Genomic DNA, 144,179 nt, shown 5'->3' with positions numbered 1-144,179 from the left:
TGTAAACAATGTATGTTTTATATTTTATTTTCTAAAATAATAAACTGTAAAGCACTAGTGTGGTTTGTAGCTATCTTTGGAGGTTTGCTTGAGATCTTACCTGAGTAATTTCGTTTTTTTAAGTTAGTAAAATAAAATACCATAGCTGTGAGGAGAAAGGGCCTATTAGAAATTTGCTATTGTCCTCTGTTATTCCTATAGCATAATTTTTCAAATAAGCTTTTAATAGCTATAGTTACAGTTAACATAGAATTATGATTTATATATTGTTTATCAGTATGCCACAATTGTCTTATGTATATCAATGTTAAAACTACTTATGACACACTATAGAACTTTTATTTTAAAAGACACTGTTTTTGAGTAAGCCACAAGCAAGTACTAGTAGACTTTTCCCTGTTACTCTAGTAAATGTCCTCATGCTAAAGTATGATTTCATTACTTATTATTATAGGTGCTATGACTTGTTTAAGCATTCTCAACAGTTCCAGGTTGCCAAGTAAGACTATTTGTTCCAGGCAGGCCTACCTAAAAAGAGGCCCACTGACAGTTCGAATCAGTTTGGACAAGTTCACAGACTAAGGGGGACAAAATTAGAGCAATTTCCAATATGTTCACTAGAGAGTAGACAAAACAAATAAATGCATGGAATTCTGAATTCCAGCTTTACATGTTACAAGTCAGGGAATTTTCACAAGAAGTCCCTCGTGGGTCTGTCTAGCTGCTCTGTCCTTTCTCTAAGAACAGGACTTTTAAAACAGGAAGTTAGAATTCAATGTCAGCCATTACCACATGTTTTGCATAATAATGGGCATGTCACAAAACATACATTGTTTTTCTCTTATACTGAAACTTTTATCAAACTAGAGAACAAAAGCAACGTATACTTATTTTAGAGAGGGGAAGAAATACACTTTTTTTTCAGACCTATTAACATGTGGTAACATCATTGAAAATCTATTTCACAAAACAGAACATTTTTTAATAACTGTAAAGCTTGCAAACATTATCATTAGAATATAAATGTAAGACATACCTATGGTCATCTGGGCCCTGAATATGTAGCTGTGTCCCTTTCTGAATTATTCAAGGTCCCTCAGGAACAATTTTGAGGGGCTCTTCTAGTCCACACTCAGTTCACTTCCTGGTGACATGCCCATTATTATGCAAAACATGTGGTAATGGCTGACATTTTGAAGAAAGAAAAAGCAAGAAAGTAAAAGAAGAAATGAAAGAGAAAGGGGGCAGGGACTGTTACTTTTCTCTTCCTGGAGTTCCCTGAACTTCCTTAAGCCTTGTGGTGGCGCACGCCTTTAATCCCAGCACTCAGGAGGCAGAGGCAGGCAGATCTCTGTGAGTTCGAGGCCAGCTTGGTCTACAAAGTGAGTTCCAGGACAGCCTCCAAAGCTACAGAGAAACCCTGTCTCAAAAAAAAAAAAAAAAAAAAAAAAAAAAAAGAGTATCTGCAGGTAATAGGTGGGATCTAACACGAGACTCACAACTAAAACTGTGCTGAGAATGAGGAACTTTGCAGCACTCTGTCCTAATTGGGATGTCTTTATCAAACTCTTCTCTAAAGGTCAGGGATCCTGGCAGAAGATTGTAAGAGCCAGAAGTGATGGATGATACCATTACATAGTATTCCAAAGAGTTGGACTGATGAGCATGTGAGTTCACAGAGACTGGGACAGCACACACAAAGCTTGTATAGGTTTAAGGCAGACCGTGTCCTAGAACTGAGAGGGAGAAGTGGACATAGTCTCCCACCCCTAGTCAAGAAGCTACCTGTAATTGATACATGTTAGCAAATGAAAAATCAGTTTTCTTTGGTAGGGTTTCACTGTGTGTATTAACTAGGGTAGGTACCATGCTTAGAAGTAGTTGGCCAATGCAAAAAAAGAACTCGTTAGTATTTTTGTGTAATTTTTGTTCTCTTTTACTTCACTTGGGTATGTTTTTGTTTTATTGGGTGTTTTGCATGAATATTTTGGTTTCAATTTATGTGTGTGTTTCCTGTTTTGCTTTCTTGCTTTTGTGTGTTTTAAAAAGAGATATAAAAAGAGCATATATTTTGGTAGGTAGTAGGGTGGAGAGAGAGGATCTGGCAGAAAATGGGTGAGGGAAAAATTAGCCACACTATTTAGTATGATAAATAGTTTGTATAATGATTTAATAGGGAAATAAATCATCTGGTAAATGCAAAATACGATTTTATTCTAAGTAAATATCAAAGCCCCCATGTATCTACCGTGTAACCCTTATGATAAAGGAGTATCTACAGCAAGTGTATATAGGAAAACATTTTTTTCTTTTGGTTCTATGAAGAGTTGTAAAGTGAAAAATAGATGTTCTTGGGTTTCACAGAGGCTTCCTGTAAGACACCAAATGGGACACTGAAGGTCATACAAAATTTCCACTGAGCCAATGTCTTTCAGGATCTTATCTCTTACATTCAAAGAATAAAATTTATGGACCCTGGGAGGAGAACTTTATAAAAGTTTTATTATTAAATCATAGGTGGGAACCTACCAGAAAGAAACAACACTAATGTAAGACAAGACAAGGACCCTACCTATGAGTTAATCTGACTTTACAGGATGGAGGCATGGAAGCAGATGAATTGGCGAGTTCATGTCACACATTTTCCAGGACTCTAGGTGCCTCCTAGTTTTAATCATTCCTTACCCTGTTTATAGTTTCAAGCTAGGGTGCTTACTTACAGGAGAAAAGAGATTTGGACAAAGCAGAACTTTCTCTCTCTCTTGCCAACTGTGGTCCAGTCAAAGGCATTTAAATCTAAACACTTCTTAACCTCTTGTCTCTAGTAAGGATATAACTACCAAAAGAGACACAACTACCAACAGCACCAAGAGTATTTTTCAGTTAGCCAAGGAAAACTAAACTGCTTGCTTTCAAGGTCTACGGTAAGAATGCCTAAGCAGTTTCTCCCATTTTGACAGTAATGAAAATAAAAACAAACTTGCAACATGTAATTCAGTACCTCGCACAGTGAAAAACAAAGACATTTTCTCATCATAGATGCTAACATATTCCAGTGCCAATGTATTCTAAACAACACTTTATATGAGTAAGACATGGCATCTGTCCTTTGACAGTGGAGTATATAATGCAATATACAGGAACTTAAGCAGAATGTCATAACTTGTGTTGTCTGTGCCACAAACATGTCTGAGGTATCAGGAAATGAAAGACAAGACGTTCAACCATTTGTGTTAATAGAATGTGTCTGCCGCCTTTATTGTCAGGATAATGTGCCACACCTGTATGTCTTTATTGCAAGTGTTAAAATCTCTCTCTGTCTCCCTCTCTCTCTGTGTCTCTGTCTGTCTGTCTGTCTGTCTGTCTGTCTGTCTGTCTGTCTCTCTCTCTCTCTCTCTCTCTCTCTGAGATGGAGCAGTCTTACATACAGGTTTACAGGACAGAGGAAAAACCGTAGGTGGAAGAGATCTTGTTTTCCTCATGCTAGATGTTGATGTCAGTGGGGCAATGCTGAAACAGTAAGCCAGGATTAGAAAACAGGATGAACCTGTGGCTATCAGCTGACAAACAACTTCGAGACCCTGTGGGGGCTGGGACTCAGCAAAAACTGCTTCTTGAGGCAGTAAGAGATCCCAACTCAACAATTTTAGACCCCTAGTGACTAGCCCATCACAGAGTGACTTGCCCTTCTGCCCTCTCCTGAGAAACAGGAGACCTCAAGATAAACTTAAAAGATAACCCTCCCTGATCCAGGAACTAGCTCACCACATTACTGACCAATGTTTAACTGTACAATGCCCAAAGAATGCTTGCTTGAGATAACCTTCCTGTTAAGACATAAGCTATCATTTAACTTCCTCATCCTTTATGTTTATGATGTTTGCCTAACTCCACCATTTGGTTTTTCCCTTTTAAAAACCCCCTACTGCGGCTATTAGGGGTCGAACTCCTCTGCCGCTGCGAGGGTTATGAGCTCTGCCCCAGTGCACTGGTTCCCCGAATAAACCTCATGTGCTTGCAGCAAGAATGGTCTCTCTTGAATTTTTGGGGCATCGGCTTATCCAGAGACTTGAGTGAGGGTCTCCCCACTCTGGGGAGCATTGAAGAATGTAAACCCTGCTAATGTTATGTAGTACTAAAGGCCTATTAGTGGAAAGCTGGGAGTAGCTAGCCACAAAGAATAAAATCTCCCTCTGGGGGACACTTGCCATTGTCTCCTCCCTCTAGAGATAATTCATTTTAGCCAGCCAACACCCCCACCAAGAAGACAGCTTTATCTTAAGCCAGGCTAAAGAGATAGGAGACCTAATAAGCTTTTCAATGAAATAATAGCTTTTCTGCCCTAGAATTTCTGTTCCCTAATGCATTCAGAAAGATATAACCTTTTCTCTTTCTTCTCCTCTGTGTTCTCCCCCACCCACCCACCCACCCTCTCTCCACACCACTCTCTGCCCCCCATGCTGCTCAGAAGCAAATAAGCTGTCTTGGGCATTTTGGTCTCCCTTTCCCTTTCTCTAAGCTGGTCCCTGCTATGTGGCTGCCCGTGGGCTATATGACTGACTTTCATGTTAGGGCATGGCTTTTTCTTTCTCTGGTCTTCATTCTGCCTTCAGGTGGTTTACAAGATTTACATCCTGTCTGCCATGAGGGGTTGCTTTAAGCTCCAACAAATTGTCCTTGAGTTTCCCTTTGTGTCCATTCTTAACGTCTTTTATTAGTGAGGCTAAGAATCCCAAGAGTAAAACCTGATTTCTCTAGCACCATTACCATTCATTCATTCAAAGCAGAGTTTTGATCATTTATTATATGTCAGTTGGTCTACCAGTTACTATGGCTTTAGTAGTCAACGGGAAAGATAAGATTCTGTAGAGTTTACTTTGTCGGGAGTAGAATGGGCAATGAACAGAGTAAGCAAGCCAAGGCCTGTCAAGGAATAGCTAGCTTTGCAAAGGCAGCCTGGAGAAAAGAGTGGCCCTGAGAGGCTTTCAGAAGATAAGTCCTCACACATAACAACAGGGCAAGGAGGTCGTCCCAGTAGGTGAACCAAAGTGCTCAAGCTGAGATACCAGCAAGTTCAAAGGTCCTAGCATGAAAGCTAATGTAACTGGGAGAGAGAGAGAGCAGGAAGAGGAAATGCCAGTTTCAGTGAGCAGAAGCAGCAATGGCCGTATCACACAAAATATTGTTAAAACAAAACAAACATTCCAAAAAACCAGAGAAAGCATTGTAAGATAAATGGGATGAGCATATTTTGAGGAAAGAATCGGTATGGCATATTTTGTAAAACTTATTTGGAATACAATAGAGATGGTGAGTTTAGGGATGAATGTTTACTAAAGACCTAAACACGCTGGGCTTCATCCAGAAAGGTATAAAAGCCAGGTGAGTGGGTCCATCTGAGCTCCAGAGACTATAGAGTGGGACCAATGTTACAGCAGGCAACTGCTTTACTCAGCGAACTAACAAAGCTACAGGCAAAATGCCCAGAGCCCGAAAGTATTCAGAGTCTGAGAAAAAAAGGTTTGGTGATTTAAAATTTATGAAGATTTTTTGGTTTTGTTTTGTAGTTGTGAAAGATAAACACTTTAATCCCAATCAAACACTAAAAGACTCTATTCAAATATAATTGAACATAGAATTTTACTCCCCCAAAGTAGGACCCAATCTTTGTTCAAGGCAATATTTCAGTAGTAAAACTAGAACCCTAGTCCGTAATGGCCACCTAGGAAACACTGAATAAATGAATTTCATTCAAGCCTATAAAATGTGGCATTGTGTCAACAATTGTTTTTTGTGCATTTATATTTTTTATTTTATTTTTTTTTGTGTGTATGAGTGTTTAGCCTGCTAAGTCGGTGCCCATGCATGGGCCAGGTTCCTGTTAAGGCCAGAAGAAGGCATCAGATTTCCGGGAACTGGAGTTACAAATGATTGTGAGTTACTCTATGGTTCTTAGGAATAGATTCCAGTGGAAGAATATCCAATGCTCTTAAGCACTGAGCCATCTCACCAGCCCATTTGTATATTATTTTTAATTTAAAATATGAGTATATTTTAATGAAGTTGTAAGATGGCAATCACAAAAAGGAATGCCCCCAGACCTTATAAGGTTATTGAAAGGGGTCTCTGACTTGGAAGTCACCAAGTGGTTGCAGTGAATAATCTGAGTGAATAAAATTATCAGAAATAGACTAAGAGGGTTTAGCAGAAGCAAGACTGTGGAAGGCTTGATGATATCTTCATAAAAAGCACCAGCTTCATGCTGAATCAAATGAGAAATTGAGTCAAATCACATGTTATTACATGAGGGGCACTCTGACAATTTATTCTGACAATTATTCTTACTAGGACGTGACTACAGTGATGGTTTGGAAAAATAGTACATTTGTCAAAACAAAAAGATAAAATGATGATGATGATCCATAAAGCCATGTACGTGGGAGGAAATAAGACAAGACTTGTTAGCTTGTTTAATTATTTTAGTAAGCATAAGTGAACAGGTGTACGCATACCTATGCACACATATGGTTGTTAGGGGATATTTATTTACACTGTGTGAAGATATGTCTATGTTTTACACCTTCCTAAGGCACCTGACTGGTTCAGTAAATAGCTGAATGATTGGCCCAGTAAAGAGTTGAATGGCCAATAACCAGGCCAGAGAGAATAGGTGGGAAGAACTCCAGGTTAGAATCTAGGTGCACAGGAGATACCAATGAGACATTGAGGACGTTGGACTACAGAGCTGAAGAGAAGTAAAAAGCCATATGGCAGAATGTAGATTAGTAGAAACATGTTAATTTAAGTTATAGGAGCAAGGCTATGTTGAAATTCAACCTTTAATAATTACTAGTAAGTCTCCATGCCATCATTTGGAAGCTAGTGGTCCAAAGAAACTCCAACTGCATATGGTATGTGTGTCTTTATATTTTGTGTACTTGTGTAGATATGCTGTCCTATGCACAGGCATGCATCAGCAAAATTAAGATACTGCGTATTTTCTTCTATAAATGTCTACCTTTTTATTTATATAGTTTGAGACAGGATCTCTCACTGCACATGAATCTCACCGTTTTGCCTTAGCTGGCTGGGTCACCCAACTCTAAGGATCTGTCTCCATGCACCCAGTGCTAGGGTTATAGGCATGACTGCCCATGTCTGACTTTCACACTGATATGAGGGATTTGAACTAACTTGCTTCCATTCAGCAAAGGCTCTTACCCACGGAGTCATCTCCATTCCTGGTGCAAGTCCTTTAAAAACATAACATTAATAGGAATTGGTAGCTTCTTACTTATGGGCAGAGAGAATTAAATATTAAACGACTCTCAGACTTAGAGCTACATCTCTACATGGCTGGTAGCATCTTTCGGGAGTGGAGGGTTGTAGACAGATTTTTCGTTGGGCTTCCAGCTCACAAACAACAACACAGAGACGACTTATTAATTATAAAAGCTCGTCCTTAGCTTAGGTTAGTTTCTAACTAGATCTTACAAACCTGTTTTCATTGATTTACTTTCTGCCTCATGGCTTTATTACCTCATCTCCACACTGTCCATTCTGTTTCCATTCTTCTCTGCCTAGAAATCCTACCTGGATATTTGCCATTCAGGTTTTTATTAAACCAATCAGAGTGACTTGTCTTCACAGTCTACAAAAAGATTATTTCACAACAGAGTGTAATGGAGGAAATGGTTGCTAAATTGATTCATAATGTGAAGTTTCTAGACTATTTCTAAAATTTATCATCAATTAGATTTTGAACAAATTGCTTAAGTCTAATGTCTCTCATCTGTAAAATGAAGGCAAGTATTATCTATTCAGTAAGATTCAGGGACTAACTTAAAAATATAACAATGTGCTTCCTAATTTAACAGTATTTCACATTTATGCATGTTAAATAAATCATGATGCTTAATTTTAAATTAAAACATCTCTGACCCACCACATACAAGCAAAAGGCATGGGAAATATTCACCAGCCATTGAGCTATTCTTCATTTATAACTGACTGTCATTAATGTTATTCACAGCAGTTTCTCAACTTATAATGTTTGACATAAATATGTGTATATCCACAAGGCAGATAAGACATAGTTTTTGTTTTGTTTTAAGTCTTATTAAATCGATGCTAACTAGTTATGTGTCTTGGTTTTTCACTAAAAAAACATTCAATATCATGTTTCCATTATGGTCATAGAAAAACATAAAAATAAAACCAGAAAATTATTGAGATTAAAGGAGTAAAGTTCAGGCAGTAAAGATACTTCTTATGAATTCTGACAATCTGAGTTTCATCACAGGATTTACTTGCTGGAAGGAGACCACCAACTTGTGCAAGTTGCCCTCTGATCATTATATGTGCAATATGGAACAGTACATACAAGTATAACTTAGAAACACCAGGAACTACAACTGCAGTCACATAAGAATAATCCCTAAGTGGTGTTTATTGTTCTAAATGAATATTGCATAACAGGGAAAACCCCAGCTTCACATAGAAGTAAAATATCAAGCTGAACATGGTAGTATGTACTTCAGAAACAGAGACAGGAAAATCCCAAACTGGAGGCTGGACAGAACTATACATAATGAGTTCAAGGTCTGCCTGGCTAATTTAGCAAGATGCTGTCCCTTTGATGGAAGGCTTCTGTAGCATGCGTAGAGCCTTATGTTCAATCCTCATTGCTCAAGAAACAAAATAACTCAAATTATCTACTTTGAAAACTTAAAGGAAGGTCAATGAAAATAATGGAGGTAAACACATTGAGAAACAGATTCGAAATGCTGTATAATTATGGGCAAATGTTTACAGAGGAATGCCTTACATAGTAAAATAGAATACATAATAACACTTGATAAATGAGATTTTATAACTATAAAAGAAGGTTATTCTTTGGAGGTGATTTCCTGTAGACTTTTGTTTTCTCCTTATCTATGTCTTCTGCAGGGTTCCCTAAACCTTGAGGGGAGGGATTTGATAGAGGCATCCCATTTGGCATTGTGTGTTCCATGGTCTCCCACTCTTTGTATAATGTCTATCTGTGCAGCTCTGCATTTGTTCCCATCTACTGCAGGAGGAAGCTTCTCTGATGATGACTAAATAATGCACTGGTCTAAAAGCAGGGTATCAGTAGGAGTCACTTTATTGCTACTTTGTTTTTAAGACACAATTTTTCTGCTTAGCCCTTGCTCTACTGGAACTAACTATAGAATCAGTTTAGCCTGAAACTCGGAGATTAAAGGAGTAGGTTACAACTGACATCCGAACTTTTCTTTTTTAGAATAATAGTATTTGGTTTTCCCATAGATCTCTGGGCTATCTACTTGTTGGAGGCACAAAGGTCTTTTTACCCATAGATCACTGAGGGAACCAGGAATGTAACCAAGAAAGAGCCTCTCCTCAAAGGCAGGGTTACCTCTTTTCAGCCTAGAAGGCTGAGAGTTAATATTCTTAAGGACCTGCCGACCTTTTATTATCTGTAGAGGCAGACCTCACCCACTTTCTGCTACAGAGATGGACCTTAACTATATGCCCCAGTATGTGTATCACAGACTTTCCCTCCCTCGACTTTTATCATTAGTTTCTATTTAATAGAACCCATTTTTATAGGAGATCTCACATATACTTTATGATCTGCTGACCTCTATGTTATCTTGGTCAGAGACAACACTAGATTGTAGGCCTTCTAACTACAGAACCCATACTCATGGTAGCATGTATTTTGTAAAGGAGTTTCTTAAGCTTTATTGTTCACCTGGAATTAGAATGACTGTTTTCTGGAAACATTTCTCCAAACTGTGCTGGGTAATAAATATAAGGATAATAATCTGCCTGGCAATCAACTCCCCAAGTTGTTCTATGTTGATGAAGTGAATATGAACTGAATTTTAGTTCTTATCTCTATAGCGTTAGCTTCCTTGCCTGTACATCGTCATGGTCCCCTTCATTTTACCTCAGTTTCTTAGTTACGCAAATATTGTCAAGGATGAGTTCCATCTTGTGGTGTAGCCCTCTCTTAGGGGGTTTTAACTGCTGTGAAGACATGCCATGGCCACAGTAACTCTTATAAAGGATAGCACTGAATTGAGGTGGCTCACTTATAGTTTCAACAGTTCAGTCCATTATCATCAGGATGGGAAGCATGGCTGCAATCAAGCAGATGTTGTGCTGCAACTGAGGGTCATAGATCTTGACTCAGAAGGAGCAGGAAGTCAACTGACTGTCACATTGAGGGAAGCTTGAGAAAGGAGACCTCAAAACCCGCCCCACTGTGACACACATCCTCCAATGAATCCATACCTCCTAATAGTGTTACTCTGTTTGGGGGCCATTTTCTTTCAAACCACCACATTCCACTCCCTGACCCCCAAAGGCTTATACATACATACCATAATACAAAATACTTGTATTCAGTTGAACTTCAAAAGTCCCTGTAGTCTATCACAGTCTCAACAATGTTTAAAAGTTCAAAGTCCAAAGGATTTTGAAAGTCATTCATCCTTTGGAGTTAAGATTTTTTAATTTACACATCTATAACTATAAATTCATCTATATAATTGAAATCTTTCCATTCCTGTATCTTCAGTGTTTAAGGAGTTTAATATTAATAATAAGATTTGCCACTTCAAGAAATATACAATTTGGCCTTACTCAGATCTCTTACAAAAAACTAAAACTTAACTTTTTCTAAAAGATAAAAGGTAAATTGATCAATGCTTGCATCTCAATATAAGGAGCATGTTTCTTTTATATGACAACTTTCAGTTTACAATGTCTTGAATGCTGCTAGATTTGCCTGCTCTTTATGCATCTACAGAAATAAACAAAATGCATATTCATCATGCCACCTTATAATTTAAGTTTTCATTATTCACTTAGCTGAATAAGTATTTCTTCTTGTAATATTGACTACTTCAATACTTTACATCCTGTATCTTATGTTTAAGCCTTGCAGTCTATGAAGTCATTACTCTCACTTGTCCATATTTTCAAATAACATTTAAGGGCTTCGATCCATATCACACCAATTACAATAGGCCTGTTTTCAAGCAATCAGCCTGTGTCCAATGTTTCTATCTGTATGGCCTCTACTAAGTTGCTTATAAAAAACCACTCATGACATCAGTAAATGGTTAATTCATTGCCCCAAACAAAAGAAATTGTTTTCAGTTTGTATGTGGTTTTGGAAATTAATCTTCAAACATATTTGCTTTTTTTTAAAAAGAGAAATCCCACCCGCCCCCCCCACACACACATACGCATACCAACAGCACTGTCGATGGCTTGGAACCTTGTAACAAAAGGAACATACTTAATTATTTCTGTTTTCTGAACCAGAGGTATTCCCTCCTTGTCACTTACTCGAAACCTCATGATAAAACCATGAACAATTGACTGATATAAAAATTGTGTAGACAAATTAAAACCAGTGTTGACATGAATGGCTTCTTTAGACTGGAGTTTCATTCTGGATGTAAAACAAAATAATTTTACTTAGTTATCCATAATTTATAATGAATATAAAAAAGTATTTTTAATTGCCTTAGTCTCTTGTTCTGTGAACATTTTAGTCTTGCATTCTCAATTTATCTATGTGATTATTTTAATAGAAACCACAAATTGAGATTAGAAAATTCAATGTAGAACACTCTGATGACAATATACTGCTTTTAGGAGCATATAATACTTTCAACAGATATTAAAGCATAAAATACTACAATACAATTTTAAGTTGGCTACATAATTTCTATTGAAAAGGGTATAAATTGTACAAGGTATTCAAATGAAAAACATATCAATCATTTGCTTTCTTTCATCAAACAATTAGAAATACTAAAAATTTTAATCCTTAAACTATTTCAGTGAAACAAGCATTTTTGGAGTTTTAGTCTTGATCATATTACACTTAAACACATATCATAAATGTGGGAAGAGAAACTGATTCCTACCCTACTTTTGTCTGTGTAAAAGACCAGGCCCCTTGTAACTGAAGTTCTGTTCTTTCACTTAGTGTTTATTGAATACTCATAATACAAGGGCACTGTACTAAGTACTCTGTAATAGCCCAGGGTTTGGGCATGATGCTTCAAAGGGCTTCCAGCATTCACAAGCATTGTCTTGCTTTGAGTTATGAGATAGGCAACACTGGTATGAAACTGACTCCCAGCATGGTTAATTATACTCCCCCAAGTCACAGGAGTGATTGCAAAACCAGAGCTACAAAGCAGCAATAGTAATAATAAAAGCAGAGAGGTAACAGGCCAGCATGATGCACATAGAAATAGCCCATCAAAAGGTTCTGCTTCATAAAAGTCTTCATTTTAAAGCAATGTTAAATGGCTTGTTCATACATGGAAGTCACAGCAAACTGGCTCTATCATTAAGATTTAAGTTTCCTTTGACTAATACAGACCAAATTTCTACAATAACAGTGTTTTAAAAAAAAAGGTTGGTATATTCTTATACCATGCTTTCACCTCTGCTTGCTGAAATTTAATTGAAACAACAACCTTCATGAGAGTTACCCTAGGAATAAATAGGGTATGTAATGAGCAACCATTATACATGATTTCTCCACTCGTGTGGAACCCCTATAACCTACTAATGAGTTCACCACTTGTGAGGTACTAAGGCCTTTTGTTTCAACTAGGTTAATCATATTTTATGACCAACCATTATGTCTCTTCTATTCATGTGTACTTCATTGCTAGGTAAAGAATTCACACTTTATGGTCCAGTTTATTATTTCACTGTATTTGGAAAGCGAGACTAAATGAATATCTTGTCTAATATGCAAACGTACATTAACGTCTGTTACCATTATAAAATGGTGTTAAAATGTATACTTAAGGAAAAGAAAAAAACTGAAAGTTATGGCCTTCTTAAGCTTTATGCATAATGTTAACATGATAAGTGTGCAAACATTCACTTTTCCCCGTGTTGTTTCCTATACTGTCCATTACTTATAACACCTGTGTCCTTTACTATACACACACACACACACACACACACACACACACACACACACACGTTCATTCACCTGAGTCTTCACACTGGCCAGCTATAACAGTTAACTCCATGTACAATTGAGTAAACAGGTGGAGAAAAAGGAAAACACTTTTCCGTGTGACAGTGCAACAACCTTGAGTGCTGATTCACCTTACTTTGCATACAACACAGATAATCCTACTCTCACTCCTGCCACTGGGCCAGACATGACTTCGTGACAAGAATTTCTTCTTTCTTCTGCTCCATCCTCTCTCCAACTCCACTTCGTTTCTTCCTGCGAAAGACGTCCTAGGATTCCTATCATGGACTTTGCACGGTTTAGAAACTCAGGAATTAAAGCAAATGCAAGGAGGTTGCTTGCAAGTATTTATAGTTTCAGAGCATAGTCAGGCAAGAAGATACGAGCAAAGAAGACACTTTCAGAAAGTGATAAGTGCTGGAAAGATTAAGGGAGAGGAATGCTAAACTATGGAAGGGAGGGGCTGGTGGAAAGGGGAGTGCCTATTTTAAACTGAGTAACCTTTCTGAGGGTGACATCTGAGCTGCACTGGGAAGGATATGAGGAAGACACCAGGTAATCCAGGCCCGAGTGCTGCTGACAGAGAGACCATAAAAGAGCCAAGGTCACCAGTTGGAGCAAGGCCAGCCTAGTGAAACCATAATAAGCATGCCACCTCTGCTGACTTTAGTGAGTGGAGAGGAAAGTGGTAGGTGGAAACAGGTTTGGAGAAAATACAAGCAATGATCTGAAGAGCTTTTTGAGACTGGTTGTAGGGATCCATTTGATTTTACTGTTTTATTTTATCTCTTTACTTCTCAGCGTTTTTTAAAACCCATACATACAAGCACACAACTGTTCTTTTTGATGTGGTAATTACTCTGTGTTGGTTTGGCACATGATTCAGTTATGAAAAATGTTAAATTATATCTATCTAATCAATGTTCAATGATGAAAACATTTCTTAGGGTGTCTGAGATAAAGTGGTATACAATCAAAGTATAGTTACTCTATTACATAAGCACACACTAGAAAGTCTTAATCCTAGCTAACTGAAGCTTAGTATTCATTGATCAACCTCCCATTTTCTTCTGCCAACCACTTTCCCAGCTTCTGGTAGCCAACATCATTCTTTCAGTATCCATGGGATCATCATTTTTAGATACCACTAACTGCATTTCATGAAGTATTTGTTTTCTTGAGCCTAGATAACTTTGATGAACACAGTGGTTTCCAGTTCCATCCTTGTTGCAAATGACAGATTGCATTTGTTTCATTTCTTACCTGCATAATTTTTACACATATCACATTTTTCTTTATCCACCCATCAGTTGACCAACAGGTTATTCCATTTCTTGGATATTTTGAGCAATGTTGTAACAAGCATGCATTTTCAAATCATTCATCATACATTGGATTTCTATTTACCTTAGATGTGGATCCGCTTAGTGCAGCTGCTGGATCACATAATAGTTACTCTTTGAATTTGGGGGAAACTCCCTGCTGTTTTCCATAATGATGGTGCTAATAGACTGTAAGCCTTTCCTTCTCTCTATATCATCACCACCACTTATTACACTTGGTCTTTACACTTATGGGGCTGAAATGCTACCTAATTGGTGTTTTCATTTGCATTTCCCCAGTGATTAATAATGCTAAGCATGTTTCCCTGTAACTATTGGCCCTGTGTATGTCTCCTTTAGAGAATGCCTGTTTAGCTGTGCCTCCTGTTTTAAAATCAGGATATTTGTGGGATTTGTATTTGAGGTGTTTAATTTTTATTTTTTTCTCATTTGTTAGTTATTTGAAAATTTCTTTCTTTCAAAAATATTTTTCATTTTACATACCCCAGTTCCTGTTCACTCCCCTTCTCCAGGCCCCCTCCCACTACCCCCACCTCCTTCCCACTCCTCCATCCACTACTTATGGTGTAAGACCTTCCTTATGCAGTCAACAAAGTCTGGCACACCAAGTTGAGGCAGGACTAAGCCCCTCCCCAGTGTATCAAGAATGAGCAAAATATCCCACCATAGGGATTTTGCTCCAAAAAGCCAGGGATAGTTCCAGATGCCATTGCAACACGCCCCCCCCCAACAGATCAAGTCACATAACTGTCACCCACATTCAGAGGGTTTAGTTCAGTCCCATGCAGGTTCCCCGGCTGTCAGTCGATAGTCTGTGAGCTCCCACCAGCTCTGGTCAGCTGCTCTGCAGTTTTCTCCATCAAGATTCTCCCTTGTTCATATGATGCCTCCTTCCCCTCTTCACCTGAACTCCAGGAGCTCAACTCAATGCTAGGCTGTGGGTCACTGCATCTGCATCAGCTACTGAATGTCGGTCCAATGTGACAATTAGGGGAGTCACTGATCTATCTGATTTCTATCTGATTGAAGGGGAAGGCCCATTCAGACACCCTCTTCGCTATTGCTAGAAGTCTTAGGTGGGGCCAACCTGGTGGATTCCTGGGAATTTCCCTAGCACCAGGTTTGTCCATAATCACATAATGACTCTCTCTATCTAGATATCTCTTTCATTACTCCCTCCTCTGTCTTTCTCCCAACTCAGTCTCCTTGATTCCTTATGTTCCCATTCCCAGTCTCCCATCTACCCCATCCTCCCAGTTTACCCAGATCTTAATTAACTATTTTCCCTTCCTGGGGTCCTCATGTGTGTCCCTCTTAGGTATAGTTTGATCATATGACCCCTCTTCCCACAACTCCAGATCCACTATTCATTTACCTATCTACCTAACTTTACATCATCCTCTTAAAAATAAAAAAGAAGAACAGGTGATGTTGTTCTTATACTCCATTATGTGTGGTCTTCCATTGGATTGTGGTTAACCCACTGGGGACTACATGACTACCTGTTTAACAACAAACCAACACACAAAAGTCTCTCTCTCTCTCTCTCTCTCTCTCTCTCTCTCTCTCTCTCTCTCTGCAGCAAGTATAAATTGTCAATAGCACCTTAGCTATTCCTCTCTATGCTGGTATTTGTGTGACTTGAGATTGCACATGTCTTATGTATGCTGGCTCAACTGCTATGGATTCATTAGTGTCAACTGTCCTCCTGTAGTCAGATACCACCTCTGATTTTTGCCATCATTTTATCCCAGCTTCTACAATGTATGAGAGTAATCAACCCACCCTAGATTGTACTTAAGACCTACTCTAAACATTGGAATACGTACCTAACACCAGTATTGAAGCCAAAACTCTTGTCAAAAAGGTCATAGACCTATAGCAGAACCTACTACTATGGCTCTTTAATGAAGAAAATATTAAACTGAATCCAATGACTATTCAGATTATATAAATAGATCATTGCATCTCTCAACCTTCATCAAAGAAGATTCTTTTTTTACAGTATATTGAAATTACTAAGATCTGAAACCTACAGCCCTCCTTCACCAGTTTCCCCAAAATTCCTGGCATTTATAATTATGCCTAGATATTTAAAATCATTTCTTATCAAAATATATGGAAGGGGAAGCAGAGGAAACAAAAATAGGATATAAGAAAGAGGAAGCAAGGCAAGAAGGAAGAGAAAGAAAATAAGAAAGCAAACATTGCTAAATTTATTGTGTTTAGTATCAAGCTAAAAGAATTGTGTCCATTTCCTTGTAAGTAAGTAGGAAAAAATTTCAAGTTAGTTGCATATGAGAAAGAGAATTGTACATCTGTACACATAAAGCTTCTTTGGTTTTGACAAGTTGAGAGGTATATTGTGCTTAGTTCTAGGAATCATTTTCTTGCACTCGAGACAAAAGGTTTTCTGCTGCTAATCTGTCAATCTTAAATCTCATGGGGCATGCTCTTTTCACCCTCTGCTCTCTTGTTTTTTTGAGTAAATAATTATATGATGTTTTCTTCCTGATGCATACATGCTTAAATGAAAGCTCTCTAGAAGAAAAAATTGCACGGCAATGAGTGGCATAGTAGGTTTCAGTGGTGTTTTGAAATAATAAATAGGAGTGATCATGGCTTTTAGTCAAGTTACACAAAAATAAAATATAGGGTGCCAGGTTCAGTCTGATGCTTATTTTCATATAATTTCTTTTAGAGTTAGTAAATCTTTGAGAATAACAATAAAATCTTCCATACTTGAGGCAACAAAACAATTAAAAGAGTAAGTCTAAGATGTCACACTTCTGAGTCTATGGTCCAGGAGAATGAAAAAGTAAAGGATACAGATCCACTCAACATTCCTGCTTGCCTGGTTTCTTTTAACCTCCAATATTGTATTTGAATTTCTATGAAGTTGGTATCTGCATTCCTCATATGAATTACTGAAGGAGATTTTTGTCTAGCATCACATTCAGTCTAAACAATTCAGTAATTATTACAAGTTCATTTTCTGAGTTTATGTGCTTTTAAGAAAAAGAAAAGAAAGTGGTGTAAAATTGGAAATTTCCAGAGGTTGTTTGTGTTCAAGGACAGATTTAAACAATGAGGAGATGCCAGGCATGGATAGGTCTATGAAAACAAAGACAACCTAAGACTCATGTACAGAAAGGATACTATTTGGAAAATGTTTTGAGTGTGTGAATGTAATTATTGCTAACATACCTCGTGCTCTGCATATGGCAGCTTTAGTGCTCTGTCTTTAGTGTGACTTAACAACATGGTTTTCACAGGATCCCTAACACACCATCCATATTTTGGAAACAGTGAGCAGTAGGACTAATGAATACCATGCCCCTGCCCCCTTTGGGATGAGTATTTATTGATTCTGACAGAGCAGGGATAGACAGTAAAGGCACATACCTCAACTGGCACTCTGCCTTAATTTGTTTGTGCAGATGGATTAAGACTGATGGAGAATGGGGCTGTTCAGGAATGATGTGATGGAAGACTATAACGGTCACAGGAAAGAGCATCAACGAAGAATCCAGTTTTCAGTTGGTTGCTATTTTTATAATCTAGGAATTCAAGCACACATAAGCTATTTTGATAGCATGCATATGAATTTATTCAAAAAGTCCTATGCAGTTTATAGTTTGAAAACAAGATTTGCCTAACTTGCAGCACCGTGCGCTTGATTTCATATGTGAGGTCGGAAAAATAATTTTAAAAACAAAGTGTATCCTTGGTTTCATGTATTATCACTAATAAAGGGGATTTCTAGTATTAGACCCTAGATGTCACCTTTGCTAAACATATATGAATTCAATAGAATCAGCCTGAGTTTTTTTCCAGAAGTGTAGACTCCGGAGGTATGTGTAGTAATAATAAGCATCTGTCTACTGCATAAGTGATTCTAAAATGACCAGAAAGGAGGAAAACAATAGTGTAGAGCTTCTAGCTTGCTGTTTTGTTGCACTTTGTTTTTGTTTTGTCAAAGCAGCCTAGAGGCCAAACCAAAATTTAGGTTAAGAATAAAATGCTATTAGTATCATCTCTTTTCATGTGGTCTTTATCTTCTTTCATTTTGAAGGAATAAAAAATGGCAGACTGAAGGCGATAGAGTAAATCAGCTCACCATGTGGCTCATTCTCTCGTATTAATTCCTTGGGACTGCTGAAACAAACAATCACAAACTGGATAGTTGAAAATAGCACACATTTACTGTGTTAGTCCTGTAGTCTAGAAGTCTGGGATTAAAGTACAGCAGGGAAAATCCCTCATCTGGAATCATATGTGGTGGTCCTTTTGTCCTATTGTAAATGCTGACATCTGCTAGTGATCTGTGACATTGCATGGTTTATAGAAACATCACTCCAGTCTTTGTGTTGTCCCATGCATGTCATATCCATGAGTACCTCTCTATGATAAAGCATATAAAGGGCCCACTCCAGTTCAACATACCCTCATCTGAATTCATTACATACACAAGCATCCTGTTTCAAATATACACATATTTAGAGGTACATTAGAGGATGCAATCTAACTTACAGCCCATATCAATTATATCTTCCAACTTTGATATGTTAGCTCCATGCTAGAGGATTAGAAGCACATCCCTATGCAAGTTGCTTATGATAGGGTTCAGATTTCAACCACTCTTACTTTTTGAGATAATTTATGATTTTCCTCTACGATAGATATTTTATATATTTAGAATGTTTAAATAACAACTTCATCAATAGATTTCCAATTTTGCCAGAATTTACTGATTCTTGTCTACTAACTAACTAATGTATCAACATAGTTAACTCAAATGCATAATTTTATAACTCATATTATCTTCATGTAAACTTGTAAATCAGATTCTAAACTAAATGCTTACTTTGTTGAGGCCTTGAAAATGTTTTCCAGCTGGGTGTTGGTGGCACACACCTTTAATCCCAGTACTCGGGAGGCAGAGGCAGGTGTATCTCTGTGAGTTCGAGGCCAGCCTTGTCCACAGAGTAAGTTCCAGGACAGCCTCCAAAACAATACAGAGAAACCCTGTCTCAAAAAACAAACAACCAAAAAACAAAAACAAAAAAACAAAAAAAGAAAAGAAAAAGTAGTCATATGACACAACTTCTACAACTTCTTTTAAAATATTAGATCAGCCATTATGCCTTTAAATCAGTTTATTTCTCTAATATTCTTTCTAATATCTGCCATTTTCAGTTAAAAAGATGCATTTTCTTCCAAGTGTGGTAGTGCAAACATCAAATCCCAGCATCCTGGAGGTAGAAACAGAAAGTGGTATTGTAAAGCTGGTATCCTCAGCTTTGCTTTATTTACAGGAGCCTTGAGAAACAATTGGCTTTGTTCTACAAGCAAGAGTTAGCACTGCAATATCCTCTTTACTTACTCTAATGCTTTCCAGCTACGATCCAATCATACCCAAAATTATGGGAAATGCCTGCTTCTTCTGACCTGACATCCATCATGTGAAAAATGAGATTCTAAGACTGTCTCAGAGCCCCACCGTGTTGCTTGTCTGAACCCCGCTCACCCTATGCAGCACCTTGATGGAATTCTCTTCCCTAAGCTTAGGCAACAGCCACAGCCTTTTCCTCATCCATCCTCTATGCATGCAGGCGCTTTCCTCAGCTCTTTCATGGTTCCTTCCTAATTTTGCAAGCCTCAACTCATGACTAGAGTAATTCTGCTTCTCAGAAGACTACCTTGTTTTTCTCTGTCTTCACACAGCAGGGAGAAAACGAGGAAATAAAAGAGATTGCGTAATTGCGAAATTATCAGTGCCTTGAAACTGGGATTTCAGCATCCAAAAGTGTGAGCATAAATGTTTGCTGTTTAGACAGCCTGAAATCCCATGCATAGCAGCCCAAGTTAAGTAAAACAGACACTCCTGTAGTCAGGTCTTTCTTTGGACTGCTGGCTCCAAAATAATGATACCAAGACATTATTAATTATGAAATCTTGGCTGTAGCTTAGGCTTGTTCCCAACTAGCTCTTATGACTTAACTCATTCATTTTAATCTGTGTTCTGCCACGTGACTCATTACCTCTCTTCAATGACATATATTCCTCTTCCTCCAATTCTCAGTGATGATTCTCAGCTCTCTTCTTCCCAGAATTCCCATCTCTTCCTAGAATTCCCACCTGTCCTCTCCTGTGCAGCTATTGGCCATTAGGTCTTTATTAAACTAATCAGAAGGTGTCTTGGCAGAGACACATTTTCACAGTGTATAAAAATATTATCGCACAACAACTTTCCTTGACATACCATTATTTACCACCTTCCTGCTTTGTTTATTTTCTAAAGAGTTTTGAACACCGTTACTTAGTTGCTTACTTATTGGCATGGAAGTTAATAGTTTTCTCTTTATCAGCTCCATGAATACTTACTATTGGTTTCACTGAAAAGAATACACCAGGTATATTTCCCAGTTCATATTATATATGTATCAAATATTAGTGGGAAATAAAGAAGTGGGTATTCAATACTAGTCTGTGAAATTTTGTTCATATTGTTTTAGTTTAGGATAATATTTTTATTGCTACATAAAAACATGAAAGAAATACTAAAATATACTGGATATATGACATTTTTTGTTTAGTTTATTATTATTATTTTCTTAACTATATTAAGATTTAAGATTCATACTTAATTCACAGCTATTTCAAAGGTCATATACATATCACTATATTGTAAAAATTACAGGAATAATTATGTTCAGGTCATCAATTTTCTGAGTTACTTGGAAACACAAATGACAATGGTAAGCTCAGAAGTGGACTCAATAATAGTTTTATTTTTGTTAAGTACAATTTTAATATGTTTATTTGAGATAAGGTCTCACTGCGTGGCCCTAGCTGGCATGGAATTCCCTATGTAAACAATTCAAGCCTAGAACTCACAGAGACCTTCCTGCCTTTGCCTCCTAGATTGCTAGGATTAAAGAAAACTGCCACTCTCTGCTCAAAATAATAAATTTTAAAAAGACAAATATTTCCCACTTCTGAAGAGGAAAATTTAGAAATCATGAAGAAATAGGTATAAAATTGCCTGTACTTCTCATAGATTATTAGAAAATTTTAATGTTGATGTAGGTATTGTAGGTAATGACTCAATTACATACATCTAGACTTCTCATAGATTATTAGAAAATTTTAATGTTGATGTAGGTATTGTAGGTAATGACTCAATTACATACATCTAGACTGGCTAAACTGGGTGGTTACTTTATTAACACATGTTGGACAATTGAAATTGTTTACCAAAATCATTAATTTGACATTTATCTCAATGTTAACTGTATGTTATTATTGCAACATGTGCCAAATAAATATATTGGTAATTTCAGTTTATACATTCGTTTGTGATTTTTCTCAATTGATCTTCACCCTGTAGGACAGTGTTTAGCAAGAGGGACTTTGGCACATTCCTCCTAGCTTTGACACTTACAGAGCCACTTAAACATCTTTTTCTGTTATGTAGAAGATAAGACTGATTGTCTGTGGAAAGGTTTGCATTTCATAAGTATCCAGCCAGCCATTACTGAACCTAATTGTAAGACAGGCCAGTGGACAGTATGGTAATCGGCTATCCCTTCTGTCTACTTTATCAAGCAATTTCCAACACCTTTTGAAAGGCCTTCCCTGGACAGTGTTCACAAGCACCTATGTCACATATGCAAAGTGTAAATGTCTTCAGTATTAGCTAATATTCCAAAGAATTTGCTTATTTACTGCACAATATCAAATCTTCTTTGATAATTAGAAAATAGTTAAACAAATTGTAAAGAGAGCTCTTGATGAAGGCTAATGCCTTTATATGATCTGTCTATACTGTAAAAGACAATACTACCATTTGTCCTAGTACAGTGTCCTTCTTTCCTTAATTTTACCTGCAGGGGTCACTGGTGTCACAGGGCAATCTCTATCTGTTTTGATGGGCAATTAAGTGCTGGCAGGTAATGTATTATAGGAATGAGGTAATATATTCATATGATTTACTATTCAGTAAGAATTCATTAACATAAAGATTATGACTGAGAATATACCCTTGGGAAACTTTCATGTTGATATTCTTTTATTTGGAAGGTGAGTCACTGTATTTGGTACAGGAAAATAGTTGACAATGATTTTATTTTAAACTTTATTGAGTGTAGCTGTGGAGTTGAATCAAATGATACTGGAACAAAGGGAAAGTGAGAAAGTTTTCAAAAAATTAAAACATGTATTCTTGAATACCATAAGAGCTATCTATGGTTGTCATAAAACATATTATATAAACTTTGTTAGTAAAACATATATTTCATATGTCTCTAATAAATTTCAAGTAGTAGCCTTCATTCCATTTTGAATGCTTTTATATTTTATGAGTAAAAAGACTGTTTCTATGAGATACTGAAATTATAATATGACAATTAAATTTGATATTTTACATTACATTTAGTTCATGTTTATGTTAATATAACAGTTACTTGTATACACTATTTAACAGTTACTTCTATATACTGGTTTTTATGGTTTTAAAGTCAATGTTCTGTTTTATGAAAATGATGCGTTGACTTTGGTTCTTTTCTTTGAGAAAAAAATTTCTAAGTTATATTGATGAAAAGTAAATTGAAATGAATCTAACCCAATACTTTCACTTTTTATAACAAAAACACATTTGTGTGAGTGCATGCGCGTGCACACACACACACACACACACACACACACACAGAGGCATTGAGAAAGAGACACTTTACCCTTTGAAAGCATCTATGCAACCACTGGCTCAGAAGAATATGCCCTCCGTAGGCAATTATACGTCATTTATGTTGGTCAGACAGTAGAACAGGAAATTAATTATTGTTTCTTCTTCAGGGAAAAAGAAAAAAAGTGAACCAAAGAAGAAATAGCATTGGATAATATCACACCAATTGGAAAAACAACTGATAGAATTTATTCTTAAAAATTATATATTTTTCATAATAGCCTAAATTGTCAATGAGGTCATCCCACACCTACAAGAAAATTTGATAACATTATGATGTTTTAAGACTGAATTAATCAAGTCTTTGAAAAATTAAAGAGAATTTTCAGAGTTAATTCCTTTGAAGTTTCTTTATTACCTTTTTGTATTTCTCTATGAAAGGCAAACACTGTCTTGAAGTTTAAATGCAAGTGAGTTAATTCTGAAAAAAATATATTTGAACTAGAACTGCAAATGTTTGACAGACATTGGAAAGTGGCTCTTAACAAAAGTCTCAGAAAGAGAACCGTAATTATTTCGGAGATTCACATCTAGTTACTTCTCAGACCAACAGGACAGAGCTTGGTGTTGCATCTTAAAGTTTCTACAAAATATTCAGCCTCGAAAGGTCAAGGAGTATATTTACCATGTCCAAAGAGTATCCTGAAGTACAACACAGCTGTCACAATCAAAGTTCTCATATAAAGGCCATTTCACTGGAAACCAAATTTTTTTACGTGAAAAGTATATTGAGTATTCTAATGGTCTGAAAAAAGTATGTATGCAACTGTCTTCTACATTAAAGATCAGAATATTTCTTTTGTGGAAAAAATAAACTACATTTTACTTCATCAAAGGTGTGTGTTCTGGTTTTGAAGACATGGAAAAAACTTGTACACACACACAAACACACACACACATACACAAATTAATCAGGTTTTTAGTTTACTGATGCTGTGGCAACAAAAGAAGTAAGAATTTCACTTTCCATGTCAGATTTCTTCCAAAACCTAACTCTGGATAAATTGTAATTCCCTGGAAAAGGACTATTATCACTACACAGAACCTCAAATTATTCTTAATGAATTAAATAGCTAAGTTTTATTGAAACCTATTTGTATTCTAATTTTACTTAGAGATAAAGCTACAAAATATGACCTTTCTTTTAATTAAATTACAACTTGTTTTAAAAGAATAATAAGAAAAAAAGGAATGGTCCTCCATATAGCCCCAGGTGCCATTTGAACAGGTTGAGTGGGCAATCAATAAAAGTCAGGATTTATTTCAAGTTGAAAGACACGCCTGTCTATAAGCCACCATGATAAACAAACTTACTTGTAAAAGCATTAAGTTTAAATTAATGTATGGATGATTTGTGACTCCCACAAACTGATGCTCTTGTATTTATCGGTTTTGTCTTCCTTATTTTGAGAAGAAAGAGGATGAAAATAGTAAGAGAAACACAGATATGATAGAGGTTAAACCAGTCCTCCAGAATACTGTCAGAATATAAAGGGGGAAAGACAGAGGCAGCAGACCTTGTTGATTTCCATAGTTAGAGGAAGTCTACTGCCCTCCCTGCTTCCACTCCAATCTCTGCTCCACAAAATGTGTTTCCAAATGTACTTTTGATATGTGACGGACTTACTTGAACACTTCTTAGAGCTGCATAAGATCCGAACGTAAGACTGCTTCCCTGCCTCTCAGTATCTTCCATACTCCCTATGTAAACAAGCCAAGCTGTTCTCTAAAAATAAACTGGACGTTTTGAGAACCACTTACCTTAATGTGTGCTATCTCTCGCTTCAGAATCTCCTCACCCCACCAACTGCAAACTCAATCCCACTTTATGTTCTCAAGGTTCCTCGACCTCCTCCATATCTGGAGTGATGTTTTTGGTACTTATTCCAGGATGGTAAATTGTCATTGAATAGAAAGATCTAGTGATTGTATTTTCACTGTTTGTAGAACATTAGAGATCTTAAGCATAGCTACAAGGGAATAGCTATAATAGTCTATTACTGACAACTACAATACAATTAAAATCATTGACATGCATTAGGCTGTTTCTCAGCATCAGGATTTAAAACTAGGTAGTAAGCTCCAATGGATTTTGTTCTAACAGCCTGGACTCTGCAGCCTGCTGACTCGGACTGAATTCTGGTTCTACCTCTTTATCACTGAATGGCCTTAGTGCTTCAGAAATTCATGTTTAGAATAAAAAATGGTAGTATTTAACTTACATGTTTTAAAAATAGATTAACGTCAATAATTCATGTTTAATGCTTTGAGCAGTGCCTAGCCTGTGGCCTTATAAATGGGAGTTTTCAATCTATTAGTCTGTCCCATGTATTAGTTGAATTTGTTAATTCAATGCTCTTGGAAAAGACACTTCTTGATTTCTTGACTGTTGTCACAATACAACTGTAGCGTAACTACAGTGATTCTCAAGTTTGGGTCACAACCCATTTCAAATTTCTACATCAGAAATATATTTGCATTTTGATTCACAAAACAGTAGCAAATTAATTTTATGGTTGGGGGTCACCACGACATGAGGAATTGTATTAAATGGTCACAGCATTAGAAAGGTTGAGAACCTGGGTAGTTGAGGGAGGTCATTACAATCAAATATAGTTTGGTAACACGAGAAATAACTGTAATTACTTTTGGAGTTTTCCCCATAATAACAACAAATAAGCATCAACTAACATTTTAACGCTTTGTACTTTGGATCCATCTTTCCAAAGGTTCACTTAAACATGCAAGAAATATTCTGTTAGTAAGCTACATATTGTGAGAGACCCAAATGGGAATATACAAAACAATACTATGTACTTCATCACACTTATAGCAGAATTATACGTTGTAAATTTAAAGAAGAAGATCTCTCCAGGTCCCCAGGTAGTGTTAGCATTTCAAAGGTAAAGAGCTTACTCAACATGATAATAAAATCCAAGTTTAGTATTTCCCACATGGGAATTGTTTTAGTATGTGAGGAACCACACCCAATTTTCTAGGTTATATTTAAGTATGCTAAAGAGATAATCTATAATGATTTATCTTCATACAATGAAAACTAAACACGTGCCAGAAAATTTCCTTAAACACAATCTAAAGGATTTTCTATCAGTTGTCTTGACCTGGTAGCTTACTAGGTCAGCCTTATTCCACAATATGGTTTAGGATGGTGACACAAATGCAAAATGAAATACAGCAATGAGCTATATTGGAACTGTGGAATTTTTCCTTTAGTGATTTCATATTTTAGTGGGGTAATAGCAAACACTAATGGGGTTTAGCCCCATCCTAAATTTTTGTGAGGCACTTTCTTTTTTAGTGCTAAAAACCATCTTGAGGCAATGGTAAAGTATCCTTAGTGGCAATGATTTGGAAGAAAAGAGAGAGAGAAATAAACTGGATAAGTCAAGGGCCGGAGGGATGGCAAGGAATCCAAACTTGAATTCCTTCTTAGGCTTCTCTGTGGAGTCTCATGCTTCTGTGCAGACTTTTCCCTTGCTACTGTGGGGTGATGTGAGAAATGTTGATTTCAAATGCACATGTATGACTCATATAGCAAAGGTGGTATGGTTTTTCCAGTCTTACAGACATAGATGATCAAACTCTGGGAATCCTTGGTGTTTAAAAAAGCATATTTTAGCCTGGCAGTGGTGGCACACGCCTTTAATCCCAGCACTCGGGAGGCAGAGGCAGGTAGATCTCTGTGAATTCGAGACCAGCCTGGTGTACAAAAGCTAGTTCTAGGACAGCCTCCAAAGCCACAGAGAAACCCTGTCTCAAAAAAAAGTAAACAAACAAACAAAAAACACAAAAAAGTCTGTTTTAGAGAATGTCTCAGAACCATTAACAAGCTATTTAAAAATTCTCACAGGAAGATATGCAATAGTATAATTTGTTACTATATCAGATACATTTGAGAAATTTCTTCTCCATCACCTGACGTTGTCTCTTCCATCTCTTTTATTCTGTTGGTTATGCTTGCTTCTGTAGTTCCTGATCGTTTACCCAAGTTTTCTATTTCCAGTATTCCCTCAGATTGTGTTTTCTTTATTGCCTCTATTTCAGTGTTCAAGTCTTGAACTGTTTGAATTATTTCCTTCACCTGCTTTATTGTTTTTTCTTGGCTTTCCTTAAAATATTTGTTGATTTCTGAAATTTTTGATTCGTATTTTCCTCCATTTTTTATCTTTTCTTCCATTTCTTTAAGGGTGTTTCTCATTTCCTCTTTAAGGTCCCCGGTCATCTTCATAAAGTTATTTTTAAGGTCCTTTTCTTCTGCTTCTTCTGCGTTGGGATGTCCAGGTCTTGCTGGTAGAGAACCCCTAGAGTCTGGTGGTGTCATATTACTCTTTATGTGGTTGAATATGTTCTTTTACCCATCTCTTCCTCCAGTAAGCTCAGGTAGGACCTGTGATTCAGGGGATCTCTTCTTCTCCAGTTAGTTGTAGGTGGGTTAGGTGGTTGGTCTTCCTCTCCTAGTGGGGGTGAGGACAAGGCTCCAATAGTGAGAGATTCAGTCTGCATGGTTTGCAGTATGAGAAGCCAGTCCCAGGTCTCTGTGCTTTCTCTCCCAATGGGGGCGGAGCCAAATCTCTGATGACAACAGATGCAATGCTGCATGGTTTCCGTCTGTTCCCTGGTCTCTATCAAGAAATCTCTTCTCTACACTGCAAATTCTAATTAATTTTAAGGTACGCAGTGCTCATCAAAAAGAACAAAAAGACAGCGTAAGCCATATCACTTGCCTTTGGTAAAATTGGATTAATTGGATATTGTAGATAAGGCCTTTCCTTGGAGTACACTTGCCAGGGATGATTTCATACGTATGTTAAACAGAAGCAACTGGTATTCCCAGCGACTCCCACTTCCCTATGGCATCCACCTTAGCTAGTGTAGTGTGGTTTACTTTTTATTCCCCATTAGCCTCCACTCTGACATCTTCTAGAAATGACATAGACAGCAAGGGAACAACTGAAAAGAACATAATGATAATGTGATTCAAAGCATATGTGTGACAACCTGAGAGCAAGGAGAAAAGGCATAGCTACACTCTGAAATAAAAATCGATCATCCCCGCTGGGCGGCGTTGGTGGCGCACACCTTTAATCCCGGCACTCGGGAGGAAGTGAATTCGAGGCCAGCCTGAGCTACAGACCAAGTACCAGGATAGGCTCCAAAGCTACACAGAGAAACCCTGTCTTGAAAAACAAAACGGGAAACAAACAAACAAAAATCGATCATCCTGCAGATGCCAGCCAGTGCAGTCACTGAAAACAGCAAATTTACTTTGCTCAGACTTCTTGGCATTTTTATTACTAACGTAGCTCACATGGCCCAGACTCAGTTAATTTATCTGATTCTACATCAGAGTTTGAAAAAGCTGGGAAAAGACTACCAAAAAAAAAAAAAACCAAAAAACAAAAAAACAAAACAAACAAAAACAAAACAAAACAAAAATACCCAAACTATTGAAATATGGACAAAAAAAAACCTCAGAGAAAGTTTTGATGTAAAAGAGTTGATGAAGATGAATGCCAATCAAGCATATGCAAATAAGTCTAGAACTAGAGCAAAAAGCTTCTCTAAGCTAGATTACTTTCATGAAGCATTTAGATGAAAGCTTTAAACATCTGACCCAAGACTGCTAAAAGGAAGAGAAACTTTTTGTTTTTAAAGCAGTAAACTAGTCACTTATTGTGTTACTATCAATGTGTTGTTGTTCTATTCTGAGCTAGAATCGTAGTGTGTATCCCAACTTGTCTTTGTTAGCTATCTATATACTGTGTATCCAAAATTGTTATCTTTGTTATCTATCTACATACTGTGTATCCTAGCTTGTCTTTGTTACCTATCTAGCCTGCTGATCTCAAACTTACAACCCTCCTATATCCTAAGTATGATGGGTTGAAGGCATAAACCAACAAAAAGCTTGCTTAAGAAAAAAAATCTAACAAGACATGAAAAAGTAAATTCAATATTCTGAAGCATAATTCATAGTCATGATATTTTGAAAGAAATATCAGTGGTAGATATAAAAAAGGATAAAATAGCAAATTGGAAAGGTAGTTTATGAAATTATTAAAAATACTGATATTAAAAAATATGAGATACCATCTCACTCCTGTCAGAATGGCTAAAATCAAAAACACCAATGACAATTTATGCTGGAGAGGATGTGGTGAAAGGGGGACACTCTTCCATTGCTGGTGGGAGTGCCAACTGGTTCAGCCACTTTGGAAATCAGTATGGAGATTCTTCAGAAAAATGGGAATAAACCTACCACAAGACCCAGCAACTCCACTCTTAGGCATATATCCAAAAGATGCCCATTCATACAACAAAGATGTCTGTTCCACTATGTTCATAGCAGCTTTATTTGTAATAGCCAGAACTTGGAAGCAACCTAGATGTCCCTCCAGTGAAGAGTGGATAGAGAAAATGTGGTACATCTACACAATGGAGTACTATTCAGCAGAAAAAAGTAATGGAATCATGAGATTCGCAGGCAAATGGATGACACTAGAAGAAACCATCCTGAGTGAGGTAATCCAGTCACAAAAAGAGAAACATGGCATGTACTCTCTCATATATGGATTTTAGACATAGATCTGGGGAGTGCCAGCCTACAATCCTATGGCCAGAGAGTCTGGGAAACAGAAACTTCATTTAGTGGCTGATCGAAGAAGAGGCAGACTCCCTTGGTTAAGTATTGAGCAGAACTCAAGAAAGCCAGTAACAGAGAGGGAGGATTGATAATCAAAGGGATTAAGACTGGGCTGGTTTAACCCCCAGAAACAGCTGACCAGACAAAGTTTAACTCTTGAATCCCAGGCATCAGCCTGGGAATCCAGCATGGGACTGATCAGGACCCCCTGAATCTGGGTGTCAGTGAGGAGGCCTAGGTAATCTATTGAGCCTTGGGCAGCAGATCAGTACCCATCCCAAGTATACACACGGACTTTGGACTCCCATAGAACAATGTGAGGTGCACTCTCACCCTGAACTCTTGGGGAAGGGTCTAGGCCCTGCCCTATATGAAATGACAGACTATGGACACGCCCATGGAGGGCCTCACCCTCCCTGGGGGAATGAGGGGATAACGGGGGGGGGGATTGGGGGAGGGCATGGGAGGAGGGGAGGGAAAGGGAGAGGGACCTGGAACTGACTTGTGAAGCAACCTTGTTTCTTATCTAAATTTAAACTGGAAAATAAAAAAAAAATGAAAATAAGAAGACAGAAAACATTAACATAGAAGTATTGAGGAAAAATGGAAGCAAACTCAATAGGTACTCCAGATGGGAAAAATGATAGATAATTATTATCTTAAGGTATAGATAAGAATTACCGATATTTTGCAGAAAACACATGTTCTAAAGTGAAGCACACACTGGGACTCTCAAGAAGAAATGATTGTGGGTGTGGTGCTTTCTCTGGAAGCTTCTGTGGATGATTTCATTTCCAGAGTTCGGAAATGTTAAGATGTGATGTGTTCAGGCCGGGCGGTGGTGGCGCATGCCTTTAATCCCAGCACTCAGGAGGCAGAGGCAGGCGGATCTCTGTGAGTTCGAGGCCGGGCTGAACCGACAGCCTCCAAAACAATACAGAGAAACCTCTATCTCGTAAAACCAAAAAAAAAAAAAAAAAAAAAAAAAAGATGTGATGTGTTCATCTGTGTAAATATTTAATCCTTTGCTAGAATTGCCAGTGAGGGTTTCAAATCCAACCATCCATGTTCTTCCAAGCCAGAGTGTCTCTCCTGTTTAGCGGGTCTCCAGTCACACCACCTTCAGTTGCTATGTCTTGGTTGGGTATTGGGTCTCTGAACTGATAACGATTCCCCAATTTACTGTTCTATTCTTTTACCTTTGGTCTCTTGTCACTTCATTCTTCACGCTATGATGTTTCCTCTTTTATCTCACCTTTAAGTTTTTATAAAGCTTATCATTATTTGTTTTCTATATAATCTCGTCCTTCACAGATGGTCTTCTGTTTTTAGTATCCATTGTCAGCTATTTGAGGATGGATACCAATATCAATTATTTAAGACTTATTGTCTATTCCTGACTTGGTCTCTTTTGATCAGCCCATTCAGTTCAGACATATATCTATGTTTCTGCCTTTATTTCAAGGACTTTCTTTTTTAAAAAAGCTGGATATTGTTTTTTTTTACTAACTTATAACTGTATAGTGAACACAATATAAGTTTAAAAATAAAAGAGTATAGTAAGATCCCAGAGTGCAAAATGGAGGTTGTGTTGGTTGTTATTTCTCACAGCAACAGTGTTCTAACAGAACCATTGCAATGGAGCCTCCAATAATCCTCCGATTTTTTTTTTATTCCCAAAGGCTTTTGTTATTACTCTCTCTATGGATAAGTTTACCAGTTTACACAGAAAACAAAAATGTAGTCTTTCCAGGAATGAGGAACAGAGTTGACATGCTGTGTCAGAGGCAAATCCAACTAGGAATTTAAATGTGTGCTGCATTAAGATCTTGTACCTGTTTCTTATTTCTCCAGCTGTGAATGTCTTAGCCCTTGCAGATAGAGTTGGTGCTCTGATGCTACATTCCTAGTAGTAGGTGGTGCCCATGCATTGCTTCTGTGCTTCTTCTACTGCTTGGATACATTTTTTTTTTTTTTTTGGTTTTTCGAGACAGGGTTTCTCTGTGGCTTTGGAGGCTGTCCTGGATACATTTTTTAATCTAATTAATTTTTTGTTTAAATTAGAAACAATCTTATTTTACATACCAATCCCAGTTTCCTTTCCCTCCTGTCCTCCAATTTCCCCCACCATCTCCCCATCCTACCCCCCACATTTTAATCCTATTGTGGCTTTGAAGTCAACTATGATTTAGCATGTTTTAGGACATAGAAAAGTCTGCTGAAATGTCCTTCTAAGTATTTTCACTGCTGTAGGTCTTTACATATTTTATCCTTTCATCTCATTTTTATGGAATGTTAAGGAGAAAAATTAATAATCTTCTTGACTCTGCCATGTGGTTCCCATTAAGGAGAAAAGTGTTACAAATTTATGCATGGGATAACACAGATTACCTGCTTAGAAGCCAGTAGATGAAGTATCTTCAAGTGCCATACTTATATGAAACATCACCAAAGAAAATGTCTGCAGATTTCTAACGGTTCAGAAATTCATGCAGACACAACACCCTCACTAAAACAATGTCAATTGTATTACATAGAAATAAAGAGTTCAGTCTGAAGTTATAAGATACCAAATTGGATGAAATAGTCACAAATTTATTATTAAGCATATATATAAGCATATAAATATATATGCTTAATAGAAAAGAGGATTTTTTACTCATTAAAAATAACAGTGATATCTGTAGCATAATTACAAATAAATATAACAGTAAATGTGCAGCATGTTAATGTACAGAATTAGAAATAACAAAGAAACAAAAACGAAATTGTGTCCTGGTGGTGGTGGCACACGCCTTTAATCCCAGCACTTAGCAGGCAGACGCAAGCCATCTCTGAGGTCCAGGCCTGCCCATGGAAGTTAGGACTGTTAGATAGAGAAAACTTGTCTCAAAAAATCAATAAAATAGAATAAAATTGTCTGATAGGATTATTATTGGATATCTTTGGTCTAATAATAACAATATTAAAAATAGTGGGGGGAGAGATGTCTCAGTGGATAAGGGCACTGGCTGCTCCTCTAGAATACTCAGGTTCTACTCCCAACACCCATGTGACAGTGCATTATTGTCTGCAATTTCAGTCCAAAAAGCTCTGATGACCAATTCTCTCCTCTCCTCTGTGTACATCAGGCACATGTTTGCTGCACAGACATTCATGTAGACAAGACATCCCAAGATATAAAAATAAATGAATTTTAAAAACAAAAGATCAATGGTGCCCAATGTTTCAGTAGCATAGGCTCTGTATCTTCAAGAACAGATCAGCTTTAGAGTAACTGAAGATGACGCTGATGCTGTGTTTGGAAATCAACGATGAGAAAACGAGCTTTGAAAACTGTCCATCCATCTCTTAGATGGATAAAGTTGTTGAAATCAGGGGAGTCTCAATGGGCTTCCAGGTAGTTGTGTCAGACATTGACTAACATTATCAGCATATTCTTTAGCCCTCAGTAATTATAGCAGACTTTGTATAATACTACAAGACAAATAGCCATTAGGCAGACACATAGGAAAAGCAATCAGCGGCCATTCAGTCTTACCACACTTTCACTTATAATCCCTGCTAAGGCCAAAATGAGATGGCATGAAACCCCTGTGGCCTTCAAATGTCTTTCTCTCTTCATGCCACAGCAAGCATCTTAGGCTATTTATATCATCATCTATTTTGCTCCTTTAGTAGTGTCTTTTAATTTCAATTGTTGTATATTTGTCTTGATGGTGAACCTGTAATGGTGACCACACCTCTTTGGGTGTGGCTTCAGGCAGATGGCTTCAGGCTTCTTTTTGTGCTTCTTTCTCTTGGGTCAGCCGATCCCATAGGAAGGGCAGAGAAGCGCTCCCACGGTTCCTCAGTAAACACCCCTTTTTTTTTCATTTATCTTGGGTTTAGTAAAATCTTTACAGCCACGCCTTCATATTAGTAATATGATCTTGTTATATTGCTTCAGTTTTTGTCCCTACTTATGATGATGGGCAGAGTAATATTCATAATACAGCATCCGGCAACATATAGTACTGTAAGTTTGTGGTTTGTTTAGCAAGCACAGTGGTTTACACAATATTCTCAAAAATTTCTTCCATTTTTGTTCCACTGTAGGTATCTTGGATATTAGAAAGATGATGACTTGAGCGGTCTAAATAGGTTAAAGTATTTAGTTCCATGATACAATAGTCCTTCTCTGGTATCAATTTGTAAGTGTTGTTTGACAAACTTTGACCAGCAACTTCTTTTACAAATGTGCCTCCCTTCCCTGGTCAATTGCCCTCTACTGAATATACAATACTGTTGCTGTACATTCCTGGCTGACCAGGGGCTGATCTATCCTAATTATTGACTGTGATCCTGAAGACAGGGGCCATCACGTTAGAAATGGTATTTGCATTGGGAAAAGCTCCTCATGTTCATGAGACTCCTCGTTGTTCATACCCACTCTCCTCATGCATTTGTTTAATTTTTGTCCTTGAGGTTATTTTTCGTTTGTTCTATTTTAGGTTCATTTTATAATTTGTTATTCAAACAACACTGTTTTTCTTAAGTTTAAAGGGATACTAGTATTTGTGTTCTCATCCTGGTTATTGTGTATGTGAAAGTTTGTTGCAAAGAGGCATTTAGTGATTTCTTTGATTTCTTATGGTGTCAAAAAGATGTACAATCCCTGAAAAGAAAAAAAAAACTATGAAAGCGACTAAGCTATCTCTTTTGGTGTTACTTCTAACCCTGAATTTTATTTTCACTTCTGATTTCCCTTCACAACTTCCAAAGAGGGTGTATGTATTTAAAATATTTCCACTAATATCTGTGAGAGCAGAAAATAAAGGACCTTAATCTCGGCTCCTTTCTTTATGTGGAACCCAGAATCATTTCATTCAAGAAACGGTGAAAATTTATATTTACCATAAAATGGTAAATCCATAATTTGGATTTCCCAAGAATTAGTGTATTAATTGAGAATTTGTCTACTATGTAGAAAAGTAATATGATGTATTAGTGTACAAAGTGTATTAGTGTAAAAAGTGATTCAAATATTTAATGTTTGCATATTTTCCTTGCTAAACATGAACTCCGTGGTTCATACCACCTGCATACAATTGCTAAAAGTACATTAGGGTATATTTAAGCATTTTCTGAGAGAGTTTCCAGCTTCTTATGATTCTTAAGGGCCATCTCTTTGTTGTTTGATATCAGCTTTTATAGTGTGTGTGTGTGTGTGTGTGTGTGTTTAATTTTAAATCTGTATCCATCCAGAATCAAGTCAAGCATTACAGGGTGTTAATGAATTATAAAAACAGACTAGGTTGTATCTGGTTTTTCCTTCAATCCTAAGTGACCAATTTCTGATGAACTTGAAATGTTGCATAACAAGTTATTGCATTCCCTGCCTGAATACTGCTTTTCTTTGGCCTAAACCTCAAAAATGAATATAACTCTATAATATTACCTAACTAATGAAAAATTATCTTTTGAATATTACATACAGCACTATATGAAATATTTGTAGATGGCTGCATTGGTGTATGTTATATCTTTGTGTGCTTTCAAAGTCTCTCTTGCATGTTAGTTAGGCTAATGCTTTCCTCTTTAAAATAAAAAAAGACATGGGCTGTTTTCTATTACTAGTTCTGTTTACTTACCCTGAAGGTTGACACACAGAACAGGTGTGGAGTGGAGAGATCAGCCGTTTTCAAAGGGCATGGCAGCAGCTGGGCAGATTGGGTTTCTTGCACTTTTATACCTTGTGATGTTTGTTGATTTTAAACCACTTTCTCTGACAACATGCTGTGTTCCATTAATCTCCAGTTTGGCTACTTAATTGAGGAATACACTCTGTTCCCAGAAATTTTGAATAGCTTAGCTATTTTCCAAGAGAAGAATAACAGGGATATTTTATGTATGAGAGCCAAATTTGGAAACTAAATGCAATTGTTAAAGAAAATGTGAAGAAAGGCTGTTTTCCTTATTCCATAGCCCAAATCCAACACGTCATTCTGTATTGCTTCTCTACATGCTCTTTGTCTTTTTGACCTTATCTTTAGGAATTTGCCAATCATCCCAGCTGCAATTAGACGAAGTTTTAATTGTACACCAGGAGACAAAGGGAAGAGTTATCATTGTGACAAGTCCTGACTCAGCATCCCTGCAAATTAGAACATGTAGGGGGGCTGGAAAAAAGATGAAATCTTTGTTTCTTTCCCAAGCGTATAATCACTTCACTTGGGATAGCCAAATGGCAAATGCAAGCAGTGGGAAGACAACATAGAAAGACTTGAAAATAGAAAGAGCTTATAAACTAAGAAAGGAGATATGACTGAAAGGATGGGACTTGAAGTATGCATAGAAATTGTGGAGCAGTAAACAGGATTAGGAGAGAAGTATAGTCATTCAGTCTAGGCAGAGAGGTACACATATTTAGTGCTAAGAGAACTAATAGTATTCAGTTTGCAATGGGACTTCAGGAAGTGGACAACACAGAAGGCTGAATTATGAGAATAGTGAGAGTAGTGAGATAAGGATTCTGCACCAATTTCAACAAGAGAAGTAATTTAATTAGAATTGTAGGCTATTGTAAGATCACGTCTTGGAGGCACCAGAGCCAGATAAAAATGATTACATAATCCCCTACACTTGCTGACCTCTTACTTTATTTTCTAGCAATTTATAAGAATTGAACATAGTGGAAAAACACTTGGGGAAATTTTATTAAAGTTTTCACAATGCATAGTCCATTTTTGAAAAATAAATGTCCCGTATATGCACTTGAAAATGTTGAAATGATATAAAATGAAAATCTTGCACTTTTTAAATAGTTGCTTGTTTAATAAGGTTTCAGCAAACCACAATACAACAATTAAGTGTAAAATGCATGCACATTCAAAGCTGGGTTGGAAGCTTCATTAAAATTTTATCTATAATTTTGAAAGCTTGGGTTATGTGCTAGAAACATTAGATTCTTGACTAAATATGTTTTAAATGATGAAAATTAAGTTGTGTTGGCAAGCTCTTCATTATAAAATTTCCAAAAAAACAAACAGAAACAACCTTGGTTAATCAGATAAATCACAGTGGCTTTTTGAGCTGCTTGCTCTCTTAAGAGATACACAACCAAGAAGGTAATTGGCAAGCATGGCCTGGCATTTCACATCTTGTAGAGCAAAAATGAATCTTCTTCATTTCCACAGGAACTGGTTAAGACTACATAACAGCAAAAGGAGGTCCTTAGTGTAAAGCATGAATAATAGAAACCCACAGACAGATAGTGGAGTTAAAGATGAAGATCCGAGAAGCAAAGCAGCCATTATACAGTTCTCACCTCTACCAATGCTCAAACCAAAGGGGTGATCCACTGAACCTCAGATTGCTCCCAACTGCATTGCTTCTCACCAAACCTCAGACTGCCTAGACTGCAATATGTTCTTCTTTCCTCCTGCCTTATATTCCTCTCTTTGCCCAGCCATATCACTTCTGTCTCTACCTCCTTAGTGCTGGGATTAAAGATTTGAGTTCTGTCTCTCTTTTAGACTGTTTCACTCTCATATAGCACAGGATAAACTTGAACTCACAGAGATCCATCTGCCCCTGTCTCTTGAGTCCTGGGATTAAAGATATGTTGGGCCACTGTCTGAACTGTATGGCTGTGGCTAGCTTTGAACTCTGATCTTCAGGCATGCTTTATTAGAATATAAACAAAATATTACCAAAAAATCCACTTTCCAGAAGCACTCCATAGACATGTAAAAGAAAAGTCTTTATCACAAAGGAGATCAGTAACCAGACCACCTATAATTTTACTAGACCTATTTTATTTGTTTAATCTTTATTTTATTCATGTTTAAAAGGGATTTTGATGAAGAAAAATGTCTTTAACATGAAATAATGTTCATAACTGTAAAAGAAAACATTGGTCTAGTCATTTAAAATTTTTCAACTTAATCATAACACTGGTGTTAGATGAGGTATAAGAATGTCTTGTTTTGACAAAATATTGGCAAATATTTGAATATAGACAGTCCTTGAAAAACTTTATCACTGACATATTAGAGCTTCTCAGGAAAATTTTGTTCTATTATCCTAACGCTCTTCAGTGTTGAAGAGTGGATATCATCCACTAATTCATGTCATCCTGGTTGAGAATTCTATTGTGACATGGACAGCTTAGAGAAGTCAGATTTCTTAAAAGAAAGTCACTTTTACTACTTATGCTTCCTAGACTTACTTATCAATTAATTTTTAGAGCTTAATGTCTAAAAGTGAAAAGCCCAGCAAGATAAAACGTGATAATGATGATATCAAATTCTATGAGAATGACATAGGCCAAGCTTCTTGCTGCTAATTACCCTGCCATATCTTCATTATGTCCAAAGTCAATATTGGTGAGATATGGAACAGGCAGATATGCATTTAAAAAATGGCCTTTACCAACATGGTCCATAGCCAAATCCTTAGCAGAGGCCATGAGTTCTTCCTACCACTTCTTATTCAGCATAGAGATATGACCAAAAGAGACGACTGAACTCTGCCTCCCCATATATCAATCACTTCACGTGTTCTTGTGACTTTATTTCAAGTTCCTCATACAGAATGTTTGAAGAGTCAGTTCAATCCTGAATTTAAAAATCTTTTGACTCTTGTTCCTGTTTTATTACAAATGCATGAGAACTTTTGTGAGTTAATGTTACCAGAAGTCAAATAAAAGAGATAAAAGAAGTTGCATTGATCATTTCAAAGAATTCCAGTTTGGGCACCTGTACTCATGAAATAATAGTGTTCTTTGCATTAAAGAGAAATGGCATATTGACCGAAACTCTTAAAACATAGAACTAAAAAATCTCTAAGCCATAAAGCACTGAAGGAATGCTAGCTTTAATTCTAACTTAACAGTACTGACAACAAAATATGGTGGTAACAATTTCAATGATAATTTCTAAGGACTGCTTAAAGAAAATTGACTTGTATTTAACGAAAATATGCTTTTTAAGAACTCAAATATTTGACCTACATTCTACTCCAGGATGTTTGTATTTGATCTACTAAAGAGATAAGACAGTCACTCACTTTCAAGGGGATTTAAGAACAGCATGCAATTACAAGACTGAGAAATAGTTGTGTGTATAACAAAAATTAAGCAAATCACTAAGTATCAGATGAAAGTTCTTTAAAATATTTTTATTATTTTCTCCTAAATGCATATTTCTAAGATATATGAGATAACATGTAAGTTTATGACTATAAATAAAAATATTATACTGTTTTCAATTAAATATTCCATGAAAGAAATTCCCATCAAAGATGATCATTCAAATCTAGGGATCCGTACATTCAATGTATCACAGAACTGCCACAGAATAGAGCACACAGGGCCTTATGTATTACAGTCATCCAAAAATTTGCTAAAATAAATTTTATATGACTCTTGACAGTATTACCACCTAACCAAAAAAATCTATTATTTCAATCTTTTACCCATAATTACAGTAGTCAAAATCACTGATATATTGGGTGTTCACATATTTTCCAGTATGCCTCCAGCTATGCCTATTTTTCTTACTTACAGCTTACAGCCTAAAGATCATACAGTGAGTAACAACCAAGTCAAGGTGTTTGTTCTGCAAGTGCACATTGGAATATCTCCTCATTATGAGAAAATATTAACAACTAAATTAAAAACAAAAGATCTATTATGAAGGGCAACCATTCTACTATCTACTTTATTGTCATTTAAGGCCTTATGCTCTATAGCAGTGGTTCTAAACCTTCCTAACAATGCGACTTTGTGTACAGGTACTCATGTTGAGATGACCCCCCAACCATAAAACTATTTCGTTGCTACTGCATACCTGTGTAATTTTGCTACTCCTATAAATCATAATGTAAATATCTGTCATGCAGGATATCTGATCCCAAAGGAGTCAGGACCTACAGGATGAGAGTCGCTGCTCTCTAGCTACTAAGTTGTCCTAAAACAGTACTTACAGAAGGTTTTAAATTTCATGTCTGGACACCACGTAACATTGAAATTGTTCAGCCATATTACATTCTACATTTTCAATTGAAAAACATTGTTTGAAATAAGATACCTGCAAAATTTGTAGAGCTGAATGAAAATTTCTAATTTGTTACAGAATTGTTGGTCAAATTTGTTTTATAAACACCCTGATATTATAGGTGTAAAGAGATACAAGGGCATGTATATGAATTATAATTTGAATGTGCATAATATATGTCTCCATCTTATGTTTTGCTGTGATAGCATACATGGGCATTTTCTTGGTATAAAATAGAACTTTTAGTACTTGATCTATAAACGTATGCTGATAAATAACACAGTACTAAATGAAAATTTCATGGTTACTTCTATGGGCTGAAAGAAAAAAAATTCTCTGCTATTGTCCATGTTGTATCTATTTTTAAAACCATAGGGGGAAAGCACTTTCAGGGAAAAAAATATCCACAGCTTTACTGTGAAAGAAATGGATGCAAGAAATAGCATTTTAAGCAGTGAAGGGACATGAAGCATTTCGACTTCACAGCCTACTAAGGAGCAACAGCTGTACCTAATTTCAACTTGACGTGCTTCAGATCTCATATTCATATAGGTATTTAATGATCCACGCATAATGGTCCTATATAGAATAATTACTTATATGAAGGAGCAAACGTCATATGCATTCCTTTTTAAATGTTCTTTCAAGAGAAAAACTGCACTGACTCTTCGAACAATGAATAGACTCTCTCGCCAATCCAAACGTTTGGGCCTAAATAGCTTATCTTTCAACAGAAAATAGTCATTTCACCGACCTCACTTCTTTTTGACAGACTCTTTTTGCCTCCCCCCTTCCCAGTATAACCAGTACAAGGAAAAGAGGTAGAATGCCAAACCTACCATTAAGTCATAGTAGTAGATAGTTGCAAGAAAGATCAGAAACAAAAGGAAAAAAGGCACTTTAGAGTTGATGTATGTGGAAAGCAGAGACTCCCTGCCCTGAGCTTGGACTTCTTGGGGAGGGAGAGTAGCAGAAGTGGGGCTCTCTGATCCTTTGTCATCTGAATAGCATTGTGACTGTCCAAAATGTATCAATCCTTCAACGTCAGGCTTTGCCTCCTCCAGATTCTCAAGAGGTTCACTGACTAAAATCATTGGGCCATGTGATTTTTCCAAACTTTTGCCTTCTTTTTGTTGGAGAATCAGACCCACAGGTCTTTCTCTTCCATTACCTGCTTCCATTATTTCCAAGGTTTTGAAAACATCATCAGGTTTAGACACGACATGGTCCAGGATCTCACTTTCTGGGCAGCAAGTATATTCTGATTTGGCAGGCATAGACTGGGGTGTTGTGTTGGTATCTGCTTTCTCTTCAGCAAATAGCCATCCAGAAGAGGGTTCTGAATTTTCAGATTGGCATTTGTAAACGTGAGGGCTGCCCTGAGATGTGCTGGAAATGTCTGAATTAAACGCAGAACGAACAGCATCGATTTCTGTTCTCCTTGATAATTCTTGAAGCAGCTCAAGATCTTTATTTTCCAGGAACACTGCTTTGTCTGTTGTTAATACTCCCAAATGTAAATCCATTTTTGACATAGCTTTTTGATCACCTGTAATGACCTGTGAAGGTTCGTCTGTAGAAGTTGCAATTCCAATTCCACGTTTCTCCTTGTCATGTGTCTTCCTAAGATAGCATGTAGATGTGGTTGCCTCCTTCTCCATTTCATCTACACTTACATTACAAATAGCAAAATGTGATTCCCTTTCAAAATCATTGTCATGGATTACACCTGCTGTATCTCCATGACAAAGGGTATAATGTGAGTCATCCTTCCTCCTTTCGTGTGGATCAAACGCTGTTTCTTTTACCTCGATGGGCCTGTCACTTCGTGCTGTCTCTTGGGGTAGCTTAGCAATTATTGCATTTCCTCTAGCAGACATGCTTTCTGGAGTCCTTTCTAATGTTGTCTTAATTACATAAGCTGTAACTGCTTGTGCTTTCTCAGTAATACCATGATCAGCTAGAGGAGACAGTTCATAGCATTCTGTCTCTTGGCAGGTAAACAATGGTTCTGTAGGAGGAGCTTTCAGACTTCTCTTGTTATCTCTTTTTTCCCACACGTCTTTACACTCTGCTTGTTCTTTGATCTGCTTGGCTGTGTTTGTTTCAATTCCTCTTGTTTCTGGCTGACATTCCAGAACATTCCAATTTTTTTTATGCTGTGTATTCATATTCTGATCTTCAAGATTACTAGGATCTGATTTTTCCCTTGCAGCTTGTAAAAGATAATCGCCTGTCAGAATGTTACCATTTCTTGATGAACCAAGATGTGGAGCTCTTGGTTCTAAAGTTGTACCTTTGCCGGTTTCTCTCCAATACACTTTTGTCTTTGTTGAAGCAGAGGGACCTACTGCTGCTCTCCATGTAGTAGTTGTAGTGTCATTGCTTAGTGGTGTGATTAAGTCTTTGTTATTAGCTTTAGTCCCTTCAATGCTTATTTCTGGGTGTCTGTCTTTGGTCTGGAATATTGATGGAAAAGTCTTTCTTTGGTTTTCATTAACACTTAAGCATTTGTTGTGTTCCTCTTCATCATTGCTCTTGGTAGAATCATCTTTGGAAGATGCATTTGATTCTTCCAGATTTGTGGATGCATCTAAACAGAAACCACTTCTTGAATATTTGTGATCTTTTACTCCAGTTTTTTTGGCTCCTGTTTCATTATTCTTGTTAAGACCATCTGTCATTAGGTGGCCAGAGGATGGGCATGCTATTTGAACTCTGCCACTTCTGTGGGCAGGATTGGCATTATCATCTAAGACTTCTTGGCTGTGGAGGTTCAATTGCATTAATTCATCAGAGCTAGCATCTCCCAGTAATGGCCCCACTTCTCCCCCATATGAAGGAATCCCCTCTGAAGGTGGATGACCATATTCATTTCCTGGAGAATAGTTTCTGCCTCGGTAGGAATCTCCCTTTGAGGAGATTTCTTCTGGTAAGCTTGGAGACAAAGGCCTTCTGAACAAGTCAGTATGAATTTCATAATAATCTTGCTTCTTCTCTGACCCCTCAGCTTTATTTGTCCAATTGACTGGGTCTGCCGAAAATGTATTCTTTTCATCCCGAGAATTTAATAGCGGTTGGTTTATCTTATGAAATAAAAACAAAAAATATGATTTTTAAATATATGCAAAGTGAATTAGATTTTATTACCTCAAGTAATTATCTGGTAAATCTCCTTGGTTCATTTCATTTGTGGATTTCACACAAGCTCGGGAAGTTGGATGTTTGGGGCAAGATCTTTGTAAAGTATGAGTTGGGAATGAGATCAGTTGGAAAGGGGACCAAATTAATCACTCCCCTTCTCAGCTTCCAAATATCGCATTGTATTATTCAACCATTCTTGCTTGTCATTGCACTTTTTCCTCACTTAGGATATACACATTGATAGCCCCATGCTAATCAATTAGAGAGCAGCTTCCTGGATGCCCCTTGCCACATTTATATGTGCTGTAGGTGCCCCCATTACAGTTTCTCTTATTAATATGTTTTCTGCAAAGCCTCTGCAAACTATTAATAGCAAAACGTCACTCAAAGAAAAGTGAGGGAGTTAATGTCTCTGCAAATTCTGTTTTAATGACCCTCTGCCAACTGGTACTCAAATGTATTTGAGCTCTTCAGTGATGCCAACTGTCAGGATTTAACAGTGAGATGCCTGTGTTTTTTTTTTCCTCCTCATAACTGACATTTGCATGATCTCAATAATTATATGCAAATCTTACGTTTTCCCCTTCTTCTCACATAAGGCTCATGTTACTTGTCAACTGCACAGCTGTCTTATAAGCCAATGCCTGTGGGTTCCACAGATTTGGTTGTATTTCCATCTATTACGGAGCTTCATTGTTTTATGCAGTCACGTCAGCTGGAGCAAATTAGCATCTAAATTACAGTTCCCTGTTCATTTATTGGGCGTACACTTTCAGCAACTTCTAAACAAACTTTTATATTTGAGGCTGCTCATGGTAATGAGGTATATTGGAGAAGTATGTGATTTTCCAGGGGTCTTTCATTATATTCTGTGGTTTGAATAAAAGGTGATGTTAACTTTCAGCCGGTAAGAATTCTCACAATGGGTGACAACTTTGTAGTGCCTTAACATTGGAGTACAGTCAATTGCATACTTTAGGGGTGCAGTTGGCATATCACTATCGCAGAGGTGAAATGTGTGGGGAAAGGGAAGAGTTCTAGCTCTTCTGGGTTTCAGCACTGACACTTGAAGAGGCAAACGTCATTTTAATCTAAGATGATTGTGAATCCATGTATCCCCATGCTATGAGCTCCAGCTGAATACAATAAAGGGTAAATTGCATTATGTGACTCATTTAGCTCTACCTCTCACTGCGTGTTAAAAGTGTGAACTAAACCGTCTCCTCCAAGTTTCATAACAGACTTGCTATTCACCAAGTGTGAAATTCATGCTAACAAATATTAAACTAAATTGTACACTACCAACTTTGGTTCCTGTTTTAAAATTATTTAGCACTGCTTATTTTCTTCTTCCTTGGTAATTTACTATTTTACCATGATAAGGTACTTGGGGATTCTTACTTGGGCAGCAATAGTAAAAGAGAAGACTGCTAAACATAAGAATTATAGGCTTGTCAATTGGATCGGGCCCTTACCATTTTCTATTCCAGCCCTCTCATTTTACAAACAAGTTTATGCTAAGTGTACACTTGTTACAAAGATTAGAAGTGCACATCAGAATAGTGCCCCTTGCTTTTAATTCCCGCAAACTATGCCTCAGAGCCAGTGGCAAAGCGATAGGGAATGAATGTCATTAATTTAACACTGGAGAGCAGAGGCAAAGCACTGAAATCAAAGCGCCTTGTTGCTCTAGCTGGAGAGAGAGGTGCTGGGACAGAATAGGCTATGCTTTCACATTTGCAAATTATATTAGCGGAGGCCATTGAAAGGCAGGAATTGCATCATCTTTGAAGCATAAATAGATTCATCTTCCCCAATACCGTGGCAACCAGAACACTTACCATCAAGTTTAATTCTTTTTCATTATGTCCTTCATGCTCCATGTTGATGTCGTCTACATTTTGATGACTGGCTCCCAAGTCATCCTCATGAGAACAAATTATTGTTGGGACATAGGCATCTGAAAAGATAATACGATTGGTTTTTAAGTGTAAGATTGTTTTCATTGCAGACTTTAACAAAAATAGATCCTGTTTAATTTTAAATAAATGTTACCTGTGAACTTGAAATTCTCAAACTTATTTTCTTCAGATGTTAGGGATGATTCTTCTTTACTGCTAAGGATTTAGAAAAACAGATATTTGTTCTAAAATGACACCTTTTAAAGTATATTTACACAATGGAAAATTAACAGTAAGGTAAATATTGTTCATATAACCTTCCATAATTTTATATTATTGTATGTCATTTTAAATAAAACTTAAAAATTTTACTTTTTAATAAATCATTTAGGATGACACATTAATAAATATCAATTCTAGAAAAACTTAATAATCTATACAATGACATATTTCTAAATGAGATTTTGTTGTACTTATTAAAGCATACCCAGAGTCAAACTATAAGCAAAGTGTACTGTTCATTATATATTTTTAACCTTTCAAATTGAGTGTATTTTCATTTTGGATTAAATTACAAGAGTTTATGAACTGAACTTCCAGTTTTTGTTGCTACAAAATGGTTTTCTGACATTTCAATAGTTATGCTTTGCATCCTACTAATCTTTTATTTTTATTGTTATAACGATAACTGCCTCCTGAGAAAAGAAAAACAAACTAAAACAAGCTCACTAAAACCTTAAATTTGTACTCAAAATTTTCATACATGAATTGACCCTAGCCAATTTTAAAATGGAGAGTTCAGAGGGCTCATACACAAGCACATAACTTTAAGGATATTCAGATTCTATTGCTTTTTCTAGTGTAATCTGCATTCTGATTAGAAATGGGAAATACTTTCTCTGCAAATGTCAGTAGGCAATTTAATAATATCATTACAATTATATTTGTCTGTGATACTCAATACAAAAAATATAATTACTGAAAATTACAACTTATGTGAAGTTACTCAGAAGTTGATTTGTACCCTTTTAAGTTATGTTCTTTGAAAAAACTATTTAATTTATTGCTATTATTATTGGGTGAATCTGATGTGCATGGGCAGGTTCATATTTATATGCAATAGCACAAATGTGTATGTCAGAGAACAACTTTTTGGAGCTGATTTTCATCTTTACATGGGTCCTGGGGATTGACCTCAAATCATCAGCCTTACATACAAAGCACTTTACCCACTGAGTGTTCTCAGTCTTCCTTCCTTCCTTCCTTCCTACCTCTTGAAACTAGGTATCTCTACGTATCCCTGACTACCCTAGAATGCTCTATGTAGATGAGGCTACCTAGAGGAGTTAATGTTTGCCTCCCAAGTGCTGGGATTAAAGGCTTCTACCATCATATCCAACCCCCCATTTTTTTCTTTCACTTTTGTCAATGAATTTTCTGCAACAACAACCAAACTTATGTGCACTTACTCAGAAGTTGATTTGTACCCTTTTAAGCTATTTTCTTAACAAAAACAATCAACAGTAACAACAACAACAAAACCCAAGAAAATTGAAAGTGTCAGTTGACACATTTGTATTCTACAGTCCAGACTATTAGCACTGAAACTTTTAGTACAAATCCAGCATGGCTTATTTTATCTCTATAAATCATGAAAAGTTTGTAAATTTTTCCATCCTGAATATGTAGGAAGTTAACTTAGTTTTGCATACCTTTTTGTTGTTTCAATTTACCTTTACTGAAAACAACAGTAGTTGACAGAAAAAAAAACTAATGTTCTAGGTACATAAAAATTCTTAGACTATAGAATTTGAAGTGTTGATACTGAATTAATCTAAATGTCAGAGCGTTTAACAAATCTATAACTATACAATCATTTTATTTTTGTGAAATTCACCTACAATTAAATATGCTCTGCTTCTCTGAGTATAATCTATTTCTTTTAAGAACATGTAAGCCTTAAACACATCCACCACCTCTGGCTCTTAAAAGATATCTACCACCCTCTTGAGAAAAGCTTTCCGAGCCTTAGGGAAAGGGAAGTGATATATTCATCCTATTAGGACTGAAAACCATGCGGTCTCTTGTTCTTTACACTTTGCGAAGTTGTGGGTCTCTGTGGTAATTGCCATCTAACACACAAAGAAGCTTTTCAGATGAGAGGCGACACACATTGACCTATGGGAATAGTAATACATCATCAGTGGTGAGTGACTCCAAAAGAACTGTTATAGGGGCACAGCAGGGCAGCTGTACATGTGAACTTACAGGAATCATGACAACATCAACAAGATCTGTGCAAACTTAAGCCAGACAGTCCCATCATAAAGTGGGAGGTGCACATGAAGTCCCACCTCAAGCAGAGTCATTGGCATTTGATAGCTACTGGGAAAAGAAACGCCAGTTGTCTTTGATGTTTTACTCTCTGATAAGTCAACCTCACTCCGGGGAAGTCTCTAGAGCTAAGAGTAATCAAGGCAAAACATTGGACACATGAGTTTTAAAGGAGGACAGACAGACAGACAGGCAGCCAGACGAAGAAAGAGAGGAAGCATGAAATTGGGTGGATAGAGAAGCAGGAATGGATATGGGAGTAATTGGGAAGGAGGTTGAATATGATCAAAACACAGTGTATGAGATTTTCAAAGGACTAATAAAATTTTTCAAGGAATGTGTAAACTATTAAAACAACATTTAGCTACTCCTGTTTCTTATTTGTTCCGTATTAGAATTAGGAACTATTAGAATTTTGTTTGTAGGGAGAAAATATTTGCCACTAAAAAATGTTTTATTTTTACTTGCTAAAATACCATCCAGGATTTTTCTAATAAATTTTCATTGCTTCATTAACAAATGATTGTTTGGAAAGGACAAGAATTTTATTTATTTATTTAATTATTTGGTTTTACGAGACAGGGTTTCTCTGTTTTGGAGGCTGTCGGTCCAGCCTGGCCTCGAACACACAGAGATCCGCCTGCCTCAGCCTCCCGAGTGCTGGGATTAAAGGCGTGCGCCACCAACGCCCGGCAAGAATTTAATTTTAAAAACTCATCTCCAGAGACAACTGATTAAGGATGAAACTACCTTATTATTGTGATTGAATCTCATCAAAACATGGAATTCAGGAATATGAAAATAAATTTATATACCCATGAATCATAAATATTATATAGAACAAATATAGGAAAACTTATAGAAACAAAAAATTCCTAAAAGTAAAAAATGATAAAATATACAAATAAATATTAAAGAAGTGTCATATACCATGTTCATAGATAGTAATGAAGTATTATGAATCTATAAATTCTCTCCAAAATTGATGTATAGATTCAACAAATTGTCATCAAAATTACAAAACCGGTTGTTGTAGACTTATGAGTATACAGAGAAGAGTAAAGGGAAGACAGCTTTGTAGCTGTGGGAAATACAGAAGGAACTTACTTTAATTAAGTTTAAGAGTTCTTATGCAGTTTGAACTTGAACTTTAAAGACAAAATGTGGCTAAAGCTGCAAGTCAACTGAGAGATAGGACTTGAAGTTCAGTGGGAAGAAGGCACTAGTATGTCAGAAAATAAGAAGAAAATGGGGTCTTCAGAGATGAAGACAGGGGAATGGCTATACTTAGAGAAAATGATGACAATAGAACATGTGCAAAATGCAGGTGGACTAAATTCCTAACATGTCAACACCTTTGTAATTCCTTGGAAAAGATATAAATGAATATATACTGCAGGAAATATATTTTAAATAATGAAAAAAGACAACATGCAGTAAAAAACTTAGTTTGATTCTATTAAAATTCAAATATTTTAAAGAACTTGCTTATTTTTATTCTATTTGTATGTTTTGCTGCCTATATGTCTGTGAACTGTTTGTCCACAAGATCAATGGAAACCAATGACCCCTAGAACTGGAGTTACAGGTGATGATGAGACACCACGTGGTTTCAGGTCACCATACCTAGGTTCTCTGAAAGAGCAGCAAAATGTTTAGTCATTAAGCCATCTATTCAACCTTACTATTTAATGATAACCTTTTGTTCATTGAAAGACATCATAAGGGGGGGGACACTAAGAGTTGGATGAGTGGTTAAGAGCACTTGTCGTTTTTTCAGAGGACCCAGGTTTAATTTCCAGCACCCACACTGTAGCTCACAACTGAGAACTCCAGTCTCAGGGCACCCAACACAATTCTCTGATCTCTGAGGACACCAGGCATGCATATGCTGTACAGACCTATATGTACACAAAGTAACTCACACATATAGAATAAAACAAAATCAATTTTAAAAAACTGTGTATAGTGAAAAAAAGATTAAGCTTGGGGAGAATATGCTTGCATTACATAAAAAACACAATCAAGACTCAATAATCTATACAACTTCAAATCAATAAAATTGCAACTTATCTTGTTAATAAAGAGGAAGTACTCAGAAAACAGAGCATGCATTCCATATAAAGCAATAACCAGCATTATTAGGGAACAGACATGAAAACCAAAGCAATGTGGTAGCATTGATAGCTATTGAACACAACAAAGTAAAAATATATCAGTCCAGGGAGCAGAACATGGGCTGGAGACACAGGTTTTTTACACATTACTTGTGGGAAAATGATTAGTGAAGGTCATTTTGAAAATCAGTTTAACATCATTTGATATATTTAACATTTGTATACTCCAGCACTACTTCATTCATTTCTTGGTATGCACTCATGACTACTCTATGAGATAAATACAGTAATACTTGGAATGGCATTGGTGTACAGTTGTCAGTTTTTAATATAATGCACATTCACAGAAGACTAAATAGAAAACTACAGAGTATCCTAAAATGTATATTATACAGAACTAAAATTAATAAAACATAGAAACATGCAGTAATACGAACCTACCTTAGCAATGCAGTATTCAATGAGAAACGTGGAAAGATTTTTAAAGGACTTTTCTTCAAAGTCTAAAGCTAACTAACATGATAATTTCACATTGTTACCAAGGAAAACAAGGCAATAAAAAATAGTTGTACCCAAAGGAAATCTAAATTTTCGGGATTATTACTTCAGGTAAAGCAATTTATGAGGATGTGATGACCAAAAATCTGTCATTGTTTTGCATAGAGTTAATACATTTTTCAGAAAAATGGGAATAAACCTACCACAAGACCCAACAATTTCACTCTTAGGCATATATCCAAAAGATGCCCATTCATACAACAAGGATGTCTGTTCCACTATGTTCATAGCAGCATTATTTGTAATAGCTAGAACTTGGAAGCAACCTAGATGCCCCTCAACCGAAGAGTGAATAGAGAAAATGTGGTACATTTACACAATGAAGTACTATTCAGCAGAAAAAAAATAGTGGAATCCTGAGATTTACAGGCAAATGGATGACACTAGAAAAAACCATCCTGAGTGAGGTAACACAGACACAAAAAGAGAAACATGGCATGTACTATCTCATATATGGAATTTAGACATAGATCTGGGGAGTGCCAGCCTACAATCCCATGGCCAGAGAGTCTGGGAAACAGAACCTTCATTCAGTGGCTGAAAGAAGAAGAGGCAGACTCCCACAGCTAAGTACTGAGCTAAACTAAAGAAAGCCAGTAACAGAGAAGGAGGACTGATGACCAAAGGGATTAAGACTGGGCTTGTTTAACCCCCAGAAACAGCTGACCCGACAAGGGTTAACTCTTGAATCCCAGGCTGATGCCTCAGAATCCAGCATGGGACTGATCAAGACTCCCTGAATGGGGGTGTCAGTGAGGAGGCCTAGGTAATTTATTGAGCTTGGGCAGTAGATCAGTACTTATCCCGAGTATACAAATGGACTTTGGACTCCCATCCAACAATGTGAGATGCACTCTCACACTGAACTCTTGGGGGAGGGTCTAGCTAGGCACTGCCCTGGATGAAATGACAGATTATGGACACCCCCAAGGGGGGGCCTCACCCTCCCTGGGGAAATGAGTGGATATGGGGGGGGTTGGGAGAAGGGCATGGGAGGAGGGGAGGGAAACGGAGAGGGCCTTGAGCTGACTTGCGAAGCAACCTTGTTTCTAATTTAAATTTAAATTTAAAAATAAATAATAAAAAAGAAAAAAATGCCTAAACCGTTCAATCCTCATTTAAGATATCTCATGAGAACAAGTGGCTTGCTCTTTGACATATATCACAGAATGTGTAAACGAAACACCACTCTTAAGTTTGAAGTAATACTTGCATGACCTATTACATATAAGAGTTTAATTAAACAGGTTTACAATTTGAAAACAGAGATGAAGACTCTTGGTTTTTGACAGCATAACCCACCTACACCAGTACTTCTGACTATGGCATAAGTAAAGCCATCTTTCGCTAGATCTCAGACCCCTATTGTGTTCCTGAGAACTTTTTGATCAGAAGATTTTCTTTCTGTCTTTTCCTATCTATCTATCTATCTATCTATCTATCTATCTATCTATCTATCTATCTATCTATCTGTCTGTCTATCTATTTCTGGTGATTGACATGCTGTCTGATGCTGTCTAATGGCAAAGAAGTGTTTTTAAATAACTGTCCAGCCCTCTTTATATATTCCCTTTTCCTTTCTATATCCTGCCAGCATTTTAATAACACCATTTATTCTTTACACAAAATGTACTCAGAGCAAAACAGCACATATTCATCCATATACATATACATTCTAAGGATTAAATTAATACCAAAATTTGAGTTCCAGGGTCAAATGATTAGATATGAGTGTTTTAACTTAGGTTTTTCAATTTTAAAATTTGTTCAAAGCTAATTTAAGATCTTCAGAGCAATGGTTTATTTCCAGTAAATTTTGTGTCATATGTTATAGTTAACCATATTCTTTAATCTATAAGGGCCATTCATTCTTCTACAGATATTATTAATATGTATGGTCAACTATAACAAACTCTGAGAAAACAAAGTTTGGTAGTACCTAGACTCCTACCCCAAACAAGCAAAGAAATAATTACAGGAATAGATAAATCAAGAAAATGTAATAGTTACAATGAGTTGTAAGTATTTTACTTGACTTATTCTAGATTCTCAGGTGGTGACAGCAAGTTGATGCTCTAGTATCACACCTACACCCTCAGTGTGATGGCTATTCCTGGTTGTCAACTTGACTACATCTGAGATTGACTAAAAGGCAAGTGGTAGGGTACACCTTTGGGGGACTTTTTCTTAAATCGGTTGAATTTTAAAAGACCGCCCCCTTTTAATCCAGATCTTTGAAGGTGTCAGTGGTCCCCTTCCTTCACTAACCTACTCGTTTACTAGATATGAGAAGGTCACCACCAAAGTAATAATTCTAGAGATTTGGTGACTGTTGTTCTTCCATTCTTGGGGGTATGGTTTATTTTTATCACAGCAGTTTTAGGATAATTAATAATACAGTTTTTCCTAAACTCCTGTAATGTCAATGAGTCAAAATCTCACATATGTCCCTCAACATATTGGAGAAACTTCTCAAAGATTTGTTAACAAAATGAAAGTCTGATGTGATGATGGGAGGGCATCAAGTGTCAGGGGGAGTGGCAGGACAAGGGTGTCAGGAACAAAACAGAACCATTCAGAAGGTGTTAAAATTGATAAAACCAACAAACCATTCCCAAAAGTGTCGTGGGTGTTGAATTTACTGCCCCTTCATACTGATCCAAAGTGCACGAAACTGTCAAAAAATGACCAGTCTTCAAATCCTTCCTCAGCATCTCCCATTTTACGCTAAAAAGCAATTACTATGATACTCTAGATCATCATCTACATTTAAAGCTTGTGGTCTCATTGATGTCCTTCATACGCATGTTCCCCAATATTAGTTTTCTTTTTGTTCCTTTAAGATATGATGTCTCTATGTAGCCAAGCAACATAGCCTTGATCCTCCTGCCTCGGTCTCCAAAATGCTTTGATTGCTAGCCACCACAATCAGTTCATAAGTGATCTTCTAAAAAAATATTATGAACTTTATTCAGCATATCTTTAAACACATTTGGAAACTACATACAGCAAGACTAGTATTACATAGATACAGACAAATATGGTAATAAATTCCCCAGGTTAAAAAAATTCAAGTAATATTGCTTTGCATTAGAGGCAATCTGCATGGGTTAGTTGTGGATCCTAGGCATTGAACTTAGGCTGTCAGGCTTTGTAGCGGGAAACTTTATCTGCTGAGCCACTGCTCTTGCTTTGCAACACTTTAAGACCCTTAAATGAAACTAAGATCAACCTGCCTCATGATACCAATGAGTTATTTTCTTATTTAGACAACATTGAGTTACTGTACCCTATACTATATTTTATATCAATATATTTTATATATCAGAACGTTGTATTTCACCAGGATACTTCAATTTAAAAACAATGATGCTTTGTCCTTTTTTATGGAGAATAGTTTCAATAGCAGAAGAAGAAACAACTCAAAGTCATCCTTCCATGAGGAAAGTGTTTTTTCCCCCTGAGGTTCTTCATTATTTTCTACCAAGAAAAATTACAGGTCTGAATGTGTTTGGTCAAATCAGTGTGGTGTGTGCTGGTTTTTCCTAGCTCCTCCTCACAGCAGAAAAGAAATTTTACATTTTATTATTCTGTCATTGAGTCAAGCATCACACACTGACAGAAGGGAAGTGCACTTTTCAAGGCACTGACTGATGGGGGTCTAGTACATCATTAAGTAGAATCTTGGAAGTTGAGATGTGGACTAAAAAAACATTGTAGGTTGCTTGGGAATGTGATGTAATTACAAGCAGAATTCATGAATTTTAAGTAGAAGACTATAGATAAACCTGGGACTTCTCTGCTACCGCCTGCCAATTATATTTTATGGAGAGAAATGTAAATGTCTTTAGGTGATGGATACTAGAACAACTGAAGAATGTATATCAGCAAGTTATCTGGTGGAAAAAGTATCTCAAACTTACTGCCCTAAGGTCCTTACTTTATCTAAATTCTAAGAAGACATAATTAGACCCATGCAGCAGATAGATGTCAAGAAACTGGTGACTGTCCAGCTGAAACCCTCCATGTCTCCAAACTCCCACTGCCCATTCTCCAACCTCCCCACAAACTGATTGCTAAGAGCTTCCCTCTATCTCCCTCTTTCAAAAATTTTCAGATTGTTACTATCTGTGGTTTTTCCTGAATTAATACATTTCAACTATTATTTCCTTGGAAACTACATCTAATTTTTTGAATAAAAACTAATTTCAACAGAGTTAGATCTACTGAGTGAGCCATGTTGGCACACATTTCTAAAAACTTCTATAAATATGCTGTTTCCTCGGTGAAATCTGTGTTGTTCACATTCATCATGTATGTTATTTAGTTTGATAAATACAATTGTTTAGAGACTGAGAAATGGGTCAGTGGGCAAAGTACTCACATGGCATGTGAGTTCAGATCTCTAACACCCAGATACAAAATCCAGTTCAATGGTACCTGACATCTCAGTTCTGAGGAAGCAGAGACATGACGGTTCTGGGAGTTGATAGCTAGCCAATCTAAGCCATTGGTGAGATCCAGGTCAAATGAGAGACCCTGCCTCAAAAAATAATATGGAAAGGCAATTAAATAAGATACCTGATGTTGACCTCTGTCCTCCACTCCTATGTACATCACATGCTCACTCTATCCACATTATGTATGTACACACACACACACACACACACACAAGCATGCATGCTCAATTTATTGCAGTGGTTTACAGGCTACCTTCCTGTTAATTCAATCGTTGTCTACCAAAGAAAAGTCCAAGAATCCAGTAGCTGTTTACTCCACTTGATGTTTTAGCTGGTCTTCTGGAATCCTGAAGATACAGATGCTAATGCCAGTGAAGGAATGGGTTTGCTAGAGAAGGTGAGGGCAAGTAAGTAAAAGAAGAGGTTTTCCCTTCTATGGCTTTCACATGGGCTGCCACCAGAAGGTGTGGCCCAGACTTAAGATGCATCTATTTACCACAAAAGATCTGCATTTAAAGGTGTATCTTCCCACCTTCAAAGATCTGGATTAAAAGGGGGTCTTTTAAAATTCAAACGATTTAAGAAGAAGTCCCCCTACAGGTGTATGTACCCAACCACTTACCTTTTAGTTAATCTCAGATGTGGTCAAGTTGACAACCAGGAATAGCCATCACTTTGAGGGTGCAGGCGTGATGCTACAGCATCAACTTGCTGTCACCCACCTGAGAATCTAGCATAAGTCAAGTAAAATAGTCTGTTACTCAATAAGTGTATGAGACATCAATTACTCAGTGTTTTTATTTTACTTACTTATTTATTAACTATGTGTATGGATGTTTTGTCTGCATGTATGGCTTGCATACATAAGAGACCCTGTCTCAAAAAGTCAGGTGCAGAGGCATTTAAAGAAGATACCTGATGTTGGACTGTGTGCTCCCTCTAACCCCTATAAACTATTTGTTTTCCTGATGCCCTTAGAAGCTAGATGGGGATTTTATATCCTGGAGTTACAGACTGCCATTAGCTGTCGTAATGATGTTGAGAGCTGAACCAGGATTTTATGCAAGAATAGCTGATACTCTTAACCACTGAGTATTCTTTTCAGCCCCAGATCTTCAGCACTTTTTTTGGAAACATCACAGACTCAGTGGGTTTTATTTTCTTTTTCTTTTTGATAATCAACTAATATCCATAACATAATCATTAGAATTAACAGAAAATAAAGTATAACAGGCAAGTTAGAAATGTTAAGATGCCAGGAATCTTGTTGTTTAGCTTTACATTAAATGATGAATTTAAACATTATAAGTTCTTTCTTTCAGATCATGAGATGTCCAGTCTCTTATTAAATCAAGTATGTCTAGTATTTCCTGTGTGATTTTAAATTACTTCTACTATTAATCATTGTTTTAGTTTAAATAAGCGCTTAGTCAAATGTATGTTATGAAGTCTGTTAGAATTCAGTTCCATATTTAAGTAATTCCATTGAATAATCATAGTTTCAAACTAACTCCTCTATTGTACTAAACATCAGAAATTAATATATCAGGAACGTCAGGAACCAAGCAAATTAGACTAGACAGACCACATTGAAATCCAAAGACGGGCTCTCTTCCCAAACTTGGTTTGTATTTCGGTGCATTTGAAAACTTTTTTAGGCAGCCCTGGTAGGTCTTAAGGCACTATTTCTAAATTTAATGCTTTTGTGAACTTAAGTCCCACATTAAAATTATCTTAATGGACCTTTTTGTCAATTCTTCACAATAGTATTACAAAAGGAAGGGAGGAGAAGATACATTTAAAAAGCAAATGAAAAAGAACTCAATGGGAGCCTATTTAGGCTACCTGTTGATGAGCCTGTTAGAGAGTCATTAATATGCGGATCATTGACATGATAGGCCATAATGACTCCTCCAGGGACATATCAGTCTATTGTGTCAGAAACTAGTTAGGGATTCATTAATGTGAAGGCTCCTGACTTCTTAATATGCAAATCTTCGATGCAAAGCAATGAGGCATACCTCTCAAATGTCCATATTTTGTGTTACACATTTTCTTTGCCATCCCCTCACCCACACCTTCTGTGACAGATTTCCTCACAAAAGATTCTGTGCTCTGGTGGAATCTACCAGTTCATATTCAAATGCCTTCTCCCCTCCATTCCCCCCCCCACCACTCCCTTGATTTAAGCCAGGTTTAAAAATGTACAAACCACTTGAAGCATTTTGACTAAATCAGTCAAAATTTAGTGCAAAATATAATTTCATATTTTTCTTCAGTGTCTAATTGGTTTTCTGCTCACAACAGAGCAAACTGGGGAAAGCATTTTTTTAAAAAGCTATAGGCTTCAAAAGTGAGTAGTGTAACCAGCCACTGCATAATTTGTAGTGGGAGTGGGGGGGGGAGATAGAGTGGAGTAAGTGAAGAGCAGGAGAACAGAGCAGACAATAGCTCAAGGAAGGAAGGAAGAAAGAACATGCCATAAACTTAAGGAAGAGTAAGAATCCACACCAACAAACAGCACTGAACAAAGAAATGAATATAAAGCACACAGTGTCCAGCACACAACAAGCAAAACCTAAATCATTTTATTGCTTTGGCATTTTGCATCTACGCAAATATACTAAAGTTACTACTCATATTCAAATGGTATGGAAAATGTCAGAGAAGGAAAGTGCTCAGCCGTTGAGCTCAGATACCTTTGCAATGGGCACCAAGTACATAGTACTGTGATAGCATTTTCTGTGGAACCCACAGAAAGGTACTGAACTGTCCTTTGCAACTTTTTCACACACTTTATCTGAGACCTTATGTGCTGCCCATATTCGTTTCCTTGCTGCTTTATAATATTAGTTTAATTTAAAATATAGTATAATCTTTTAAAATACAAAAGTGTGGATTTATTGACATATATAAGGGAAGCATTTTCTTGCTACTTTCTGTTAAATTTCAGGAAAAACAGACTCTTAGTTTTTAACTTATAAATTCCATATGCCTTAACCTCTTATCCTGTGTCCACAGAAATTTATATTCATCTAACATGAAATACAATACAAAGCAAAGTCAGCCTTATAAATTATAAATTAGTTTCCCACTATCTTGAATAGATTTTACATCAGTTATATTTTACTAAAGCTGTTTAAGTAGAAAGTAATATTATTTTAACATGACTAGTATTTATTAGAATAATTATCAATAGCAGCAAATTATACTTTATATTCTCATTTCGAGGCTAAATGCCAGAAAACACCTAACCATTGCTTATTCTGCTAAGGTTCCAGACTGGAGCATAGAAGTGCAGGCTTAGAGGTTATGTATCTGAGCATGTAGATTCAAGGGAAGAAATCTGATTAGAGGAGCTCACACATCAAACTCTGGTACATTATCTGTATCAGCAACAACAGGCTGCTTTAGGGAAGATCAGAAGGAGTTCATAGAGTGAAGATAGAACATCTAGCTAAACATTTGAGGTCCCACTTTGAGCAGTGGTTTTCACTGCAAAGAAATCCTAAGAAAATGAAATAAAAGGAAAACTGAAACAGAATGAGTTTGGAATATGCACAATAGCAATATAGTGCTCAGGAAGACACACTGAAATGCTTCAGAAACTTGAACCACACACCAAGATTGTTGATGTTAGCAAAAGAGTCTCTTTTTCCTGAGATGGAATTATGTTGACAAAGGTCTCAGCCACATACTTTGGATAGCAGCACAGAATTTGCAGTCACCCATGTAACTCAGTCTGCAAGTGGCTTTGAAAGGACCCAATACTCATGCCGTGCATTCACAATAACGTTGGACAAAGTTCCTTCATAACAAGAAAATTTAGCATGTGCCAGACATTAGGCTAAAAACTGAGCCACAAACCAAAGCGGACTTTGAAGTTAACCATGTCAGTGTGAGGATTACAATCAAACAAAAGGGGAACACAGATGACTAGTGCTTCAAAATCCCCTTCAGGGTTGGGGGAGACAGCTCAGCAGATCAGAGTGCTGGCTGTGCAAGCATGATGGCCTGAGTTCAAATCTTCAGGGTCCACAAAAGTTAATGGTTTTATCCGCACACCTGTAGCAGCGCTAGCACTGTGAAGAGAGCAGTGGGACTCAGGGGGTTTTCTGGCTGCCTCACAAGCTCTGGGTTCAGTGAAAAACACTGTGTCAAGGTAACAGGCAGAGAGTAAAAGGTTAGGACATCCGAGGCCCTCCTTGAGATGCCACATGTACACATGTGCCTTTACAACATGCAGACCTCCCATATGTAGAAGTTAATGTGCATGCACGTACATGCGCACAGGTATGCACGCATGCACACACACACATACACACACATAAACACACACACACTTGTGCATGCACACACACAAAAGCATATAAATAAAATCCACAATATTTCAAACCACATGTACATGTTTCATGATTGAGGTAGCATGCACTCCTACAGCTCAAGCAGCCATAATAATAAAGGAAATGTGTCACACATTAGGAAGTAGGGTGGCCAGGCAAGGGTTTCCTACAGGAAACAGTTCACCTGAGGTGGGAAGGTCACTGTGATTATGCAGATAAGCCAGCCTGCAATAGTCTATGCAATGGACTATGCCCAGGAAACAAGATGGAGGGAATGACTTTATAGATCTCCTTTCCCTATGTTAAGACAAATAGTACTAATATATAACCCTACTTCCCCTAAAAGTCCTACTCTCATGGATATCACAGCCATTCCTTTCACATAAAATTGTTTGAAGGAGTGGGGGTATCTAATCCTATGGAGACACAGAATTTCAGATCAATTATTTTCAACCAAAGACAGCCTAGTTGGACCTTGCATAACATACTTTGTGACTTCGCGCTCTTTTGACTACTCAGATACCTTTTGGCATCTCACAAACATTTCAGTCTCCAAAATGAATGTTAACGTCTTCCCTCTAGTCAAGAGGTCTTAACAAACAAACAAATAAACAAACAAACACCACTTCCTAGAAGTTCCTTTTACTTTTAAATGGAAATTCACTTCATCATCCTAGGCAATGCTCCTTTTTCCTAAAAGAAACTACTTTCCTTTTTTCTAACCTGCTGCACAGACAGACAATATTAATAAATACAAAGCTTATCCTCTGCATTGCTATGTCTCAGGGATCTTAATGTTTTTACTACTCATGCATGCGAATGTGACATTTTTCCAAAGTTCCATTTCATTTGGATTTCTAATTTGGCGTAGGTTAACAGCCTTATTCATTCTCAGATACTACAACTACTAGCACATTTATATTTTTAAAATTAGAACTCAGTAGCATGACTACCCTTCGCTTACACTCCATTCAACCTTGCATGCATCAGAACCATGTGAAAAACTTTAAAAATGTCCTGGTACCAAGAACTTGTCCCACACCAACTAAATGAGGAGTCTTCATAGCAGAAACTAACTATGGATGCCCTAGTGTTCTCTTAGTGCAGTCAGGTTTGGGAAGCATTGGTTAGCATTACTTTATACTAGCTTTTATGATATGGAGTTGTGATTAGGATGAAATTACATACGATAGCCAAAATCTCTTGCTACTGAAGACAGGGTTAATCATAACCCAGTGCACTAGTGTTGATTCAAATTGTTGATATATTTCTGCTACTAGTGAATCTATAAAACATTAATTTTAATTTATTATAAGAATCACAGACCGACAGAGGCTAGGTAACAATTTGGGCTCAAGAGGAGGGTGACATTCAGATCTCCCTGGAAAGGGAAAACAGAAGAGGTTTCATGGGTTAGCCAGGGGTGGGTGTGGATGGGAATGAGAGTGATCAGGTGATGGGATGAAGGGAGTTCTGAAAGAGACTATTGGAAAGGGGGAGGCATCTCAGGGTCACATTGAAACCTGGTAGGAGGGAAACTCCCAGAAATCTACAAGGATAATCCCAGCTGAGACTCCTAGCAAGAGGGGCTACATATCCTAAATTGGCCATTTCCTGTGACCAGGAAAGATTTCCAGTGGAGCGACTGAGACATCAACCCACCCACATAACCTTCCATGTACAGTCTGCTCTGCCTATAGGATGTGCTGAGGTCAGGATCCTACAGAGACTGTGTGATTGATCAACCAATGACTGGTCCAATCTGAGACACATACCATGAGAGTGAGCCTGCCCTTGACACTGCCTAGAGAGCCAGAATTCAGAGGCGAATAGCTCAGACACCTAAGACAGAATCAAACAAGGCGGGAGGAAAAGATGTCAATGTAATGATGCCTAACAATATCCTGGTATACTCATAGTGTGGTACCTAGCACCATAGTCATCAGAGAGGCTTCACACCTACACACACACACACACACACACACACACACACACACACACACAATTAATTAATCTAAGCATTTCCATATAGCTTTTTAGATGAATCTATGGAAATTGTTAGGATTGCTTCTATAATAACTTGAATATTGGGAAGTTTTGGATTTGGTTAAAGGCCAGCATGAATGTAGTTACCCATATTTTTATGTGAAATATTCCCTCAAATGTGAATAAATAACTGCAAATTAAACTATCAACATTATCCATGAACTTGCATTCAAACCATTATACTGCATGTTCTACCTTTTAAAACAACTGTCACCTCATCTCCATTCCTTTCACTCCAGACCCTAATTATTTCCTTTATGAGAACAAGGCTACCAGAGTCCTTGCCCATCTGCTTTATGGAGTTTGAATTTACAGTAATTGTTTGGCAGTTTGCCACTGAGTGCAACAAGTAAAAAATACTTTGCTAGGCCAGATTCAAATCTTTACAAACATGGTCAAGTTTATAACAAGTAGTAATTTCCAACAAAAACGCAAGGCTGTCTTTTACAAATATATACTCATATAATGAGGGAACATATGTAATGTTTCCTTGCTGTATAAAAACACAGAAACAAAATATTAATTCATTGAAATATAGGCGTGTAATTCTTTCTCTTTTTATTTTTATATTTTTCTCTTTTTGACATTCACTTATTCATTTTACATCCAGAACACAGTTTTCCCACTTCTCCTCCCAGTCCCTCCTGCCAACCTCCACTCACACTGCCCCTTTTGACAAAAGGGGAGGAGCTTGTCCTGCCTCAACTTGATATGCCATGCATTGCTCAAGCCCATGGGGGGCCTGCCCTTCCTGAATGGAGACAGAAGAGAAATGAAAGGGGAGGATGGTAGATGGGAAGTGCTGAGCAGAGGGGCTGTCTGGGAGAAGAGAAGGAGGGGAAACTGCAATTGGTATGTAAATTAAATGAAAAAATTTTATTAAATAAAATAATAAAAAGCCATGAGTGATTTCTACTCTCTATAAAAGTTCCTTTATCCTATTTCTCTAATGCTTATTTCTCTATCTGCCTATGAATTCCACTGGATATGTTTCATTCCATGTGGCATATGACATATCAGTACCAAATACAATTGCATTCAGTTAGTATCCCTTAACAAACATATTTGAAGACAGAAACATATTTGAAGACGGTAGTTACAGGTAAAATAAGGATTTCATGAACACTTTTTGAACAATTTTTATAGTCTATGATGGCACTCTAAGGAAATACAGATCCTAGATAAAAACTCAGTTTCTCATCATATATATTCCCTGAGTTAAATTTATTCCAATGCAAAGTGGAGCTGGATCTGCTTACTACAATATATGAATGAGCTATAAAGGATATAAAATACATAGTCCCTAATTTTATGTAAATAGAAATTTCTAAATGGAGGAAAATCAGGCTAATCAACCAATATAGCAAGAGTAAATATAAACTGAAGTCCACTGAGTATATTTCATTAATGATAAGATCTCATGACTTTTGTCTCTAGCAAGATCTAATAAATGTAACATATCTTCATGCACAAAATTACTAATAAAATAAATTTGTTCAAAATGATCAAGAGTAGTCAAGGAGTTCTACAGGAAATGAGAATAGTACCAAAAGAACAAAATAGTCCTTGTAATCATGTCAATGTAATTTTGAAGATAATTACAAAATCTTAACTTCCTCAGTTAATATATTGTGTCAAAGAAAAATGGATTTTATTATGCCATATTGATGTCCAGCCACTAATCCTCAGGAAAAGCCTACTCCACCTAACAATATTTTCATTAGCACGATCTTTACATTTGTCTGTTGAAAGTTAATAGGAAAATAACAAACATATGTCACAGAACTTCAGGTATGAACTAATCTCACTGACACTTTTATTCTGATAAAATAAAATGTATTTATGAATGCTATACATTATCTACTGCTATAGTATATTTAGGCTTACTATAAAGAATTCAAGGATTTTATAAGAGTTATCTGGGTTACTTGTGTATGTGTTAATATAAGAATGGATTGATGTATTATTATAGGTAGGTCAAATTTCTATTTTTTTCATAAATGAAATGATTTAGAATTCATGTTAACTTTAATATGTATGTGTGTTTCTAATTTTTATTGGTATTTTCTTTTTTCAGATTTAAAAAGTTTTAAAAACGTTCATCTGGCAAAATAGCACTGAGAATACAAATAGAATAACATGTTAATGTTTTTATTAAAATTTTATAAGTATCTTTTATCAGCAAAATAAACAATTGGTAGCACACTATAAAATTGTCACTGTATAAAGTTCATTTTCTTAAGCTGTATTTTACTGACAGTTACTGTGCATACGTGATTTATGTAACACACATTTGGGATATACACATGTGGAGATGAGAAGACAAATTAGAGAACAAATTATGGAGTCAGGTCTCTCCTATGTTCATATAGTTTAGAGCATTTAGCTCAAGTCCTTTGGCTGCTGAGTTACATTGCTGGAGCTGTGCAAAGATTTTAAAATTAAAAAGCATTGTCTGTAATAACCTTGGCTGGACTGTTTGCCTATAATTTTAAGACATTTAGATATAGAAAGGCAAGAAAGATTTATATTCATATACATCTGTAAGTCTGGTGCCACAGTAAGTTTAAAAGTGATGTTTCAATAGTCATGTAAGGGATGCATCAGATTACTTTTCATAAGATTTAACATTTAAAAATGGCCACACATTACCTTACTTTTCATCATTTCTGATTTTCATATTTTACTGGTTTCATGTAAGGACAGACCAAGACTCCTAGTAAATTCACCACCACATGGGCATCTGGAGGGCACTAACAGGAACCAGACTCAAAGGGAAGACAGAAAGCAGGAAGGAACCTCTCAGTCAGCAGGCGCACAGTATCTGCCTGGGTCTTTTCTTGTTCAGTCTTGGGCTGTTCTGCTTCTCTTTCACTTTTTTAGACCACAAAAAGAGGGAATACAAAGACTGATCAACGAATCGGTCTCTAATATGAGAGTTAAGACATGTGCTAACTCAGTGAAATGATGCTTCCAAAGGCATGGAAAGAAAAAAAAAAGACTACTTTTTATGGTAATGTGTTCCTCGCTTTGATAATGAATTTATACATTAGTAACCAAAATTAACTTTCTACATGTATACTGTCTATAAAGGGTAAAACAATACATATATTAAAATTTATATTTAGTTTTTAATTAATTTAAATAAGTGCTTAGTTATTAAAGAACAGAATTGATATTTTATTATGGTGTTTATGTTACATAAATATATTTGTATGATTTTTCTTAATGTTAAATCCTAAAAGCATTATTACCAACACAACTATAGACTATAATGTAGGAATACAGTGAACAGAAGTGTTCCAAAGATGCATACGTTATGATAATGAAGTTTCTTATTTTAATGGAATAGATGATAATGATTATGTAAAGTAAAATAAAGATTAAAGGAAAGGCAAATATTCATGAGGGTTATCATTTAGATGTGACATATGAGGCCACTAATTTGTCACTTTCAATACCCAAATATAGATTTACAATAGGCATTTACATTTGAAAAATAATGAAAGTAAGAAAGCCTTCAACATTAAAATTCTTTTTAATTGCTTAGAAGAAAAAGAGAGGGAAAAATTTGCCTTCCTGATTCCTACATACAATAATTCTCAATCAGTCAAGAGATATCAATAGAAAGTCCTCCCCCATGCAATGTTAAATATCCTCAATGTGTGACAATATTTTGTGCAAAAATTCTTGTAAATCCAAAAAAAAAAAAAACCGGGCGGTGGTGGCACACGCCTTTAATCCCAGCACTCGGGAGGCAGAGGCAGGCGGATATCTGTGAGTTCGAAGCTGGGCTGGACCGATAACCTCCAAAACAATACAGAGAAATCCTGTCTCGAAAAACCAAAAAAAATTCTTGTAAATAATTCATGTACAGTTTCCACAATCAATAATTTACCATTATACGGATGATATTTTATTGGATAATTCAAAAGCAGAAATATTGGAAAAAGTGTTCAAGGAAATAAAAATATTTTTACCTCCCTGAGGATTACAGATTACTCCTGAAAAGTACAGCACGGAGATTCTAATAATTTCCTATGATATAAAATACATCTAAGAAAATTAGACCACAGAAAGTGGAGATGAGGCAAGATTGATATCTTCAAAAATTGTTAAGAGAGATTTCTCAGCTACAGACGACTATTAGAGTAGAAGAATATAAACTAAAAAATTTTAAAAGATCCTAAAAGGAGGCAAAGAATATTATCAGTTGAAGCTGAAAAGGAATTGGATTGAGTAGAAAAGAAAATATAAGAAATAAATGTGGATTGTGTGGATCCAAAGCTTAACCCTGTAGGGAATACCCTTCAGGGATTTTGATGTAGAGGGAAGATATATTGGAATGGATATTTCTACCATATAAACAGAGTAAGAAATTAAAAACATATAGAAAATATTTCTGATTTGATTTTAAAAGAAAAATTAAGATTTGTCAACTGAGAGTAATAGACGCAGCAAAAATTATAGTACCTTTAAATAATTAGGAAATTTCCTCCTTATGTAAAGATAATGAATATTGGCAAAGAGCTTGCAGTAATATTTTGGAAAAGATTAGCAACAGTTATCTTAAAAATGAATAAAATTCATAAAAAAATCCTGAGTGAGCTATCCAGAATGAATCACCAAACAAAGAAGAATTTGACTTGTGGTACCAATATCTACACAGGGCAAAATCTCACCACCTGTATACCTATATCTCCTTACTTCCCAGTATAGTGGCAGTCCAGACTCACTTAGAAATCAAATCTGGCTTTGGAGTTTTATTGTAGCTTCTGCCTTCTATAAATCTAAGTATGTTAAAAGAAAAATTCAAAGTTTCTTTCTCATATCAGAAGAGCCATCTGGAGAGAGACAGAAGAAAATCAAAAATCTAGGGAATTTTGTCAAAATTCTGTTTTCTCCCCAAAATCCTATTTCTCATCATACTTATTTTCATCTTTACTGGTACCTTTCCTTAAATGTATATCTACAAAATTTAAACTTTCTATTTTTATGTTAAATCTTCCACATTGAACAATAAAATATCCTAACATCAATATCTAATGTCTCTAGAAAGATGGGACCCCACAACATTGAACCCACCTGGTTCAAACTGACATTATGGAGCAGTTATATACAACTCAAGGATCAGTGTTGAATGAAAACTGCTCTAGACAATTACAGGTTAGCCAGCTGAGGTGGTCTACCTTCTTACAACACTCTGGCCAGAGGTACTGATAAGAAACTCAAACAAGCCTTGACTGCTACTCAGAGACCAACTACAAATATTATAGTTGGGCCTCTTGAGATTTAAACTTTGCCTTAATTTCTTTTACAGGATCCCATAGAGAAAATATCACCCCAAAGACTGCTGCAAGTAATTCTAAAAAAAAATGCACCCTTCCTCAACAGACAGGATAGATGGGTTTTTGGTTTTTCTCAAGGTTATGGATAATTGTCACCACATTAAGGTTGCTTATAATTTATATAGGGTTGGGTATGGAATATGAAGTTCTGACTCAGAAATTTCTTTTGGAAAACAATAAAGGTTAATGGATGAAATACAAGTAGATTAGAATATCTGCTTGTGAACTATTTTAGCAACTATGAAACTATAGACAACTTACATTGATATAGATTCTTATATAGTGATACTTATGTAAAATTAGTTTTGTATTCCTGACTTAGATACAAACTTGAAATTTTATTTGTCATAGTGTGTAGGTTCCTCTTTCTGTTTACAATCATTTTCCACACAGTGTAAAGTTATTATTATCATATTGTATGTATGTATGTTTCTACATATGCTTAAGATATTTTGTGTATTGATACAATTTAAGGATATTTTTGTCATTTTGCACTATACAGTTCAACCTGTGATAAATATATATACATATATGTGTTTATAGCTACAATTTCGAGTTCATTGTCCTAATGCTGAACATCTGTTTAATGATTATTTTTATATGGGAAGTTCAAGTCAATAAGCAATATATGGTTTTGAAAATTACAAGTTGTAGTCACCCATGCTTCTCATACCTAGTTATGTTAGTCAGATTCTCTAAATGCTCAGAGACGTACTCAGTATAGATGTTCGATCTTCAAACACTTCAAAGACCTACCGAGAATGGCATTTCTATGTTTTAACAATTTAGAACCCTGTTGACATGAGGCACAATTGTTTCTGGTAGTACCACTGGCAGTGGACATACTATCCTAACTGGACAAGCAGGATATAAGCAAAAAGAGTCTGCTAAACCTTGCCAGGATAGGGTAGGACAGTTTTTCAAATTTTCCTGCATCTGATAATGGTCTGTCAGATTTTCTATACCTTATCCAAAGTTGTTTGCCCTAATGTTACTGTGAGACCTTCAGTGACTGTCTAGGCAGCCTGCTATTTCTGTCATTTTTGCACATTTGGGAGGATTTCTGCTTGCACTTCCTGCTTATTTAGGTCTTTGCTGAGGTTGAAGACTAGATAGCCTCAGACACTATCCTCTCATATCTTAGTTAAGACATTTAGGTATAAGATTTAGACACCTCAGGATAGGACAGCTTTTAGAATAATCTCTTTTATTTGCCTATTACCTATAGCTTGGATATTTAGTGTCTGTTTCTTGCTTGCTGATGTTCTTGTTGGTTGTAGCTCTAATTTATGCTTGCTTTCTTTAACATTTTCTTTACCCTGGAAAATACTTGATATTTGTTTTTATTGTATATAGTTTTGTGTTAGTTTTAGAATGTCCTTATTTAGAAAGAAAGGGAATTGTTCTGGGGGTTGTTTCGGCCAATACTCGTTGAAGGACTGGCCCCGTCAAGGCGGGCCTAAGAGGATATGTGTGGACTGGGAGCAAGTGCTGGGTCTCTTAGGTTGTGGTCAGAAGGCAGATAGCAGAGGCATGCAATGGCTATGGACAAAAGACCTCAGTGGTTCTCTACCTTGATTTGTCTTTTGTGAGTTATTCTTCAATAAATACCTGAATACATCCACAACATATATTCAAGCAATTTCTGCTTGGAGATGCAGTATTAACTTACCCACACAAGGATATACTTAGTCATTTTGAATTTCATCTGCTTTACTTTGGAATTTTACAAATTTATTCAACACAATATTCAATGTCTTACTTGCATAATTACATTCTTGAATAAAATTTTACTTTAAAATTGGATATCTGTAAACTAGCATAATTATTATTCTAAATTATTCCCTATTTTTCTAAGAGGTTTTAAATTATTCAAATACAGCTGTTTTGTGTAGACTGAAAACTAAACTAAGTGATCTTCTGAGTTACTTTTAGCTTTTAATTTCATAAGATGAACTCTTCCCTGGGTTGCAGAGGATATGATATCATAACAATACTACTCATTAATAACTCAGTGATGGACTGCAGAACTGGGAACCCTCCTTAGGCAGCTGTGACTGACCCACTCACTGCTACCAAAACTTTGGATTTGACACCAGTTCTTTTTAATGCTTGAGTCATTCACACCTTGTCCTGTTGATAGGTTAATGGGTTAATTCTTCTTTGACACTGATTTAAGCCACTGCAAACTAGTTTATATGTTTATTAGCTCAGACCTCAAGGAAAACATCTAAAATTATTGAGCATACTAAATATGGAAAATAAAAATCAATGATAAAATAGAATACACCTGCTTGAACTAAAATTTAATCTTAAAGATGCCAGTATTCAACTGAAAGTCAGAATAACTGAATGACTAAAAACGAAGTGTTAGGAAGACATATTACAATCACAGAACTTCCTTCTCAAACATATTGCTAAATAGCAAGATATTCCCAGAAATTAAATAAGAAAAAATTATAGACTCTGACAATTTTCAGTGTTACTCTGTCTGAAAGTAAAGGATAGCATTTGATGGATTCTCCTATAATTTGGCTCAATGGAAATAATTCAGAAATCATGCTCTACAAACTGAATATGCTGCTTAGTGGTAGAGCATGAGTCAACAATGCACAAGATTATTGGCTTGACTCTTCACTACTGACAAACAAGGAGGGGGTAAAGAAAAAGTATAAAACATTTAGTTCAGTGTTATATTATTTATAACTTTATTTGCACTAAACAGAGTAATTACACTGTTATGTTAAACAATGTAGCACTTTTTCTGTTGGCCTGGATAAAATATTCCTTTGGTTACTATAAATACTTGTGTTGTGTCAGTACTTTAAAAAAACTGTAAACCTTAATTTCCAAAAGCAGATGTCAGCATTGTGTTTTTTCAGTTTCATTTCATTACCTGGTTATGTAATTAGTAATTGGGCAAAAAATCGCTTACTGAAATCTTTAAGAATGGAATCTTGGTGTTCCTATCCAAGACTACAGTTAATAAGTAAGATTCATAGTGCCTGAATTATGTGAAATACTTCAAATTTCCACTGTAGTCTGGTTCTGGCAGACGGTGAGCAGATGTTTGTGTCTTTCACTACTCAAGAAGATTTACAAATATCAACTTGATTGTAAACTATTTTGATATAATTACTGCTACAGGAGTAAGATTGAAAGTCATAAATCAAGCACAGGAGAGTCTTTTTCTTACAGTATTAGAATTTTGTGTACAGTGCAGTCTGAATATCACTCGTGCCAAACACTGAACATGCAGAGGAACATGAATGGAGAGAATAAAGCACAAAGGTAGCATAGATAAACCATGCATGATACACAAAATTTTTCCCTGAATAAAGGAATCATATAAATTTCAAATATAATCCTCCAGCAATAAACACAAATGGACAGAAAGGTGAAGTCTGTGTAGTTAGATTTGTTTGATCCAAAGAGCATCATTTTGTTGTAACTCATTTTAAAATTGACATAATCTTCAATTTCTAAAAAGATTAATATCCCCATCATATATATGTATATATATGATTTATATTGTATAAACATATATATATATGTGTATATGTATAATATGATCACACATGTGTATGGAATGTAACTAATATATCTATATTATATATAGATATACAATAATCATATATATGTAGCTGTATATGTATATACATATATGTATATATATATAATCTACAAGTACCTGAGAATTGAAAATCATTTTTTGCACAGAAGCACAATCTTGAGGTTTCCATGGTTAGTGTCAAGATGTTACTGACTGTGACTAATTTAGAAACTATTTATATTGCCTTGGGTGGTGGCAAAAGGAATGATAATGAGGGGAAAGCATTTTCCTTTAACCTTAGGCACAGAGCAAGGCCACATTCAAGATGGTAAACTGTGGAATTTATCACCACTGCCATTGAGATTACATTTTGGAATATCGCCAAATGTCAGCAACTTGTGTGATTTGGTGAATTATGTGTGATTTAATATGTTTCTTACAGCAGCTCTGAAAAATAGTATTATAATTCCAATTTTGTGTCTTAATAAAATGTAAGCAAGATACAGTTTCACCAAGTTCAAACAGTAACTAATTAGAGAGGAAGTCAGAAGTTGCTTTATATTTTTAGTTTACTGGTTTTAGAAGCCAAGTACACAGGACTACTCCAGACTCAACCCTTACCACATTTACCCATGCAAATTCGCCTTGTACCCAAAAGCACTCTAGACTCTAAAACTCTCTATTTGCATTATCTTTTCAAATTCAAAGATCCCTGTGTAACTGATCTTGGTGAGCATATGGCAACCCTTATGAAACATGTCTATACTTAAGGAAGGGAGAAAATGGGTTTGTGTATGTGTGTATGCATACACATTTCAGGCAGCAGCACTACAGTGAGGTGTCAAAGTGCACCATATCTTTTTAAACCCAGCAGGCCTGTCAAACTCACCTGGCTGTTTGCTCTGAAGTCACCCTGAGAAAATTAACCTTATTGGTGGCCGGGTAAAATATAGGAACAGATTGAAAAGAAAGTGAAAAATTACCTTCTTTACTTCACAGTATACCACCACATGTTGGGGGAATAATAGGGTATCTGTTCATAGTTCGCTCTTCTCTCTAAACTTACAGGTGGAAGATGGGCTCCAGTAGAGAAGATAGATGCTCACAACAGGTACTTGAGATATGGCTTCAACCATGATTCCTTCTACCACAGGTTAAGTAAAACTTCAGGACAAACTCCTGCTCATTTATTCTTGCAGAAAAAATATCACACTCATCTAAGTAGTCTAGACTTATAAGGGTGCAAACTTCTACAACACCAGGAAGCCACGGAGCCTTCGTGGGTCTCCAAGGACAGTCAGCAGGTTGGCCCCTCACTGACAAGCAGCTGGCAGCTCTCTGCACCCTCTTGAGGGGCCCGTGCAGCTGTGTTTTATGTCTCCATGTGGCCTTGCCAGAGATCCCTCCCCTTAAACAGGCCCCAATTCCACAATTAGTGTGTATTCAAAATGAGCTAGATATGGAACACATTAGGTCCCAGAGGCCTCGTGGAGCTATTTACACTGTTTTGGACTATTTCCAGTATCGCAGACTATTCGGGATGTGTAAATTAAGGAAGTCTCACAGTCCAATGGCTGTGACTGGAACATACACCACGGCTTTAGCTCATGCCCATTTTCTAGTGCTTTTCTTGGCCTCATTCTCACAATTTTATTGTTCTGAAAGACAAATGTTCTGTATTTTTAAGCCACACTTTAGAAAGAATTTCTCTTTCCTTTTCCTCCATGTGCCCAGTTCTATTTCTCAAGCATGAAGCAAAATGAAGACTAATCATTCTTTTCTTGGCATTAAGGCCACTTGGGGCTTTTATTTGCAATCATCTGGCCAAGTCGTAAATACCACTCCACACCTATACAGACTGTTTCTTTAGCTAGAATAATAAATCGATTTCACTTAATAAAATAAAAACCCAGGTTAGGTCATCCTGTGTAAAATGTAGAACACGCATTAAACAGGTGTGTGGGAAAAAAACAAGAAAGCAGGAAGACCATTCCTCTAACCTTGAAGTCTAAAATGCCCAGTTTACAAATATTTATTTGTTTATCTGCAGCTTCCACTATATACCCACAGCATATGAAATTGACTTTGCTGTTTTTTTTCCTCTCCCACACTCCTCTCTGCCTTGTGAGCTTCTCCATATCTTCAGAAGCCCAAGATTCATGCCTCACTTTCCAGTTTGTTACTGATGCTTGGTAACAGGACCTGGCACACTAACCATGAATGGACAGTCATTGAATTTTATGGGAATCTGGACAAGGGTGTCAGGAGAAACAATGCAAGTCTAGGGCCAGAAAGTTAGTTACCAGATGAAGACTTGTTGATGATGGCGGTGACAATTCTGAGTGAGAGCTTTGGAGTATGTAGTCAACATTCATTTTTAATCCTTAAAGATGCAATATCATTTAGTTTTCATACTGGCTGTCATGATATCCCTACTAGAAAAACCTGATTTCTTAAAAGAAAAGACATCCACAACCATACAACTATCTATCACATACTTTCTTTTTCTTAAATTAAAATGTGTGCTTGTCCCATGCCCTAAATAGTGCCTTTTTTACTCCTTCACAAATGGTCTGTCAGGACTGCAGAGATGGCTCAGCAGTTAAGAGCACTAGAGCACTGGCTGTTTTAGAAACTTCTAGAAGACCTAGGTTCAATTCCCAGTACTCACATGGTAACTCACAAATGTCTGTAATTCAAGTTCCAGGGGCTCCAATACCCTCACATAGATATACATGCAGGCAAAACATCAAATAAATAGACCATTAAAAAATTATTGCCAAAGCTGATGACCTGAGTTCAATTCCTGAAACTCACTTGGATGAAGGAGAGAACTGACTCCTTCCTACAAGTCATCCTTTGACTTTCATATATGTTCTGTGATATATGGCACCCCCTAACCAAAACTCATTTGAAAAATATAAAGAAATAGACCTTCGATTTTCACCTATTAAATGATAAGATTTTAGCAGTTACTACTAAGTTTTCTTCTTGTTTTAATATACTCATAAATATAAGGTCAAACACATCTCAAGAAAATTGATGCTTTAAGTTTTGTTGTTGAATAAAATCTTGCAAAAGACAAAGGAATTTTCTCCATTTGAACATCTAGGATCTGTGAAAATGAAAGACTGCAATCTGAGGCAGGCAGAGCCATAGTATGTGTTTCACAGATTTCTAAAACTGAATATAGTCTTGGCCTGTTTAAAGCATCTAACTGGGACTTCTAATAATTTACTACTAAATTCTTATAAAATGGAGACTATACCAAAATCATTCTTATACATATATATTTTCATTATATATTCAAATATATATTGTTATTAATATCCCACAATAAATGCGCAATAAATCAAGGAGAAGATCAATCTTACTTGCTCAAGACCACATGTCTAGTCTACGGGAGAACTGGAACATAAACTTAGATATTTTTAATTTTCAAGCTCTCAGTTAGTGTACTGTATCTGCATTCTATTTTTAGCTTATTTGGATATGTACATTGAATATCACTTGCATCAATGACATTTTTCACTAAAACATCTGCTTAGTTTGTTCACTAGCATATTCCCCATATACCTCATGATGCATGCCTTTCACTGATATTAAATACTCTGGGTCACTTGTAGTCACATGTCTATTGGTAACTCTGATTCTTTCTCTCTAGATATTTCAAGTCATATAGAGCAATAAGCCTCAAGTGAACACAGACAACCATACCAGAGAAGATATTTACAAACTCCAAACTGAGAAAAATTTCCACAAAGAATACATCAATCATGTGTGGGTGATTGCCATAACAGAAATCCTCCTTCACTGAATTTGTGCCCGCAGTTTGTTCTGTTCATATCAGAAGGGATTATTAACATTTTCAGAAAATACAATCTCTGGGACACCGATAGCGAATTAACTTTGGTAGTGAGAGAAATTGAAGCTAGTTGTTACCCTGTGCCCTAGGACAGTCTAATTTTCATTTTAACTCTGAGTTATTTGGCACACTATTCTTTATGTAAGAAATACAAGATCATGTATATTTTTATTCATTTTTAATCTCATAAAAGAAATGTCTTTAAGTCCAACAGCAAAAGGGTAGAGAATTCTTTGTAAAAGACCTTTCAGATCTTACAACCATTTTGGTTGTAGGACAAGTATTTTGGAGCCATAATTTTTTTATCAAATGAGTACAAGTTTATTTTAACCATGAGTGCATTTTGTAAAATAATACTAATGGGGTAGCCCTCTTCTTTCCTAACCAAATTCTTCCCAATTAAATCCAACTGCACTATTCATTTAGAAATTTGATAATGCTCTCTTGTGTGAGTTCTAGGAATATTTGAAAGCCCATTGCATATAAATTATATCATGGAAAAGCTGTATAAATATTCTATTACGGCATATGCTGTTCTGAGGATCTGTCAGGATTTCCTTTATACACTCCATCTTGAGTGGTATATAAATCAGATGTAAAAATTCATGTTGGACTGAAACTCAGCACAGAAAGCCTCCTCTAGTGGAAAACGCTCTCTTCAGAATGTGGTTTGAATTATGTTGGCCATTTTTAAGTTATAGAAGTAGAGAAAATGTATTTGTGGTTTTGAAGAAAAGAGATTTTTTCCATTTTCATAACTCATTAGGAAACTTTACAGGCCTTCAGACCATTTTGTGGTTTAGTGTTTCTCAGTTTTTTTCTCTCCAAAGCAATATTAAAAGCTGAGTGGTGTCTGCTATGAACTGATCATTACTATTTCAAATGCAAAGGTGTATGTTGGTATATGTATCCAACTAGATGTTCCCAGTGAAAACATGGTAAGATTGTATGATTCGGCCTAGGCTTATCAGCTGCCCATTGTTTACTCTGGGTACCAAATGAAATATGGTCTATCACACTACCTTCTAAACTCAGTGCAGAATGTATGTTTGATATTGTGAAGCTGCATTTTTGACTCACAGAAAAACCTACTGGAGTTAAATGCTGCTTCTTTGACCATTTATTTAACCTTTCTTAAACTCTGTTTGCTCTAACAGCCATCACAAGTGGCTGGCTGCATGTTTGAAAAGTATTCAATAGGTAAAAAGATATTTTTGTGCAGAGGTTACTTTGAATTCATTGAATTGTTTTTTGTGTGTAGATGATGTCATTGAGTATTATCACAAACATAAGTTATTGCTTTAGCAAATACAGAGGTTATGATTATATTATCTCTTTTAATAATATTAATTAAAAGCTAAGGAAGTTTCCTTTGGAGTGAGAAAGTCAGCATGGCTCACACAGTATAGTAAGCTTCTTTCAAATGCCTTGGACATAACATTAAAACTGCATTCTCTCATACTCTTCAATTAGATTAATTCACTAATCCACTAGGTTAAAAAAATTAGTAATTACCACTTAATGCTTTATCCGTTAAAACACAAAATTGTTAGTATCTTCTCAAAGTAACTTTTTTAAAGTGTCTATTTAGTACTTGGTTTCTGAGTGTTTTCATTCTTTGCACAGCTCCCTCTTCACCATGTTAAACTATTTCTGGTGAAGTTACTGAATTATTTGTTTGGGGATAGTTAGGATGAATCACTCAGAGAATAATCAAACATTTGCCTGTTGCTAGAAGGGCAATGGGGGCTTTTCCTTTGGGATGCAGTGAGGAGCAGACAGCAGTCTACATGCTCCTGAATGTTTTATCTGCTAACAGAGTGTCATGGAAATTAGCCAGCTCAGTACTACAGAGTGAGCTGAAGGCTACTTCTATTTTTCGACATTAACAGACAGGCAGGGTTACTAATGAGGGGTCATATCCCCAAACTCTAATCTGTAGAACTGGATATCCTTATTTCTATCTGGGTCATTTTTTATTCTGCTCCACTTACTTTTACTAAATTACACTAATTTGTGTTCCACAATGTTACACTTGCTATAATTATAAAATGTTACATGCAATTTATATATCATTACAATTATCTTTCTGATAGTTCATTATTGAATTAATTTCTCTTATGATTTAACCTAGTATACGTTATTCCGAACATCTTTGTTTAACACACTCTGTCATTAAGATCACCATTGCAGCTTTGGAGGGAAAATCTACACATTTTCTGAGCACCAGGCAGGTACGTACTGAAATACAACCTTCTATTAGTTACATATGTTTCAGAGTGAAGTATGGACATTTAAGAATCACCAAATAAATGTACTATAAATAAAATAATTTCATAAATGAAGCCTCTATAATTCAAGGTTTGAAATCAAGCAAATAGTATATACACTAAGCAACAATGGATTGCACATTAATTTTCCTTAATTTGGACTACTAGAGTTGCATTATTTAAAGAGAATTGACCCACTAAACCTGACAGCATTATTTTTATAAGCAACCAACAGATTTTTTAGGTTTGTTATTTCCCATAACATGCAAAATAATGATATTCTAGAAACTTTCAAGTATGTAAAACACCTCCTTACCTTGATTTTACCTTTAAGCAGCCTTTTATTTGTCTATTGGGAGCTTCTTCCACTGGTTTTACAGGCTCTGGATCTTTCCTTTTCTTTTGACAAACCAATACATAATTGATGCCATTATTATTTGACCAAAATGTACCCACAGAAGTTTCATAGCGTATACAAAACTCAACTTTACTGCCATCTTTTTGATAAGGAGGAACCAATGAAATCTTAAAAGAGAACTGGTCAGTTTCACCGTCACATGAATTAGGAACATATTCTGCTAAAATGTCATAATGTGTTTGCCAGTCATCCAAGGACATGCGCACATATACTAATTTCTCAAAAGAAATGTTCAGAACTCGAATAATGCCCTTCATAGTTGTCGACCCAGGGAGGTATTCAGTAGACTCCAGCATTGCTTTCTGCACTTGAAGTTGTCCCATAAGTTCTTCTTTTGAAGAGGGCAAGTCAAACAATGGAGACAAAACATATTCTTCTGTGTGGAAGACATCCCTACTTAAGCCAAAATCAGTTGAAACACTTGGTAAATCCCAGCAATCAAATTCTTTAACGGACACAAGACTGAATCCAAGGCTGTCAGCAAAGGAAACCCTCCGGGAAGCTGAAGTTGGGGTGTCCAGGTACGTGTCTTCAGAAGATCCTGACCCTCTTCTGCTCGGCTGAGGGGAGAAGCCAGGCTTGAAGGTCGCTTTAACTTCCTCATCTTCACAAACAGAATCAGACAGATTAGGAACTTCTAAAAAATTATCTTTGCTGATCTGACCAGGTACTTCGGTAGGCTCCATTGGACTTTCTGATATCAAATAAGAGAAAGCTGTACAGCAAGTAGAGACTGATATTTGAGATACTGAGGCTTAAAATAAGTGTAAGGTTACAGTTGACATTGCAAAAGAAGTCAGCTCTATAAATAGGTCCAATGGCTTGTAAACTATGCTAGCCTTCCTCCAAAGGCCTTTTATATGTTAGTGTCCATGCTGCTCTGGCTAGGATGTTCCACATTTAACATTTGATGTTAAAAGTTGCATCTGTTTATGAGCTCAGTTCCAGAGACATCAAAATCATTTTGTCATTTAAAATGTTAAAATTAAGGGTAAATTGCTACTTTAATTAGTTGTGAAAATTTAAATATGTAACAAAACTAAAAGCAATGAACTATTGAATATGTACTGTGAGTTCAATCCACCCCTGAAGCAGGCAGTTTAGACAGGGAATTTATGAATGTTTGTAACTTGGAGAGATCTACAGTTAGCTAAAAATGATAACTAGCATTTTCTGAGAATTACAGTGTCAAATGTTGACTGTCAAGGGGTCAAACACAGGTGCTAAAAAATAAGTAAAAAATAAACTAGAAAAAAATTTAAATACTCATTTGGCTTGGCACAGAAATACACCAGTGAGAAATCTGTCCTATTAATATGATGGGAACATATGCAGCACTCAATGACACGGTGTGCTCATAGCCTAAGTTTATTTTTAAAACAGCTCTAAATATGATTGAAAGGCTGGCATGAAAGAAAGCAATAAATAATGCCACTTAACAAAGATAGAATCCTTGCAGTGACACAAATATTAAACAGCGAAGTAGAAAAAGGAAAAGGAGAATAAACATGCAAGTGTGTGTGTGTGTGTGTGTGTGTGTGTGTGTGTGTGTGTGTGTGTGTGTGTGTGTGTGTGTAGACAATTCCTGGAAAGTTCAAAACATTTTAGTGGTTTTAAAAATCTTCATAGAGACTGAAACACCTTTTTTGAAATATTAAACATGGTGATCACTGCACTTAAAAAATCTATATTTTGAACTCAATTAAAATATAAAATAAAAGACGTAAATTATCTTTTTTTCAAAATCAAAAGGTACACTGACACCGTGTCTTTCAAGTGACAACTTTATAAACATTGTAACTTCTTGTATAACTTTAATTGCATAAATTCTGTAACTAAAAATCTATTTCCCAAGGTAGGAAATGTATGGCACCTAGGACAATAATAAAGTAAAACTATTTAGGTAATATCTCATCTACATAGCTAGCAAATGAATGTTATTACATATCTGGGGATTAGGAATTGCCAATTTTGTTTTATTATTATTATTTTTATGTAGGTTAGAAACAATCTTGTTCCACATGTCAATACCCTCCCTTCCTCCACCACTCTCCCCACCAGGTCCCCCAGTCCCCGACTCAATCTCTACTCTGATCCCCAGGGAGGGTGAGGCCCTCCATGGTGGATCTCCAGTGACTGTCATTTCATCCAGGGCAGGGCCTAGGGCCTCCCCCAAGAGTCCCAGCTGAGAGAGCCTCCCATATTGTGGTATGGGCACTCAAAGTCTATTTGTACCCCAGGGATAAATACTTCCCAAGGCCCCATAGATTACCTAGGCCTCCTGACTGTCACCAACATTCAGGGTCTGAGTCAGTCCCATGCTTTTCACACAGCCATCAATCTGGGGTGCAAGAGCTCCCCCTTGGTCAGGTCAGCTTTTTCTGTTGTTTAAACCAGCCCAGTCTTAACTCCTTTGCCCATAAGTTCTCTCTGTCTGACACTGGATTCCAGGAGTTCAGTTCAGTGTTTGTCTGTGGGTATCTGCCTCTGCTTTCATCAGTGGCTAGATGAAGGTTCTGTTTCCTAGACTCTCTGGCAGTGGGGTTATATGCTGGCACTCCCCTGATTCATGTCTAAAATCCATAAATGAGTATGTACATACCATGTTTGTATTTTTTGTGACTGGGTTACCTCACTCAGGATAGTTTCTTCTAGTATCATCTATTTTCCTGCAAATTTCAAGATTCCATTGTTTTTTTTTTCCATTGTGTAAATGTACCACATTTTCTCTATCCACTCTTCAGTTGAGGGACATCTAGGGTGCATCCATGTTCTGGCTATTATAAATAATGCTGCTATGAACATCGTGGAGCAGACATCCTTGTTGTATGAATGTGCATCTTTTGGGTATATGGCTAAGAGTGTAGTTGCTGGGTCTTGTGGTAGACTGATTCCCGTTTTCCTGAGGAATCTCTATACTGATTTCAAACGTGGTTGTACAAGTCTGTACTCCCACCAGCAGTGGAGGAGTGTTCCCCTCTCTTCACATCCTCTCCAGCATAAACTGTTGTTGGAGTTTTTGATTTTAGCCATTCTGACAGGAGTGAGATGGTATCTCAGAGTTGTTTTGATTTGCATTTCCCTAATAGCAGGTATGTAGGAACACAAAGTACATCATTAGGTAGTGAAAGGAATTGGTAACAAAACATTTCATAAATGTAAAGCACCTGCAGAAGTATGGAAATGATTTAAGGGAAGTAACCATGTAATTGTTTTCTAATGTAATCTATCCATTGACTTAGAGAGATGAAGACCCTGGGTCCACATTATACTTCTAGGATTTAATAATTGTTGGGGAAATCCTGTGTATATGTCAATAAAGCACTGTTGGCCAATAGGGAAGCAAGATAGGTGGGACTAGGAGTTCAGGAGTACTCTGGGAAGGAGAAACACAGGGAGTCACGATGTAGCCCGCCACAGAAATAAGATGTCCAGAACTTTGCTCGGTAAGAGAAATACTTAGATTAACAATTATGGGGTAAATACTTAAGTCAGAGCTAGCCAGTAAGAAACAAGCAAAGCCAACAGCTTCATAATTAATATAGCCTCCTGTGTGTTCATTTGGTACTGATGCGGCTCTGGAACCAGGCTGGAGGAAGGCTTCTCTTTACAAATAATTCTACAACTTTCCTTAGGTGGCCAAAATTTTCTGTTTAATTTTTACAGGGTAGTCTGAACAATGAAATGTGATGCCTAAAAGCTGTCCTAATATAGACAATCATGTTTGTTCCTTATAATGGGCTGATTGGCATATTAATCAATGAGAGTATAGATATCCCATATAGATCATATTAGGAAAAAGTCTGTCATTTGGTTTACTGTTATGTTTTTCAGTGACTGTAGTCTGCAAAGCTAGATCTACAACCTATAAAAGGGATACACATTAGGAAGTTGTCTTGTTTATTTGATTTGAACTCTTCCCTTTTGACTATTCCTCTTCAGTAGAGAATCCTCTCTGGGCAACCACCACCTTTCTTTAGTGTTGATAAGCTTTGCTTAACTGGAATCAGCTGCTGTGTCCTTTAATCTCTATGTTGCTAACCCACAGTGACAGCCTTTTCCTAATCTCTTCTTATTTGTCAGCTCTCCATTGCTTTCTTTCTTTTTAGATTATTGTGTTACTCTTCTCTGAAGTCTTCCCAGCATCTTCTGTTATTCTGTTAATGAGCTGCCTCTGGTTGAGTGTAGGATCAAAGACCAAATGCTTATAAAGCTTATAAAACAGCCAAAAAAACCCAAAACAAAAACAAAATAAGCCAGTACCATCCGCATTCTCATGCCTGGATATTTGTGTATAGTTAAAAATCAGAATCATTGGTCATGTCCATACAATAGCACAACATCTATTTCCTCAGTTTCAACAAGTTATCCTGCTCTACTGCAGCTGCTCAGGTGAACATTTTAGCCAAAGGAAAGCTTCTGAAAACTAAACTTTATAGTTTTATCTGTGTCTCCCTTTGTATTGATAAAATATTCTCAAATAACTTTTATCATATAAAATAAAAAATCACATAGGAGCCCAGTAAAAAGAGTGTAAGTAGCACCCTAAACTAAAATAATTCCACGAGTCTATTTATAAACTGCAAATAAGGATAAGTCACACGGCCACGGCTAGTGTGACAAACTCAGACCAGTTGCGTAATTGCTATTTCTGGTTCTAAAGGCATAGGAAGGGCCATGAGCAAAAGAACTTAAAAACATAAATTGCCATGAGGTATTTACTGATGAGACCTGTTCAAGAAACAAAGCTAACTAATAACCTTGCTAGCAGTCATACAGGATAATAAATACACTGGATTCATTATGCTCTATGCTAAGACCTCTTACAACGATTATTAGTGACTGAGAGAATATAGAGGTTAATGGTTCCTTCAGATCTGCCTCTGGGTGCACAAATCAGGGTGGAAAATGTTGAAAGCCTAACGAAACTGAGGTAGGTACTAGGGATGAAGTACATACATATATACTGCATACATACATATGTGTGCACTTAAAATATTATATATAGCCAGGCGTTGGTGGCACACACTTTTAATCCCAGCACTTGGGAGGCAGAAGCAGGCAGATCTCTGTGAGTTCAAGGCTAGGCTGGTCTACAGAGAGAGTTCCAGGACAGCCTCCAAAACAATACAGAGAAACCCTGTCTCGAAAACCCCAAAACATTATATATGTAAAACTTAAAATATGTTTTCTTCTTTACAAATACTCCATATTAGGCAGCACACTTGTTCCTTGATCTTTTACTGTCAGAATTTTTAGAAAGGGGGTGAAGAATTTATGGTCTATAAATTCGAAACATCAGGAGTCACAAATAAGAAAGACTGGGTATTTATGCAAATAACTGGGGAAAATGATTCTGTTTTCAGATGTACTGTAGCTCACTTGCCTCTTTTGTAGATGTTGATCTATGATCATCACCCAAAGTCAAGAAACACTGAGTCACAAGAAAACTTATGTCAGTGCCTCATGACTAAAAAGGAAAATTATTAAAATTTCTATGAGAGGCCCTCAAATTATAGATAAGATGCAATATCAAATCTACAGAACAAGATTTCTTCTGCTGAAGGCCCTCTCCAGACTTGATGTAGTTGCATGATCACATGATCAGTTGACCTTAAAGTTGGGAACTACTCAATGAAATAGTTGCAACAATCATTGCTTCTGTAATATTTACACCTTTTTAATATGGATCCTCTAAAAATACTTTGCCAAAAATTCATGAAAGTACACTAAAAGTGTATATTAGCCATTTAGGGGCACTTAGCAACCCTTTAGGCATGCCTTTCACATAAGGAAATAAATTGAGGACAAGAAAGTGTCCCATTGTTTAGTAACTGAGCTGAGAGTTGAACAAAGTGCTTGCTTTCAGCCTATGCTTTTCATATTTTAGCACACATATACTCTCTTGTTTTAGAATTCATAATTAACAAACTAGCCAGTCTTTGAGGATTGTCCTTAAAATCCATTTATTTCTAATAATTAACCTTTTGTGAACTTTCTTTTTTCCCCATTTTGTGAAAGATCTCTGGGGGTGTCCAGATAATTTTTCTTTATGACAGAGCCTCTCGATCTTTTTAACCTATGTGCTCTAGTGGAATATAACATTTCAGGATGTCCTTTCTCATCCCCAGAGACTTCTGTTTGTGAATGACATAATTACATTTTAAAAAATTAAAAGAAGACTATCTCTTTAGATCTAATGCTGTCAAATATTTTTTAACAGACGGTATTGAAAACGGAGTCTTAGACGCAAATTTATCTTTCAAAAAATTCCAATTATTGGGAAATAATATGCCAATAAATTTAGGACATAGAAGTCAGCAGAAAATAGAAAGTTTATCATTGATAAAGCTAAAATTTTAACAGTCATGCTATTCACTTCTTGGATAATTAAATGATGCAGTGGAGACAAATGATTTGCTGTAGCAAAGAACTTTATCACCAAAAGCAGCATATCAATTCTTTCATTTATGCCATCAAAGCTAGTGCAATTCTCAGCTATAAAGATCTTATTTTATGTGGATCTTATTTTATTGTACAGGGTGATCTACAGTCAGTGGGCCATTTAATGTAAGCAAGTGACCATAGAGTTCTGGATGCACTTGGCAAGAGAGTATTGGCTAAATCTTTCATTTAGCATATAATAAAACTGAAATCTCAGCATTCTTTTCTTATGCTGAAGGCAATCAGCAGTATTTCTAGAAGGAAAATAAAACTACTTAAAAGCAGATATTACCGATAATGCATTACGAAATTTGAACTTCACCAATAAAATGTTCACAGTGTGACATAGTTAGATGTTTAAAAGTATAGCTAATATTAGGGTTAAATATGACAAATAATTTAGAGTTATGTTTGTGAGAAGTTATATGATTTTGAAAATCATTTAGGTGGTTTAAAATGTTGCAAATGTTTATTTTTAGTCCCCAAAACTAGAAAATACATGCAAATGTGAGACATTTATCAAGAAATATGTTACCAGAAGAAATCTTGTGGGTGGACAGAGGACCGGGTAGAGATGGGAACATGAGGGATTGAGTTGGGATGTGACAGGAAGGGGAGAGTATTCAAAGGGTCTGATAGAAAACCAGTTCAAGGAAAACTCCAACGAATCTACAAAGAGGACCCCAGCTAAGATTTCTAGCAATGGTGGATGCATAGCCTGAACTGACCATCTCTTATGACCTGGAAGGACTTTCAGTTAAGGCACTGAGATACCGGCTCAGTTATACAACATTTGACCTACAGTCTATCCTACCGATGGTATGTGCAGGGGTTGTGGGTGTGGTGGTAAAGATGGCATGGAAATTGTGGGAGTGGCCAACCAATGACTGCTTCAGTCTGAGACCCAGAACAGGAGAGTGATTCTCCCTCCTGACACTGCCAAGATACAGAGGTTGGATGGCCCCGAGATCTAGGATAGAACCAAGCACAACTGGAGAAAAAAATGTCAATGTAAAAATGCCTAACATATTCTTCTATACTCATCGATTGGTGACTACCCCAACGGGCATCAGAGAGCTTTCATTCAGTAACTGACGGAAGCAGTTCCTACAGGTGCAGAGACCCTCACCCAAGCTGAGTTTAGGAAACCCTGCTGAAAAGAGGGAGGAATGATTGTAGGAGCCAGGGATATCTAGGACATCACAAAGGAACCCACAGAAACAACTAACCTGGGCTTCAGGAGCTCACAGAGACAGTCGGGAAACCTGAATTGGACGACCTGGGACTTCCACATATATATGACAATTATGTAGCTGTGGGACAGCTAGCAGTGGGAGGAGGGCTTGTGGCTAACTTTGGGTTGGCTTTTGGGACTCTACTCCCCAAACTGGGTTGCATTGGTAAGTCTTAATACAAGGGGAGGAGCTTAGTCTCATCTCAAATGATATGCCATACTTTGTTGATACCCATGAGAGGCCTGTCCCCTCACTAAACAGAAACAGAGGAAGAGTGGTTTGGGGGGAGCAGAGGTTCTTGAGGATAGAATCAAGGAGAGAGGGGAGGAAAAACTGTTGTAGGGATGTAAATTAAATTCAATTTATAAAAAAGAAAGATGTTACTCATTTCTTTAATAAAATATATATTAAGTCTCTGTTTTGTGTCAGACATTGTGGTGCACAGTAAGTTTACAAAGTAGACCTCAAATGTAAAATATGTTCCCAACTACCTAATATCTGTGCTCTATCATGAAGCATTTCACTACTTTGTAAGTGTCAGTCTCTAGCATACTGTGAAAACAATCGTTATAAATTTAACTTCAAGGATACATTCTCCTTTCTTCAAGTACAAATTAGACTGCTATTTCAGGCAGTACTTTGGAATAGTTTATTAGAATTATTTGCTCCCATTTCAAGAAATCGAGACTCCATGTCTTGCACAATATTGACTATCGTGGCTTCCATTTATTTTGTTAATTTGATTAAGCATTCATTTGCATGGGATCCAGTGTTATAATGCAAGCCAATAATGCTAATTTTTCATCCCATGCTGTCACTCAAAGTGAGAGTACCGGAGAGACTGAGGAGTCCGTCCATGACAATGTGTAGTCTCTTTGTCTAATATGGTCTAGAATCAACAATTGTCACAAATGGTGAGAAAGTGAAACCCAAGACACCTTTTCTTCTATTTAGTGTGAATTTTAAAAATATTTTGAAATTATCATACATGGTGATTAAATTTTAGACTGTGATTATTTGGATTGATTCTCAGGTGTCGTATTTGAACACAAGTTTTACTTTCCTTAAATGTATTTAACTAGAGTGAGTTTAATGAGGTAGTCATGAAAATATGTTTTATATTAAAGACCTGATTTTAATGTTGACTATTCATGTTTTATGATCTGTTTGATTTCAGTCAGGACATGTGTGTGTACCATTTTTGTTATATGTATGAATCACAATAATATCTAGGTCATTTGGTTTCTCTGAACATTAAACAAAAACATGTCCATAAATAGTTATCAATAGCATCAAATCAATCAGACGCTTTAAAAATGATTTATATCATCAGTCATCATTATTACTACAGTGCTGAAAACAGAAAAACTATTGATTATGTTAATGTGTTTCTGCTCTTGCAAGTGTCTAAACAGTGTCTAAAAAATATACTGCCTGAGACCAAAATTTTTAAGTTAGTTAATTAAACTCTGTACTTTAATTCCTTCATTCGTATAATAAGAATATTGGCAATTCTTCCCTCAAAAGTTTGTTATGATAACAAAATCATTGAATACATAAAATTTGAAAATAGTGTAAGTATAAATAGTTACTGAAACTTTCAATGCTTAAACAATTATCAGGGAAAAGATAATTTAAATCTATAGTGAACTCCAATGGGCATTCTCCTGGAACCCACAGGACACTGATCAAAGAAGAAGGAAGGATAACTGCAGACCTTTACTTCTCCCTCAGCTCCTCAAAAACCAAATGCCCAGACATAGTCTCATCTTTTTAGAAGACCACTGATGCGAGATAGGTCCTGTTCTCCCACTTTTGTGACCCCAGGTTTTTTCCTGCAGGCTCCCTTCCCCTGTTTCCCCATTTCCTGTGGTACTCATAGATCTTTCCCTCCTAACTTCCATTCACACACTTTATCCCAGCCCCCAAACCCAACAGGCACACCCTAGAAACCTGAAGGCTGCTCTAAACAGGAAACCTGGTAGACCAACTGTAAGTTTTCAAATTTCCTTCAATTCTTCAAAAACCAATACCTCAGACTTCTCTTCAGCTCTGTAGCAGTACACATGCTGCTTCCTGTCCATCCTCTCCTTTTTCTCTGACCCCATTCCCAGAGGACTAAGCAGATCCTGGGGCAACACATTGTGCCTTCCCACCTGTAGTCCAGTCAAGTCCTTCATGGACAATTCTTATTTCTTTCTGCGCAGAATACCAAAAAACACATTTTACCTGGAATCCACTATGGCCGTACCTGTCAGGGGCTCAGAGAAATTTCCTGCCAGGTGACACACAGTCACCACACCCTCCTGACAACCTGAGAGAACAACAAAAAGCAAGGAACAAAGTGACCCAACAAAGACAAGACATGATATCAGCACCTAGAGTTACAGTCTTCCCAAAACCAGGTGCTTAGATGCCAGATAAAAACACAAAAATAGCCAGGAGAGTATGTCTCTAATAGAGGGCAGAAACCCTATCACAGGGGTCCTTCAATATTGCAACATTGCTGAATCACAAGAACAGGTCATAATAAATCTTATAAATATGATAGAGATCCTTAAAAAGAAAATAAATACATAGCTTTAAAAATTCTATGAAAACACAAATAATGGAAGAAAAAGAATAAAACCATTTACAACCTGAAAGTAGAAATAGAATATATTAACTAAGGAAAATACGGAAATCAAAAACTTAGGAAATTGAGCAGCTTCCTCAGAGGCAAGTCTTATCAAAAGAATAAAATAGATGGAAGAGATAATTTTAGGCATTGAAGAAAAAAGAGAAGATATTGATACCTCAGTCAAAGAAAATATCTAAAAAACTCATGGCACAAAATATACAAGAAATCTGTAACATGAAGAAAAGAACAAATCTATGAAGCCCAGGTCAAAGGCACATAAAACAATTTTAACAAAATCTTACAAGAAAGTTTTCTTGCCAGACAGTGGTGGCAAACGCCATTAATCCCAGAACTAGGGAGGTAGAGGCAGGTAGATCTCCATGAGTTTGAGGCCAGCCTGGACTACAGAGCAAGTAACAGGAGAGGCTCCAAAGCTACACAGAGAAACCATGTCTCGAAAAACCAAAAAAATAAAATTTTAATCTAAAAAAGGAGATGTCTATCATGCACTTTCACTCCCCTCCTCCCATGCCCTTTCACTCCCCTCCCTTTCACTCCCCTCCTCCCATGCCCTCCCCCGAACCCCCCCCATTATCCCCTCATTTCCCCAGGGAGGGTGAGGCCCTCCATGGGGGTGTCCATAGTCTGTCATTTCATATAGGGAAGGGCCTAGACCCTTCCCCAAGAGTTCAGGGTGAGAGTGCACCTCACATTGTTGGATGGGAGTCCAATGTCCATTTGTATACTCCGGATGGGTACTGATCTGCTGCCCAAGGCTCAATAGATTACCTAGGCCTGCTCACTGACACTCACATTCAGGGGGTCTTGATCAGTCCCATGCTGGATTCCCAGGCTGATGCCTGGGATTCAAGAGTTAAACTTTGTCAGCTCAGGTGTTTCTGGGGGTTAAACCAGCCCAGTCTTAATCCCTTTGGTCATCAGTCCTCACTCTCTGTTAATGGTTTTCTTGAGTTCAGCTCAGTACTTAACCGAGGGAGTCTGCCTCTTCTTCGATCAGCCACTAAATGAAGTTTCTGTTTCCCAGACTCTCTGGCCATAGGATTGTAGGCTGGTACTCCCCAGGACTATGTCTAAAATCCATATATGAGAGAGTACATGCCATGTTTCTCTTTTTGTGACTGGGTTACCTCACTCAGGATGGTTTCTTCTAGAGTCATCCTTTTGCCTGCAAATCTCAGGATTCCATTGTTTTTTTCTGCTGAATAGTACTCCATTGTGTAAATTTACCACTTTTTCTTTATCCACTCTTCAGTGGAGGGACATCTAGGTTGCTTCCAATTTCTGGCTATTACAAATAATGCTGCTATGAACATAGTGGAACAGACATCTTTGTTGTATGAATGGACATTTTTTGGATATATGCCTAAGAGTGGAGTTGCTGGGTTTTGTGGTAAATTTATTCCCATTTTTCTGAAGAATCTCCATACTGATTTCCAAAATGGCTGAACCAGTTGGCACTCCCACCAGCAATGGAGGAGTGTCCCCCTTTTACCACATCCTCTCCAGCATAAATTGTCGTTGGTGTTTTTGATTTTAGCCATTCTGACAGGAGTGAGATGGTATCTGAGAGTTGTTTTGATTTGCATTTCCCGGATGGCTAAGGATGTTGAGCACTTTCTCAAGTGCCTCTCAGCCATTTTAGACTCCTCTATTGAAAACTCTCTATTTAGTTCTGCAGCCCACTTTTTAATAGGGTCCTTTGATGTTTTGGAGACTTGCTTCTTGAGTTCTTTGTAAATTTTGGAGATCAACCCTCTGTCAGATGTGGGATTAGTGAATATTTTTTCCCATTCTGTGGGCTGCCTTTTTGTCTTGCTGACTGTGTCCTTTGCCTTACAGAAGCTTCTCAGTTTCAGGAGGTCCCATTTATTAATTGTTGATCTCACTGTCTGTGCTACTGGTGTTATGTTCAGGAAGCTGTCTCCTGTACCAATTCGTTCAAGGGTACCACCCACTTTCTCTTCTAAGAGGTTCAGTGTGGCTGGATTTATGTTGAGGTCTTTGATCCATTTGGACTTGAAGTTTTGTGCATGGCGATAAACATGGATCGATCCGCATTCTTCTACATGCCAGCCTCCAGTTATGCCAACACCATTTGTTGAAGATGCCTTCTTTATTCCATTGTATATTTTTAGCTTCTTTGTCAAAGATCAGATGTTCGTAAGTGTGTGGGTTAATACCCGGGTTTTCAATTCGATTCCATTGGTCCACCTGTCTATTTTTGTGCCAATACCAAGCTGTTTTCAGGACAATAGCTCTATAATAGAGCTTGAGGTCAGGGATGGTGATGCCTCCGGACGTTGCCTTGTTGAACAGGGTTGTTTTGGCTATCCTGGATCTTTTGTTTTTCCATACAAAATTGATTATTGTTCTTTCAAGGTCTGTGAAGAATTGTGCTGGGATTTTAATGGGGATTGCATTGAATCTGTAGATTGCTTTTGGCAGGATTGCCATTTTTTACTACATTGATCCTACCTATCCAAGAGCATGGGAGATCTTTCCATTTTCTGAGGGCTTCTTTAATTTCTTAATTTAAAGATTCAAAGTTCTTGCAATACAGGTCTTTCACTTGTTTGGTTAGCGTTACCCCAAGGTATTTTATGTTGTTTGTGGCAATTGTAAAGGGTGATGTTTCTCTGATTTCTTTTTCAGCCCTTTTATCATCTATATATAGTAGGGCTACTGATTTTCTTGAGTTGATCTTGTAGCCTGCCACTTTGCTGAAGGTGTTAATCAGCTGTAAGAGTTCCCTGGTAGAGTTCTTTGGGTCATTGATGTAAACTATCATATCGTCTGCAAACAGTGAAAGTTTGACCTCTTCCTTCCCAATTTGTATCCCCTTGATCCCCCTTTGTTGTCGTATGGCAATAGCTAGAACTTCAAGTACCATGTTGAAAAGGTATGGAGAGAGTGGACAGCCTTGTTTTGTTCCTGATTTTAGAGGAATTGCGTTGAGTTTCTGTCCATTTAGTTTGATGTTGGCTGTTGGTTTACTGTATATAGCTTTTATTATGTTTAAGTATGTCCCTGTTATCCCAGATCTCTCCAAGACCTTTATCATGAAGGGGTGTTGGATTTTGTCAAAGGCTTTCTGAGCATCTAGTGAGATGATCATGTGATTTTTGTTTTTCAGCTTGTTTGTATGGTGGATTAAGTTGATAGATTTTTGTATGTTGAACCATCCCTGCATCCCTGGGATGAAACCTACTTGACCGTGGTGAATGATTCTTTTGATGTGTTCTTGGATCCGATTTGCCAGTATTTTATTGAGTATTTTTGCATCAATGTTCATGAGGGATATTGGTCTGAAGTTCTCTTTCTTAGTTGTGTCTTTGTGCGGCTTGGGAATCAAGATTATTGAAGCCTCATAGAAAGAGTTTGGCAAAGACCCTTCTGCTTCTATTGTGTGGAATACTTTGAGAAGAATTGGTATAAGCTGTTCTTTGAATTTCTGGTAGAATTCTGCACTGAGGCCATCTGGACCTGGACTTTTTTTGGTTGGGAGACTTTTGATGACTGCTTCTATTTCCATAGGGGTTATAGGTCTATTTAAATTGCTTATCTGTTTTTGATTTAGTTTTGGCAAGTGATAAGCTATCCAGAAAGTCGTCCATTTCCTTTAAATTTTCGAATTTTGTGGAGTACAGGTTTTCAAAGTATGACCTAATGATTCTCTGGATTTCCTCAGAGTCTGTTGCTATGTCCCCCTTTTCATTTCTGATTTTGTTAATTTGCATGTTCACTCTCTGCTGTTTGGTAAGTTTGGACAAAGGTTTGTCTATCTTGTTGATTTTCTCAAAGAACCAACTCTTTGTTGCATTGATTCTTTGTATTGTTTTCCTAGTTTCTACTTTATTGATTTCAGTCCTCAATTTGATTATTTCCTGGTGTCTACTCCTCCTGGGGGAGTTTGCTTCTTTGTGTTCTAGAGCTTTCAGCTGTGCTGTTAATTCTCTAGTAATACTGTTCTCCAGTTTTTTCATGTGGGCACTTAGTGCTATGAACTTCCCCCGTGGCACTGCTTTCAAAGTGTCCCATAGGTTTGGGTATGCTGTGTCTTCATTCTCATTGAATTCGAGGAAGTCTTTAATTTCTTTTTTTATTTCCTCTTTGACCCAGGGATGGTGCAGTTGAACATTATTCAATTTCCATGAGTCTGTAGGTCTTCTGCAATTTGTGTTGTTGTTGAATTCTAATTTTAAAGCATGGTGGTCTGATAAGATGCATGGAGTTATTCTAATTTTTTGTAGCTGCTGAGGTTTGATATGTTGCCAAGTATGAGGTCATTTTTGAGAAGGTTCTATGTGGTGCTGAGAAGAATGTATATTCTTTTTTATGTAGATGAAATGTTCTATCGATGTCTGTTAATCCCAGTTGGGTCATTACTTCTATTAGACCCTTTGCTTCTTTGTTGAGTTTCTGTCTGGTATTCCTGTCTAGTAGTGAGAGTGGTGTGTTGAAATCTCCCACTATAACTGTGTGGGGCTTTAGATGAGATTTAAGTTCTAATAATGTTTCTTTTACGAATGTGGATGCCTTTGTATTTGGGGCATAGATGTTCAGAATAGACTCTTCATCTTGGTGGGTTTCACCTGTGATGAGTATATAATGACCTCCTTCATCTCTTTTGATTGATTTTATTTTAAAGGCTAGTTTGTTAGATATTAGGATTGCTACCCCTGCTTGTTTCTTGGGTCCATTTGATTGAAAAAATTTTCCCAACCTTTAACTCTCAGGTAATGTCTGTCTTTGAGGGTGAGGTGTGTTTCTTGTATGCAGCAGAAGGAAGGGTTCTGTCTTTGAATCCATTCTGCTAGTCTGTGTCTTTTTATGGGTGAGTTAAGGCCATTAATATTGAGGGATATTAATGACCATTGATTGCTCATCCTTCTTTGATTTGCAATGGTTGTTGGTGGTGGAATTATGTGTGGAATTTCACCCCTTTGTTCTTTTGGCAGTTGGTAGAGAGGGATTCTCTAATGCCTATGTTTTTCTGGTTGTAGTTAGCTTCCTTGGGTTGGAGTTTTCCTTCCAAAATTTTCTGTAGGGCTGGGTTAGTGGACACATATTGCTTGAATCTAGTTTTGTCATGGAATATCTTGTTTTCTCCATCTATAGTGATTGAGAGCTTTGCCAGGTATAGTAGTCTGGGCTGCCATCCATGGTCTATTGTGTAGGTAGAATATCTATCCAGGACCTTCTGGCTTTCAGAGTTTCAATGGAGAAGTCAGGTGTCATTCTGATAGGTCTGCCTTTATATGTTACTTGACCTTTTTCCTTAGCTGCTCTTAATATTCTTTCTTTATTCTGTATGTTTGGGGTCTTGATTATTATGTGGCGAGGGGATTTTTTTTTGTGGTCCACTCTATTTGGTGTTCTGTAGGCTTCTTGTAGTTTCATTGGCACGTCTTTCTTAAGGTTGGGAAAGTTTTCTTCTATGATTTTCTTGAATATGTTTTCTGCCCCTTTGAGGTGGATTTCTTCTCCTTCTTCTATACCTATTATTCTTAGGTTTGGTCTTTTCATGGTGTCCCATATTTCCTGGATGTATTGCGTTAAGGATTTGTTGGACTTAATGCTTTCTTTGGTTGATGAATCCATTTCTCCTAGTGTATCTTCAACACTTGAGATTCTCTCTTCCATCTCTACTATTCTGTTGGTAATACTTGTATCGGTAGTACCTGACTGTTTGCCCAGCTTTTCTATTTTCTGCCTTTCTTCAGATTGTGTTTTTTATAGTCTCTATTTCAGTTTTCAACCCCTGCAGTGTTTGCATTGCTTCTTGCAATTTTCAGTTTATCTTTTCATCCATTTGTTGCCTTTTATGAAGTTTTTGGTTTGTTCTTTCTTCCATTTCTTGCATTTTTTGGTTGCTTTTTGTTCCATTTCTTGCATTTTTTGCTTTGTCTCTTCTTCCATTTCCTGCCTTTTTTGGTTTGTTTCTTCTACCATTTCTTTCATTTTTTGCTTTGTTTTTTCTACCATTTCTTGCATCACAACTTATTTTTGATAAGTCAGAAACAAACTCTGAGAAAGAGAAACCATGTTCAACAAATGGTGGTGGTCAAACTGGATGTCTTGGAGTAGAAAATTGCAAAGAGATCTATATTTATTACCCTACACAAAACTTGTCTAAAATGGATCAAAGACCTCAATATAAGACCGGATGCACTGTACCTGACAGAAGAAATAGTGGGGAATAGGCTTAAACATATAGGTACAGAAAAAGACCTTTTGAACAGAATACCATTAGCACAGGCACTAAGATCAACAATTGATAAAAGGGACCTCATGAAACTTAAAATTGTCTGAAAAGAAAAGGACACTGTTATTATGACAAATGGACAGCCTATAGAATGGGATAAGATTTCTATCAATTACATGTATAATGGAGTGCTAATATCCAAAACATGTAAAGAACATTTAAAAGCTAGATAACCACAATACAAGTAACATAAATAAAAAGAAGGGTACAGACCTAAATAGAGCATTCTCAAAAGAGGAAACTCTAATGGCTGAGAAGCACTTAAAGAAATGTTCAGCATCTTTAGCCATTAGGGGAATGCTAATCAAAACTACTTTGGGATTTCATTTTACCACCTGTCATATGACTATATAAACAAAACAAGTTACAGATGACCCTTATAAGGATGTAGAGTAAGGGGAACACGCACCCACTGCGGGTGGGAGTACAGTCTTGTACATCCACTATGGAATTGAGTGTGGTGGTTACTCAGAAAGACAGGAGTTGATCTACCACATGATCCAACTATGCTGCTCTTGGGCTTGTATCCAAAGGATGTTTCTGAGTCAGGATTACTATTAGTGTGATGAGATACCATGACCAATGAGAAATGGGAAAGAAAGGGTTAATTTGGCTTACACTCCCATAATGCAGTTCACCATCAAAGAAAGTTGGGAAGTCAAATAAGGCAGGAAACTGTAGGCAGGTGCTTCTGCAGAGGTCAAGGAGGAATGCTGCTTACTGAATTGATCCTCATGACTTGCTCACTCTGCTTTCTTATAGAGCCTAGGACCACCAGCCCAGGAATGGAATCACACACATGAGCTAGGCCCTTCCCTATCAATCATTAATTATGACAACAATCTACAACCAGATCATATGAAGGCATTTTTCCAATTGAGGTTCCTTCCTTTCAGATGAATCTAGCTTGTATCAAGTTGACCTCAAAACGAACCAGAACAGGATATTTCATCCTACCACAGAGATATTTGTTCAATGGTGTTCACCATTGCTCTATCCATAATAGCCAAAAATTATAAATTCCCTCAATGCCTATCCAATGAATAAAGAAAATATGGTATATTTACATAGTGGAGTATTATTCAGTCATCAAAATTATCAGTAAATTTGTAGGTAAGTGGACAGGAATGGAAAAACATTACCCTGAGTGAGATATCTCAGACACAGAAAGACAATATGGTATTTGTTTATATGTCAATCTTAGCTGTTAACTCAATGATAACCAGGATACAATCAGTAGCACTACAGATGTTAGGGGTAAGATAAGAGACTATGGGGAACATGAAATTTCCCTTAAGAAAGGGAGCTAAATAGATAGTTATAGATGATTTGGAAGCCTAGAAAAGGAGGATCTAGTGGAGAGGAGAGGAGATATTTTTAGGACATACTCACAGATACACAACAATTTAGATAGCCACAATGGTCTTCCGTTCTACCCTGGTGAATAGAATCAGCGGTCCTATCTCTGAACACAAACACACACACACACACACACACACACACACACACAGAGAGAGAGAGAGAGAGAGAGAGAGAGAGAGAGAGAGACTGCCAACCCTCTCCTTTTAAGAGTCACATAGGCAGATAATAAATACCACCTCTATTGGGCCAGATAACCAAACATCATGGGTGGGGTGAATACCCACTACAGGGTGCAAAGGAGGGAGTACAGTTAGGGACAAATAAACCAAGGGGTCACTTGAGGGATAGCATGGAACCCTAATACATTAGAAACTTCCCAAAATATACACATATATGAAAGCTACCTAAATGAATCTGACAAATAATAGAGGAAACAGAGCTCCAACTGTACATCTCTTGTCACCAAGTGAAGCTTCTAATACTGAGACTGAGGTACATGGAATTGAGATTTTGGCTAAAAGAGACACATGGAAACCCCCAAACAACTCAGGCTGTTGCCAAGATAATAGATTGCTCTCCACACAGTGATGGTAAGGCTCCATTGCTGAAGGAAACAACTACACAACTCATGGAACATGGAGAAATTCAGCTAATACAAATCTAGAGCTTTCAGACCTATGTTCTAGAGCCTTTAGTACAGACAGGTACTCTACAGGCTACTAAAGGAGAAATAGTAACATCAGCCCAGGCAAAAACTGTTTTTATTTACAACAGTATAACATCTTGACTTGAAGATATATGTTATGGCAATGGTAGCCCAAAACTTGTAGGAGTATCCAACCATTAAAAAAAACTGTTTTGCTAACAGTTGTATCAGTATATATCCCATGGTTTATAAATTGATTATTTCATGGATGGATGGATGGATGTACTGACTAGATTGTTATATAAATAATTTTGTATATATAAACATAATTCTATTAACAGTAGTATTTATTGTTATATATTTACCATAACACAGAAAAACCAGTGCTCAAGGATAACAAGACTACAATCCACAGCTCCAGAGAAGCTAGGTAACAAGTAGGTCCCTAAGAGAGACACATGGATCACCCTAGGAAGAGAAATTAAATGAGATTTACTGGGTAAACTAGGGACAGGGCATAGTAAGGCAGAGAGGAAGGGGATGAAAACAGGAGGGAATGGGATGATAGAAGGGGGATGGAGTAGAAGAGCAATTAAAAAGGTATCTTAATAGAGAGAACCACTATGGGCTTAGGGAGAAACCTGGTGCTAGGATAATTCCCAAGAATCCACAAGGAGGACCCCAGCTGAGGCACTTAGCAATACCAAACTGGCCTACAGATTGGTGAAAACACCATCATCACACTATCATCACAGAGCCTTCATCCAGTAATTGAAGGAATCAGATGCAGTGACCCACAACCAAGAACCAGGGTGAACTCCAGGAATCCAGTCGAAGAGAGGAAGGAGGGAGTATATGAGCAAGAGAGGTCAGGATTATGATGCAGAAATCTGCAGACTGCTGATCCAAGCTTTGGGAAACTCATGAACTCTAGACCAACAGATGTGGAAACTCCAAGAGACTGAACTTGGCCCTCTGTATGTGGGAGACAGTTGTGAAACTCGGACTATCTGAGGAGCCCCTCGCAGTAAAACCATGACACAAACTTGGTACCATAGCTAGCGTTTTAGAGCCCATTCCCTATGGTGGGATGCCATGCTCAGCCTTAATGCATGAGAGGTGGGTTTGGCTCTGTCCCATCCTATTGTGCTGTGTCAGACTTTGCTGACTCCTCATGGGAGCTCTTACCCATGAGGGGGAGTGTACTGGGAGTGGGATTGGGGAGGCGAAGTGGGTCAGAAGGAGCGTTGGGGGGAGAACTGTGGCTGGAATGCAAAATGAAATTAGAAAAAAAATAAAGTATGTAAAAAAGTGTTGTGGGTTACCTTGCTGGAACACTCCTTGGAGGAGGGGGTGAGAAGCAGCACAAATGACTCAGGCACTGGGAGTCAGTGAGTAGCAGAGCAGCTGCAGACTTTATACCCCCTCCCAAGTTTCTGTTGGCTCAGGCAGCTGAGTCTGCTGCATTGTCCTTTTCTCATTGGTGTCTCTAGTCAGGTGTTTCTCCCTCAGCAGTCTCTGGACACAGTGGCAGGCTTGGCTCAGGGAGGAAATACCTGCCTAACATGTGCATGCTCATGCCCGGGCATCAGGAGCAGGGTGCCTGTGGCTTAGGTAGGCAGGCCACAGTTTCTCCTACAAAAAAGGAAAAAAAAAAACAGTGTTCTCAAGATCATAAAGTAAGTACTTTTAATTAATTAATACAAAATGTATGCATGTGTTTTATACATGTCAAACATCTGTCTCCTAAAATACATTGTCAGTCCTAAAACTCTTGCTTGACATGGTGGTGTAATTCCAGTAACAAATCAAATGAGGAGAAGAGTGAGTTTAAAGGCCAGACTTGGCTACAGTGAGACTCTCTCTCCAAACCAAGAAGGAAACCAAACAAACAATACAAAGTAAGTCTCCAGAAATTTCTGTTCATCCTTTGGATCACATATCCCAAGTAGGGCTCATAGTGATCTATGCTACTGGAGACCCTCTATTATGTGCAAGGAAGAGTGAAAGTAAAACTCTTAGTTCATTGTATCTTAATCTCAAAATTAATTAAGAATGCTAGAAGATTGTCAATATCTTCCTCCTCCATTAATTTTTGGTGATGTCATGGAAATAAAAATAGTTTGAAATGGATAAAACAAATTAAAGTAAAAAATAAAATGAACCAAGAGTTTTGCAAACTATTGCAAGAGCCTGTACAGTTGAACATTAAAGAAATTAATGTGTGCAGTGCTTGGAGCAGTCTGAGTGGCAATGAGATTTGGGGTTACTGCAAAAATTTAATAAATCAACAGAGCTTATCATGCAAAATAGGAACTCCAATAGTGTTTTACCAGAGTCATTGCTAATATTATTTAGTTATCTAGAATATTTATTATATTGATTTTCCAGGAGACAAGTTATACCCTGGAATTGAGTTCATGGATGAAGAGTAAGGGCTTTAAAATCCAGTGTAATGATGTGTTACATTTTTGTATAGCTACATTTTATTATTTTGAAAATCCAGGATTTAAGCCAGGCGTTGGTGGCACACACCTTTAATCCGAGAACTCAGGAGGCAGAGGCAGGCAGATCTCTGTGAGTTCGAGGCCAGCGTGGACTACAGAGCGAGTTCCAGGACATCCTCCAAAACAATACAGAGAAACCCAGTCTTAGAAAAACCAAAAAAAAAAAAAGAAAGAAAAGAAAATACAGGATTTATATTACAGGTTCCTGAAATATCAATAGCAACATCTATAAATGATGATGATGATGATTATTATTATTATTATTATTATTGCTTTCTACAAAGGAGAACTTAGTAATTAAGATAAATGGATCTGATGCATTAAAAGTTTTGGGGCACCTAAAGTTACTCTTCAGGCAAAACTGAATATGTATCCATTGTAAAAAAATTCTCTCTTTTGTGTAATATTAATAATACATGATAGTGTTTATATGAATGCAATATGCATTATATGTAGCTAATCTGAATATTTGGGGAAGAAATAAATAGAACTTGCTTCATTTTTCATAGCATACTTTCTCCCACAGTGACTAGATATATTTAGCAACATTCTAATTTTTACAGTGGCAAATCAGCCTTTCCCAATGGGAAATCAATGATCTTTGGTTATTTTGGGTGTTTTCTTCAGAACAGAATTTAAAAAAATAAGTACAGACTTATTGTTTATACTTATTGTTATACATGGTAGGCTCAGTCATATGTATAGGCATACCTATGTAAGTAACCATGGAGCAGTTGGCTGAAACATAAAGAGTAAAGATATATGCTCATCAACTAGAGCTGCCATCGAAGTTTAAGGATTTCTTCACTGATGGAAATGACTTATGACTGTGTGTCAAATCATGTGGTAGCACCCAATGTTATACAGCCTTAGAAGACATAAAATTATACTTTACAATGATAGTTGCCTAGAAATCACTTAGTCCAGAATCGTTTTGGCGAAGATATTCCCATTTTTAGACATCTTAGTCAGACAACTCTGTACTCAGTGTGAATTCAACCAATGACTATTGACAGCTGGTCCCCTTTCTAATTAAGCTCACTTTATTTATTATATTTCTTATATATATATATATATATATATATATATATATTTGTCACATAGTAACTTACGTTATTTGTATTTTACTTTGTTTCGAAGAAGGATTTGAGATACTCAAATAACCAATGGTATGAATTAGCATCTTCATAAAAACTTATGCTACCAGCTAACATATAATCTTTTCTATTTTATTATTTTAATTTTAAATAGCTTGCTTCACATGTCAATCCCAGTTCCCTCTCCCTCTCCTCCTCCCGCATTCCCCACACCATCCCTCCCAGCCTCCCACCCTATTCCCACTTCCTTCCACATAGGGGATATCTAAAGTCTGTCATTTCCCTCAGGGCAGGGTCCAGGCACTCCCCTAAGAGTCCAGGCTGAGAGAGAATCCCTCTTTGTGTTATGGACACACGAAGTCCATTTATATGCCAGAGATAAACACTGATCTACTGCCCAGGGCCCCATAGCTTGCCCAGGCCTCCTCACTGACTCTCACACTCAGGGGGTCTGAATCAGTCCCATGCTGGCCTCCCAGCTATCGGTCTGGGGTCCAAGACCTCTCCCCTGTTCAGATCATCTGTCTCTGCTGGTTTTGCCAGCCCATTCTTTGCCAACTTGCTCATCGCTCCTCTCTCTCTGTCACTGGGTTCCATGGGTTCAGTTCAGTGATTAACTGTGGGTGTTTGCCTCTGCTTTCATCAGTCACTGGATGAAGGTTCTAGGATGGTTATAGACATCAAGTTCATTATCATTGGCATTCGAGGTGGTCTCTCTACTACTGCTTAGCTTGCCAATTGGTGTCATCCCTTTAGATCACTAGAGGTCACACTGGTGCCTGATCTGTCTTCTAACCTATCATTCCCTCTTCCTCCTATTCTATCCCCCAAAGAACCTTCCTGTTCCCCCATGACCTACTGTCTCTTCCTCTTCTCCCCCTCTCTTCTTCCCAGCTCCCACTCCTACCCACCCCTCACCATGTTCCCAATCTGTTCAGAATTTCTTGCCTCATTCCTCTTCTTTGGGGTACCATGCATATCTCTCTTATGTTATTTCCTGTTTCCCAGACTCTCTGTCAGTGGAAGTGCAGCCTGGCACTCCCCTGATCCATGTCTAAAATCCATATATGAGTGAGTACATACCATGTTTGTCTTTTTGTGACTGGGTTACCTCTCTCAGGATGGTTTCTGCTAGTGCCATCCATTTACCTGCGAATTTCAAGATTCCATTGTGGTTTTTTTTCTGCTGAGTAATGCTCCATTATGTAAATGTACCACATTTTCTCTATCTATTCTTCAGTTGAGGGGCATCTAGGTTGCTTCCAGGTTCTGGCTATTACAAGTAATGCTGCTATGAACATAGTGGAGCAGATGTCCTTGTTGTATGAATTTGCATCTTTTGGATATATGCTTAAGAGTGGAATTGCTGGGTCTTGTGGTAGATTGATTCCCATTTTCCTGAGGAATCTCCATACTGATTTGCAAAGTGGGTGTATGAGTTGGCACTCCCACCAGCAGTGGAGGAGTGTTCCCCTCTCTCCACATCCTCTCCAGCATAAGTTGTATTCGGTGTTTTTTATTTTAGCCATTCTGACAGGAGTAAGATGGTATCTCAAAGTTGTTTTGACATATAATCTTGTACTAATAATTCTGTGAAGCATTATCTTTGTAAACTTAACTATGTAATTATAAGAAATTTCTTATTAACACTATGGGCAGCAGTCCGTCCAAAGAAAAATATTGTTATTTTGATTTTGGTCATTGGTAAATACTTAAAATATTGTACTGATGATTTTTGCAGTTCAAAGAAAGGTAATAAAAGTCTTTAGTATATAGATTTCTTTCCTTACTATACTACTCAAGGGATTAATTCCTTCTCCTTGATGTATAGTATTCTATCTTCTGCAGCATCTATAATTAAATCTGTGGTTACTAATCACACTTTTCTAGGATTGAAATTCTGTCCTGGATAGTCTTTGATATACTATTTGGTGCACAGATATATGAATCTCCATTAGTTTTTTGCCAAGTAATGGTTTCTCTGCATCATAGTATGTATATATCCAGTGCTAGTGGAAAGTACCAGCTTTCTGAAGTAGGACAAACTTACATGCCCCAAACAGAAATGTGAAAGACGGAGAGCATACTATGCTTTCAGCACTTAGTGTCGTCCTTCTGTTTATTTGTCACTCATGTCTGAAGGGTCTTTGGTAATTTATATGTTGATGTATGACATGGGTGTTCAATAAGACAATAATGAATAGACACAGTGATGGGTCCTTTATCACAAACTCATGCCTCCTGTGAACATGCACTCTGCTTCTCTCATTATGTGGCTTACCTTCCCACTGTAGTATCTTTTGATAAACAGAACTTTACTTCAAATTCAGACCATTTGTTGGTTTTTCAGCATATTCTCCTAAATTTCCATTCCATATGTAAACCTACAGTCCATCTGGAGTTGAAGTAAGAGTATGCTAAAAGGAAATGAACAGTTAATTTTATTGCATAAAGAAATTGAATCAACCGAGCATCATTTGTTGAAAAGTTCATTTTCAGTAACAGTGTGGTTCCCTTTGTAATAAACCTCATTTCCATCAGTCTCGGTATCCATTTCTCTAATCTGGCCAGGTGTCCTATGTATTACTATTGATTTATTGCTGTGAAGAGACACCATGACCAAGACAATTCTTATAAAAGAAATCATTTAATTGGGGCTTCTTTACAGTTTCAGAGGCTTAGTCCATTGTCAACATGGCAAGGAGTGTGGCAGCAGGTGTGGGAACAAGAGACCTTGGCCAGAGGCCCACTTCCCCATCAGCCTGGGAGCAGGCAGCTGTAACCTACTGTAGAGAAGACATGTTTACTAAAAACAATCCGGTGCCCATAAGAAATGTTTACCAGAGCAATAAGTTCCTGATAAGGGCTCACCTACAGGAACACCCTATCCTTAACCTTTTCCAATGACTAACCGACTCTTCCTGACCCCCCACCCGGACACTGGTGTCAGGGCATATAACCAGCCAGGGTAAGAATAAAGCAAAGCTTTCTTGGGGGGCTTCTTAAAGTTTTCTGGAAGCCTTCTTGAAGCCTTCTTGCACCCCCAACTGGTCTCTGTGTCATCAATCCCAACACCCTCCACACATTCTCGGACACAGGCTGTGCCGAGGGGCGGGGCAAGCAGGCAGTCCTTATGCTAGAGAAGTAGCTGAGATGTATATCCTGATCCACAAGCAAAGAGATAGGATCAGACCTAAGATGATTTTGAAACCTCAGAATCTATGCTCATGATATATCTTTGACCCTCTGCAATTGCATTTAAATATTCCAATCATCATTTTTTTTTAATTTTACGAGACAGGGTTTCTCTGTATTGTTTTGGAGGCTGTTGGTCCAGCCTGGCCTCAAACTCACAGAGATCTGCCTGCCTCTGCCTCCCAAGTGCTGGGATTAAAGGCGTGCGCCACCACCGCCCAGCCCAATCATCATTTTAACAAAATCTACTACTATTATTCAGTTCTGAGTACAAGCTACTTAGAAAGAATTTGTTTGCTTACTATGCTTGTGAGCCTGTAACTATTACATAACTCTTTATATTCCAGCATATAATTGTTTTCAATACTATTTTGTTGTTTGCAATGAAGTCTCTTCAATGTAATATTATAGATTAATTTTTTGGTGGTTGATACATAATACTAGTGGGGAGAATGTAAACTTAACTTAAACTTTTTATTTTAGCTTTGTATGTATAATTGACTTTATGTAGAGTGAGTTTTTATATACCATTACCCAGTATCTCTTTTCCAATCTATGTTTTGTGTGAGCAATATCACATTGTTATCTGTGAATATTGACAGTTTCCTTCTTAGTTTTTCATCTTTATCTCTTTAGTTTTATTCTTGCTGTATTGCATAGGCAAAGGGCTTTAGTCAAGTATTTACTAGTACTGTCAGTGATTGGTGTGTTGTAGTTCTGTCAACAGATGAAAGGTGTTACTTTTTCTTCATAAAATATGGTATCTTCCATAAAGTGGGCATCTACATTGTTGAATTGTTAATTTTTACCACCTCCTACCATATTTAAAAATAAATTCAAATGAGCATCTAAGATGTTCAATGAAAACGAGAGTATAAAATTTTAGACTCCATTGTTTATTTCTGGTTAGTAGTAGTCATTTGTGTAAATGTACCACATTTTCTTTATCCATACTTCAGTTGAGAGTCATCTAGATTGCTTGCAGGTTTTGGCTATTACAAATAATGCTGCTATGAACATAGTTGAACAAATGTCCTTGTTGTATGTATGTGCATCCTTTGGGTATATGCCTAAGAGTGGAATTGCTGAATCTTGAGGTAGACTGATTCCTATTTTCTTGAGGTACCACCATACTGATTTCCAAAGTGACTGTACACGTTGGCACTCCCACCAGCAGTGGAGGAGTGTTCCCCTTTCTCCACATCCTCTACACCTCTACATCCTGTCATTGGTGTTTTTGATTTTAGCCATTCTGACAAGAGTAAGATGGTATCTCTGAGTTGTTTTGATTTGCATTTCCCTGATGGTTAAGGATGTTGAGTACATTTAACTTTCTTAAGTGTCTTTCAACCATTTTAGATTCCTCTATGGAGAATTCTCTATTTAGTTCTGTACCCTATTTTTAATTTGATTATCTAGTGTTTTGGTGACTAGCTTCTTGAGTTCTTTGTCTATTTTGGGAATCAGCCCTCTATCACATGTGGGGTTGGTGAAGATATTCTCCCATTTTGGGGGTTGCTGTTTTGTCTAGACAGAAACAAGCATGGATTTTCATTCCATTCAATTATGCAGTGCTTTTATAATTATAATATTCAAACTATATGTGACAAAAGCAATAAATAAATAAATAAATATAAAATTTCACAGCTGACCTGACTTATAATCTATTTTTAAGAGATCTTCAAAGTTCTCAATCAAAAGATATAGACTAACTGAAAATTCAGATTTAAGCAAAAATTTATGAGAAGAAAATCTGTGAATGAATAATCAACACAAATATATATTTGGTCTCATTAATAATTAAGTGAATTTGAATCAAAACCACAAAATCCTCTAATTTATCATTCATGGCAATGGCTAAAACAACAGACAATAATGAGTGTTGCTTTTGTTGGAAAATGAGAACTCAGCATTTAGAAGTAGGTGGAATGATTCTAATCCAGCCTGTTCTACACAGTGAGTTCCAGGCCAACCAGAACTACCTGTTTTCAAAACTAAACAAAAAAGAAGAACTCATATATGATAACAATTTCTGTATATTTTTCAGTTAGATTAGAAAGTTACTAAGTCTTGTACAGATATGGCATCACAACAGATATACCATCACAATATGGTAATTCTATAAAGAATGACCCCAAATAACAATCTAAGCAATAGTTGAGGGGCTACCTTAAATGCCCTTCTCCAATAATGAGACTGATGAAGCTGGTGGAAGCAAAAGCAGACACAGCTAAACCCTGAACTGAACTTCTGGAATCCAATTGCAGAGAGAGAGGAGTGATGAGCAAAGGAGTCAAGACCAGGCTGGAGAAACCCACAGAAACAGCTGACGTGAACAAAGGGAACCCCAGACTGATAGCTGCGAAATCAGCATAGGACTATTTCAGATCCCCTGAATGAGCATGTCAGTTTGGAGGTCTGGGAAATCTATGGAGCCTCTGGTAGTCGAACAATAGTTTTCTCTAGTACACAAATGGACGTAAGGAACCCACTCCACATATAGGGTTACTCTCTCAGCCTAGGCACATGGGGGAGGGTCTAGAACCTGCTCCAAATGATATGACAGATATCGAAGATCCCCTATGGAAGACCTCACCATCCCTGGGGAGCAGAAAGGGAATGAGATTCTGGGGCAAGGGAGGAGAAAAGGGAGAGGGAACTGGAATTGACATGTAAAACAAGCTTGTTTCTAACCAGCTAGGAGGCCAAGACAGTCTATGGAACCTCTAACACTGGAGTCAGGGTTTATTCTCAGGTCACAAATGGACTCGAGGAGACCATTCCCAATGGAGGGATACTATTGCAGCCCAGATAAGAAAGGAGGGCCTGGACCCTCCCACAAATGATGTGATGGACTTTGATGATCCCCCGTGGAAGGTCTCACTATCCCTGGGGAGTGCGTGGTGGGTGGGCTGGGGAGTTGGTGGGAAGCATGGGAGGAAGGGAGGGTGAGGGAATAGGGGGATGGATATGTAATTTCTATAAAATAAATTTTAAAAAGGAAAAAAATTTAAGACAGGGAAAAATCACCAATTCTCTGTTTGGCATGTGTGTAATTAAATCTATGAAGTTAAGCCAGTGTTCTTTTTTTTATTAACCTTTTTCCATACAATGATTTTTGATTATGTCTCCCACCCATGAGTCCTCCCCACCTCCCTACCCACCCATAAATACAACTTTACCATTCCCACTGTGTGTGTGTGTGTGTGTGTGTGTGTGTGTGTGTGTGTGTGTGTGTTTGTCTGGTGTCGCTGTCTCTCTCTTGCTTATTCTTACTCTTCTGCTGTCTATATTTACTACAGTTTTCTGCTTTCCTATTGGTTATCAGTAAAACTCAGATTCATCACCAACAGTATTCTTGAATGGGACATAGATTTTCATTATAAATTTGCATTGGCCCTTAGTCAAGTTATTTCTGAATTCGCTCATTGGGAAGTTATAAACTCCCAATGACTGTGTCAGGCTAATGATGGAGATTAAGCAACGAGAGCAATGACTTTACCACAAAGCAGGGATTAGAAGGACACATTTTGATAACAAGAAGAAAATCAGTATTTTCTACATGCTTGCATGGAAAAACAATGTTTAAACAGCAAAGTGCATCTGTATATGAATAAGCATCTTTAGCTAGTCATTTCTTTTTAAATTAAAAAAAGGTGTGAATAACAACAGGCAGAGAGATAAAGAACCTCGATACCATCCCATCTAGTTAGTAAAGGGAAAGCATTAACCCTATAGCTAGCCCGCATCAGAGGCTCATCCTTATACAAAAATTCAGTTGAATGAAAATCCACTGTTATGAAAAGAGCTTCACGTCAAGACTGCTCTCTTCAAACTATGGTTCATAAGGCACCACCCTTGTGACCTAGAGCAAATGTTTGAGCCTTCTGGGGATGTTAATTTTCCTTATGTAGACGTGAAACACAAAATTGTGGCAGTACTGCTCTGACAAAAGCTCAGCAAGGTATTCAACACAACACAAATGCTTAATTAGTAGGAGAGAATACTAAAGTTAAAGACCGGGCCAATTATGCCTTAAACTTGTGTAAAATATCACATGTTCAAGTATCCATTACATGTTATTGCTTGCTCGGCACTCTCCCCTGCAATTTCTGTCTGCAGCTTTGCTTTAAAGGGTGGTGGTTCATAGTGTGCTATTTATACTTGAACAAATAAAGGGAGATAATTTTCAAGAACCATTTTTTCAATCAGTAAACTTTTCTAGTGTAGACCATCAATTCTAACATTTCAGTTCCCATTGCCCCAAAGCAACCAGTTCATCCTGAAAAAGTCACCCAAATTTCCACATCACATCAAAGCAATCTTGTAGACACCAGTAGTACCCAGTTGACTAAAGGGCAAGGATCTGCCACAGAGAACTTTCCAATGCTCCCCTTCTGATATTTCTGGAATATAAATTTGTTTTATTTGATAATTCTCTCTGAAAGGTTAAACATAAACTCTTTCTTAACACAACTCCCACAGAATGAGTGTGTGATTTCAAGATATGTTCTCTCATTATAATAAAATTACATTTTATAAAATAGGTTATCTCCAAGGTCCTGTTTAATTTGTAATACTGACTCTGTGCCCCCCTAAGTTTATTACATGATTACCGGAGCTGCATTTGAAATTGGGCATGTTTGCTCAGCGTGCATGCCAAATGTTCAAACATTTTGGCATGGTTAGTACTGTTGATTTCCCAGGCCTCCATTTTTGGGGACCTTAGGATGCACTCTGATGCTCTTACCTTGTGTGACCTGTTGCACATGAAGATACGACTGAAAAACTTCCTTGACATGTGGAGGCTACGGTCTATCACAGGAAATGTAATACAACATGTACAACTCCTGCTATGGTGTCTTTCTTCCTGAGATGTTCTTTTGTTTTCATTTTGCTTGATTGCTCTGCCCATGCTATTTAGATCCTTGGCATAGACCAAAAATGCATCAGATTGCTCTGCACTGAATTGCCGTAGGAAATATAGTTTTGCTCTTATCACACAATCTTTATAATAATGAAACAGGCAATAACGTTATCATCAGAAGAATCATCAGGCCAGACAGGCAGTGCTACAATGTCCTACTCTTGCTTTCATAATGATGTAGAATAGGCTACATTTTGAATTAATTCTATATTTTGTTTTCCAACATCAGGAAGTGAGAGTTATCTCTTAAATGGCTGGATGTCCACAATGTATTTTCCACGACTCCAAGCACATGCTATTTCATCAGATATGGACTACCAGAATAAAGCATCTTCACCTGAGCAATTTGTCGATGACCTTTTGTATGTGAATACATAAATAAATAAATAAGTCATCAGGAAACATTTTTGCAGAACAGTTATGTAGTGCAAATATAGCATGTGTCAGTTTTTTGGTACACATGAGAGTGAATTTACACAATAATAAGATGACGGTACTTCTTTCCTTTCACCTAAAGAATTACATGCAGCTGAATGACACTGCAAGATTGTGAGCGTCATCATGGAACCTTTTTAGAGTTGGTGACCAGTGGATTTTTATGACTGTCGGTGTTGAGCATGCTTTGCATGCATTGACAGTTCAAAGTGGCCAGGAATGTTCAGGGCCGTGTTGGAAATTCTATCCTCACCTCAAGCCAAAGTTCACCTAACGTTTTTATGAAACTTTAGCCATGATTTCAACATTAAATTCTAAAATAAACGTTTTAACATTATACAGTCAGACCAAAGATAAACCAAGTTGGAGCTACTTGCTGAGAAATGAAGCAAAGAAGATAATAAATACCCTTTTATTTTGCAAAATTAAACCACTACTCTCCTCTAAGAGCAGAAAACTTACTATATATGGCAAAGCTGTGACATTCACAGCGTGCAGTCACGTTGATGCTGAGTGAAGGGTTTCAAGTGGCGTCCATCACCATCTCGTGTGAGCACAGGAGCTTGTGGTGGGCAATAAGGGAAGGCTCTGCCAGAAACACCTTACTTCAGTAGGTGTTTAACTGAGTTACTTTTTGGTCACAGAACTTCTGAATGTTTTACTGTTGCCAAATATTTAATTACATATCTCTATGGAGTCATGGTCCACAGGGCACACTGTGTAGTAGAACACATTCAAAGCAAAAAGCTGGAGGCCTTTCAGATCCTCCACCATATTTTACTGTGAAAAAGAAGACTTTGGGGTTAGAATGGAGGGTTTTTGTTGTTGTTGCATTTTGTTTTGTTTGTACTATAATAGTAGTGTAGGCAAAGCCAGCCATTAGTAAGTTGTTTTACAATCCAGTAGTTTCTCCCCTTTAGTTCACTATATATTTACTTGTAGAACGATTAAGGCATATTGAAATATATTCCTATTCCATTCCCATCGGTGTTTTCTAATAGACACATTTTGCTAGATATTTTACTGAGACAGCTTCCAACTGAAGAAATAGGTTTCAATTAAACAAGGCCTTCCTGGCTGAGATTACATGCTTTAGATCTCTCATTCCAACAAAGTATTCATGTGTATTCTATTGAGATAGCAGCCAGTGATTGTGGCCTGATGAGAAAATCCTATAGCAGTTGAGCCTTAGTGGCACACACTTTTTTTTCATTTTAATTTCAAATAGCTTGTTTTACATGTCAATCCCAGTTCTCTCTCCCTCCCCTCCTCCCTTCCGCCCCCAGCTTCCACCCTCTGGCAATTTCCTTCACATGGGGATATCTAGAGTCTGTCATTTCACTCAGGGCAGGGTCAGGCACTCCCTAAGGTCAGGCTGAGAGAAACAGGAGGATCACCAGTGGCACACACTTTTAATCTCAGCATTTGGAGTCAGAGGCAGGTCAATCACGGAGTTTGAGCCTGGCCTGGTCTACAGGGTGAGTTCCAGGAATGGTAGGGCTACAAAAAGAAAACCAAAAAGAATCTTACATAGCTGTTATGCCATTATTGCCCTGCTCATTTCCATGATGATGTTTCTCTATAGCCTCAGAAGGGGGCATTATTCTGTATTTTCAAAGAACCCCTAAAATAACAGATAAACAGGGCTTATTTTATTTTACTTTTATGTTTACTTTTTAAATTTAAATTTTAGTTCCAAAGCAGCTTGCAAAGTAAAATAGGGTTTGCGTATGGGGTTTTCTGTCCCTTTTTGGATTTTTTTATTTGTTCTTTGAAAATTTCATACACACATATGAAATATCTTGATCATATACAATGGAAATCCCATTTACACCTGGACTCTCCCAATACTTACCCCTTCCTCCTTTGTTATCTGGTCCTCTAAGGAGGTGATATGACATATGTCCTGGGTATGATGTCACAGTCACTGCAAGTTCTTATGTGCATATACCCAGCTGAGTCCACATATTTCCTGGTAGTCTTCTATCACCTCTGGCAATTTCATTCTTCCTGCCTTTTCTTCTATGATGATTCCCGAACCTTTAGAGGGCAAGTATGGTGATCTATTTATTCCATTTATGATTGGATATTCTGCAGTCTTATTTTCTATGCCTTTGCCAGTTAGTGTTCTCTGTATTAGTCACCATCTACTAAAAACAGAAGCTTCTCTGATTAGGGTTGAGAGACGCCTTGATCTATGAGTATCATTATTAATAATTAGGAGATGTTTTGGCAGTTTGATAGTTTCTCTCCAAGGGCCTGTGATCTAACTATGCACAGATCAGGTATGCATTTCATTGTGTGCAGTGGAGCTTAAATCCAATCAGAAAGTGATTGGTTGCTTCCAGAACATTCTTGCCACTATGCCACCAGTAGGCAGATTTTGCCAGGCCAATTACTTACTGCAGTTTACAGGGTCTAAGTTCTGTTAAAATTGCTGATTGTCTTTATATATATATGTATATATATGTATGTATGTGTGTGTATATATATATATATATATATATATATATATATTTAAATCTAGTAGCCTGCCAAATTCCTTGAAGCACTCCATAAACCAGTAAGGATGAAACCTCCATGTAAGCATCACCTTGAATTCTCCATGTTCTTTGACTCAAGCATGTGATATTTAGCAACAGGGTCTTACTCACAAGTTCTGGAACTTAACTAAGAGCAACAGCAAGACTTTAAGGTACTAAACAGCCACCGTTCAAGGTTTCTGAGAAATGAGGCTTATATTCTCACATTAGGATCCCTATGGGATGCAGGTACATTTTTTGTATCAATAATTAAAAAATATTTTAAAGAGGAAGACAAAATTAACATCACTCACAAGAGGACAAACATTGCATATTTTTCCAGTATATTTTCATGTAAAATATTAAGATATAAGAGAAATGACACCTTAAAATTGGTATTTCAGATTTAGAATCATTAGGGAAGATGTGATAAAGATATATTGCCTCTGCTTCTTTTGCTATAAAGATTTCCAACTTAGGAATGGGAATGGTGCTTGGGAGGCTGATGGAACTGAATCACTTAGGGAAAGAAGCTGTGCAAGTTTTCCCACCCATAACTTCCCAGATATGGCAGTAACTGTTCAGAATTTTTACTTAGGCTATTTCTCCTATTTTCTTCTACCCTTTAAACACTGTATTGGCTGCCTATGACATCATGGGTTATTTGTCTTGAGCATAAGTAAAGTGAAAAACAGAATATAAATACATTTCTTTACATGCTCTAAAATTCCACTGTAACGTATCAGTTTCTGTTTTCAAGATTGACACCCACATCGCTTTATGACATACAAGACTTGTGGTTCCACATAGAAAGTTCCAAAAAAGAAACTGGGCTGCAGCCATCATGTCCTGCCTCATATATATGAGTATCATTTGTGCATCCAATGGTAAAGCCTGAAATGTGGCTGCCAGGCAGGTGAAATTTCTTTACACATCACCCCTGTAAGCTTTGTGTCTAAATTATCTTGCCACATAAAAGATCAGCTTGAAACTTATTGCTCACCTCTTATCTATTCAATGGTTTGATGGAATAGTGAGGAACACCGTTAAAGACAATGAGGCATCAACTTCTTTAATTATTCTCCCTTGAGAGTCTCCCATTTCACACCATCTATTTCAGATTTGGAATCCTGACAATTTAACCTCTCCTTGATTAAAGGTTTCTCCCTCCATCTCAAAGAATGCTTACTTATATATGGCTTCTCACAAATGGCTTAACCTTTATGCATCTCAGTTTCATCCCTTATAAAATAAGGATAATTACAGTGGTCTCTATCTGCCCAGCATGTGGCAGGCATCTTCCATACACGAACTCCTTGTACGGTCTCCATATGGAGTTGCAAATTCTTCCCAAGAACAAAGACAGCACTGAAATGGAATGACTAAAAGCAAGGCAGGCCTAAAGGCTGAGCAAAGTTGATGCTCGGGATAGAGAGGCAAGACGTATCATTCAGTATTTTTTTAAACATTTAGTTACCCTACCTGAAAAAAATATCTAAAGAATTATGCAAAACAAACTAATGTACAGCTAGTGAAAGGGCTCGTGTAAGGAGAGTGCTAGTTGTGTCACATAAGCATGCATCCTCAGACACACATATCATATACACATAATGCGTGCTAATAAGTAAATAAAAATTATGTTAAGCTCAAAGTAACAGAATGATGTTTGTCTGTGGGTGCCCAGGCATGTATCTGTAGGTCAAAGAAAAGCTCATGGAATCCACCTGGAATCCACATGAATTCTCTGGTATGATAGCAAGTGCTTTTATCTGCTAAACCATCTATCGAGCCCTGTTTTACTTTTGGAAGAGGTAAAAAACAGCAAATTAAAAACGGATGTGATATTTTCTGAGAGTGATAAGGGTGGAAAGGTATGAGATGCTGCTTCTATGATGGAGAAGACAGCTGCTGTCTCCTGATTTCCTCTTAACAGTGGAACACTCTTTAATTGCAAAGGGGTTTGCACCAAGCTTTGGTTCATTTTAACTTTGAATACTACGTTTACTTCCATTTTTTTAAATCATAGAATTCTTATTTTGTATTGAAATTTACCTATATTATATATTGCCTTTTTTTTGGTTTTCAAGACAAGATTTCTCTATATAACAGCCTTATCACAAATGTACTGGAATTATCTCTGTAGAACAGGCTGACCTTAAACTCACAGAGATAAACTTGCTTCTACCTCACAAATGCTGGGATTAAAGGTGTGTGCCACCACCTCTTGGCCTGTATCTAAATATTTTATCATTATTAATACTAAATATATAAGTCTACAGGAAAAAGTATGTGAGGATATTTTTCACATACTATACAGTACAATTAACCAACAAATTCTAATAACTATGTACACAAGCTTAAAGAATTCACCATTTATTGGACCTACAATTGTTAAAATGTGTTCCATACCCAAACATGAATTCAACACTATTTTTAAGAGCAAGCATATTTATGACTTCAAGTGTTCTGATCCACTAGTCACTATTTAGCAAGATGTTAGAGGCCTGAGTGTCTCTTTGTAACTTACCTTTAGCAGAATAGAAGGGATTATCAATTAATTTTGAAACCAAATTCAACTAAAGTGTTGCCACATATAATCTCTCTTCAATTTAGAAAACAAAAGTAGCATTGTCAAGGTCTGGCCTGAAACATTTATTCTATATTAACAGACCACAGCACTATTTTTCATTCAATAAATGGTCAAATGATACCATACTATTTTACATAAAGGAAGTTTAAGTAGAAATAAGTAATGTATTAAATTATCGTTCATTTTTCTATATTTACTAATTGTATAAAACCCAGATCTTTATAACATTTTAATGAAACAATTTTCAATTAAAAAATTCTTAAATGTACAATCACATTATCTGATGGTCCAATTGCTTAGCTATATTCTAGTACCTTTAAATTTCTGCCAGCCATCAGTAGGGTAATATGTATGGAGACCAGTTGCTGAAGTAGCCCATTGTCTCTGTGGATTTCACCACAGAGATAAAGGGATAACCTAGCACTCAGCCCAATGTTCTTACACTGTGATAGTGCCAGGGTAGGCTGTTGTAACTGATTCACCAGGGATATCAAGTCTACTGCAACAAGGATGTCATCTCTGGTCTTTCTTGGGGGTAACCATTATGTCCATGGCCATGCAGCCTCTAGTCTCAAACGTCTCCTTGAAATATAGAAAGAGACACTAATTTCTATGCCCATAATAATAAAATCAAAACTAGCATTGGCCAACTTTCAAAAATAGTAAATTTATTTATGTTGAACTAAAAGTCTAAAGCAACTCATATATATATTATAATCATATCAAATCCTCTTTAATAAGATAAAGTAAATGCAGAATAGCAAGTACACCATGGTCTTTAATACAGCAGCAAAAAAAATTCTACAGGGGGTATGGTGAGCTAACATCTTAAAATTATTCGATACTACATTGAATAAATCCAACAAAGTATTTGGTAATTTAGAAATTGATGAAATTATGAACTCATAGCAATCTTAATATTTATAATATAATACCACATTATATAGTGATTACATAATTATTTTATTAATATAATTGTTGTTATATAATTATGTCAATTAGATAATAAAACCAAAGAAATGTCGTTAAGTATTGACAGGAACTACCTGTTTTTCTTACCTTAAAAATATCATATCTGAGCTGAGCTGTTATCAATATGTCTAACTGTCGATATTTTAGGGTACTGGTTTCATGATTCTTCAGAATATCAAAATTGCAGACTCGTTGTTGACATATATCTTCTTATCCATAAGGCCTACTATATATCGAATACATATCCAATTTACTTAACATATGTAATATGATGTAAATTTAATGTAAATAACTGTTGTGGTGTGTTATTTGTGTAATAATGACAATAAATAAAATTCTGTAACTGATTAGTGCAGATGCTAATTTTGTCTATAAATACTTTTGCTTGCCTAACTCTAACAAGGTAGAATAATCAGATACGAAGGTGACAAATCTATAGCAGCATTGTGTTTCTGTACATCTGACAGAGAGTTACTATCCAGGATACTTTTAGCCTAAAAAAGTCATAAAAAGCAAATGACCCATTAAAAAAATGGATCTGAATGAGTTTTCACAAAAGGAAAGGAATGGCTAAAAAATATTTTTTAAATGTTTATTGTCCCTAGATACTAGGGAAATAAAATTTAAAAAAAACCTAAGATTTCATCATACACCAGTCAGAATGGCAAAGAGCAACAAAACAACCAAGAATAATTTCTGGAGGAATATGGAGGAAAAGGAACCCTAATTTACTGTAGAGAGAATTTCAAACTTGTGCTGCCAGAATGGAAATGAGCGTGGAGAATTCTCTTAAGATTAAATCTATCCTATTTCCCAGGTATAATCACTCCATGGCATATTCCCAAAGAACTAAACATCCTACTTTGTAGACAATTGCTTCGCCATGTTCATTGCTTCCCTATGTTTAATATCAAGGAAATGGAAACAAGCTAAAGGTCTTCAACTGACAAATGATAAAAACACGGTACATATACTCTATAGATTGTAATTCACCTGTAAATAAAAATGAAATCATGAGCTGTGCGGTTAAATAGGTAGAACTAACATAGTACATATTAGTGAGGTAACTGTCTTAATTAGGGTTTCAGTTGCTGTGAAGACCAAATAACTCTTATAAAGAAAACCATTTAACTTGGGTTGACTTACAGCTTCAGAGGTTTTAGTCCATTATCATCATGGCGGGACATGATGATCTGAAGGCAGACATGGTACTGGAGAGGGAACTGAGGGTTCTACATCTGCAGACAGCAAAGGAGAGACTTTGACATTGGGAGTTGCTTGAGCTCATATGGGACATCAAAGCCTGCTTCACAGTAACACAATTCCTCCAATAAGGCAACACCTACCCCAACAAGGTCATATTTCCTAATAGAGACATTCTGTAAGGGCCAAGCATTCAAACACATAAGTCTATGATGGGGAGCATTCCTCTTTAAGTCACCATAGTAACACAGACCAAGGAAGACAAACATCTCTGTTCAGTCTCATCTGATGCTTCTAGAGCCAAATCTTCAGATGTGAGCACATGTTCTGGAATAATGGTTGAGATGTTTTGTTTTTAGTTGTTTTGTTTCCTTCTGCCTGATCAGAGAATAGCTCATGTCATTTACCATTAACAGCAAGACCTTGAATGAATAACACTCTTGTTTTAGTGCATCTGAAAAGGTAAAAGCCAGAATGACAAAAAGCTTGCTTGCTTGCTGCCTCCCTCCCTGTCTCCCTCCCTCCCTCTGTGTCTCCCTCCCTCCCTGTCTTCCTCCCTCCCTCCCTCCCTCCCTTGCTCCCTCCTTCCCTCCCTCCCCCCTCTTTCTTTCAGCTGTCTATCTTTTTCATTTACATACCAACTGCACTTTCCTCTACTTCCTCTCCTCTCACTCCTACTCCTTACACCCCACTCTGGCCCCCTAATCCACTCCACTTCTGTTTCTGTTCAGAAGGGGGCAGGCCTCTTAAGGATATCAACAAAGCATGACATATCAAGTTGCAGTAAGACTAAGCCTTAATACTAGGCCTCCCCTTGTATTGAGGCAGGACAGGCAATCTAGTATGAGGAATAGGTTCCCAAAAGCGAGCCAAATCATTGAAGTCTAGTTACTTGAGTTCTTTTTATATTTTTGAGACAAGCCCTCTGTTGAATGGGAGGTTGGTGAAGATCTTTTCCCTTTATGTAAGCTGATGTTTTGTCATATTGACAGTGTCCTTTGTCTTATAGAAGATTTTCAGTTTAATGAGGTCTCATTTACTAATTGTAGATCTTAGTGTCCGTGCTACTGGTTTCTATTCAGGAAGTTGTCTCCTGTACCAATTCATTCCAGGGTATTTTCCACTTTCTCTTCTGTCAGGTTCAATGTAGCTGGATTTATTTCGAGGTCTTTGAGCCACTTGAAATTGAGTTTTGTGCAAGGTGATAGATATGAATCTATTTGTATTCTCCTACATTCTTGCATCCATTTATGCCAACACCATTTTTGAAGATATTTTCTTTTTCCATGGTATAATTTTAACTTCTTTGTCAAAACTCAGGTGTCCCTAGGTATGAGGATTTGTGTCTGGGTCTTCAATTAAATTCCATTGATTCACCCATCTGAGATCTGGGGTGGTGATACCTTTGGGAGTTCTTTTATTGTACATGATACTTAAATATCCTGGGTTTTTTGTTGCTGCTGTTTTGTTTTGTTTTACCTGATGAAGTTGAATGTTTTCTCAAGACATGTAAGGAATTGTGATAGAATTTTTGATGGGATTACATTGGATCTGTAAATTGCTTTTGGGAAGATGGCCATTTTTACTCTGTTAATCCTACCAATGAATGAGCATGGGAAATCCTTTCATCTTCTATGTCTTCACCAATTTCTTTCTTCAAAGTTGTGAAATTATTGTCAAATAGATCTTTCACTTGGTAGGTTAGAGTTACCCCAAGATATTTATTTGTTTGTGGCTATTTTGAGGGTGATGTTTTCCTGATTTATTTCTCAGTTCTTTTATCATTTGTATTTAAGAGGTCTACTGAAATTTTTTACTTGATCCTGTATCCAGCCACATTATTAAAGGTGTTTATCAGCTGTAGGAGATCCAAGATAGAGCTGTATATTATGTATACTGTCATAATGATACTTTGATTTCCTTCTTTCTCATGTATATTCCCTTGAATTATGTTAGGTGTCTTATTGCTCCAGCTAGAACTTCGAGTACTATATTGAATAGGTATTGAGAGAGTGGACAACTTAGTTTGATGATAGTAATTGGCTTGTTGCATATTACTTTTATTATATTTAGATATGTCCCTTATATACAGGATCTCTCTAAGACTTTTATCATGAAAGGGAGTTAGATTTTGTCAAAGGCTTTTTAGCATCTAAGAAGATCATGGCTTTTTTTCATTCAGTTTGATTATATTGTGTATTACAATGACAGATTTTCCTGTGTTGAACCACTACATCTCTGGGATGAAGCCCACTTGATCATGGGGGATGATCGTTTTTGATGTATTTTTGGATTTGGCTGTCAGACTATTTTTGCCTCAATGTTAATGGGGGAAATTGCTGTGTAATTCTCTTTGTTTGTTGAGTTTTGTGTGGTTTATGCATCAGGTTAACTTCGGTCTTAGCAAAGCAATGTTCCTTCTGTTTCTATTTTGTGAAATAGGAGCAATGGTGTTAGCTCTTCTTTGAAGGCCTGGTAGAATTCTGTGCTGAAACCATCTGGCCTTGAGAGGTTTTTATTTGGGAGTATTTTAATCAATGCTTCTATTTCCTTAAGGATAGGTCTATTTAAATTGTTTGTTTGATCTTGATTTAATTTTGGTATGTGGTATCTATCAAGATATTTCTCTTTTTTTTTTTAGATTTTCCTGTTTTGTGGAGTTTAGGTTTTTGAAGTATGACCTAACGATTGTCTGGATTTCTTCACTTTCTGTATTTATGTTCCAACTTTCATTTAAAAATTTTAAAATTTGGATATGCTTTCTCTGACTTTTATTTAGTTTTGACAAGTGTTTGTCTGTCTTGCTAATTTTCTCAAAGAGCCAACTCTTTTTCTCGTTGATTATTTGTACACTTTTATTTGTTTCTATTTTATTGACTTCATCCCTGCTTGACTAATTGCTGCTATCTACTCCTCTTGGGTGTGTTTACTACATTTTGTTCCTAAGCTTTCTTTTAGACTGCTCGTCACCAGCATGAGATTTTTCCAAAATTTTAAGAAGGCACTTGTAAAGGGAAGCCTTTTCCTTGAGAAGGAGCCGTTCCGCCAGCCTGGTTCCAGAGCCGCTTTCCTGCCAGCCTGATTCCAGAGCCGCATCAGTCCCAAATAAACACACAGGAGGCTATATTAATTATGAAGCTGTTGGCCTTGCTTGTTTCTTACTAGCTAACTCTGACTTAAGTAATTACCCCATAATTGTTAATCTAAGTATGTTTCTTACCGGAGAATAGTTCCAGGCTTCCTACCCCCATGGTGTTACATGTTGACTCTCTGTGTTTCTCCTTCCCAGAGTTCTCCTGGACTCCTAGTCCCTCCTATCTTGGTTCCCTATAGGCTCAACAGTACTTTATTGACAAATGCACAGGACTTCCCCCAACAGGCACTTAGTGTTATGAAATTTCCTCTTTGATTTTAGGTATGTTGTGCATTCATTTTCCTTCAATTCTAGGAAGTCTTTAATTTCTTCTTTTAGCCAGTAGTAATTAAGGTGAGAGTTCTTCCATTTCCGTGAGTTTGTAGGTTTTCTTTAGTTTGCACTGTTGTTGAAATCAACTTTTCCATGGTAATTTTGTAAGATACAAGTGGTTATTCCATTTTTGGTATCTATTAAGACTTGCTTTGTGAATGAGTATGTGGTCAGTTTTGGAGAAGGTTCTATGAGGTGCTGTGAAGGTATGTTCTTTGGTTTTTGAGTGAAACGTTTTGTAGATATCTGTTATGTCTGTTTGAGTCATAGTATGTGTTAGTCCCATTATTTCTCTGTTTAGTTTCTGTCTGAGAACCTATCCATTGGTCAGAATGCAGTATTGAAGTCTTCCACTCTCATGTGGGGTTCAATGTGTGATTTAAGCTTTAGTAATGTTTCTTTTACAAATTTGGCTGTCCTTGTATTTGGAGCATAGATATTCAGAATTGAGACATCATCTTTATGTTTTTGTCCTTTGATGAAAATGAAATGTCTTTCTCCATCTCTTTTGAATAATTTTGGTTTGAATTTTATTTTTATTATATATTATATTAGATATACCAGCTTGCTTCTTAGGTCTGTTTAATTGGAAAATCTATTTCCAACTATTTTCTCCGAGGTAATGTCTGACTTTGATACTGAGGTGTTTCTTGTATACAGCAGAAGGATGTTTTCAAATCATTCTTTTAACCTGTGTCTTTTTAGTAGTAAATTGAGTCCATTGATAATGAGAGATATTAGTGAACAATGATTGCTAATTCCTCTTATTTTTTTGTTGTTATTGCTAGTGGTGGCGGTGGTGGCGGCAGTGGTGGTGGTAGTGGTGGTGGTGGTGGTGTGTGTGTGTGTGTGTGTGTGTGTGTGTGTGTGTGTGTGTGTTTCTATTTCCCTTTCTTGGATTTTGCTGGTGTGGGATTATCTTTTGCCTGTGTCTTTTTTTTATGGGTGTAGGTTATTTCCTTGGATTAGAGTTTACCTTCTGGTACCTTTTGAAAAGCTGGATTTATGAATAGATATTGATTGAATTTGATGTCACAAAATATATTTTCTCCATCTATTGTGATTGAAACTTTTGCAGGATATAGTAGTCTGGGCAGGCATCCATGATCTCTTAGAGTCAGCAAGACATCAGTCCAGTCCCTTCTGTATTTTAGAGTCTCCATTGAGAGGTCAGGTATAATTCTGATAGGTTTGCCTTTATATGTTATTTGGTCTTTTCCCTCTGCAGCTTTTAATATTCTTTATTTATTTTATATATTTAGCATTTTGGTTATTATGTAGCAAGAAGACTTTCTTTCTGATCTAGTCTATTTGTTGTTCTGTATGCTTCTTGTACTTTATAGGCAAGGCCTTCTTTAGGTTTCATTATTGTATATCAACAACAACTAATAGAGAGAGACCCATAGAGACCATTTGAGAAAAGGGGTGTCCATTTCAATAGGAAAAGCTGAAAAGAGAATGTTACATAAAAGCAGTATCCTGTAGGTTAAGTCTTCATGCATGGTAGTTCAGTAGATTTAATTGGTATTTTTCTAGCATCTGCTATGTGGTTCAGTATTCAAAATTGCAAGAGATACCCAGATAAAATTACTTTTAAGTGAAAAATGACAGCAGGATGAGGATGGTGGACTCAAACAAACTGTAACGTAGTGAGTGATAAAAATGACAGTAAAAGATCCATGGAAAGTGTTGGTGGAATTGAGAAGAAACAATTATTTTAGTTCTAAGCAGTTTTTTTAAATCATGTGTAGAAGATCGTGAGATATTTTACAATACTGTTGTTTAGAAATAATAAACACATTTTTATTTTATGTGTGTGTGTGTGTGTGTCTGCCTGAACAAATATTTATGTTCCATGTCAGTGCCTGGTATCTAGATGGTGAGGCTGGAAGACAGCATCTGATCTCCTGCAGCTGGAGTTACTTCTACTTGTGAACTGGCACATCAGTGCCTGGAACAAGACCTCAGTTATCTACAAAAGCAGCAAGTGCTCTTAACCACTGGGGCATCTCAACAACCCTAATAATGAATTCTATCAAGAACTTGTTAAATAATTCAAGTTTAATAATCTAAATTTAGCAAGTGAATGTAGTTCAGTGTAATTGAAGGTTGCTCCAATTTCTGTTTACTTAATTGACTACTTGATTTATATTTGTTATCTCTCTCTCTCTCTCTCTCTCTCTCACACACACACACACACACACACACACACTTGCATAGGTGCACATCAAGCAGAATAGACCATTCTTTCTTCCCCCTCCAAACTGCTGAACCTTAAGATGAAGACTAAGGGTTAAGAATTGGTTGATATTTTGGATCTATCAAGAAACTGCTCACTCAGAATCTCAGGCTACTTGGTCCTATTTCTAGAGTGGTTTGCCCCATATAAGCCATAATAAAGTTTGTAAATTGTCTAACTTAGCTGTTCAGCTGCCGTAACCTAAAGTAAAGGAAACAATATGTAAGTGGGTCATTTCTAAAATTAATTTAGCCTAACTTTTCGTGAAAACACTAAAAATATTACTATCATGAGAGCCAAAATGTCATCACCAAGCACACAGAAACAAGCCCAAGAGAATATCTTCCCAGCATGCTCTAGTCCTGCTTACCACACAAGGAAGGTGGGACTTTGGCTGTTAGGAAGTGAAAGTAGGCTAAAAGAACAGAGCATAGTTAAATACTGGTCACCAGTAGCATTTATAGGGAGTTAATCTGTTAATATATACATTTTATCTTTTTAAAATTCAAAAGGGTGGATTTACTATCTCATTGACTTACAGACATGGAAACTAATTTTGTATAGTAGGTGTAATAGAACCTTCAACTAATATATCAAAATATGTGCCTTTAATTTCCAACTCTATCATACACATATTAGTTTTGTTGATATCTAGCCATTATTTTTTGTTAACCACTTAGTCTGTTCCAATCACCATGCTAGATAGAATGGATAAAAAGATTAGGTTTTCATCTTTATATAGTTCAAATAATTGTATATATTGTTACTGACTGAATTGAATAATTCCCAAAGTATGTGTCAAAGCCCTAATCAATATGTCTATATTTGGAGACAAGGATTCTAAGGAAACAATTAAGATTAAATGAGGTCCCAGTACAATAGACCTTGCATATTGTTGAGTATGATACCCCAGGTATGTATATACATGAAGAAAGAGTCATATGAAGACACAATGATGAGGATCATTTGCATGACACGTAGGAAATCTTCAACTGTCAACATCCCAGTTAGCCCCTGAATCCTGGTCCTCAGCATCTAGTCAGATGAGTAAATTTTCTGAAGGCACTAAGGCTGTGGTATGATATATGACTGACGTAGAAGACTAATGCAGAAATAGATGTATGTTTCACTTCCTACAAAACAATGTGGGAATGACCAATAGATAAAAATGAGCCCATCCATTTCTTTATTTTTCTGTACTTCTGTTCATCATTATGCATCCCCCTGCAGTATTTATTAAAGCAGGCTGCCTGATCAAGTTTAAAATTATGTAACAACAGAAATAATTTGGAAACATTCAGGACTTATAGAAAATATTGTTGTTTCCCAGGTTTTTTGTATAACCTCCCTCACCCAGTTCCTCTCAATTGGGCATCTAAGAGATCTGGACCTGGCAGTGTCCTTGTGATACTTTAGAAGCATGGATTCTGGATGTTATAGGTCTGCAATAATCCAGTCTAAGCCAGAGCAGGATGAAAAGCTCTTTTGTCTTCTACAATGCACCAGTGTTTCTCTGCAGGTTCAGACTCACTGCTGGTCATATTGTTCCTATAAACGCTTTGTACCAGCTTCGGTGGTCCACCAGAGAAACACATTGCTTCTTCCTATTGGCAAGTTGCCAGTGAGACTCAGCTTTTCTGGGACCTGTAACACACAGGAAAGGGTAAGTGAGGTGGGAAAATAGAATGTTAAGGTATGCCTTTAAAATTACTGCTGTAGTCGATGACTACCCAGTATGATCCAAGGAAAAGAAAGAGAAGGTTAACTGCACAGAGTCCCAAATGAGAACACGGCACAGGGTACTGTCTCTCACTGTTTCCAGGGATGTCTTTTCTCACAGAAATGAAGAATCTGTTCGATGCACCCACACACACACACACACACTATTGCCACATACCTCCAGGACTTGAAAGAACAGGATTCCTTCACATTCTCTTCCTGTCTAAAATGCTTACATAAAACGCCGTGAACTAGACTCCATGTCTATGTTAATAATGAGCAAAAATGAAATCTGCAAAGTGCAGTTCGCAGTCACCGAAGCCAGACTATTACTTGCTACAAATTCTTTTTCGGGAATGCTAATTATTACTGGTCATTTATTTTCATTCATTTTGGAAGAAGTCCCAGTATACATTGAAACACAGGATCTCTCTAATAGGATACGGTTTAGAAAGGCAAATGTGAACACCACATTAGCACTTTGCCACACACAAATCCGTCATCCTGCTGAATAGCTAGGCTGAATGGCTTATTCCCACCCTATAACACTGCTGAAAAAAAGTAACATTCAAGCTAAATCTGTGAGGGAGAATGGAATATTTTTATGAAATGTTTCTATGAACAGTTCAATTTAAAAATGTGTGGCCAGTGGCTCATTGCTGAACTAGGCACATATTTTTCTTCTGTCACCAGGATGTAAACATCATGGGCAACAAGAGAGCTGGAGAACTATTAAAAAATACCAAACAAGTGCAAGACATCAAAACTCTTCCCTCAGTCCACAGGCACTGTATATAAATGAAAAGACACATTTGCCACTATCAAGCAAGCTATCTACATGCAATTGAAAATGTTTATCTTGCACCAGGACATGTGTGGTTTGGAAGAGAAGAAAAACTGAAATAACCATGAATTACCAAATGTATATTCTAAATGATGGAAGTCCATTTTGTTATAGAGAACTCAAGACTGATTCCTACACTAGGGGCCCTTCAGTCAGCAGTAGAGTATAGCCATCTTGTTTGCACTCCATGAGAAAATGATGCCAAATGATCATGTCCAGGTGTGGGCAGTGCTAAATTAATTAACGGCCTGTACACAGAGCAGAAAATGTTCTTCACATAAGAGACTGGAGAGATGGATCGATCACCTGTTAAGAGTTCTCGTTGCAAGGATGACCCCAACTAAGAATCTCAGCCAAAGTAGAGAGGCTACCTTAAATACCCTTCCCCTATAATAAGACTGATGACTACTGAAAATGCCATTCTAGAACCTTCACCCAGTAGCTGATGGAAGCAGAAGCAGAGATTCACAACTAAGCACTGTGCTGAACTCCTGGAATCCAGTTATAGAGAGGGAGGAGGGATGAGCAAAGGGGTCAAGACCATGCTGGGGAAACTCACAGAAACAGCTGACCTGAACAAGTGGGAGTTCACCAGCACTAGTCTGACAGCTAGGAAACTAGCATAGGACTTAACCAGGCTCCCAGAACATGGGTGTCAGTTGGGAGGCCAGGGCAGTCTATGGGGCCTCTGGCAGTGGAACTAATATTTATCCCTAGTGCATGAACTTTGGGAGCCCATTCCCTGTGGAGGGATACAGCCTCAGGCTAGATACATGGGGGAGGGCCTAGGCCCTGCCCAAAATGATATGGCATACTTTGATGATCCTCAATGTGATGCCTCACCCCTCCTGGGGAGTGGTTAGGAGATGGGATGGGCAGTTGGTGGGTGGTATGGGAGGACAGGAGGGAGAGGGAACTGAGATTGGTATGTAAAATAAGTGTTTTTAATTTAAATTTTTTTAAAAGAGCTCTTTTTTCTCTTATAGACAATCAGACTTTGGTTCACAGCTATCAGTTGGTTCACGATGGTCTATAACTCCTGTTTCAGAGTATCCAATTCCCTCGTCTGACCTCTAAGTAAAACAATCATGCTACCTATATTTAGAAAACAGTGTACAAGTTTAAATTCCAGGAATCCTTAGAACAAAATTTGAGCTCATGGTAAGCACTCAAACAGCAAGTCTTCTTATTAAGATGATTATGTTTTGAAATAGTAGAAATGAAGTAAATAAAGTAGGAACAGTTTCCTCTAATATTGTTGTCTCATCTTTCTCTCTCATTGCTGCAGAAATGGCATGGTAATGTTTACCTCAAATCAAAGTAATTTTCCAGAATTTAACAGTTTCACCTTTAAATCTTAACTTCAGTGGTATTTTACAGATTCGGAAATTAGAAACTTAACTTGTGGTCTTTGTTCCTTAGGCAGTAATATTCTCAGCAAAAAAAAAAAAAAATGAGAACATGAACCCAGAGACTCCCAAGAAATATAAGGGATTTTTTTTCCTCTCATTAAGGTAAGCACAATCTTAGTTTTCATGTCTGAATTATTTTTCCTTTTTTAATTTAAATTAGAAACAAGCTTGTTTTAAATGTCAATCCCAGTCCCCTCCCCTTCTTCCCTGCCCCCCACCAATGCCCTATTCCATCACCTTTCTGCTTCCTAGGTAGGGTGAAGCCTTCCATGGAGTGTCTTCAAAGTCTGTCATATCATTTGGAGCAGGGCCTATGTCCTCTCCCATGTGTCTAGGCTGAGAGAGTATCCCTCGATGTGGAATGGGCTCCCAAAGTCCATTCCTATACTAGAGATAAATACTGACCCACTACTAGAAGCCCCTTAGATTTCCCAGGCCTCCTAACTGATGCCCACCATCAAGGGTTATGGATCAGTCCTATGCTGGTTTCCCAGTTATCAGTTTGGTGTCCATGAGCTCCCCCTTGTTCACGTCAGCTGTTTCTGTGGGTTTCTCCAGTCTAGTCTTGACCCCTTTGCTCATCACTCTGCAACTGGATTCTAGTTCAGCTCAGCTGGATTATAAACTCCCTAAGAACCTAGATCACTTCTTTTGGGTATTTTTTCAAATATTTTCCCATTTTCTATTTTGGCTGCATGAACACAAATCTCTACCACATGCATGTTTATTGCTGGCAGAGTCCAGAAGAAGGTGCGAGATACCTGGTATTGGACTAGCAGACAATTGTGAGTTACCATGTGAATGCTAAGAATGAAATTTGTGTCCTCTGCAAGAGCTACAGGTACTCTTAGATCCAGCTGTCTGTCACTATGTCTTCATTTTTTAAAAATTTATTTTTGCCAGGCAGTGGTGGCACATGCCTTTAATCCCAGCACTCGGGAGGCAGAGGCAGGCGGATCTCTGTGAGTTCGAGGCCAGGCTGGACCGACAGCCTCCAAAACAATGCAGAGAAACCCTGTCTCGAAAAACAAAAAAAAATTTATTTTCAACTCTGTGAGACTTAGTATACTATCAGATATAAAATGTGTGTGGCAAAGTGGGGAAAGAGAATGATGATTTTCATACAATGTCAACTAAAAGTTTGATCAAGACAGACAGACAGACACACACACACACACATTTTGATTTTCTTGTTATTTAGTACTTCCTCACCTTTCCTCACTATGTAGCCCAGGCAGGCATCAAGTTGGTAATCCTGCTGCCTCAAGGTTTCAAATTCTGAGCTTGCAGAAGCAGAAAACTATTTTTGCATCCTTAAACAAATCATCTTACAAAACTGGAACCCCTTGTAGAATACAAATGTGTTAGGAAAGCCTCTTAGAACAGTATGCAAATAACACACATATGAGGGAAACTGAAAGATGTAAAAAGTGATCACTGCTCAGTGGGTTCATATTCAAATACCTGTCCATATGGAAACGGAACCCACCAACACTATTGAGATCAGCTTGCATTTGAGGAACACTAAAATTACAACCTCTCAAATAGTGCTCCAAGCTGGAGGCCAAGGGTTCAAACTCATGCACAAGTGGGAGTCTTTTATTCCCAAACTGTAGCAGCCAGTTTGGGCTGACACAGAGGGCTAATGAAGATATGTGCCAGCTGTCCAGATGACTGTTGAATGTCACAATGTGAGACCGATCTGTTTCTGCTCCAGAGGATTTGCAACACTATTTGGGAGGTTGTAGAATAATCAGGATGTGGAGGTTGAATGGAAGAACTGGAAGGAAGCTCTTAAAGCTAATAATATGGCTCACTTCCTATATTTTCTCTATTTCCTGGATCCTGGGAATATAAACAAGAAGCCTTGTGAGCCTGTCACCATGACTGCGGAGACTCTCCCAACTGGCCATGCTTTCCCTACTCCTATAGATTGTAACCCATCAATACACAAATCAAAGTAAAGTTGCTTCTTGGCAAGAATTTTTTCACAGCAGGAAAGGAACCAATGCAAGAGCCACATATCAAGAAACACCGTATGGCAGCAAGACAAAACGCCCATGTCCTATGCATGCCTCTTCATATAACACAAAGACAACTACTGTGCAGGCTGATAGAGCTGAATGGTGGAACGTGGAGAAAATAAGGAGCCACTGGGTTAAGGTGGGAGTAGAGGCTGATCAAGAAAAGATATTGGTATCTTCTATAGGACAGATGAAAATCTAACCAGGGGCAAGGACAATGGGACCCATTACAGCCTGGCAGATGTTAAAAGAAAATAAGAGACCTGGAAATAAGGGTTATTGACAGAAAAGTGTAGAGTCACCAAAGTTGACAAAGGAACCTGTTTTGGGAGACATGAATCAAAAGCAGAATGATGAAATAAGGGAGATGAGGATGTCATCTGACAACAAAATTGTTGGAGAAGCCATTTAACGCCTTCATTTATTCTGAAATGCCTTTCTTCTGTCCTCATGAGCTATTGGTGCCTTTAACTGCTTCCTGCATTTCAATTATGTTTTCCCAGAAGACTCATTTTCCCTGCTTCATGTAGTACATGCTGTGAGATAATCTTCATGTCTGGGAATCATAGGGGTATTTTTATCCATGCTACACTTGGTTGTTCTCCTTGGTATATGTCCATAGGCAACATGTCATACATCCTACTGATCAATGCTACTATCTTTCCCGTTGGCACTTACTTTCAATGACTATAGATAGGTGCATTTGTTTTACTATTACTTGATATCTAGCAACAAGGTCAATGACTACTGTATTATTTCAGTTTAGCACTGGCTGATTAAATGATTCAGTGACTTGATTCATCTTTGCCATCTCAAATGGTTAGCTCCTTGTTGGGAGAGCAACCACCTCTAAGAAATCCCATCTGATTGTCTTTCTTTATATAATACTTGATTCAATTTCTCGCTACAGTGAAAAAAACTCTCTCTTGTGTTCTACTCTTTTGTAGTTTCTTTTTCCTAGGTGGATAGAAATTATTCTGAAACAAACAAACAAACAACTATGTATGTCAATGAGGCTGGTTCAGGTAAGTGTAATCCAGACATTATTTTCCATTGTAGGATACCTGCACTTCAATGACTCATTCCAAAGAATGAATAATATAGACTATTAATTATAAAAACGGGCAGTAATTTGGAAGAAAACTGAGGACAAGAGAAAAATAGCCATACACTATGGAAAAATTACTTTACCTTCTGTGTCATCCTTTGGTTAGCTTATAGCTGACTCATTGTAAAAATAAAGATGTGTAAATTTAATTGCATTTCATTTAGAAAATAATTTTTAGAATGGGTGTGAATTTCACCCAAGTTTTATTTTACCATAAACCAATTGCCTCTGGTTTAGGCTACCGGAAAAAAATTACCAATTATTGTTATCCATCTTCCTTTCAGGAATTTTGTGAAGGTTTTAATAAAAGGCAACAGGAAACTTGTGCAAGCACAAGCTGCAAAGAAAAAAATTCTGCTTTATTCAGAAGCTCTTGATGTCGCCTTGCTATTCCTTGCTCATCATTCACTAATTAAATGTCAGCTCCCAATACCTAGATGGGTAAAAGTGTTATTTGACATAATCTAAAATAGAATCTAAGTACAAACAATTGAGTTTGGATATTGAAAGTTTGTCCTCCTAGCTCTCATCTGGCCCAGTCACTAGCTGTTTCCCCTCTCTTTACTAAAATCTTGTATTTCCATCCCGTTTCTCACTATTTTGTGGCATATGTGGATGCTTGCCATGATTCTTACACTTATTTCAGGCTAATACACCACAGTCATTGTCTACTGTTGTACCTTCACACATATTTCACACTACATTTTGACTTGCTTTAATATTGGAAATTGTTTCATGGAAAAAAATTAATTGGAACCAGTGAGCAGTATCACATGATACCACCCCACCTTACTTGAGGTATTGATGAAGAAATAGTGAGAGGTGACTATCGTTAGAGAAGATCAGAGTATTCTAGTGGTGGGTTTACAGTTACTCATGGTAATAAATGGTATTTATTTTTGTCACTGATAAGACAGCTGCCTTCAGAGTAAAAGTTCTCATGGCATTAATTTTCTGGTATTATTCATTCATTTACTTTCAATAGCATTAAGATAACAAGTAACATTTTGGAAAACTAGTGATCTATTCAAGAAGATCAATTTAAATAAAAGAAATGCATCACAAAAAGATGTCACTCCCTATGGCATTCTTGTATGGCAGGAAATGAAAGGATATAGAATCTGGATGACATGCCTGGGCTTGCAAAAACATTGCCTACACTCAGCACTCAAGTCTCTACCCAAAAGTACTCAAAATTTCTATGTTACATCTCCATCCAAATCTCTTTGAGTATTTATTCCTGACCTGTGTACTTGTAAGAAGAAAATAATTGTACCATGAATTAGAAAGTTGATATTAATGTTTGCCTTTGACTGAAAACCTGCCTGACATTGCTAGAGAATCTAAAGTACAATACCAGTCATCTTCATTTCAGCTAAATGAATGACACCTAATAAAGCTGTTACTTGGATATGCTAAATATATAGAATTACTATATTCAAATTTGTATGGTATATAAGTGCTTTGTCAGTGCAAAGCACTGTTGTTCCTCAATTGTTAGGGATAAAATGTACCATTGGACGTTATACATTGAGTATAGGAGGGAAAGTGCCTACAAACGGAAGCTGAATTCCTTACACTCTTTATGTCCCTAAAAGATCGTGTTCTTTATCAATAGAGCCTCTGCAGGTAAATCAAACACCTCAATAAAATCCATCCTAATGGCTAAATTTTAATCAAAACAATTTCACAAATACAATGGGCTCTGAAAATTGCAATTATTGAGAAATGGAGAAATAAGTGCATGACTACTTACCCATATTATTTTCAAAATATTTGTTATAAACTGAGAAAATTTGTACCAGGACAGTGTGTGTTTCCATGGCTACTAAAATAATCCAGAATTTAATTTAACTGTCTGAATTTCTAGAGCAATTATTGTAATACAGAGTTGCACACATATTCTTTTAAAAGTTTGCATTCTATCTTGTACTTTTCTAGAGCTCTTCTTCTTTATTTTGGAATTTAACATGTTACTTGTTGTTTTATTTATTATATGTATTTAAATTAATTTTATTTAAATTAAAAGCAAACATATTTTACTTACAAATCCCAGTTCCCTGTCCCTCCTGTCCTCCCATTTCTCCCACCATCCTCCACTCCTTAGGGATGGTCAGGCCTCCCATGGGGCATCATCAAAGTGAGACACTCAATTGGAGCAGGACTTAGGCCCTCCCCATACGTCTAGACTGAAAGTATTCCTCCACAGGGAATGAGCTCCCAAAGCCCATTCATGCACTAGAGATGAATACTGGTTCCACTGCCAGAGGCCCCATACACTGCCCAGGTCCCCCAGCTGATGCCCATGTTCAGGGGGCCTGGTTTGGTCTTATGCTGTTTCTCCAATTATCGGACTGGAGTCCCTGAGCTCCAACTTTCTCAGGTCAGCTGTTTCGGTGAGTTTCCCCAGTATGGTCTTGACCCCTTTGCTCATCACTCCTCCCTCTCTATAACTGGATTCCAGGAGTTCAACTCAGTACTTCCATCAGCTACTGGATGAAGACTCTGTTATGCCGTTGAAGGTAGTCATCAATATCACCATAGTGCAAGGGCATTTAAAGTAGCCTCTCCACTGTTGTTTAGATTCTTTTTTTTATTAATATTAATTTTTTTCAATTTTTAAGTTTAAATTTAGATTAGAAACATGGTTGGTTCACATGTCAGTTCCAGGTCCCTCTCCCTTTCCCTCCCCTCCTCCTGTGCCCTCCCCGCATCTCCCCCATTATCTCCTCATTTCCCCAGGGAGGGTGAGGCCCTCCGTGGGGGTGTCCATAGACTGTCATTTCATCTAGGGCAGGGCCTAGACCCTCCCCCCAAGAGTTCAGGGTGAGAGTTCTTCTCACATTGTTGGATGGGAGTCCATAGTCCATGTGTATACTCGGGATGAATACTGATCTACTGCCCAAGGCTCAATAGATTACCTAGGCCTCCTCACTGACACCCCCATTCAGGGGGTCTTGATCAGTCCCATGTTGGATTCCCAGGCACCAGCCTGGGATTCAAGAGTTAACCCTTGTCAGGTCAGCTGTTTCTGGGGTTAAACCAGCCCAGTCTTAACTCCTTTGGTCATCAGTCCTCCCTCTCTGTTACTGGCTTTCTTGAGTTCAGCTCAGTACTTAACTGAGGGAGTCTGCCTCTTCTTCCATCAGCCACTGAATGAAGTTTCTGTTTCCCAGACTCTCTGGCCATGGGATTGTAGGCTGGTACTCCCCAGATCTATGTCTAAAATCCATATATGAGAGAGTACATGCCATGTTTCTCTTTTTGTGACTGTGTTACCTCACTCAGGATGGTTTCTTCTAGTGTCATCCATTTGCCTGCAAATCTCAGGATTCCATTGTTTTTCTGCTGAATAGTACTCCATTGTGTAAATGTACCACATTTTCTCTATCCACTCTTCAGTTGAGGGGCATCTAGGTTGCTTCCAAGTTCTGGCTATTACAAATAATGCTGCTATGAACATAGTGAAACAGACATTCTTGTTGTATGAATGGGCATCTTTTGGATATATGCCTTAGAGTGGAGTTGCTGGGTCTTGTGGTAAGTTTATTCCCATTTTTCTGAGGAGTCTACATACTGATTTCCAAAGTGGCTGAACCAGTTGGCACTCCCACCAGCAATGGAGGAGTGTTCCCCTTTCACCACATCCTCTCCAGCATAAATTGTTGTTGGTGTTTTTGATTTTAGCCATTCTGATAGGAGTGAGATGGTATCTCAGAGTTGTTTTGATTTCCATTTCCCAGATGGCTAAGGATGTTGAGCACTTTCTCAAGTGTTGTTTAGATTCTTGGTTGGGGTTATCTTTGTGGATTGCTGGAAACTTCCCTAGTGCCCAATTTCTTGTTAAGCCCACAGCGGCTCTCTCTATGAACATGTCTCTTTCTTTGTTCTCCTTCTCTGTTCTTCACCCAACTAGACCTTCCTGATCCTTCATGTTCTCCTACCCCCTCCCCTTCTCCCTTCCTCTTTCTCCTCCCTCCCTTCCCCCTCCCCCCATGTTCCCAATTTTTCAAGAGATCTTGTCCCTTCTTCCAGTGGGGGATGAGGGGATGTTTTCCATGTGTGTCTCTCTTAGGGTACTTCTTGTTTCCTAGATTCTCTGGGGTTGTGCATTGTAGGCTGGTTATCCTTTGTTGTATGTCTAATATCCACTTATGAGTGGGTATATTCCATGTTTTTCTTCTGTTTGTGTTACCTCACTCAGGTTGGTTTCTTCTATTTCCATCCATTTGTCTGCCAATTTCTGTAATCCCTAATGAAATGGAAGCAGTCATCAAAAGTTTCCCATCCAAAAGAATAAAAAATCCCAGGGTCTGATTATTTCAGTGCAGAATCGTACCAGAAATTCAAAGAAGGGCTAATGCCAATACTCCTCAAATGTTTCCTACAATAGAAGCAGAAAGGCCATTGCCAAACTATTTTTAAAATTTACCTTGGGCCTGGCAGTGGTGGTGCATGCCTTTAGTCCCACCACTTGGGAGGCAGAGGCAGGAGCATCTCTGTGAGTTGGAGACCAGCCTTGTCTATGAGAGCTAGTTCCATTACAGCCTCCAAAGTCACAGAGAAACCCTGTCTCGAAAAAAAGAAGCAAATAAAAACAAAAATTACCTTGGTACACAAACCTTATGAAGACACAACTTAGAAAGAGAATTACAAACCAGTCTCCCTCATGAACATTGATGCAAAGATACCCAATAAAGTACTGGCCAATTAATCCAAGTACACATCAGAAAAATCATCCACCATGATCAAGTAGGCTTTATCCCAGGGATGCAGGGATGGTTCAACATACAAAAATCCATCAATGTAATCCACCATATAAAAAATCTGAAAAAGAAAAACCACACTATTATCTCACTAGATCATGAAAAATCCTTCTACAAAATCCAATCATGATAAAGGTCTTGAAAAATCAGGTATAAAAGGAACATACCTAAAAATAAAAAAGGCAATATACAGCAAGCAAACGGCCAGCATCAAACTAAAGGAAGAGCAACTCAATGTGATTCCTTTAAAATCAGGAACAAGACAATGCTGTACACTCTTTCCATACCCTCAATATTGTACTTGAAGTTCTAGCTAGAGCAATAAGACAACCAAAGGAGATCAAGGGGGTACAAATTAGAAAAGAAGTCAAATTTTCACTATTTGCAGATAACATGATAGTTTATATAAGTGGCTCAAGAAATTCTACTAGGGAATTTCTACAGATGACAAACACCTTCAGTAAAGTGGTAAGATGAAAAATCAACTCAATAAAAATCAGTAGCCCTCCTATATATAGATGATAAATGGACTTAGAAAGAAATCAGAGAAACATCACCCTTCACAATAGCCGCAAGCAACACACAATATTTTGGGGTAGCTCTGACCAAACAAATGAAAAACCTGTATGACAAGAGTTTCAAATCTTTAAAGAAAGAAATTAAAGCAGAAACTAGAAAATGGAAAGATCTCTTATGCTCTTGGATAAAAAAATGGCAATCTTGGCAAAAGCAATCTACAGATTCAATGCAATCTCAATTAAAATCCCAGCACAATTCTCTGCAAACATTGAAAGAACAATACTCAACTTTATATGGAAAAACAAAAATCACAGGATGGCCAAAACAACCCTGTACAATAAAGGAACTGCCAGAGGCATCACCATCCCTGACTTCAAGCTCTACTCTCTATCTATAGTAATGAAAACAGATTAGTATCGACACAAAATCAGACAGGTGGACCAATGGAACCGAACTGAAGACACTGATATTATCCACCTACCTATGGACACCTGATTTTTGACAAAGAAGGTAAAATTATACAATGGGAACTAGAATGCATCTTCAACAAATGGTGCTGGCAGAACTGGATGCTGACACACAGAAGACTGCTGATAGACCCATGTTTATCGCCATGCACAAATCTTAATTCAAAATGGATTAAAGACCTCAACATAAATCCAGCCACACTGAAGCTCTTAGAAAAGAAAATGGGAAGTAACCTTGAATGTGTTGGCACAGAAGATCTTTTCCTAAACATAACACCAGTAGCTCACACACTGAGATCAACAATTAATAAATGGGGCCTCCTGAAACTGAGAAGCTTCTGTAAGGCAAAGGACACAGTCAACAAGACAAAGTGTCACAACGGGAAAAGATCTTCACCAACCCCACATCTAATAGAGGGCTGATCTCCAAAATACACAAGAACTTAATAAGCTAGTCACCAAAACAACAACAATGGAATCCTGAAATTTGCAGGCAAATGAATGGCACTAGAAGAAACCATCCTGAGTGAGGTCACCCAGTCACAAAAAGACAAGCATGGTACATGCTCACTCATATATGGATTTTAGACATTGATCAGGGGAGTGCCAGTCTGCAATTCCAGTGCCAGTGAGTCTATGCTGGAAAGGATGTAGAGAAAGGGGAACACTCCTCCAATGCTGGTGGGAGTACAAACTTACACAATCATTTTGAAAATAGGTATGGTAGTTTCTCAGGAAAATGGGAAATCACTCCAACTCAAGATTCAGCAATTCCACTCTTAAGCATATACCAAAAGGATGCACATTCATACCACTAGGATATCTGTTCAACTATATTCATAGCAGCGCTATTTGTCACAGCCAGAACCTGGAAGTTACCTAGATGCCTCTCAACCAAAGAATAGATAAAGAAAATGTAGTACATTTACACAATGAAGTACTACTCAGCAGGAAAAAATGACATCTTATACATTTTTTAATTTAATTGTCTGAAGACAATTATAATCAACTTTCAAGTTTCTTCTGTCATTGTGTGTTTCAGTCGACCATGATAGTTTTCCTCACAGTGTGGCAGAGTCTTCCTTGATTGCTTGCTTGCACCCCTTATGGGGATAATTGGAGCTTTTTTGCATAATAATTATCCATTGTGCATCACTAAAGACATTGCAATTGTTAGAAATTATTTTTTCTGTTTTCTCTACAATCTTAGTGATCCACCGAACTCTGTAGCTTACTGCCTACTAAAGAAACCTCATGAGTGAATACTTAATTTAAACACTGATGGGAGTTGTCCTTCTGTATGCTGTAAATATATGTTTGTCTTACTAGTTTATGCATAAGGTTGTTTTGGACAATGGCTACACAGGATATAGCCAGGCAGAAAGTATAGGTGGGGCTACCGGACTAGGAGAATTCTGGATAGAGGAATGCAGACAGTGAGTCCCAAGAGAGACACTATGGATTTTATGATTATTGAAAGTTCCTCCTAATTTGATAATCTTCAAATAAGGTGACACCCAGTAGTCACACTAGCCCAAATACTGTGTTGTTTTACCTTGAGTAGCAAGAATAAGTTTGAACTATCTGACCTTAAATAAAGTTGAAATGGATTCAATAACCATGGGCCCTGACACTTGTGTGTCTAATCAACTATTTTTAATTGTCTTTTAAAAATGGTATTCATTCAGTCATGTAACTATATATATCACAATATATTTGAAATAAAAATAAATTTCTTTTGTACATGTTTCATAAGATACATTCCTTTTAAAGGTAATAACCTGAAATGCTATGTTGAAGTGAGTATCAGGAAAATTGTATCATATGTCTTTTATATTCATTCATCCATATTTATTATAGTCAATTTTAATTCATCTTTATGCTTACCTTCTAGCCTAAGCCATCTGTTATCTCATATCCAGAACTGACATTAATGTTGTGTCAAAGTAATAATACACAATGAAATACAATGAGAAGTTTCTGACTATAGTTTTACAAATCAAAATATTAAACATCTTTGAGGACTAAAACAAGTAACAGGAGGAAGGGTAGAAAGAAAGCAGAGACGCTAATATAAAAATGCTGCTTTCCGTTTAAAATTTAAAATCTAGTCAAGGAGATGAAGCCACCTAAGCTATCTGAGCACATGCAAGGGAAAACTTGTCCATAGAAGCACTGCCAGCTGCACAATTAGCATGCTGTAGATTGAGTTTATAGATATAAGAGGCTAAGTACTGGGAAAGTCACAACACTGGCTAATACAGAATGTTTTATATAATGCCAAATATTTCCGTGAATAGTGACAATCTGTGTAGAGTAAGGAGCATGCTTTCTATATAAAATATACACAAAAGCAGCAAAATAAGAAATATGGAGCAACTGAAAATTATGGTGGAACTTAGTGAGTTATGTCTCAAATGAATCCATGACATATTGTTACCAATAGGAACTGCAAAAATTTAAAAGGAACTTCAAATCAGCATAAGAGCTCATAGTTACATAAAATGTAGTATAAGTAATATTTATTGCTATAAAGATTATGTCCTGATTTGTTCATTATCTTATATGTGCTTTACAAGGACAGAAAAAGAAATAACTGAGTGATTATGCATTTTAAACCCTCATCATATTATCCTTGTACTTATTTCAGAAGCCTACAAAGCAATGTGACACAAATTTAGTATCAGAAAAAATTCGAATGTCATTTAGATTAAGGAATAAAATACAATTAATCTTATACTAATAATCAGTATTTATAAAGTATATAATAAGGAAATAGTGTAGTGCATGAGAAAGCAAAACTAAGTTCAATTGTTGACAGCAGATGACTACCACCAAGAAACAACGATGGAGGGAAATTCAAGGTAGTGCATTAAACAATCAGGGGAGGTTTATGTGAGGGATGGCTTTGAAGTCAAAGGAGCATTTTTATAGCAGAACACTTGATTAAGAATCTGGAAACTGATTCTGCTACTTGCTTCTAACACTAAGTAGCTAACCCAGCTTGTCATCTATTAAAGTTTATGAACCTTTTGCAATCATTTCCAATTCCATTTGTGGAGTCAATAAACTGAGTGTAATGTAAGAGGATGGATATTGTCTTCTGAGTTTGAAATTTAGAAATCAATCGACTCTAAAAGTGTTCTGAATATTAAACAATGTCTTTACTAAATAAGCATTTTTGATCCAAATTGTTCTCTCTGGTATGATCTGCTTTGCTATTTTCACTTTCTTTTTATATCTACATGAGAATTAAAATATATTCAAATAAGGAAGAGTATAAATTTGACCTTTCCTTTATTGCTTTTGAATAGAAATTTCTCTTTATAACAGCTTTAATTTTAAAATAAAAGCTTATTGATCTAATACAGAGATCAGTTTCTATCTAAGAAATTATGTCTTTCAGTAATATTGAGGAAACATTTTTGGGTATTATGAACCAGCAGCACTGATCCTTCTGAGGGAAATCAAAGATAAATGTTGATGTCACTCTCATTCACTACCTTGCAGAAACACTGAAAATGACCAGCTTTCTGAAATACGTATGTTTACTGCACATAAATGTGAGTGTCATAATTCTTCATCTAGTTCCTTCCTTAGGGGCATCTCATCTCATGACTGTGACTTTAGAAGAACTTAATTAATTACTTTCCAAGTTTGTGAATTGCTGTCTGCCAATTCAGATATAGAACTCTCAGCTACCTCTCTAGCACTATGTCTGCCTGCATGACACCGTGTTTCCCCACCATGATGGTAATGGACTGAACATCTGAAACTTTAAGCAACCCCTAATTAAATGTTTTCCTTCATAAGAGTTGCTGTGATCATGGTGTCTCATCACACACTAAAACACAAACTAAGACAGAATTTGGTACAGGAGTGAAGTACTGCTCTGATAGGCCTGACTTTGCTTTTGTTCAAAGAACTTTGGACTTTGAGACTTTTAGTTAGAAAGACAGAGAAATGCTTTAAGGGACCCTTATTGGACCTTACTAGTAGGATCATGGAAGACAGTGGTACTGAGAGTGTTTTGAACCATGAGAATATAGCTCAAAAATTTTCAGAGGAGAAGAATTTTACATGTGACCTAGAGACCATTTTTGTGTGTAACTGTTTTCTGCCCTTGTTTGAAAATTCTGCCTGGGACTAAATGCAGGAGTTATAAATTAACAGCTTTGACAGATGGGATTCAAAATAACCTAGTATTGTTGGGTCATGTAACTATCAAAGGCAACAATATAAAGGAACAAGCTGAGCAAGGAAAAATACAAAATGTACAGATGTTTTTGAGGGGAAAGATGCACCAGGAGGTGTAAAGAGATTAAGGAATAGCCTGATGCTAATTGAAATAAAGGGAGCAGTGACGTCACAGAAAGACTCCATCCAGCTAGGCTTCCAACTTGTGAAAAGTAATTAAACAAAAGTGAAAAGGAATTAAAGAAAAGCTTAGGTTCAAGTATGCTGGAGCACAACTTTAATCTCAGCACTTGGAAGGTAGAGGCAGGCAGATCTCTGAGTTCAGGGCCAGCCTGTACTACAGAGTGAGATTCAGGACAGCAAAGCCTATACAGAGAGAAAACCATCAGTAACAGAAATCTAGTGAAAATATATTTGAACAAGGGAGTCATGTTCCAGTACCAGAAAAAAAGAGACCTCGGTATATTTGGAAACATGGTTCTAATTTTAAAGTTAAGGATAAAGAAAGGAGTTATGGAATCTCCCTCTTGACTAAGGAAATCGATTCAGGTTAGGCATATGTCATGGGTATTCCTGCATGGAATTCTAGAGATGCCATTTTGTGAACAATGAAGATGGAGACTGTGTTGCCTTGAAGATTCAAAGATGCCACAATCATGGGAAACCAACCAAGGAAACCTAATAACAGGGTATGGAAACAGCTCATAAAAAAGAAGTTTGTTGCAGAGTAACAAAGTTGAAAGGAGTTTGAGTCAGACATGTAGATGCAGAATTTGGAATTTGCCCAGATAGTTTTCAATATGCAACCTTTCCTTTCTTTTGGCATAATATATATATATATATATATGTGTGTGTGTGTGTGTGTGTGTGTGTGTGTGTGTGTGTGTGTGTGTGTATTCTGTGACATTGCATGTTGTTTTTATTTTGATTTTTAGAGGGTTACAGTTAAATGATAGTCATGAGTCTCAGAAGAGATTTTGGACTTTTAAAAAAGGTTAAGCCTCAACATAATAAAAGCTATATACAGCAAACGGACAGCCAACATCAAACTAAATGGACAGAAACTCAACGCAATTCCTCGAAGATCAGGAACAAGACAAGGCTGTCTACTCTCTCCATACCTCTTCAATATTGTACTTGAGCTCTAGCTAGAGCAATACGACAATAAAAGAAGATCAAGGGGATACAAATTGGAAAGGAAGAGGTCAAACTTTCACCATTTGCATATGATATGATAGTTTACATAAGTAATCCAAAAAAATTCCACTGGGGAACTCCTGCAGCTGATAAATACTTCCAGCAAAGTTGCAGGATTCAAGATAAACTCAAGAAAATCAGTAACCCTACTATATACAGACAATAAAAGGGATGAGCAAGAAATCATAGAAACATCTCCCTTTACAATAGTCACAAACAACATAAAATACCTTGGGGTAATGCTTACCAAACAAGAGAAAGACCTGTATAGCAAGAACTTTGAGTCTTTAAAGAAAGAAATTAAAGAAGACACCAGAAGGTGGAAAGATCTCCCATACTCTTGGGTAGGTAGGGTCAACATAGTAAAAATGTCAATCTTACCGAAAGCAATATACAGATTTAACTCAATCCCCATTAAAATCCCAGCACAATTCTTCACAGACCTTAAAAGAACAATAATCAACTTTGTATGGAAAAACAAAAGACCCAGGATAGCCAAAACAACATTATTCAACAAAGCAACATCTGTTGGCATCACCATCTCTGACTTTAAGCTCTATTATAGAGCTATAGTCCTGAAAACAGCTTGGTATTGGCACAAAAATAGACAGGTAGACCAATGGAATCTAATTGAAACCCCTGACATTAACCCATACATGTATGAACATCTGATTTTCAACAAAGAAGCTAAAAATATACAATGGAAAAAAGAAAGCATCTTGGACAAATGGTGCTGGCACAACTGGATACTAGCATGTGTAAGACTGCGGATAGATCCATGTCTATCGCCATGCACAAAGCTTAAGTCCAGCCACACTGAACCTGTTAGAAGAGAAAGTGGGAGGCACCCTTGAACGAATTGGTACAGGAGACTGCTTCCTGAACATAACTCCAGTAGCACAGACACTAAGATCAACAATTAATAAATGGGACCTCCTGAAACTGAGAAGCTTCTGTAAGGCAAAGGGCACAGTCACCAAGACAAATCACAACCCACAGATTGGGAAAAGATATTCACTAACCCCACATCTGACAGAGGGCTGATCTCCAAAATTTATAGAAAACTCAAGAAGCAAGTCTCCAAATCACCGAAGGATCCAATCAAAAAATGGTTTACAGAACTAAATAGAGAATTCTCAATAGAGGAGACTAAAATGGCTAAGAGACACTTGAGAAAGTGCTCAACATCTTTAGCCATAAGGGAAACGCAAATCAAAACAACTCTGAGATACCATCTCACTCCTGTCAGAATGGCTAAAATCAAAAACTCCATCGACAGTTTATGCTGGAGAGGATGTGGAGAAAGGCTAACACTCCTCCACTGCTGGTGGGAGTGCCGACTTGTACAGCCACTTTGGAAATCAGTATGGAGATTCCTCAGGAAAATGGAAATCAGTCTACCACAACACCCAGTAATTCCACTCCTAGGCATATACCCAAAAGATGCACATTCATACAACAAGGATGTCTGTTCCACTATGTTCATAGTAGCATTATTTGTAACAGCCAAAACCTGGAAGCAACCTAAATGCCCCTCAACTGAAAAGTGGGTAGAGAAAATGTGGTACATTTACAGGATGAAGTACTATTCAGAGGAAAAAAACAATGAATCTTGAAATTTGCAGGCAAATGGATGGCACTAGAAGAAACCTTCCTGATTGAGGTAACCCAGTCACAAAAAGAGAAACATGGTATGTTCTCACTCGTTTATGGATTTTATACATGAATCAGGGGAGTGCCAGCATACAATTCCACTGGCAGAGAGTCTAGAAAACAGAACCTTCATCCAGCGACTGATGAAAGCAGAGGCAGATACCCACAGACAAACATTGAACTGAACTCCTGGAATCCATTGTCAGAAAGAGAGAACTGGTGGGCAAAGGAGTTAAGACTGGGCTGGTTTAAGAGTTGATCTGAACAAGGGGGACCCCAGATTGATGGCTGTGAGGAAAGCATGGGACTGACCCAGACCCCCTGAATTTGCATGTCAGTGAGGAGGCCTCGGTAATCTATGGGGCCCTGGGTAGTATTTATCCCTGGCATACAAATAGACTTTGTGAGTCCATGCCATAATATGGGAGGCTATCTCAGCTGGGACTCTTGGGGGGAGGGCCTAGGCCCTGCCCTGGATGAAATGATAGTTACTAGAGATCCACCATGGAGTGCCTCACCCTCCTTGGGGATGGGAGTGGAAATTGGATGGGGGACTGGTGGACCTGGTGGGGAGGGGGGGGGAGGAGGGGAGGGAGTGGGAGCTGAGATTGACATGTGAAACAAGATTGTTTCTAATCTAAATAAAAAAATAATTTTAAAAAAACATTAAGAAAGTTATAAACATGGGGACTTTTGATATTGGACTAAAGACATTTCTGCATTGTGATATGGATGCAAGTTTATAGGTGTCAGGGAATGGAATATGGTGGTTTAAAGGAAAATGGTTCCCATAGACTCATAATAAGTATCATGATTAGAAGTTATGGCTTTGTTGTAGTAGGTGTAGTCTTGTTGAAGGAAGTGTGTCACTAGGGCTGGCTCTTGAGGTTTCAGATGCTCAAGCCAGTCCCAGTGGCTCTCTCTTCCTGCTGCCTGCTGATCAGATCTCAACTACCTTTCTGTCACCATGTCTGCCTACATGTTGCCATGCTTCCCATCATGATAATAATAGACTAAAACTCCAAACTATAAACCAGCCCTAGTTAAATGTTTTCCTTCATAAGATTGCCTTGGTCATGGTGTGTAATTATGTCAATAAAGTCCTAAGATACTACTATGTTAATCAGATTTTAATCAAACATAAAATTACCAATAAGGAAAAGATGGGTTAATGGAGACTATTCTGTAGAGCTGTAAAATAAATGAATATAGACTTTGAATCACAGGAGCTGCAGTAATCAAATATACTTAAAAGTATTTTATGAGAATTATCTACTGATAATTAAAGAATTTCACTAAATAAAGTAGAATGTCAATGTCTGTTATATTATACTTCATCTGTGTCATTTCAGATTATACAAGACCATAAAAATCATTCAGAAGAATGACTTTAGTAAGATGGTGGTAACTTTGGTGGTTTCCTGTATATGCACTATTGCATTATCTGTAGGGGTTATCCATAAGCAATTGTGAGTATTTGTGAGCTCCAGTTAGGCCAAGACCATGGAGGGATATTTTGAAATTGAATGGCCAACCTGATAACTATTATCCCAGCTACACACTTTAGAAGAACTCCATGTCCATGCAAATGTGCATCTAATCCTCTTTGGTCTTGGTGCTGACACTAGCACTGTCTGTCATAAAAGTATCTAAGAAGATTTGTAGCGTGTCATCCCTTGGGTGAGGGCCAGTTGACCTCAGATCTAATTGTGGATCCTGAAGTGTCCTCTTTCCCAGATGGTCTTGTCTGTCATGGGAAACATTAAAATATATACACGTTCATGTCTTCCAGACCAAGAAAGACAAATTCTTGGTCTCTCATATGTGGATCCAAGTTTCAAATTTATATGTTTAACAGGGAGTATCTATAAAAATTTAAAAATTTTGAAAAGAAACATGGACGTTGGTAACAATATAATACAAATGGCATAAAATAGGGAAAGAGATTAATGGGTTGGTATTTAAGTGGGGAGGAAACACAGGACTATACCAGAGGAGGTGGTGAAGGGGATGTACAGCTAACATTAAGGATGTTTGTAAAGCCATATAGAAACCTACACATAATATACATTTAAGTAATATACATTAATTTAACTTATATATATGACCCTAGCCCTAACCTAATCTTAATATCCCATCCTCCTAAAACTCTATGTCTCTCCCATATGTGTGTGTGTAGATAGGCAGACAGACAGACAGACAGATAGATAGATAGATGATAGATAGATATGACTTAAATTGGGCTACAGAGGAATAATGCTTCTCCCAAAGCCATAGATTATCAAAGACACTGCTCAAAAGTGGAACTCTTCCATCTGAGTTGTTGGTCTACGGACTTCTAAAGCAATAGAGAACATTTTGTCACTAGAACTGGATGGTAAAGCCCTATTGCTGTAGACATTGCACACTTTGTTTAGAGGACATTGAAAAATTAAGCTGGTATTCATTTTCAAGTTTCCTGCATGATGGATATCTTTTCCAGTGCTAGGGGATTTGATGTAGGCTTTGAGATGGAAAATTATCAGCAATCTAACTAATATGTGAACTCTGAGCCCTACTAATAATGGCTGGTATGAGAAGATATGCCCAATTGTGCAAGAATGACATGGAAGTTATAGGGGTAAATTATAGCTTTCTGATTGGATTTAAGGCATGCTCTTCAGAGAGCTCATGGCAAAAACCCAAGACTGGTACCATAGGAGACCCTGTCGGATAACTTCCTATTCTTATTTTGACAAAATGTCATAGCATCAAACTCTCTACTCTCATCGAAGGAGATGAATTTCATATCAGATAATAACTGACGGGTTATAAACAGCTGGTAAATATGTAGAGAATAAGTGACCATGGAATGCTTAGTCCTAAATGTGACATCAATGTCATACTCTTTCCCTCATTTCTAAGGTATAATAAGTGAGGGAGTAGAAATAGTAAAAGATGCAAAACATGAAGAAAATGACAGGTCATTGTACTCATGGACTAAAAACAGTTGTGGCTGCCTCTACAAAACCTACACAACAAGATCAAGCCAGTCAAAATTCAGTATGGTTGTAGGATGAGTTAATTGTGGCCTAAAGCTATCAAAAGAGCTATTGGCAGCTGATGGCTGTTGGAGTAGGAAAAGAGTTTTTTCAGGAGTGTGGTACCTGAAGGAGTATGTTGCCTATGCTGTAGTGAATCAGGCTACACCCATGACCATATGAGTACACTATCTTAGTGGATTATTGAAGAAGGTGAAGAAGAGAAAAAGAGGAGAAGGAGTGTGGATGTGGACAAAAGGAGGATGGGGGAAGGAAGAGGAGGAAACAACAAGAGAAACCTGAATTGCAATTTATGCATGTGTGTGATTCTCAAAGACAAACCTTTTTTAAAGGAAAATATCAACCACACAAGCATAACACTGAAATGAACACAAAAGAAAGCCAATGAGACTCAGAGTCAAAATATTAAGACATGCTTACCCACATCATGTCATACTAGCTATAAGTAGAGCTTTGTTACTCCTCTGTCTTACAACTGATCGGAGATGTCCTGGGATAAATTATAGGCACACCTACAAGATCTTTGTAGTAGTTCTCAGCTTGCTATTAATATGGGTACTCTTCATTCTCACATTAGTGCTATTTGTCATTCTAGACTGCAAATAGCCTCTACTGGAGAGTCATCATCAGACCTTTAGAATCCTCCATATCTCCCTCCACCCAAGAAGGGATACACATGCATCATTTAACAAACAGAAAAGGGGGAGCAGCAAGTGGCACTTTAACCTCATGAGTTTGACGCTCCAGAGTGCAAGGCCCCGTGGAGTATCAATTCTGTAATGCATCTTGCTACTGCTCTGCCTTCACCTATTTGCCACTAGCATTTTTCTTTGGTCTCTGTCATGGCATGAATGGGTATGGGGGAGGGTCCCACTGCCTTTAATGCAGTGTGATTATCTCATGGGAATATCCTGTTCTACTGTGCAATTCTCTTAAGCTCTATGATTTTATCAAAAATAGTGTTAATTTAAATATAATTTTGATGATTAAGGGCTTTTAATAAATGTAGTAAGGGATTATGATTAAGGTTAGTTTAGTGAAACAATTAATACAGATGAAGGTAGGATGAAAAATTAATACAGATGAAGGTACTGGCCCTGCCACTGATAAAGCAAGGGCTGCAGAGGGTAGGAAATAGGAAGAAGAAAATGTCACACACCTAGAAGTTTCTCTTGAGGAGCCATATAGACTATAGTTTAGGTTAATGTTTAGAGGAAACAATGGAGTCCCAGGATTAAGCTCAAATTCTTTTTGATAATGGGCAATGTGTTCAAGGGGTTTTGTGTGCACCATAGATGAAAAAAAA

The 144,179-nt window shown here is 37.2% G+C and overlaps 1 protein-coding gene across 1 annotated transcript; it reads right to left on the bottom strand.

The window, feature by feature from the left end:
* Window positions 1–36,463: 36,463 nt before the first annotated feature.
* Window positions 36,464–76,876, bottom strand: Ppp1r3a (protein phosphatase 1 regulatory subunit 3A). Its single transcript, XM_005080950.3, has 4 exons — window positions 76,079–76,876; window positions 45,023–45,084; window positions 44,809–44,927; window positions 36,464–42,909 (listed from the first exon to the last, which is right to left on the bottom strand). Exons 1-4 carry the CDS (start codon window positions 76,864–76,866, stop codon window positions 40,579–40,581), a joined length of 3,300 nt encoding a protein of 1,099 aa, XP_005081007.2. The 5' UTR covers window positions 76,867–76,876; the 3' UTR covers window positions 36,464–40,578.
* Window positions 76,877–144,179: the final 67,303 nt, after the last annotated feature.

The sequence above is a fragment of the Mesocricetus auratus genome, unplaced genomic scaffold (genome assembly GCF_017639785.1).
Source record: "Mesocricetus auratus isolate SY011 unplaced genomic scaffold, BCM_Maur_2.0 Super-Scaffold_100019, whole genome shotgun sequence".
NCBI classification, from domain to species: Eukaryota; Metazoa; Chordata; class Mammalia; order Rodentia; family Cricetidae; genus Mesocricetus; species Mesocricetus auratus.
The sequence above is the reverse complement of the archived record's forward strand: the minus strand, read 5'-3'. Positions and strand labels throughout refer to the sequence as shown.

What these genes read in the sequence shown, in the direction of transcription:
- Ppp1r3a (XM_005080950.3), bottom strand. Translation starts at nt 76,866, where the DNA reads ATGGAGCCTACCGAAGTACCTGGTCAGATCAGCAAAGATAATTTTTTA. An exon ending in TGAGAATTTCAAGTTCACAG is followed by an intron (nt 44,928 to 45,022) that starts GTAACATTTATT and finishes TTATCTTTTCAG; the next exon opens with ATGCCTATGTCCCAACAATA. An exon ending in AAAAAGAATTAAACTTGATG is followed by an intron (nt 42,910 to 44,808) that starts GTAAGTGTTCTG and finishes TTATTTCATAAG; the next exon opens with ATAAACCAACCGCTATTAAA.